General features: G+C 36.2%; 1 protein-coding gene, 1 long non-coding RNA gene and 1 other non-coding gene across 5 annotated transcripts; 2 read left to right on the top strand and 1 right to left on the bottom strand.

The window, feature by feature from the left end:
• The first annotated feature begins 41,282 nt into the window (after positions 1-41,282).
• LOC149150586 (uncharacterized) lies at positions 41,283-43,689 on the top strand. Its single transcript, XR_016262564.1, has 2 exons — positions 41,283-42,376; positions 42,937-43,689. It is a non-coding gene; the product is annotated as an uncharacterized LOC149150586 (long non-coding RNA).
• On the top strand, positions 42,062-42,138 carry LOC149150587 (small nucleolar RNA snoR117). Its single transcript, XR_016263952.1, has one exon. It is a non-coding gene; the product is annotated as a small nucleolar RNA snoR117 (small nucleolar RNA).
• A 37,387-nt stretch (positions 43,690-81,076) lies between the features above and the next one.
• On the bottom strand, positions 81,077-141,867 carry LOC149150585 (nuclear pore complex protein NUP98A-like). 3 transcript variants are annotated; one of them, XM_089440448.1, is made up of 12 exons: positions 141,498-141,867; positions 141,253-141,360; positions 113,021-113,428; positions 112,383-112,598; positions 111,597-112,270; positions 111,307-111,385; positions 110,990-111,062; positions 110,726-110,864; positions 104,115-104,234; positions 103,391-103,549; positions 82,425-82,503; positions 81,077-82,278 (listed from the first exon to the last, which is right to left on the bottom strand). In XM_089440448.1, the coding sequence occupies exons 1-12, from the start codon at positions 141,520-141,522 to the stop codon at positions 81,575-81,577; spliced, it is 2,784 nt and encodes a 927-aa protein (XP_089296574.1). In that variant the 5' UTR covers positions 141,523-141,867; the 3' UTR covers positions 81,077-81,574. The 3 variants fall into 3 exon arrangements, with proteins under 3 accessions (XP_089296574.1, XP_089296573.1, XP_089296575.1); XM_089440447.1 differs by having other exon boundaries at positions 81,079-82,278; positions 82,425-82,512; XM_089440449.1 differs by lacking the exon at positions 113,021-113,428 and having other exon boundaries at positions 81,081-82,278; positions 82,425-82,512; positions 141,498-141,864.
• Positions 141,868-144,179: the final 2,312 nt, after the last annotated feature.

Genomic DNA, 144,179 nt, shown 5'->3' with positions numbered 1-144,179 from the left:
ATGAAAATTGCATACAAGAAAAAAAAACATAAAAAAAAAAAAGATTAAAGTTATTTTATAGTGATTTACTTTTATAAGATAAGTGAAATACACTTTACAATAAAGTTATGAAATAACTTAAGTTTGCATCAATATTTTCAAAAAGTAACTAAGAAAAAAAGATTTAAACTAAATACCTCATACTAAATAAAGTAATTTTTAACCAAGCGAGTTAATGCAAAAGACAACATAATAATAGTCAAGGAGGGTAGTAGTGTTGTTGTTGTTGGAGATTTGTCTTGAACTGCACGCTTGCTAGAAAAGAAGTGTTCATCCAAAAGCAAACAATAGTTTGATTTTTTTCCCCAAAACTCAATAGCAAAGGAGTTAGATCTTTGCTAGCTTACCCAAAAAATTCAAGTTTTCTCACCGTCTCCAATTTGTTGAGATTACACAAAACACGCGACAAAGAAAATATCCAGCCAAGAAAACACTTTTCACTCTTTTTCATATTTGCCAAAGATCGCAACATATTTTCAAATGAAATAAAAGGTGTTCTTAGCTAAAAACAATGTTTTGGATGCAATGTAATAGTTTATTTAGGCCAAAACAATAATAATAAAAAATAACATTTCTCAGAAATGCAGCAACACGGGCTTCAAAATCTCGATCACCAATGGGAACAGTTATCCAAATGGGCTTTGATGCCATTTTCAAGTAAACATGGCATTTTATATGGGATGAAGACCTTCAATAACCACTCACACAACTAGATCAATGATCACATGCCGATATTTTTACATGGTTAAAACCCTCTAAGAGGGAAATAATCCACGACCCTATTACCCACCACTAGTCAGTGACACCCATAAGAAAAAAATTCTCCTTGATTGTCTTAAGCCGACAGCTAATAGGCCCTTGCAACCACTAGATAGCTCGATGTGCCACCATCTCCGCCACCCGAGCCAACCATTATGTGGCCTCGCCCATATGTTATGATTGTATGTTTGAAGGTGGGCCTTCCAACCCCGAAGGTATGGATTTTCATTGTGTAATTGGGTATTTTTGCTTACCTATCATGGACACATATGTACATGGATTAATGGGGGGCTTAGCAGAAAGAATAGGCTTGGTTTGTACTCTTGTCTCTTTGTCCAATTTTGTGGTTAGTATTGTATCCTAGTCCATGGGATCTCCTTTATTGTTACTCACTTAGGAGTGGCACTACATGGGAAATCTTGATTTTGGTTGTGTGGTCCCGCTTCCCAACACCTCACACATTAGTTTCCTCTACTCAGTATAACCCCTTTCCACGTATTTCCCCATTTGGGTCCACAAGGATTTATCCTCCCCCCCCCTTGTCCACACTTTGGGTCAGGCCTAGAACGATGCCCTAGAGGTTTTTGCAGCTAAAAAGAAAACTAAAAGCATAATTTGGCTACTTACAATAGGAAATGTACCATAAATGAAAAACATGGTTGGGACATAAAAATTTAGCACGTGGGAAAAATCCAAACATGAGCTCTACCCCTATCATTATGGCCATCACCTTGGTTCCTGTGGCCCCTTATGTGAGCCCCCTACATCATTGAGGAACCCATGATTGTCCCAACCCCTGGTGGGTGATGAATTGTCCAACCTTAAGTGGGTATCTACTGGTATATCATTCACATCATGCCCTCATTCCCTAGAGCCCCAAGCAATTAAAAAGGAAACATTAATAGAAGGAAAAAGGCATATGAAGAAGGGCGAAAAACAAAGGTTGTGGTAACTCATGTACCACGATTTCTCCCTCCTACATATATACACCCAAATGTGGGCCTCCCTCATTATAGCTACCCTTGTACCATGGCATGTGGCTTGGGGTCTTCCTTGTTGCCCCACTCCATTCCATCATTATTTCATATGATACCTACCATCTAATGGATATATGATAGACTTGTCACTCCCTTAAAGGTGGAAACCACTTAAGAGGGTCCTTGATTAACCTCCCTCTTGATCTTGGAGACACTTGTACATTATAAAGCCCATCATGGAAGGGCATGCCACTATGAAGTGCCTACTTGGTTCCATGATTTGTAAGTTCATTTTCTCAATTGCATTAATGAATTGTTGTACTAAAAGGTGAGGAGACACATTAGATCTTATACATGATTACAAGTGGGTCTTCAAGTTGGGGTTTGGTCTCCTTATACGGGATCCAAGCCCTCCAAAGGGTCATAATGGCACTTGTAGGGTGAGCATTGAGAGACATGGACCTCATCCATAGTAGAGAGCAGATAATCACACCACGAGATCCTTTAACACGACCAATTTCTTGCTCGTGTCCCAGTTATTTGATGATGATGATGCACTTGGACTACATTTCCCAGCTGGCTACACACTGCACCACACACTTAGCAGTTGATCCAAGGCCCTGGTGGGGTTTTGTCTCACCTAGGGACATAAGGGAGGGCTTTCATCATTGTTCCAAGCCTTATAGATGGAGAACAGGCTTGCTTGATTCAGTTGGAGACCCATGAGGCCATTCTTTGTGCCCCCACAACCACTTGGGAGCACCATTGGTTATTTTCTTGGAGATTAAAGGGCCATTCCCTTCATCATTGTTATTGGAGCCCTCCTATTAATTATGGGTAATGAGGGACTTGATTTGGCCTTCCAATGACCTTATTAGCTATTTTTCTATCATTTTGACCCTCTTGAGAGGTTTGTCATTTACTTTTGGAGCTATTTGGTGGGCTTGTCACCAATTTTGTTGTTGTTATTTGCACATTAAAATATTAATTAGTGTCTAATTAGGCTAAATCAGACCAATTCGAATTGCTAGAGGCTCATATAAACACAAGTGAGGCCTCATTTGTAACTCATCATCACTTGGACTTGGATTAGCTCTCTTGAAGATAATTTCACACTTTTTCTCTTGGTTGTCTATTGGAGATCACTTGATGCATTTCGATATTTTTGGAGCTGAAATTTTGTTCTATGTCTGAGCCATCTTCTTGATCTTGGATTTGGATACATCTCTTGTTATCTTGCAAGTAAATTTTGTCAAGGAATTTTTGCTTATGAATAATGTCTGATGTGTGGAAATTATGCAACTAGCTCTTATTCTCTCTTGCCCTAATTGTTCAATATCATTGTAAAAGAATGTTAGTCTGCAAATTTGGGCATGTTACTCATTGATAACAAGTAGATGAATGTTCCTAGTGGAGTAGAACTTGTTTTATTTCCATGAAAGTCCATAATTCTTGGGTGGGTAAATGCTAGAGAGTGCTTGCTATGGCATAATTTTCTAGCCTCCCAGAAGAAGATTTTGGATAAATTTTTGAAGCACATAGACTCCATAGCCCAAGCATAAGACACTAATCTAATAAATTTTGGTAATTTCCCTTCTCCAACCTTTCTTTTTCTCCTCCCAAATTTTCGACCTCCAAACCAAGATGACCTTGCTAGGGCTTTCTATGAATTCCTTTAGGAGAGGAATTTCTCGATTCTTGTTGGACAAAGTATTGTGTTGGTGCCTCCTCTAGGAACCCTCAAGATTTAATTCAATTCCCACGGTTCATCTTGAAGAAACCTCAATCCCTAGCTCTAACTTCAAAACTCAACTTGAACGTTTAGGTACAATGGTCTTCTTAAGGGTTTTTACACCTAGTATTCAATGGAATAAATCATTTAAAACCCTCCTTGTCCTAAGTTGACCTAGTATCCCCCTTGGAGGCCTCCATTTCATGATAAATCCTAAAACCCCAAATCTTGTGTGGACCCAACCTAGGTCTCTCAAGTATAGAAAATCTTATTTTGGAAGCGATTGATCATTCTGGAGATCATATTGAGAGGTCCCAATCTCCCTTGGAGTCTTGACTTGAGGCATTCCCATCATTATTGAATATATATAGCCTTAGGACTAGGTCTTTCTCATATGTATTTCTTGTAGATCCCTTAGCTTCTCTTGAAGCCTTGAGCCTTAATTGAGCCTCTCCTTTGAATGGGCCTTGGAAATCACTGCATATCTCATCATTTATCCCATCATCCTAAGTGATTTCTTCCATATTGAGACTCTTCCCATTGGTAAAAATTCAAGAAGAGAAGGGGACATAAGTTGTGGTAATAGTGGGCCTTTGTCCCACTTGTTTTTGTGCCCTAGTATTTTTCCTTTGAGGCCCCCCTCCTATGACCCTTGCTAGCTGGTGCGGTAACAAGCCCCAACCAATGCAGCTTGTAACACCCTCCTCCCACATTTACCCAAGCTAACTGGTCCACTGGGGTAAACATGTGACGAAGAGTTACTATCATATGATTCAACTCCCCTAGTATAGTTAAAGAAGTGGAACTGAAATGACAAGGCCAATCTGACCTTCCGTGCATGCTACAAAACCTTCATGAGCCAACCAACCCTTCTAGGCGACCAACCCCTGAGGCAACTTGTTTTTCCAGTGCCCTAAAGCCTCAGTCGCTCTAATGGCATGCATGCGACTGGGACCCTCTAGTTGCTCCCATGCCAAGGCATCCATGCGACTATGGCCTTTATCAAGCAACTCTATGCCAACAACCCCCCATTCTGTGCCAATTTTTCAGGGGTAGGGCTGAGGCCACTACCCAGAACTTCATGAAACTTCCAGAAATGATAAATAACATAGAAACAAGGGTACTAATGCAAACATTTGATTAATTAGTTGACTAGACCCCTAATAGCCATGACATGGATTTCGTCAAACATGTAACAAATATGTAATCGACATGTCATAACAACAGAACTGAGCATAGGGGTTGCATACTTATATGAGATTCATAAGTAAGTATTGATGCCTTATCAAAATAGTTAGATTATCATATATTAGGTCATATATTCATTGTTCATTTATTTTCTAATTAAGACATGATGAGAGCCATACATAAGGACTATCGTAAAACATTTTCATAACCAACATATATTCAATATAAATAACAAAGATATAACAACAATAAAAAACACATATGAACAAGTATATTTACCCATCAAATAAAAGAGGAAAGGATATCTTATTGACATATGAAAAATGAAACTAGGTATGGGACTTCCACATACCACTCGACCATAAACTGGCTGAACAAAATCTTTCTTTCAGCAAATCACCCCTGTGCCATATTCCAAGCATGAATGTGGTATCTCATGGAACAAATCCAACAAAACCAAACTAGGGCTTCTAGAGGCCAAACCACCTCAACCCTCAACCAGTGATTCCACCTCATAGTCAGACATCACTAACCATCGCCAGATTGGTCTCTACCCAAGCTGTCTAGGGCTCCAAAGTGTTTGTTCCAACCACGACTTCCAGGACTAGCAACTCAACCCACAACTATTGTTGGGCTTCCAAAGAATTTGTTTAACCAGGGCTTCCAAGATTAGTAACTCAATCTACCAAGGGATTCTAGAGCATTTTTCAAACTAAGGTTTCCAAGACTAGTAACTTAACCCAAGATGTTACAGGGCTTCCAGAGCGTTTGTCCAACCAAGGTTTCCAAGAACTAGTAACTCAACCCACAACCATAAGGAACATGATAACCAACCAAAAAACAAAATGAAATACACCCACAAAACCATGGCTATCCAGGAAATGATAAGGCTAGGCAAATCCAATATTAATCCAGGCAATCCTCCATGCCAATGACAGATCATGACCAAGAAACCACAAGATGCATGCTAAAACTAACAAGGAAATTACACATGCAACTCAGTACCTGAAAGAAAAACCCATTGTAGATGTTGATCTTGATGTCCTCTTGCGCTTTCCTACTCTTCCTTTGCCTTCTTGATGCAAATCCAAAGTATGCCACACTCCTCCAAGAGTGCTCCAAGAAACTCTAAGTGTCCAAGAGAATGAGAGAGAGAGTACAATAGAGAGCTCCAAGCCTCAACTCGCAAAAGCCACACACTAATCCTCAGAATAATTTTTATTAATGAGGCCTCTATTTTCTTCAATTTTCAATTTTTTTCCTTTAGTTTCCTCCTCACATGCAATCTGTGACCTTTCACCTTCCTTTTCTCCTAATATCCATTATTTTCATAAATAGAATGCTAATAAATGTCTCATGCCTTTCCAAAGCCTTTAACGCTGTCTCTGCCAATTTCCATCGCCATTAATTAATCACAAATGATCCCCATCACTATGTCTTTGCCCGAAATTCAACTTGGAATACGTGTCTCATGACCATGGTTATTATTTTGCATTTATTAACTCCATTACATGGAGGGTTGTTACGGAACCCTCCCCCTTGGGGGAATACCATCCTCAGTGTTCAATGACACCTACAACCAACAAGACTACTGAAAAGAAAAACATACTACCCATGGAGCTTTATAACTTAGCTCGCTATAGTATTTACAATGCTCATCCCACTGAGAACCAAACCAACATGAGAAACATAACAACATGAAAACCATAACGACATGACACCCATACCTCTTATTGGAGCTTTATAACGCAGCTCATGGCGGTATTTACATCCATATACATATATACATATACCAAACATCACACCAAAACATTCGCTCAACTAGCGAATAGAGAAGGATACATAGCCTGCATATGATCCACCATCTCCCATGTAGCTTCATCGGGCCCAAAGTGCTTCCATTGAACTTTAACCTACTCGATTGCTCAGTTCTGAAGCTTAAGCGTCTTACTCTACAAAATGCACTGAGATTCGGGCTGATATTCTCCTTCTAGCTCCACCTGCAATATAAACTAGTCAATCACATGATCAACATATTTAACATTCTTTTTAAGTAATGACACATGGAAAACATCATGGACTTTCACTGTCATAGGCAGTGCAAGTCGATAGGACATTGGTCCAATCCTCTCAATAATTTTGAAAGGTCCATGATATCGAGGTGTTAGCTTGGCACATGATCCAATCCTCAAGGATCTCTTCTTGGGCTTGACGTGCAAGTACAAATGTTCCCCAACTTGAAACTCCTTAAACAACCTATTATGATTTGCATAACTCTTATGTCTATCCCGTGTTGCCTTCATATTCTTCTTGATTACCTACATTTCCTGTTCCATCACTTCCAACATGTCTGGTCCAATCAACACCATGTTCACCGGATAACTCAACTAATGGGAGTATTACAACTCCACCTATACAATGCCTCAAACAGACTCATCCTCAAAGATTCCTGGTACCCATTGTTGTAAGCGAACTCAACCAGTGGAAGATACTCTTCCCACTTCCATTGCTGATGCATCACATATGTCCTCAACATATCCTCCAATATCCTATTGACCCTCTTTGTCTATCCATATGTCTGCGAATGATAAGTTATGTTGAAGGCCAACTCTATACTGAAACATACAAATAACTCTTTCCACAATCTAGAAGTTAACTTGGCATCCCTGTTTGACACAATTTTCTTTGGAATACCATGCATCCTCACTACATATCTAATGAAGACCTGTGCGACATCATTAGGTGAATAAGTAGACTTCACTGGAATGAAGTGTGCTACCTTTGTCAACCTGTCCACCACAACCATGATGGAATCATGTTGTCTAGATGTCCTCGACAAACTTGTAATGAAGCCCATGGAAATGACCTCCCATTTCCACTCTGGAATTGTAATCGTCTGTAGTAGAACACCTGGATGCTTACACTTTGCTTTTACCTATTGACAATCCAAACATCTAGCCACAAACTCTGCCACATCCTTCTTCAGGTTTGGCCAATAATAGAACTTATTCAACGCTATCAATGTCTTCTAATATCCTGGGTAACTTGAATATGGCTTAGCATGAAATTCCCTCAAGATAAGCTTCTTGAGCTCACTATCATCTGAAACAAATATCTTGTATCTAAATCTAACCAAGCCATATGGTGTGAGATGATAGTCCACATCTTGATCACTGGTACCCTTCTCTAACCTATGCCTAAGCTCTCTATATATGTCATCTTGTTGTCCTTCCTACAAGATCTTATCTTGTAAATATGTACCATAATAACTCATAGTTTCTATGTGATTTACCTGTATCCACCTGCTAAGAGCAACTACAACTCTGTTCTCTTTACCTTTAATGTACTTGATGTCAAAGTCGAACTCAATGATTGTGGCCAACCATCTAGCTTGTATGGCATTCGGATTTGATTGGCCAAATAGATACCGCAATCCATTGTGATCACTCATTAAGATGAACCACCTGCCCCGAAGATAGTGGCTCAACATCTTCAAAGCATGGATGATCGTTGTCAACTCAAGATCATGTGTCGGGTAATTTTTCTTGTGCTCACCAAGTTTCATTGATTCATAGCTTGCTACATGTCCTTCCTGCATAAGGACACCACCAAGCCCTCTCTAACAAGCATCTGTACATACCACAAACTCTTTGTCTAGATTTGCAATCTTTAGAACCGGAGCATTTGTCAACAACTACTTCAACTGCTCAAAACTGGTCACACATTCCTCTGTCCATTCAAATTCCTTACCTTTCCTTTTGCAATGATGTAATAGGATAAACAATCTAAGAGAATTTCCTGATGAACCTCCTATAATAACCTTCTAACCCCATAAAGGGCCTTACCTCATCCACATTCCTAGGAGCTGCCCATTCCGTGATAGTTTTTATCTTCTTTGGATCCACTGTTATGCCTTCCTTGGAAACCACATGTCCCAAGTAATTCACCTTTATCTGAAAGAAATTCATTTACTGAGCTTAGCATACAACTGATGCTCTCTCAACAATATCAATATTGCTTCTAAATGTTCGACATGTTCTTCCTCATTCTTAGAATATACCAATATATCATCAATGAATACAATAACAAAATTGTCTAGATAAGGATGCAACACACTATTCATCAAACACATAAAAGTAGTTGGAGCATTAGTAAAACCAAATGGAAGTACAAAAAAACTCATAATGCCCATACCTGGTCTAGAAAGAAGTCTTGTAGATGTCTTCTTCTTTGATGCATACCTAATGGTATCCTAATCTCATATCAATCTTCGATAACATTGTTGCTCCCTTCAACTAATCAAACAAGTCATCAATCCTCGACAATGGATACTTATTCTTGATGGTCACTTTGTTCAAATGCCTATAATCAATGCATAACATGAGAGTGTCATCCTTCTTCTTCATAAACAACACTGGTGCACCCAAAGGCGACACACTCGACCTAAGGTATCCCTTGTCAAACATGAACTTAATTTGCAACTTCAACTCCACTAGCTCTTGTGTGCTTATCCTGTAAGGTGCCTTTGACGTTGGTGCTAACCCTAGTACCAAATCAATATAAAAGTCCACTTCCTTGTGAGGCGAAAACTCTGAAATCCCTATCAGAAAGACACCCTAAAACTATTGTAGAACTAGGTACCTACTTAATACATCCACATCCTCAACTTCCTTACCTTTGTCACTGGAAATATGCACTACGAATAACACACCCCCTTTTTTGTGATTATGCTTCACCTGCATAGTTGAAACTATTATAACTGATGTTGCCTTCTTCTTACCGTGCAAGGCTCTTTGTTCCCCATTGTCATCTAGACACTCAATATCCTTTTCATAACAATCCATCGTGGTCCTATGAAGATACAACTAGTCCATACCCAACAACATACTATATGATCCCAATGGAATTACATTCAAATGTGTTGAAGTAGGCATACAATTTAACTCAAATGCACAAGATAATAACCAATGATGAACTCTCTTCCTTGTACCTACAGCCAACTAAACTAACCAAGATTCTACATGCACTTCTACCACACTTATCCACTAGGTTAGGATTAACATAACTATAATTTGATCCAGGGTCAATCAAAATAGAAACAACTTGATCACAACTTACCATCTATCTCGATAATAGACACCTGGTGATTTTCCTACCTGTTAGATTCATGGAACACTCTATCTAACATCCCCCACTGTCTGTGCCTCCTACGCATTGTAGATCTATGATCTACCACCCTGATGTTATGGACAATCTCTCCTACGATGCTATCCACCACAAGTCCAACTTTGTAAAGGCTTCCAACATGCACCCTCGTTTTTCTCCTCAGACCAAAATCCCTATCCTTTATCATATGCATTGAACTTCTTATGTGGTGTTGCATTATCTTTGTTACTTGTATCTTGAGGTCTTGTTCGCTTCTTGTCCCATTTTCCTTTATTATTTGCATTATCTTTTCCAATTTGGCTTCATCTCAGATCTACACTTTGATTGATCAAAACAATGCTTTAGCTTCTAGATGGCCTCCTCCAATGATCTAGGCTCATCAAACTCAATCATGTCCTTGAATGTTACCGATAACCCACTGATAAATCATTGGATCTTGGCCTTCTCCTCCTTGAGGTAAGGCACACATCTCAATAGTTCCAAGAATCTGCTAGTGTACTCCTCATCAGTCATAGAACCCATCTTCAACTCATTAAACACTTTTGCCCTGCATCATAGTATCTCTCCGATAAATACTTCTTCTTGAATAGTCTCTCGAACTCACTCCAAGTCAACTCCTCTTCATGAATAACTCTAACATTCTTTACATCTTCCCACCAAATATCAACTTTACCTTTAAGATTGAATGTCGCTATCATGGCCTTCATGTTCGTTGACTAATCATGCAACCTGAGTAGGTGGCTTTGCTTTATTGAATCTGAAAAATATCCCCTGTCACTCTTCCTATAAGGATGATATCGATGATGACCATGATACCTACTTGAACAAGAACTAGAGTACAACCCAAGTCCATTGCCTCGTCTATCGGGTGTATCCAAGAATCTACCATTTATGATCGTGTCATCTCTATCCAACTTGTGCCCACCATGTGACCTGCTACCATGTTCTTTGTTAGTCCTATTCTCTTGTCCATGATTGATTCTAAGTGGTCCATTTTTCTACAAGTCTGACAAGCTATGAAGAATCACCACACTGACCTCTGCTTGTTTCTCACGTGCCCTAGAAAGTATCTCTTGTGATTGAATGATTCAATCGTTATCTTCTTTGCAACTCCTTATTTCTTCCTTCAAACTTCTCAAATTGTCTGTTATGTCAGGAGAATATCCCTCACCATGTTGCTCATATGATCTATAGGGAGAATCTCGTGGGTTTTAGTCTACCATATTGCTAGCCATCTTGATCTTCTCTTATTACAAGGTATATCATGTCAGCTAAACCAAATCATAAACAAACCAACATACCTCAATTTAGTTCAGGGGAGGATATCTCGTCTGCAAGACCAACTATGTTAGTGCAATACATATATAATCATAATCACATCAACGTTTAATCATCATTCCAACCATTAACCAATCGTCAATGCATGACCATACCAAACACATACCGTGACACCATGCACGACAACTATCACCATGTCAATTTATTCATAACAACATATAAACACTAACATGGATGACCAATGCACAACTAGCATGCACTCATCAACTTTTCACATGGCGATATCATTGCACATCCAACAACAACACCATCAACTTTTCACATGGCGACATCACTGCAACTATGACCAAAGCCATGCATATGAAGCAAGCACATAGACCACAAGCATAAGGAACACATATGTAATCAACATGTATGCACGACCAACACACACCACCTATCCATTCCAAGGGGTGAACCATGCTTTGATAACACTTTGTAACACCATCCTCCCACATTTACCCAAGCTAACTGGTCCACTAGGGTAAACATGTGACAAAGAGTTACTATGATATGATTCAACTCCCTAAGTATAGTTAAGGAAGTGGAACCGACATGACAAGACCAATCTGACCTTCCACACATGTTACAGAACCTTCATGAGCCAACCAAACCTCGAGGATGGCCAACCCCTGAGGAAACTTGCTTTTTCACTACCCTAGAGCCTCAGTCACTCCCATAGCAAGGCATCCATGCGACTGTGGCCTTTTTTAGGCAGTTTTGTGCCACCAACCCCAGATTTTGTGCCATGTTTTTAGGGTCAGGGCTTAGGCCATTACCTAAAACTTCATGAAACTTCCAAAAATGATAAATAACATAGAAACAAGGGTACTAATGCAAACATTTGATCAATTATTTGACTGGACCCCTACTAGCCATGACATCCATTTCGTCAAACATATCACAATTATGTAATGTACAGGTCATAACAATAGAACTAAGCATAGGGGTCTCATACTTATCTGAGATTCATAAGTAAGTATTGATGCCTTATCACAATAGCTAGATTATCATCTATTAGGTCATATATTCATTGTTCATTCATTTTCTAATCAAAACATGATGAGAGCCATACATTAAGACTATCATAAAACATCCTCACAACCATCATATTTTCAACAGAAATAACAAAGATATAACAACCATAAAAACCACATATGAACATGTATACTTACCCATCAAATACAAGAGGAAAGGAGCTCTTATTAACATATGCAAATGCAACCAAGTCTGGGACTTCCACGTACCACCTGACCATAGATTGGTTGAACCAAATATTTCTTTCAACTAATCACCCTCATGCCATATTCCAAGCATGAATGTGGTATCTCATGGAACAAATCCAACAAAACCAAACTAGGGCTTCCAGAGGCCAAACCAACTCAACCCTCAACTAGTTATTCCACCTCGTGGTTAGACATCACTAACCATCACCATATTAGTCTCTACCCAAGTTGTCCAAGGCTCTAGAGCATTTGTTCCAATAAGGGCTTCCAGGACTAGTAACTCAACCCACAGTTGTTGTCGGGCTTTTAGAGCGTGTTTCCAACCAAGGCTTCCAGGAATAGCAACTCAACCCACCAAGGGCTTCTAGGGTGTTTTTCCAACCAAGGCTTCAAGGACTAGTAACTCAACCCAAGTTGTTATAGGGATTTTAGAGCGTTTGTCCAACCAAGGGTTCCAGGAACTAGTAACACAACCCACAACCATAAGGAACATGAGAACCAACCATAAAACAAAAGGAAAGACACCCACAACACAATGGTTATCCAGGAAATGACAAGGCTAGGCAAATCCATTGTCAATCTAGGCAATCCTCCATTCCAATGACAGATCATGACCAATAAACCACATGCATACCAAAAATAGCAAGGAAATCATACATGCAACTTGGTACCTACAAGAAAAACCCATTGTAGTTGTTGATCCTGATGTCCTCTTATGCTTTCTTGCTCTTCCTTTGCCTTCTTGCTCCAAATCCCAAGTATGCCACACTCCTCCAAGAGTGCTCCAAGAAAATATAAGTGTCTAAGAGTATGAGAGAGAGAGAGTAAAATATAGAGCTCCAAGCTAAAACTAACAAAAGCCTCAACTTACAAAAGCTAGACATTGATCCTCAGAATAATTTTTATTAATGAGGCCTTTATTTTCTTCAATTTTCCATTATTTTCCTTCATTTTCCTCCTCACATGTAATCTATGACCTTTCACCTTCCTTTTCTCCTAATATCCATTATTTTCATAAATAGAATGCTAATAAATGTCTCATGCCTTTCCAAATCATTTACCATTGCCTCTACCATTTTCCATCACCATTAATTAATCACAAGTGATCCCCATCACTATGTTTTTTCTCGACATTACTTTTGGAATACGTGTCCCATGACCATGTTTATTATTTTGCCTTTATTAACTCTATTACATGGAGTTTTTACTAGGGCTGTAAAGAACCCTCCCCTTTGGGGGAACACTATCCTTGATGTTCAATGACACCTACAACCAACAAGATTTTTGAAAAGCAAAACATACTGCCCATGGAGCTTTATAACTTAGATCGTTGTAGCATTTACAATGGTCATCCTGCTGAGAAGCAAACCAACATGAGAAACATAACAACATGACAACCATAATGACATGACACCCATGATGCTTATTGGATCTTTATAACGCAACTCATGGTGGTATTTGCATCCATATACATACATACATATACCAAACATCACACCAAAACATATGCAAAAACATTCACTCAACTAGTGAATAGAGAAGGATACATAGCCCACATATGATCCGCCATCTCCCATGTAGCTTCATCGGGCCTAAAGTGCTTCCATTGCGCTTTTACCTGCTCGATTGATTGGTTCCGGAGCATGAGCATCTTTCTCTACAAAATGCATTGAGGTTCGGGCTGGAATTCTCCTTCTGGTTCCACCTGCAATACAGACCAATCAATCACATGATCAACATATTTAACATACTTTTTAAGTAATGACACATGGAAAACATCATGGAGTTTCACTGTCGAAGGCAGTGCAAGTCGATAGGATACTGGTCAAATCCTCTCAAGAATCTTGAAAGGTCCACAATATCGAGGTGTCAGCTTGGCACATGATCCAATCCTCAAGGATATCTTCTTGGGCTTGATGCACAAGTACACCTATTCCCCAACTTGAAAGTCCTTAAACAACCTTTTATGATATGCATAACTCCTATGTCTATCCCGTGTTGCCTTCAGATTCTTCTTGATTACCTGCATTTCCCATTCCAACTCTTCCAACATGTATGGTCCAACCAACACCTTGTTCACTAGATCACTCCAACTTATGGGAGTATTACAACTCCACCCATACAATGCCTCAAACAGACTCATCCTCAAAGATTCCTCATACCCATTATTGTAAGTGAACTCAACCAGTGGAAGATACTCTTCCCATTTCTGTTGCTGATGCATCACATACATCGTCAACATATCCTCCAATATCATGTTGACCCTCTTTGTTTGTCCATCTATCTGTGGATGATAAGTTGTGCTGAAGGACAACTCTGTACCCAAACTTGCAAATAAATCTTTCTAGAATCTAGAAGTGCACTTGAAATCTTTGTCTGACACAATTTTCTTTGGAACACCATGCAACCTCACTACGTCTATGATGAAGACCTGTACTACATCATTAGCTGAATAAGTAGACTTCACTGGAATGAATTGCACTACCTTTGTCGACCTGTCAACCACAACCATGATGGAATCATGTTTTCTAGATGTCCTAGGAAAACCTGTAATGAAGCCCATGGAAATGACCTCCCATTTCCACTCTGGAATCGAAATCAGCTGTAGTAGATCACCTGTATGCTTACACTCTGCTTTTACCTATTGGCAATCCAAACATCTAGCCACGAACTTTGCCACGTCCTTCTTCAAGTTCGGCCAATAGTAGAACTTCTTCACTGCTATCAATGTCTTATGATATCCTAGGTGACCTGAATATGGATTAGCATGAAATTCCCTCAAGATAAGCTTCTTGAGCTCACTGTCATCTGACACATATATCTTGTCCCTAAATATGACCAAGCCATATGTTGTGAGATGATAGTCCACATATTGATCACCTATACCCTACTCTAACCTGTGCCTAAGATCTCTATACCTGTCATCCTATTGTCCTACGTGCAAGATCCGATCATGTAAATATGTCCCATAAGAACTCATAACTGCTATGTGATTTACCTGTATCTGCCTGCTAAAAGCATCTACAACCCTGTTCTCTTTACCTTTAATGTACTTGATCTCAAAGTCGAACTCAAAGATTGTGGCCAACCATCTAGCTTGTCTGGCATTCATATTTGGTTGGCCAAATAAATATTGCAATCCACTGTGATCACTTATTAAGATGAAACTCATGCCTAGAAGATAGTGCTTCAACATCTTCAAAGCATGGATGATTGCTGCCAACTCAAGATCATGTGCCAGGTAATTCTTCTCGTGCTCACTAGGTTTCCTTGATTCATAGTTTACTACATTTCCTTCCTGCATAAGGACTCCACTAAGCCCTCTCTTGCAATCATTTGTACATACCACAAACTCTTTGTCTCGATTTGCAATCTTTAGAACTGGAGCATTTGTCAACAACTGCTCAAAACTAGCCGTACATTCCTATGTCCATTCAAATTTCTTACCTTTCCTTTGCAACGATGTAATATGAAAAACAATCCAAGAGAAGTTCCTGATGAACCTCCTATAATAAACTTCTAACCCCATAAAGGACCTTACCTCATCCACATTCCTAGGAGCTCCCCATTCCATGATAACTTTTATCTTCTCTAGATCCATTGCTAAGCTCTTACCCAATGATGAACTCTCTTCCTTGTACCTGAAGCCAACTGTACTAACCAAGATTCTGCATGCACTTCATTATTCAAGCCACACTTATCCACTAGTTCAGGATTAACATAACTATAATTAGATCCAGGGTCAATCAAAATAGAAACAACTTGATCACAAATCTTGTCGTCCATCTCAATAATAGATGCTTGGTGATTTGCCAGCCTCTTCTCCAATGCTGCATAGATCCATTGAACACTATGTCCAACATCCCCCACTATTTGTGCTTCCTATACATTGTAGATCTGCGGTCTACCACCGTAATGTTGTGGATAGTCTCTCCTACGATGCTTTCCACCACAAGTCCAACACTACAAAGGCTTCCAAACTGCACCCTCATTTGCTCCTCAGACCGAAACCTCTATCCTTTATTAGATGCATTGAACTTCTTATGTGGTGCTGCATTATCTTTGTTTCTTGTATATTGAAGTATTATTCATTTCTTGTCTCATTTTCATTTACTATTTTCATTAGCTTTCCAATCCGGCTTCGTCTCAGATCTTCCTCCTCCAATGATCTAGGCCCATCAAACTCGATCTTGTCCTTGAATGCTACCGACAACCCACTGATGAATTTTGGATCTTGGCCTTCTCCTCCTTATGGTAAGGCACATATCTCAATAGCGCCAAGAATCTACTAGTGTACCCCTCATCGGTCATAGATCCCATCTTCAGCTCATAAAGCTATTTTGCCTTGTTGTCATAGCATCTCTCCGATAGATACTTCTTCTTGAATAATCTCTCGAACTCACTCCAAGTCAACTCCTCTTCATGAATACCTCTGAAATTCTTTACATCTTCCCACCAAATATGCACTTTACCTTTAAAATTGAATGTCGTTATCTTGGCCTTCATGTTTGCTGAGTAATCATGCAACCTAAAGAACTTATTCATGCCAAGCAACCATACTTCGGCATCTCGTGACTTATTCATTTCCCCATCAAATGTAGGTGGCTTTGCTTTCTTGAAATCATCTAACAAATATCAAATGTAGGTGGCTTCACTTTCTTGAAATCATCTGACAAATATCCCCTGTCACTCTTCCTGTAAGGATGATATCGATGATGACCATGATACCTGTTTGAACTAGAACTAGAGTAAAGCCCAAGTCCACTGCCTCGTCTATAGGGTGTATCCAAGAATCTACCATCTCTGACCATGCCATCTCTATCCAACCTATGCCCACCATGTGACCTACTACTATGTGCTATGTTAGTCCTATCCTCCTGTCCATGACTAATTCTAAGTGGTCCTTGTCTCTGCAAGTCTAACAAGCTTTGAAGAATCACCACATTGACCTCTTCTTGTTTCTCCTATGCCCTAACATGTCTCTCTTGTGATTGAATGATTCATTCATTATCTTCTTTGCAAGTCCTTATTTCTACCTTCAAACTTCTCAAATTGTCTGCCATGTCAGGAGAATATCCCTCATGATGTTGCTCATCTGATCTATAGGGAGAATATCGTGAGCTGTAGTCTACCATCTTTCTAGTCATCTTGATCTTCTCTTACTGCAAGGTATATCATGTCAGCAAAACCAAATCATAAAAAAACTAGCGTAGCTTAGTTTAGTTCAGGGGAGGATATCTCGTCTCCAAGACCAACCATATTCGCACAATACATATATAAGCATAATCACATCAACATTTAATCATCATTCCGACCATTATCCAGTCATCAATGCATGACCATACCAAACACATACCATGATCTCATGCACAACAACTATCACCATGTAAATGTATTAATAACAACATATAAACACTAACATGCATGACTAATGCACAACTGTCATGTAATCATGACGAATACATCCAACAAAAACACCATCAACTTTTCACATGGCGACACCACTACAACTATGACCAATGCCATGCATATGTAACAAGCACATAAACCACAAGAATAAGGAAAACATATGTAATCAACATGTATGCATAACCAACACACACCGCCCATCCAGTACAAGGGGTGAACCATGCTTTGATAGCACTCTACAACACCCTCCTCCCACATTTACCCAAGCTAACCATTCCACCGGGGTAAACATGTGTTGAAGAGTTACTATGATATGATTCAACTCCCCAAATACAGTTAATGAAGTGGAATCAACATGACAAGACCAATATGACCTTCCACACATGCTACAAAACCTTTAGGAGCCAAACAACCATTCCAAGTGACCAACCCTTGAGGCAACTTACTTTTTCACTGCCTTAGAGCCTTAGTCTCTCCCACGACAAGGCATCCATGCGACTGTGGCCTTATTTAGGCAGTTTTGTGCCAACGACCCTAAATCTATGCCACATTTTCAGTGTCAGGGCTCAGGCCATTGCCCAAAACTTCATAAAACTTCCAGAAATGATAAATAACATAGAAACAAGGGTACTAATGCAAAAATTTGATCAATGACTTGACTAGACCCTTACTAGCCATGATACGGATTTCGTCAAACATATTACAAATATGTAATCTACAGGGCATAACAACATAACTGAGCATAGGGGTCTCATACTTATCTGAGATTTATAAGTATTAATGCCTTATCACAATAGCTAGATTATCATATATTAGGTCATATATTCATTGTTCATTCATTTTCTAATTAAAACATGATGAGAGACATACATCAAGACTATCATAAAACATCCTAATAACCAACATATATTCAACATAAATAAAAAAGATATAACATCCATAAAAACCACATATGAACACATATTTTTACCCATCGAATACAAGAGGAAAGGAGTTCTTATTAACATATGCAGACCACAACCCGGTCTGGGACTTCCACGTACCACCCGACCATAGATTGGCTGAACCAAATATTTCTTTCAACCAATCACCCTCGTGCCATATTCCAAGCATGAATGTGGGATCTCATGGAACAAATTCAACAAAACCAAACCAACGCTTCCAATTGCCAAACCACCTCAACCCTCAACTAGTGATTCCACTTCACGTCCAGACATCACTAACCATCACTAGATTGGTCTCTACCTAAGCTATCCAGGGATCCAAAGTGTTTGTTCCAATGAGGGCTTCTAGGACTCGTAACTCAACCCAAGCTATTATAGGGCTTCCAAAGCGTTTTTCCAACCAAGGCTTCCAAGAATTAGTAACTAAACCCACAACCATAAGGAACATGAGAACCAACTAGAAAACAAAAGGAAATACACCCTCAACATCATGGTTATTCAGGAAATGGCAAGGCTAGACAAATCCACCGTTAATCCACGCAATCCTCCATGCTAATGACAGATCATGACCAAGAAACCACATGCATGTGCCATGCATGCCAAAACTAGAAACGAAATCATACACGCAATTCGGTACCTACAAGAAAAAGCCACTATAGCTATTGATCCTGATGTCCTCTTGCACTTTCTTGCTCTTCCTTTGTCTTCTTGCTCCAAATCCCAAGTATGCCACACTCCTCCAAGAGTGCTCCAAGAAACATTAAGTGTCCAAGGGTATGTGTGTGTGTGTGTGTGTGTGAGAGAGAGAGAGAGAGAGAGAGTAGAATATAGAGCTCCAAGCGAAAACTGACAAAAGCCACACACTGATCCTCAGAAACATTTTTATTAATGAGGTCTCTATTTTCTTCAATTTTCCATTATTTTCCTTCATTTTCCTCCTCACATGCAACCTGTGACCTTTCATCTTCCTTTTCTCCTAATTTCCATTATTTTCATAAATAGAATGCTAATAAATGTCTCATGCCTTTCCAAAGCCTTTGCCATTGTCTCTGCCAATTTCCATAGCCATTAATTAACCATAAGTGATCCCCATCACTATGTTTTTTCCTGACATTCAACTTGGAATAAGCGTCCCATGACCATGGTTATTATTTTTCCTTTATTAACTCTATTACATGGATTTTTTACCAAGGTTGTTACACAACCACTTGAGATAATTTTATTAATATAAAATAAAAGATTTTTCATACGAGAGTTCCCACAATCAATCATTAACCATGACGCTCCATGGCCTTTAAAAAGAGTTCATGGACCAATCATGTGTTAAGCCACAAATTAATAGTTGTTAGTATCACAGAGAATGAGCCGTCACATTACTCTATGTCTAAAACATATCATGACCGCCATATTACAATGTAATTATTGCATGATAAAGAAACACATTAACAAGCACACTTTTACCTAATAGACACATTAGACCAAGTTGAAATTAACTAACTCCTAAGTTTCTAGATATCCTAACATTTGAGGGTCAAATATTTGAGATCTCCCTAAAACAATTAGTAGGTTCAAGCATTGTACTTTTTAAAGGAAGCCTAATGGCTTGAAGATATGGTGAAATTTTGAAGCGGGTTTGATGAGCTATATACATGGTTCCACATTCAAAGGAAGGGCTAAGGGCCTAGTTGTATGTTGAGGTTTCAAAGAGGATTGATGCCCTAAGGTTTATATAGGTACAACATTATAATGTGCCAAGATAATGGCATGTAGTAGGTTTAATGAAGCTTTGAGGAGGTTGCATCTGGTCTTTTGATCCATGCAATAGGATTTTAGTTCGAATGGAAAAAGGAATTAGGTAACCCTAAGGATTAAGTTAGTGGAAAAAAAGCAAAACACGTGCCCCTCCTTTCGAATATTTCGTAGAGGAAGATGGGTTTATTACATATAATGTAGACTTTACTCAAGGATTAGGGCATATAATATGACAACACATCGACAAATAAAAAACATTACAAAATCATATTTAAGAATGCTACAAAGGGAAATGGAAGAAACATGCCAATAGGAAAACTACGAAATGAAGTAAAACTTCAATAAGCAAGGGGAAAGCAAAATTTAAGAATATTTGAAGCTAAACACATAATGGTGTAAAAAATACATGATGGCTCAACTAATAACAAGCTCCCATAGGCTACGATGTGAAAAGTGAACATGGGAGCAACTCAATGAACCATGGGAGGAGAGATTATTTAGGATGTGTAGAAATGATGAAGTTGAATTAAAACAATATTTATTTCCATCGCATACTCACACATTATAGAAGGGCATAAATGTTGGAGTGAGGACTAGAATGTTGAATTCCAAGAGAATCAAGTAGGGCCATTCCACGATTCATTAAAATATAATAGTAGGGAAGAAAAGGGTTGTTAAAAAAGAGTCTAACAAGGTGATCAATTTTTATTTGGGGTAGCATCAGATGTGCTCTAGGCCTCAAATTTTGCAGGGAGGCTTGGACACATGTATTCCAAAGAACCCAGAAATTTGGGAAATTCCACCCATAAACAATTTTATTAAAATAATTAATATTTTTTTAATGGCCCCCTAAGTCTAGGAAATTAAAAATATTATGGTATTAATCTAATTGTGGGTGTAACTTCTAGAAGAAGACAAGGATCAAGCATAAATGATCTTAGCCATTGATTAAATTCTAATCTAGGTTGTTGAATGTCAATGAGAAGATTATTTAAGGAAGCTTGAAGGTTATTTGGAAAACGCACCGAGATATCAAGAGATCGAATTTCTGAAGCGAGAAGTTCTTAAAAGGAAATTCTCATCGAGTAGATTTCTTGCAGTTGAGGGGCAAGGATAGTTGGGTTGGAGTATCTTCTCCAGAGCCCAGGATACGTAGTAGAGAGAGGCAGAGAGACACCAGAGGGGTTGACGCTAAGCTAGAAGGGCCCACACAGAGCTTGACGCTGACCCAGAAGGGCTCACATAGAGGCAGCTCAACCGTCCACGTAGAAGTCCGAGTTTTGTAGAGGAGTTACAATTTCTGAGCAGGGAGGGCTGGAAACTGCTCCAGAAGGCAAGACGTTTCCTAGTTGAGCTGATGGAGAGCCTCAGAGAGCTCCACGCAGTTACTGTGCAGAGGCAGTGTAGTTGTAGTCGAGGATAGTTGATTCAGCTGCCAGAACGACCGGGATTTGTAGGGTAGAGTGAGGTAATCTCACAATTCGTCTCTGCTAGATATATTTCTATGTAATTGGATTGTCGGGAGGGCATCCAGAGTTGTATTTAGAAACTACTGCTTAATAATATAAAACCCTCAGAGTTGTTGCACTGTTTTTCCCGCATTGGGTTTTTCTGGGGACATTTGTCCAAAAACAATGGTGTCATTTGTGTTGTATTCTGTTTCTTGCTCAGTCTCTTGTTTTCGCGTAATATTTAATTAAGTGAAGGCTGTAGTGTATGTATTACGATATTTTCCATAGAAAACAACAAGTAATTTGCTTAAAGGAATTTAACAAATAGGAGTAGTATTATAAGTTGTTGCAGTAGGGATTCTGGTTAAGGAATTTTCACATGATATCAAAGTTGTAGGTGAAGCAAGAAGAGCAGAGTTGGTAGATCCAGCGTTGAGCAGAAGAGGGAGATCAAAAAGATGCAAGAGGCAATAATTCGAAACCATAGAGGGTTTGCGAAGTTCTTAGCCGGAGGGCTGAAATTTCGAGGCAGTCTCTCTCTAAGTGAGTTATGGAGAGAAGGACTCCTGGTTCAAATTTTTACCGGGGCAGAAGGAACAACGCTAAAGCCTCAGCATAAGGAGAGATGGTGGGATGCAAATTTTTCTGTAGGCAATTTTCCGGACAGAAAATCATCAGAAGAAAGAGGAGAAGCACGACTAAAGGAATTTCTTCCTCAAAGAATTCCCAGCCAAGGAATTTGATTTCTCTATAGCTTGTTGGCATTATGACACAATTTTGGCGCTATGACACAGGTGTTGTCCTTGATGGAAACTCTCACATATGACAGATCACAGTTCAGGGTCACAGAACGAAGAAAGAAAGGTACACACAAGTTCCCATTGACCAAGCCGCGTGCACATGCGAGTTCGCAGACTAAAAGGCGTGTATGCGTACACACGCACTTTCACGGAAGGAAAGGTGCATACATGTTTGAAAACTTGGTTTTGGTCCATGGTATTGTGACCCATGGTATTGGTCCAAGGCATCTTGTCTGAAGTGTTGACCCCAGGTATTTGGACCAAGGTATTGATTCTAAGTGGTTTTGTGGACCATGGTATTGAGTAAGGCCTAGGACTATAAAAGGAGGAGAAGGTCATTAGGCAAAGGCACTCATGAATTGCATATCTAATGAAGAGCAAGATCTAGAGTACAGGTTATTGGGTTATGGTGCACAGTTGGATCTGAATCAAGGATGAACCTGAGCGCTTGATGAAGGATAAGTTCTATTGATGGGTCAAGATCTTAAGGCTTGAATATAAGTATCTTTGTGTGGTTTTGATCTTTTATCTTAATAATTGGCGCATGTTGTAATTTGTAAATATGATGATCTGGGTATATCTGATGTTTGAATAATTGTAAAGGTTAAATCATCATTTACAGATCTATACGCAGGTTCCTTATAGCAAAGGCATCTATACACGCTGGTTCGGCATTTCAAAAATTCATATACGCAGGTTTGCCTTGATACAAGTGCGTATGCACGTAGGTTCGTCACAATGAAGTAGCATACACCTCATAAAATATGCTTTAGCTACTTCTAATTGCTGTTGCAGTGTTCTGGGTTCTAGCTTGGGTTCTAGTTACTGTTATTGTATTCTGGTTACAACATTCAGAGAAGTGATTGTTTGATTCAGTTTTTGGTTGGTGCAAAAGAGATTGGTTGATGCAGATATATTTGACGTTTGATTGATGTTATTGATGGATATAGTCTGAACATTTATGAAACGTGATCCCTGGAAGAAAAGAGAAGGTTGTAGCCTTTTGTAGGTCAGCACCTATGTACTAGTACATCAGCTAGTACAAGAGCTAGGGGGTTGTAGCTCCCTTCTAGGAGAAGCTGGAGAACAAGAGAAGGTTGTAGCCTTTTGCAGGTAGAAGCCTGCGTACTGGTATAAGACTGCACCAGTACAAAATATTGTAAAAAGAAGTTTCTTATTAAAAGAAAGATAGAGACGATTGCAGCAGGTGGTTTTCACCCACATTGGGTTTCCACCTTATATCTTGTGTTCATGTGTGTGACTGTCTGTTCTGTTTTTACTGCTCCTGGTTACTGTTTATATGGTTCTAATGCACAGATTAAAGATCAACTTATGAAGAATTAACTAAATTATAAGTTTACAGGGTATACACTAGTTGCCTTATATACAGTTGTGTATACACGCAAGTTTCATTAACTAAAGTAGTGTATATGAATAAAAATATGGAAATGAAATATCATTGACTTGCTAATACTGATTCACCCCCCCACCTCTTAGTATTATTTCCAACAATTGGTATCAAAGTCGGTCCTTCAGAAGAAGCTTGATCGCTTGAAGGAAGATCTATCATCATGAGTACCTACAAAAGAGAGGGATCCATTAGACCACCAATCTTTGATGGGAGCAACTTCGTCTATTAGAAGGTAAGAACCACAACCTATCTTCAATCTCTTGGAACAGATGTTTGGGAAATCTTGGAAGGAGGATACACATTTCCATCAGCAATTCCTACAGATACGACAAGTAAAAAGCAGTATGAAACAAATGCCAAGGCTGTCAATACATTATTGGGGAGTCTGTCACAATCAGAATTTGTCAAGGTTATGCAACTCAAAACCACCAAAGAAATTGTTATGTAAAAAATTAGTTAACTTTAGGTTTATTATTTAATTTTAATTTTAATTAGACGAAAGGGCAGGATCATAAGATAATGCCCTTTCCCAAAGGGTGCCCATGGCGGTATATGAGCCAGGCAACCCATTGTAAACATTCATCATCTATCTATTCATCATTTTAATAAAATATTTTTTTTATATAATTCTGCGTATCAAAAGTTTTATGCTTCATCTGGTATCAAAGCCAACACGAACTGGTGACACCCACAAGTTCTGCTGGCCATCAGGCCCTACCGGGTTTCCATAAACAGCAGCCACGTGTGGGCTGTATGTCTGGCTGCGTATGTGTGGGCTGTACGTGTGTGGGATGTACGGGTTTCCATTCGAACATACCACAATTAACCACGCTACAGGTCGAAGGTAGGCACACCAAATTTTCGAGCAGAAGCGTGCGTCGTTTTTCTGTGGTGGAACTGTTGTTCCGTTGCGGTGGATCTGCTGTTCCGTGCGGTTATTTCTGCATGAACTGCATCGTTCTTCATCTGCCGTGACCTGGTGTGAGCCGTGGTCCCTTTCCTTAACAGTGGGCTGCGTGATATTCCCGGTGGACGTGACTGTCCGCGTTAAAATATATAATATAATTATAACGTTAAATATATATAACGTTTATTTATATAATATATATATATATATATATATAATTTAATTAATTAAATTAATTTTAATTAATTAAAATTTATATGTATAAAATTTATTTTAGCTAATAAAAAAAAAGGGGGAAAATATTTTAGCTGGCAAGTCAATACATGCCTCTGCAAACCTGCTCAATGTCGACAATGACAATGGCGGATTTCCAAAAAAAATTGTTGGATGTAGAGCATAAGATAAATAGCAACCACGATGAGGTCAATAAAAGATTAAATGAATTCCAGATCAAGCTTGGGGAGCAAGCTGATGAAATCAAAAATCTTCACGACACGACAAATCGAATAGAAATAAAGATGGAAAATTACCATGTTCAGACAAAAGCAGGCATCAGAGAGGTCTTAACAATGCTGAAAATTCTGTGTAAAAGGTCGAATTGTACACCCGAACAACTACTAAAAGAAGGTGAAGAGAATCAAGAACACATCTCGTCAGATTCAACAAAGTCAACAGACTCTCATGAAAAAGTTGAATCCCCAAAAAAATCAGCGACACCCCACCAAGAAGCGAGTAACACAGCCTTTACAAACAAGCAACTCTGGGATAACTTTGCCAATCAACACCCTTTTTTTGCTCAACCATTAGCAACATACCAGCGAAGGGAAAAAGTCGAGATACCTAAATTCGATGGAAACGAAAAAAACAATGTTGCATGGATAAATAAAGCAGAAGAATACTTTGAGATATATGACATCAATGAAGATGATGAAAAGCTCATGCATGCATCCATGAAAATGGAGGGAGAAGCATATAACTGGTATATGTGGTGGAAAAAGACAACACACGTCATTAGCTGGAGGAAATTTAAAGATGCATTCTTCAAAAGATTACAAGGTGTAAAGGAAGAAGAGTTCTTTTTAAAACTCATCAAATTACGACAAAAAGGAAGTGTGGACGAACACACTCAAGAATGGGAGACCTTAGTAACACGAGTACCTGGGTTATCAGAATCTCGTCTAATTCAGTCATACATTTTGGGACTCAAAACCCATTTACAAGCAGAACATGAGATGCATGATATTACATCTATAGAAGTAGTAAGACGAAAAGCAAAAACAGCCGAAAAGAAATCCAAACCAATATTTTGGTCAAAAGCGGAAAAAACTTATGCAAGACGAAGGATACCCCAGTATGTGGACTCAAATAATACAAGATATGTTCCACCACATCGTCGTGAAGATGAAAAATCTAATGTGGAAATGCAAAGGATAAAAGAGGGTAAATGTAAACGCTTTGGTGAGAAGTGGGACCCCAAACATAGATGTGCTAAAGGAAAAGAACCAAGGAACCTATATAATTGTGAAGTAACCAATGATTCAAACAGTGAAGATTATGACATAGAAGACACAGAAGACACCCCAGAATTCTCACCAGAATTAGATGACGGAAGTATTCCACAAGTGTCATTATCAGCTATGACAGGTATATCACAACCTCAAACTTTAATTAAAAGGACACATAAAGAAGAACAACGTAGTGGTTCTCATTGACTCAGGTAGCACACACAATTTTTTAGATGCAACCATGGCAAGGAGACTCAATATTTTTTCATTTCCCTTACCAAACATGAAAGTGATGGTAGCTAATGGTAAGAAGATTGAAAAGGTAGGGAAATGCCATAAGGTCAATTTGCAGATTCAAGACTTTAATCTAGAGTCTCCATTCTTCACGGTACCATTAGGAGGAGTAGATGTAGTCCTAGGTATCCAATGGCTACGAACTTTAGGCACTTATGCCGCCAACCATCAAGTACAATTTATAAAATTCAAATGGGGAGGTCAGAAGTACAAACTACACGGATTCCAAGCACCAGAAATCAAGTTGTATCATCATCTCAGATGATGAAGCTGAGTCGAAGAAGAGCATCTGCTTATGCAATACAATGTCACCAATTAGAAATGTTATATGCAAATATGACTAGAGAAGAGTCACTAGGGATACAAGATCTGATTCAGAAGCATGAAAAAGTAATTCAAGACCTACCTATGAAGAGGCCGCCTAATAGGGAAATTGAGCATACAATAGAAGTCAAGGCAGGGTCAGAGCCTGTCAACTTCAAGACATACCGATATCCACTTCACCAAAAAACGGAACTTGAGAGATTAATCTAAGACCTTTTAAAGTGTGGGACCTTGATCATCTTGGAATATCTGATCAAGTGGAAGGACTTACCCGAAGAAGACGCTTTCTGGGAGAATGAATCATTCTTCAACAACATCTGTCGTTACTTATGCTTTGAGGACAAAGCATTCTTTCGAGAGGAAGGCAATGTTATGTAAAAAATTAGTTAACTTTAGGTTTATTATTTAATTTTAATTTTAATTAGACGAAAGGGCACGATCATAAGATCATGCCCTTTCCCAAAGGGTGCCCATGGCAGTATATAAGCCATGCAACCCATTGTAAACATTCATCATCTATCTATTCATCATTTTAATAAAATATTTTTTTTATATAATTCTGCGTATCAGAAGTTTTATGCTTCATCATGATGAATGTTTACAATGGGTTTCCTGGCTTATATACCGCCATGGGCACCCTTTGGGAAAGGGCATGATCTTATGATCGTGCCCTTTCGTCTAATTAAAATTAGAATTAAATAATAAACCTAAAGTTAACTAATTTTTTACATAACAGAAATATGGGACAAGATCATTCTAAGCTATGAAGGAGACGATCAGGTAAAACGTGCAAAACTACAATCTCTCAGAATTCAATATGAAACTCTCAAAATGCACAATGATGAAAGTATATCTAATTACTTCTTACGTATAGATGAGATTGTTAATCACATGAAAAACTTGGGTGAAGAGATAAAAGAAGTTACTGTAGTTGAAAAGGTTTTAAGATCCTTGTCTTCTAAGTTTGAATCAAAAGTTTCTGCCATAGAGGAAAAGCAAAATCTTCATAGTATTACTATGACACAGCTGCACGGAATCCTAACTGCTTTCAAAATGAGAAAAGGGGGTCCATCAGATATGAGAGAAGCCGCATTCAAAGCTTCAGGAAGAGAAGAACTCAATGAATCAGGACATATTTCAGAAGGAGAGGAAGAAGCAAACTTTGTCAAGAACCTTCAATGGGGTTCTGGAAGATTCAGAGGTAAGCTACCTTTCAAATGCTTTTCTTGTGGAAGAGTCGGTCATTATGCGGCCAAATGTCGTCATAAAGATAAGCTTGATAAAGGTAAGGAATCATCAAAATGGCATAGAAAACAAAATGTAAGTAAGAAGAGCTATTATACGCATGAAGATAGCGATGGTTTATCAAATAGTGATGAAGATGAACATGGTAATGACTATAGACTTCTGATGGCTTTTGAAGATGATGATTTCTTGGATGCTTTAGATGAAGATGGTCTTTATGAAGAAATTTCTAAACTTAAAATTTGTTTAGAAGAAAAGAATATGATTATAGATACTCTGACATTCCAACTTGCTAAAATGGAAAAACACAATGAAAAATTAGAATGTGAAATTGTGGGTCTAAGAAAGATATTGAGAAAACGAAAGCTCTCAATCTCAGATTTGCTAAAGGATCAGAAACTTTAGATGAAATTATCAAAGTGCAGCATTCTCCTCTGATAAAGACAGGTCTTGGATATACTGAAGAAGCATCTCAAGCACAAAAGCCATCAACCTCCAAAAGCTATCTTGATGCAGCAAGGAGAAGTGAACAGTTTGACAATCGTCAGCAAAGGCATAAAATAGATCACCAGGTAAATCGAGTTCAATCTACTTCAAGGATGAACAGAAGCTACAACCAACCTCAGGTAAATCATACTCAATTTGCTTCAAGAATGAATGTCAATGGAAACTACAATCGCCAGGTCAATAGGTTCAATAATCGCAGGAATTTCTTTAATGGCCAATGTTTTTCATGTCATAACTTTGGACACAAAGTTGCTCAATGTGTTGCTTACAACACCATCTTGACTAGAGAAGCACGAAATCAAAGGAATGTGTCTGGGATCATGAGAAGGACCTACAATAACTTTTTTTCTCTTGAAAATGAAATAGAATGCTCTATCTGTAACAACATCGATCATGAAGATTTCGAATGTAGGAGTAAATTTCGGCAAACATCTCAGAAGGAGAAAACTTCATTAGGTCCAAAAACATGGAGAAAGAAAGAACTGCAAACAGAAAGATGTGGTATAGCCTTCTATGCAGAAGGACAAGAAAATTAGTGGTACATCGACAGTGGATGCTCGAAACACATGACAGGTGATAAAGAAAAACTTCAATCATATAATGCCTTAGAAAAGGAAAAGAAGGTCTCATTTGGAAATGACACTCCTGCAGTCATAAAAGGTAAAGGCTCTGTTCTCTTAAAAGAAAAGGTTAAAGATGGGAATGTTATGTATGTTGATGGTCTAAAGCATAATCTATTGAGTGTCAGTCAAATGTGTGATCAAGGAAATGAGGTAGTATTTCGATCAAATGGATGTGTTGTTCGTGAGCTTGATACAGGAGAAACAATGATCAAAGGTATAAGAACTCCAAAAAACCTATACATACTCAAGGGATGAAAACAACAATGTTACCTAAGAAAAAATGATGAACACTGGCTGTGGCATAGAAGATTGGGGCATCTAAGCTTCTCTCAAATAAGAAAAGCATGCAAATACAAGGTTGTTCGTGATCTTCCAAATATCAGAATTCCAGAAAATACAACATGTAAATCATGGCAATTTGGTAAGCAAACCAGAGCTCATTTCCCTGAGAAGGAAGGATCAACTAGTAAGCCTCTTGAACTTGTTCATACTAATTTATGTGGTCCATCAAGGAAAAAGTCACCTCGTGGAGAAGAATACTTTATATTGTTCATTGACGACTTTTCCAGAATGTGTTGGATAGGACTTCTAAAGCATAAAGATGAAGAATTTGAAAAGTTCAAAGCCTTCAAAGCATTGGTTGAAAATGAATCAGATCACAAAATCAAATGCCTCAGGACTAATCGAGGAGGGGAATTTACCTCAGATGAATTCTTCGACTTTTATGAAGAACATGGAATAAAAAGGGAATTCTCTACTGCAAGGACTCCTCAGCAAAATGGAGTCGTAGAAAGAATGAACAGAACTGTTCAACAAATGGCTCGTGCCATGCTAGATGAGTCTGGAACTCCTGCAACCTTCTGGGATGAAGTTGCATTTGCTGCCATCACTATTCTCAACAAAACAAACGTTCGGGTAAACAACACTCAAACTTCACATGAACTTTGGTATGGTAAGACTCCTACTGTAAAATACTTCAAAGTTTTTGGAAGCAAATGTTACATCAAAAGGACTGATGAAAACCTTGGCAAGTTTGAACCTAGAGCAAATGAAGGCATTCTCCTTGGTTACTCTTCTTGAAGTAAAGGATATAAGTGTTATAATAAAAGTCTTGGAAAAATGATTGAAAGTATTGATGTTGTGGTTGATGAAGCAGGCAAAAATCCAAAGCAGGTAAAAATCGAAGATTATGAAGAAGATGAGGATTATCCTTCCACATCAAATCAAACTAATTTTGAAGAAGAAACCAATGAAGCACCAGAAGAACATATAACGGTAGAAGAAAAGACTCCATCCAGGTATGTGTAGAAAAATCATCCAGAGACTCAAATTTTGGGACAGAAAGAGGCAGGTGTGCAAACAAGAAGAACTATTACAGAAGCTTCAAGCTATCTAGCATTGCTTTCCACCATCGAACCTCAAAATGTACATGAAGCATGCAAAGATGAATGTTGGGTCAAGGCTATGAATGAAGAGCTTGAGCAAATTGAAAAGAACAATACTTAGGAATTAGTTCCTAGACCTCATGATAAGAATATCATAGGAACCAAATGGATATTCAAAAACAAGCTGAATGAAAATGGAGAAGTTATTAGAAACAAGGCTAGACTTGTTTGTAAAGGATATGCTCAACAAGAAGGTACAGATTTTGAAGAAAATTTTGCACCTGTTGCTAGACTTGAAGCCATAAGAATGTTCCTTGCTCTTTCTAGCTTTCAGAACTTCAAAGTATACCAAATGGATGTAAAATCTGCCTTTCTTAATGGAGACTTAGAAGAAGAAGTATATATTGAGCAACCAGATGGATTCATCCTTGGAAATGATCCAAAACTTGTATGCAGACACAGAAAGGCTCTCTATGGTATAAAACAAGCTCCAAGGGCCTGGTACTATCGTCTTGACAAATACCTCCAACAAGATTTTTCAAAAGGATTAGCTTATAACAATCTATATACAAAGATTGACAATGATAAACTTCTAATACTTGTTGTGTATGTTGATGATATCATTTTTGGTAGCAATGAAGAAGCCATGAGTCAAAACTTTGCTTTGGTAATGCAGAAAGAATTTGAAATGTCCCTGCTTGGTGAACTCACATATTTTCTTGGTTTACAAGTTCAACAAAATAAAGATGGTATTTTTCTATCACAAACCAAGTATCTCAAGCAGATCTTGAAAAAATATGGCATGGAAGATTCTAAACCAGTATGTACACCTATGGTAACAGGATGCAGTCTTAGTTCAAATGATGAATCAGCAGCAGTACATCAACCAACCTACAGATCCATGATTGGCAGTCTGCTTTATCTAACAGGTACCGGCCTAGACATCATGCATGCAGTGGGAATAGTTGGAAGATTCCAAGCAAATCCAAAGGAATCACACCTTCAGGCAGTCAAAAGGATTTTCAAATATCTTCAAGGAACACAAAACTTTGGTTTATGATATCCTAGGGATACAGATCTTACACTTCATGCATATACAGATGCAGATTGGGTAGGAAGCGTGGATGACAGAAAAATCACTAATGGTGGTGCATTTTATATGGGTTCCAAATTAGTATCTTGGTTCAGCAAGAAACAAATTTCAATTGCATTATCTACAGCTGAAGCAGAATATGTGGTTGTTGCATCTTGCTGCACACAACTCCTTTGGATGATGCAAACATTACAAGACATTTAGATCACATGTACTACACCCATCTCCATTCTATGTGATAATACACGTGAAATCATTATTTCAAAGAATCCAGTCATGCATTCCAAGACCAAGCACATACCTATCAAATATCATTTTCTCCATGAACAAGTGCTTGAACAAAAGGTCAAATTGGAGTATGTTCCCTCCAAAGAACAGGTTGCTGATATATTCACCAAACCACTGCCCAGAGAGACATTTGAATATCTCAGATAGAAGCTGGGAGTAGTTGATGCATCATCTTGCTATTGAAACTTATCTATTTCAGAGAAAAGTGGTTGTACGCGAGTTTCATGAAGCATATCCGTGTACATACGCCGGTTGTTGTGGATACAATCACGTATATGATGGTTTGAAAAAAAATAGTGGGCCAGTCTCAGAACGAAAAGGGTTTGATATGGGTCTGACAGTGATCACCTGGCACAGGCTCAGGGGGAGCATATACTTATAATAATGCATTGTTGGCATTATCTTAGAAGATCTTGGTACAAATTCACAATTGTTTTGTTTCAAGTGGAACAGGTTCAGGGGGAGATCATGGTTGTTGGTCTGGATGGTGATTGACAGATGCTGCTGATGATAGTTGCTGATGACTATCATGGTCTTGTTTTAGATATTTGGTCTCTATGTCTTGTATATCTTTTATTATCAAGGTCATGTAATGACCTATTTTGTTTCCCCACTATGCATGGGATGGATGATGTAATGTTCTTATTCTGTCATGTATAAACATTTGGTATACCCCCACTTGGTTGCGTGGATGAGTCAATCTTGGTATATCCCCACTTGGTTGGGAAGTGGATGTATGTATGAGTCTTTGGTGATAGGAAGGTCATTTATGATGTATAGAGTCATGTTTTTCTTGTAGAACATCTTTTTGCAGACCTTGCTTATAGTCAGGGGGAGCATGGACAACACACTTCAGCATATCAGAGAATTTGGCATGTACTCAAGGGGAGTATAACCCTTTGCCCTTTATGACAGAGGGGGAGAGTGACTTGGGGTTGCCATCGAGTCCAAAGGGGGAGATTGTTGGCATTATGACACAGTTTTGGCGCTATGACATAGGTGTTGTCCTTGATGGCAACTCTCACAAATAATAAATCACAGTTCAAGCTCACAGAATGAAGAAAGAAAGGTACACGCAGGTTCCCATTGACCAAGCCGCATGTACACGCGGGTTCACAGACTAAAAGTTGCATATGCGTACACACGCGCTTTCAAGGAAGGAAAGGCACGTACATGTTGGAAAACTTGGTTTTGGTCCGTGGTATTGTGACCCATGGTATTGGTCCAAGGTATTTTGTCCGAAGTGTTGACCCCAGGTATTTGGACCAAGGTATTGATTCTAAGTGGTTTTGGACCATGGTATTGAGTAAGGCCTAGGACTATAAAAGGAGGAGAATATCATTAGGCAAAGGCATTCACGAATTGCATATCTAATGAAGAGCAAGATCTAGAGTACATGTTATTGGGTTATGGTGCATAGTTGGATCTGAATCAAGGATGAACCTGAGCACTTGATGAAGGATAAGTTCTATTGATGGGTCAAGATCTTAAGGCTTGAAGAGAAGTATCTTTGTGTGGTTTTGATCTGTTATCTTAATAAATGGCACATGTCGTAATCTGTATATATGATGATCTGGGTATATCTGATGTCTGAATAATTGTAAAGGTTAAATCATCATTTATAGATCTGTATGCAGGTTCCTTATAGCAAAGGTGCGTATACATGCTGGTTTGACATTTCAAAAGTGTGTATACACAGGTTTGCCTTGATACAAGTGTGTATGCATGCAGGTTCGTCACATTGAAGTAGTGTACACCTCATAAAATATGCTTTAGCTACTTCTAATTGCTGTTGCAGTGTTCTGGGTTCTGGCTTGGGTTCTGGTTACTGTTACTGTATTCTGGTTACAACATTCAGAGAAGTGATTGTTTGATTCAGTTTTTGGTTGGTGAAAAGGAGATTGGTTGATGCAGATATATTTGACATTTGATTGATGTTATTAATGGATCCAGTCTGAAAATTTATGAAACGTGGTCCCTGGAAGAAAAGAGAAGGTTGTAGCCTTTTGTAGGTCAGCACCTACGTACTAGTACATCAGCTAGTACAAGAGTTAGGGGGTTGTAGCTCCCTTCTAGGAGAAGCTGGAGAATGAGAGAAGGTTGTAGCCTTCTGCAGGTAGAAGCCTGCGTACTGGTATAAGACTGCACCAGTACAAAATATTGTAAAAGGAAGTTTCTTATTAAAAGAAAGATAGAGACGATTGCAGCAGGTGGTTTTCACCCACATTGGGTTTCCACCTTATATCTTGTGTTCATGTGTGTGACTGTCTGTTCTATTTTTACTGCTCCTGGTTATTGTTTATATGGTTCTGATGCATAGATTAAAGATCAACTTATGAAGAATTAACTAAATTATAAGTTTACAGGGTATACGCTAGTTTCCTTATATACAGTTGCGTATACATGCAAGTTTCATTAACTGAAGTAGCGTATATGAATCAAAATATGGAAATGAAATATTATTGACTTGCTAATATTGATTCACCCCCCTGCCTCTCAGTATTATTTCCAACATAGCTGAGCAACAACAAGGGGCAACAACTTTACTAGCTCCAACAGGGAGTGCGTAGGCTAGCCCAACAACAGCACAGAGGAGAGAGAAGAGGTCATTCGACTTTCTATTTTTGGGAGAAATGACAACTAGTGGCTTGAGGGATCAGGATAGGTTGGACGAAGCATCCAACTATGTCATCTGGAAGGCAAGGATATCATTCCTTCTAGATGAGAATGCCACCAAGACATGCGTCGACAACATGGTGGTTGTCCCTGCAGATGCATATCCATTGAAGAAGTATAGATCAGAAATGGTGAAGGCCAAGAGGATGATCCTTGATGGAGTAAAGGATCACGTGGTGTGTCATGTTGCTAGTAGAGGGACTTCTTAGGAGATGTGGGATGCCTTGGCTACATTGTATCAAGGATCTTCCGAGCAACGGAAGATATACTTGGAGCAAAAGCTGAGATCTGCTCAGATGCAGAAGGGAGAGTGTGTGGATCCATTCCTCACAAAGTTGAAGGAAACCCATGATGAGTTGTCTGCTGTGGGGCATACACCTCAGGATTCAGAGTTGGTTAGACTAGCCCTCAATTCTGTCTCAGATGAGTGGCAAGTCTTTGTCCAGAGTATCCTAGGTAGAGCAACATTGCTGAATTGGGATGAGATGTGGGCAACTCTAAAACAAGAGGAGCTGAGGAGAGACTTAGTCAAGGTCAAACTTGATGGAAGCAACAACAGCAGTGGGTCGAAGCCCAAGGAGGAGGAGGATAATGCAACCCTTGCATTGAAGGGACAACAAGAGAAACAGAGACGTAAGAAGGACGTCTCAAAGATCAAGTGTTTCATGTGTGGTGAGATGGGTCACTATGCTACTCAGTGTCCTCTCAAGAAGAAGGACAAGGATGAGAAACATGATTCGGAGGTTGCGCCAAAGATCGAAGAAGAAGAGTTCTCCATGACATTCGAGATACCTCCAGGAGGGAGGTGGGCTGATTTGGAGTTATAGTTCGAAATAGCTAAAGATGGGCATGATCCTTGAGGAGTCAACCTCTAGGATCATTTCCTTGCTACAGGAGCCGAGATCAGAAGTAACAGGATGGACTAGTGTCAGATGGTGCCGAGGAATGTTGGGGAGACATTTGTAGTGGCTAGGAGCGCCAGAGATTGAACAGTGCACAGTAGAGTTGGCAGCAGTGCAGATGGCATAGAGTAGAGGTTAGCAACAGTGCAGATGGCACACAGTAGAGATCAGCAGCAGTGCAGAGCAGAGTTGGCAGTAGTGCAAATGGCATAAAGTAGAGGCCAGTAGTAGTGCAGACCAGAGTTGGCAGCAATGCAGATGGCACAGAGTAGAGTTCAGCAATAGTGTAGAGTAGAGTTGGCAGCAGTGCAGATGGCACATAGTAGAGGTCAGCGACAGTGCAATAGATTCAGAGGGTCAATGCAGAGACTAGCAGTAGTCGGGCCTCAACATTTACGTGGTATCATACTGGACACAGTTAGTTCAATAATTTTGGATGTTTTTCCGTTGCTGATGGAGTAGCAACAACAGTTTGTAGTGCAATGGCAGTTGGTAGTGGCAATGCTAGCAGCAACACAGATGCAACACTTGAGAGGGAGATGTAGTACAGATGCACCGTTGACAGTGGTATTGTCGTAGAAGTATAGTTGCAACAACAGTGCAATAATTGGTGGACAACATGTCAGACATCAACATCGCAAAGGACGATGCTTTAGAGTCAAAGCAGTGTGCAACAACGTATATTGCTAGAGCACATTCCTCGTTAAGAGGGAGTGTTGATTTGGGGTAGCATCATATGTGCTTTGGGCCTCAAATTTTGCAGCGAGGCTTGGACACATGTATTCCAAAAAACCCATAAAACGTTTTGGGAAATTCCACCCAAAAACAATTTTATTAAAATAATTCATATTTTTTTTAATGGGCCCCTAAGTCTAAACTTAGGAAATTAAAAATATTAATGGGTATTAATCTAATTGCTGGTGTAACTTCTATAAGAAGATGAGGATCAAGCACAAATGATCTTAATCATTGATTAGCTTCTATTCTGGGTCGTTGAATGTCAACTAGAAGATTATTTAAGGAAGCTTGAGGGCCATTTGGAAAACACACCGAGAGATCAAATTTCTAAAGTGAGAAGTTCTCAGGAGGAAATTATGATCGAGTAGATTTCTTGTAGTTGAGGCGCAGGGATAGTTGGATTGGAGTATCTTCTCCAAAGCCTAGGATACGCATTAGAGAGAGGCAAAGAGACACCAGAGGGGTTGACGTTGAGCTAGAAGGGCCCACGGAGAGCTTGACACTGAGCCAGAAGGGCTCACGCAGAGGCAACTCAGTCACCCACACAAAAGTTCGAGTTTCGTAGAGGAGTTGACACTTATGAGCCGAGAGGGCTAGAAACTGCTCCATAAGCAATATGTTTCCTAGTTGAGCTGATGCATAGCCTCAGAGAGCTCCACACAGGCCCATGCAGTTACTGTGCAAGGGCATCGTAGTTGTAGTCGGGAACAGTTGATTCAGCTGCCGGAACAACCAGGATTTGTCAGGTAGAGTGAGGTAATCTCACAATTCTTCTCTGCCATTTATATTTCTCTGTAACTGGATTGTCGGGAGGGCATCCAAAGTTGTATTCAGAAACTACTACTTAATAATATAAAACCCTCAGAGCTGCTGCACCAGTTTTCCCACATTGGATTTTTCGAGGACATTTGTCCAAAAACAATGGTGTCATTTGTGTTTATTTTATTTCTTGCTCAGTCTCTTGTTTTTGCATAATATTTAATTAATTGAAGGTTGCAATGTATGTATTATGATATTTTCCGTAGGAAATAGCAAGTAATTTGTTTAAAGGAATTTAACAAATAGGAGTAATATCATCAATTGTTGCGGTAGGGATTTCGGTTGAGGAATTTTCACATTAAACATCTACAATAGATCCTTAATTTTATAATATTTTTGTATTATAATTTAGGTAGTTACCATCTTGATTTTCTTCTTGTTTTTATTGATATATTTTGTCATTTAAGATAACTTTGGTGATTACATGCATTTTTTTTCCTTCTTTTCCATTCTAATAGTCAATTTACAAATCACACAAATGATAATTATAACTATGTTAATGTCACATACGACCTACAATCTCATGAATTGTTTACTAAAAACATATCTATGTAATAGACTTGGCTTGATCCCTCTGGCCCTTGTGCTAATTGATCTTAAAATTTTCATAACCAAAAATATCCATGAGGTATAAACCATCTGGTTCATGTAGGGCTTGGTCCCCATCAGGTCCCTATTTTAAACCTCACGAGAAAGGGTTGAGGGTGGGACCCACTTGTGTGGGAAATAAAATATTCCAAAAGATCTCTCTTGCAAAACATTATCCTACTGGTGAACATATCATTCTCCTAAATATGACAAAAAAAAACTAAAAACAAAAACTTTTATAACTAGAAATACTCTAATCACATAGACACAAGTCCCCTTTGCTAATCTAAACTATACTAAGCTACACCTTTGGACTAATCTATGCTAATCTAAACAATGTTTTTTTTACAACAACATTCCTTGGGTTATTAGTAAAATAGTCTAAATCCATCTTAACTATCTTAAGAGTGGAGAGGGAGCAATTCTCTTCACTCTAAAAGAGGTTTGCATGTCAAGAGATCCCTCTTGTTGTTTGGTAGATCCGAAATTAAGATGGATCTAGGGTGGTTTAATTCCCTCTTTTAAATAGCTATATTCCATATGAATACCATGAGTCAATACCATAGTTTCTCATAATCTTGAAGCTAAAAAACCTGAAGTAACTTGACCAAATCAAATTTACCTTAACTGCTCAACAAAAATTAATAACATAAAAAATTTATTTTTAAGTTTTAGTTTGAAGTTATTTTTATTTTATTTTGATTGAATCAAAATCTTTACCTCTTAGTTTTTATTATATGACCACTGCTCGTTTTATTGTCCCTGCCGCCAGATAGGACTACACATTGGGTTTTAGTTTGACGAGTTATTATTCAATCAAACATATCAAATATTTTTAAATTTTACAAAGTATAACTTTCACAAATTATTTTTTGATTTTTAGAAATAATTTTATTTTTATTTATCTATGATTTAATTGTCTTTTTATTTGTTGATGTTATTGCCAAATGCCTCATTTGGCGAAATGTTTGCAGGAGTACGATGAGCATACTGTATTTCATTGGAGCTAGTTTGTAGAGGAAGGACGACTCCATTTATTTCTTTTGCTATGCAAGAGTACGATGAGCACAGACAACCGTTGACACACGACTTTACCAGACAGAAGTGGAGACCTAGTACGGTTTTATCCTGACGTCACCCAAGTTGTTTTCTCTATTGAGTGTTAATGGGATTTAAGATTCCATTGATGACATGGAATTGGCAGCCTCACTCCTAGATACCCTCTCAATTAGCGAACATTTAGTAATAACAACTTGCTTTGTGGAAAAAGAGCTTGGAGTTGAGTGAGTTGCCTTTAGTATTGACATTAACTGTATTAACCTAGCCTTCATGATGAGCGCGTTCCCTTTTTTCCTAGAGCTCAAACTGAAAGCTATAATGATTTAGATGTGCGCTCTTTCGTTAATCCCCATGCACCATGGCAAGCTCATCATCAACCTACTCCCATCAAGATAACATAACTTGCATATTGGGAATTTGATCAGCAACAACAACAACCAGTGATTGATGAATACAAAACGAATCGGTTTGAATTCAAGCATAAAAAATATTATCATGGTGATGTGAATTAAGATCTTCACTTCCCTTACAAAGCACGAAGTACAAATTCGTGTAGGAAAAAAACAGATTATAATAAGAATTCATATCAAATTCCTCTCACAAGTGCGAATGAAGATCTTCACATTCCTTACAATGTACAAAATCCCTTATACTCCTGACCCAGTTGTATTCATATATATGTATGTGTGACATTTTTATAGATTGGGTTAGAGTTTATTTTTTCAAGAAAATGAGACATTGAGCCAAAAAAATTAGGGGTCAATAAATGATAAAGAAAATCCATAACAGACACCATGAGAGTGATCTCCTTTCATTTAACCTTCATTGATAAAGTCATAGAAGAAGGATTCATGAATCCCATTCTTACACATCAAAAGTTGTGCATATAAAATCATCTACTCATCCAAAATCAATGTTAAATATTAATTAATTTATATTTATCCATATACAATACAATGGGTAATTTAACTATTTTAAATATATTTTTTTTAATACAAATATTTTAATTTATATTTTATTTTTTAAATAATAAAAAAATAATATTTTAATATTAACAAGTTTAATTTAAATATTTTTCAAAAAAATTAAATAATATAGCATTAATTTTCCCAAATAATTTTGATAAAAGAAATCAACATTCCATTTTATTGGGGAAAATATTATAATTAATAAAAATTTATTCAAACTTCTATACATTGACAATTCATTTAAAGCCACATTTCTTGCTAAATTCAATTTTTGTTGCAAATTACAATTGACTTCTCTTTTAACAAATATAACTTTAATTATGATATTTTTTTTTTTGTAAAGTGAGGTGGTACTCTTTCTATTACTGGATAGAAAATAAAACAGAACATAGTATCAAAAACATATTAACTCGCCCTCGACCAAAAATAAAAGGCCCAAAGTCTGATTATCCTAGCAAGATGGACTAGACAGTCCTGAGACCTTCTAATCCTACTGGTCTGCATAAAATATATTTCCTTATCTAGAGCATGCAAAAAACTATAGTTAACAAGACTATGAGCTTTCCTATACATATCTTTTCTCAGACATCTTCAGTTGCAGGTTGCTGGTTTGCTCCTCCGTCTGCTCCCTGATGTTCTCCCTTCAGTAGCTGATGTAATTCATCCAGTTTCTTCTCTTGCCTCTCTAAAGCAATGTGAATGAAACTCAGTTCCCTACGCAATTCAGGGCCTCCCTGCGCAATCTCCACCATCTCAGTAGCAACTTGCTCTAATGCTTTTGCCAATAACCTTTTCATTACCCAGTAAATGTGGAGAGATTGTTTGAACAGAGACATTCTGCCCCTGGTGTTGCCTGGGTCATGCAACAAGAATTCCCAGTCCTCCATTTCTTCATCAGATTGACTTTGAATAACTTTAATTATGATATTGACCATGCTTGCTTACTTAAAAGCAAAAAAAAATACTAAATTAATAGTATGAAATAACATGTATTCTCAAAACAAAATAAAAAAAAATCTAACCTAATAAGCAAATATTTTTATGCATAGCTTTACGAATTAATTATTATAACATCCTTCATAGATATATATCGAATATAAAATGGAATAACTTTCAATAAAATATACGTTTACAAACCCATAGAAACTTTCTTTTAACATAGAGCACAAACGAGCACTTGTTATATAACCCCACGCTACACGTAATCAGTGAAAAATCTTTAAACGAATAGTGTAGTTTCACTAAGTTGGGGTTAGGCTTTTGGAGGTTTGCGTCGATTTAATGTTAGGGTTTGTCGGGGTCGAGATGAAGTTTCATTTACATCAGTGCTCTTAGTTCCATTAGAGCTGTTCTCTTTTTAGCTTTTAATATATGTTTACCCTTCAAATGAGGGTTTTCTGCAGTTTCTTGATTTCGTGTGTTTTACCCGATTAAACACGATTGAATGAGGTCTCTTATTTCCGTCTGTTGTCGTCATTCTGTATTTTGGTTTTTCTGTCAAATTAATTGCGTATCTGTGTATGTTCTCATGGCTAATTGTAATTTTCTTGAGAGGGCAATCCAAACTACGTTCGAAACCTGTCTGTTTTAAACGTAAGACTGCGCCCAACTCTGAATCGGGGAAAAATCAATATTGCAGGTTCTCAGACTTTTAGGATGAGACCTTCTCTGTTTTTGGGTAAACTAGGTTAGGGTTTGTTGAGGTATACATGGGGTTTCCTTGATATCACTGCTCTTACTTGTATCAGAGTCTTTCTCTGTTGAACGTTTTAACATCCACGGAAGTCTTCTTTTTTATGCTTGTCGCGAAAAGGAAGGTGGCTTTTGTTTCCTGTGTATTGATTTCGTTTCATTGATTGATTGAGCTCGGTTATTTCCGTCTCCTGTCGTCACTGTGTATTGGCCTGCCTGTCAAAGAAAGTGTGTTTGGTGTCACAACTAATTGGAATTTTAGTTAGTGAGGGCCCATGGCTAATGATGAAGAAATTGTCCGTACCATCCGAGACAATATGTTGTTGAGGACTAACCTCTAGCTTCCTGAGGCCCATATACTCATCATTTAAGTTATTTGTATTCTTATTGTGAGCTAGATGTTTATATATGCAAGGATGAAGAACTGCACTGGGCACTGAGCCTGTTGGCTTCCATGATTAATCTGCATGGCCTGAAAAACCATTTCTGACTTGCCAAAATTCTGAAAATCTGTCTGTGAACATCTGTGATTTTCGATATACGTCTTTGAAGAGAACCGTCTGTGAGGGTTACAGAAAATGTGACAAGAAAGGTGGGCGTTATCTCTGTCATTATCTTTTGCTTGAACCATTCTTTCGGTTTTTTATGATGCTGGGAGTACAGAGATGTGATTCAAAACACCCACAAATTTAAATTCGGGTGTGTGAGTAAGATGAAATAAAATAGTGTCTTCAGTTAAATGTTAGGATTGATATGCGACAAGAAGAAAGGTTACTATTTAGTATTTCAATTTTTTTTGTTTTTTTAAGGCGTCATAGTATATGATTCCTCCATGGGTTTTGACATGATTTTATATTACTGAATCCCCAATGAAGGCAACATTTAGAATAAATATAAATGAAAATCTCAATGGTTAAGTCCCGTTTAGTACACTAGGAAAGACCTTGGTTGTAAAATGATCTGAAAGGAATGGTACCTTGGCTCCACGAGGATCAGGGGAAAACATTTATCAATTGAATGGTATCGCAGCTCTCAGTTTCTTTAGGGCTGTTTGAGATCAACATATATGTATTTGATGCTGCGAAGATATTAAGTGGGGAGTAATATTTATACTGGTAGAGGATTCTATTCCTTGCTGTCCATAAATCGCAGGGAATTATTCATGGCAAAGCTTTATGATCATCGACGAAGTTTGACTTCTAACTTCTATAGCTATCCACAAGGAGCTCTTCCTCCCAGTTACCTGAACGTCGTGCCAGAACTAATAACTTTTTCGATATTTCCTGAGCGAAGGTGCAGTTCTGACACAAGGTATGCATACTTGGCCCTTGCCAAGATATTTTCTTCAAATCAGGAAAATATCCTGGATTTGATGGGGATTTCACATGCCATGGAGTATCCCAGCGTCAACATTTCTCCTGGTTAGCTGTTAAGAAACTTGCTTTGTATCCCATGTTAACTGCTTTCTTTCTAGAGGGATTTCATGACCAAATCAGGTTGTCATCTCCCTCAGATAAATGCATAGAACATCATTTAAATCATTGTATTCTTATTGTGAGGTAGATGTTTATATATGCAAGGATGAAGAACTGCACTGGGCACTGAGCCTGTTGGCTTCCATGATTAATCTGCATGGCCTGAAAAGCCATTTCTGACTTGCCAAAATTCTGAAAATCTGTCTATGAACATTTGTGATTTTCGATATACGTCTATAAAGAGAACCGTCTGTGAGGGTTACAGAAAATGTGACAAGAAAGGTGGGCGTTATCTCTGTCATTATCTTTTGCTTGAACCATTCTTTGAGGTTTTTATTATGCTGGAAGTACAGAGATGTGATTCGAAACATACACAAATTTAAATTCGGGTGTGTGAGTAAGATGAAATAAATTAGTGTCTTCAGTTAAATGTTATGATTGATATGCGACAAGAACAAAGGTTACTATTTAGTATTTCAATTTTTTTGTTTTGTTTTTTAAGGCGTCATAGTATATGATTCCTCCATGGGTTTTGACATGAAATTGTAATACTGAATCCCCAATGAAGGCAACATTTAGAATAAATATAAATGAAAATCTCAGAAGTCCCGTTTAGTAATCTAGGAAAGGTCTTGGGTGTAAACTGATCTGAAAGGAATGGTACCTCGGCTCCACGAGGATCAGGGGAAAACATTTATCAATTGAATGGTGTCGCTTGAGATCAACATACATTTATTTGATGCTGCGAAGATATTAAGTGGGGAGTAATATTTATACTGGTAGAGGATTCTATTCCTGGCTGTCCATAATGCGCAGGAAATTATTCATGGCAAAGCTTTATGATCATCGACTAAGTTTGACTTCTAACGTGTATAGCTATCCACAAGGAGCTCTTCCTCCCAGTTACCTGAACGTCGTGCCAGAACTAATAACTTTTTTGATATTTCCTGAGCGAAGGTGCAGTTCTGACACAAGGTATGCATACTTGGCCCTTGCCAAGATATTTTCTTCAAATCAGGAAAATAACCTGGATTTGATGGTGATTTCCATGCCATGAAGTATCCCAGCGTCAACATTTCTCCTGGTTAGCTGTTAAGAAACTTGCTTTGTATCCCATGTTAACTGCTTTCTTTCTAGAGGGATTTCATGACCAAATCAGGTTGTCATTTCCCTCAGATAAATGCATAGAACACAACTGAAGCCTCTTGATATCGTTGTTCAATTGAATAACATCATTCCCATTAAGGGCAAGGTCTGCTGAGCTTCTCACCCGTTTTGGCATAGAGTGCTTCTCGTATGTTAGATGAATTAGTCAAACAAAGGATTCATTGTTGTCTTAAAAATGTCATCTCCTAAGATAAATGCATATAACACAACGCCGTGCCTATTCCCAGTAAGTACAATGTTTGCTGAGCTCTTCACCCAAGAATGCCTTTACTCTTGTCAGCCGAACTAGCCAAAATCAAGGATTCAATCTTAAAAAGCAGCAACATGAGAAAAACATCGAATTCAATCAAGGATTTATACCTACGTTAATCAACCATCCATTTCCTGATTGCCAAGCCAGCCGGTTCCCTAGAAGGGTATAAACCAGAATTAGGGCTCTTTAGATAAATTCAATCTTAAAAAGCAGCAACATGAGAGAAACATCGAATTCAATCAAGGATTTATAGCTACGTTAACCAACCATCCATTTCCAGATTGCCAAGCCAGCCGGTTCCCTAGAAGGGTATAAACCAGAATTAGAGCTCTTTAGATAATAGAAGCGTTTGTAGGAGATATATTCCACTGCCTGATTCAATCCTTCACTGATAGGTGGTCAATGTAGTTTTGTTTAAACACTTGTTACCGAAGGCCTGAACATGCATATTTACACCTATTAAAAGGATATACAGTAGGTTTAAGTTGTGATCCAACATTATAGTTGATCATAAATATATCATGATTGACAATTGTAAGCACATACATTTATTATAAAGCAATAATTGCTATCACACAGAAAATGTTGGAGTAAGATTCATCATGGCTCGTTCAACAAAAGCTGCAAGTAAACAATGGGAATGTACACAGGAGGAGCAAATGAAATACCACTTTTTAAGTTGATTCTTAAAGTTCGAGGTTAAGACAGCTGGAAAACCTGAAGATGGTGAAGGAAATCCTTTAAGCCAAAACATGTGGTAGTCACTCTGGCTCGGTGGTTATTCTCAAAAGCCTCTTAAAGGGATCTGTATACTAAAAAAGTGCAATGCAATTACGGCAATGTACACTGGAGGAGCAAATAGCATATTGCTCTCTACATTGATGGTTAAAGTTTGAGGTTAAGTCAGCTGGAAATCCAGAAGAGGATGAAGGAAATCTCAAAAAATAAAACAAGTTGCACACACTCTGGTTGGTGGCTATTCTCAAAGTCAAAAGCCTCTTAAAGAGAACTGTAGACCCAAAAAACAAGTGGTAGGTGAAGATATCACTCCAGCCTCGTGGCTATTTCATTTGGTACATTTGTATGAAAATTATATTTCATTTGGTATATTTGTATTAAAATTCAGTAAAGTGACAGCAATTATAGAAAATCAGTAGGAGCATTCACGTGAGAGGATGTGCAGGGTATAAAAAAGATGGTAGCAGGTGAAGTAATAGAACATTGACGGGCTGCAAGGACAATTCTGAAACTGGTAAGCATTCTCTCAATTAACTTTTCGCAACCCAAATCAATAGCTGATAAGCTAAAGAGGAGTTCACTTTACTTTTAACACCATCTTTTTTTGTATTACTCACTTTTTCAATGAACTTCAGTGTATTTTTCATTAGATATGTTTTTGAAATATTAACTCTTAGTGATATGTAAATTTGACCTCTTCTTGATTTGTGAAAATGTTGCATGACATATGAGAGTGCTGCTTAGTTTTTTCCTTTTTACTTTCACAAATGTGACATAGCCTTTCCCTCCATGGTTCCAACTTTCATTGTTTCATGTTTCACTTTCTAAGCATGTTCTTAAATGTACTACTTCTTTTCACCCCATGGTTCATCGTTTCATTTTCTGAGCATGTTCTTGAATGCACCACTGCTTTTCACCCCATGATTCCACTTATTTGTTGAAGTTGTTTATATGGTATTATTTTCTGCTGGTGTAGTTACTTCCTTCTACCTGTGCATATGTTTGGGGCTTTTCTTTATCTAATGTCTTTGTTTATTTGATATCCCAATGGATTCTTTTCTCAGCGTCTTCATCCCATGGTTATATTCAAGTGGTACCTGTTTGCTGAAGTTGTCTATCTCTAGTGTTCTTTTCTTTTGGTGTGTTTTTGTCTCTACCTTCTTCTCTTGTGCATATTTTTGGGGGTTTTTATTTATCTGATGTTGTATTTGATATCCCAATGGTTGTTATTAGGAATGTCTTAAATTCTATTTTTGATTTTAGTCATGCTTCATATGAAGAGTATCGCAAAAGGAAATGTTGTATTCTTCTCTTAAGTAACTTATTATCGGGTGTTTTTGCATTCATTTGTAGTATTTCTAGCTGTTTTTGAAATTTCCCAGTCTCTATACTTTACCCATAAAGTTGTAGGCATTACTGTTATGAGTATTTGAAAGAGGGAGCACAACATTTGTGAGTTTCAAATGTCTGCAGTTCTACATGTATTTTACAGCAAGGAGAAAGTTACTTAACCCTTCCACTGTTTTTTTTGCTTTTCTTTCTTGTTGGACGCTGTTCTTATTCCATGTACCTCCCATTTCTATTGGGGATGGTTAGATGAAGAGTACATCTCATAAGGAGTGTTGCATTCTTCAAGTAGCTAGCTTGTTATCAGGGTTTTGAATAGGTTCTTTTTGTTTTTGAAAATACTTGGTCCCCGTACTTCAATCCATATTAAGTCTTAATATGAGCGTTATAGAACATTTAAAAGAGGGCACAACATTTGCCAATTTCAAGTGTTTTTAATTCCACATATCTTTTGCGGTAAGGATCAATGTTATTTAACTCTCCCCACCATTTTCCCTTGTGCATGCTAATAGCTTTGTTTTGTAGAGCACTGCTATTCTAGTTTTACATGTATGCACAGTGACCCTACCCTCCATGCAAGATTCTTGTAGGTCCCGACACTACTCGTCACATATGCAATGTTTTATGTTGTGTATTGATTGTGCTTTTTGTTGGTTGAATGAACCTTGTTACAGCTGTTTCTGGTTTTCATCCTGTGTGTTGGTATGCCTTGGCAGAGGATATTGTTTTTTGTGTATGTTTAATGGCCTATTGGAATTTAACATAGTGAAGGGTGGTAGATGATGAAGAACTTGTCTGTACCATCTGAGGTTGTGTGATGTAATTGAGAATTAACCTATAACTTCATGAGGTCGCAAATTCACCATTTAAGTTATCATTATTAGAGGCCTGAAAAAACATTTTTGTTATCATTAATATAACGAGGTGAAAAACCATTTTTGACTCGCTAAATCACTCTAAATCTTTCTGTCTAACAACATATAGGGTTTGGGGAAGCTTATTTCATTTTTTAAAGTACACATTTGTTAAATGCATGTAAAGTTGAATGCTGATTCCACAAGGAGGAAAATGTAAAATGCATGTTTGTGAGGCGGATTAGGTTATAAATTAGGGTTTCTTTTTATGGCGATATATTGTTTCTTGTTCATTGTTTAAGGAGCAGCATTTGGAGGAGTTTAAATGCAAGGTTCAAAAGGTAATCCCGATATAATGCACCCGGATAGATTATTAAGATTTTTGCACTTGCAGAATATCATTGCTAAAGAATCGAGGAGTTTGGTGTTCATTGAAGTATACATATATTTCTCTTTTTTTGCTATGAAAGAAAAATCATTTTATTTTAAAAAATTACAAATTTCCATACATTTTCATTCTTTCCATTACATCAAACAAAATAAAGAAATCAAGGAATCAAAACACTTGATATAATGATCCTTTCGACACTTATATGTGTGTTTATATCCTAACTCATGAGGTGTAGATCAATGGGTTCGTGTGGGGTTTATTGTAAATTAGGTCTTAAATTCAAATCTCATGGGAGGAATTGAGGGTGGGAGCCATTTGTGAGGGATAAAATTTGTGCCCTGTTGGTGTAGATCAATGGGTTCGTGTGGGGTTTATTGTAAATTAGGTCTTAAATTCAAATCTCATGGGAGGAATTGAGGGTGGGAGCCATTTGTGAGGGATAAAATTTGTGCCCTGTTGAGTGTCCAGACCTAATTGAGTCTTGCGAAATCTTGGTGGCAACATCCCACAGAGAGGCAGATTGTTCTTCCATCCAATAGTGGGGTTAACCTTTGCCCTGGCTATAATGTCCCTTTCTGGAGAGTGATATTGATTTAATTGTTCACTATCACTTTATTAATTGATAGTGAACAATTAAGTCGATATCCTTCTTTGAAAAGGGACATTACATATATCAGAGCTCTCGTTGTTTCCTAGTTTTGGTATTGAGTTACACACATTAGCTGATGGCGATTGATTATAAAGTGATATTGAACAATTAAATTGATAACCCTCTTTGGAAAGGGACATTACAGATATAAGAGCTCTAGTTGTTTCCTAGTTTTGATATTGAGATATACACCCTAACTGGTGGCAATTGGTTTCAGTGGTTGTAAAAGCACCCTAACTAGCCATTATGATCTTCACAAAGGAATTGAGTCAAACCTCATCAGACTGGCAGGATGCATAATAGATACCATTGTAATATCCCTTTTATTAATTTATCTAAAATTCCTAGAATTCCCTTTCCAAAATCTTTTCTGCAAATCAGAAAAAGTCCTGGATTTGTTCGCCTTGTATCCCATGTTAACTGCATTTTTTCTAGAGGGATTTTGTGGCCAGATTAGGTTGTCATCTCCCTCAGATAAATGCATAGAACACAATTGAATCGTCTTGATATCGTTGTTCAACTGAATAACATCATTCCCAGTAAGGGCGAGGTTTGTTGAGCTACTCCCTTGTTTTGGCATAGAGTGCCTCTCGTATGTTAGCTGAATCAATCAAAATAAGGATTTGGTGAAAATTTCATAAGATAAATGCAATTGAACCCTGTTGATATAGGCAATTCACTGAACAACGTTGTTCCTATTCCCAGTAAGTACAATGTTTGCGGAGCTGTTCACCCATTTTGCCAAACTTGTTAGCCGAACTAGCCAAACTCAGGGATTCATTGCACCTTATAAAACAACAACACCAGATAACCATTGCATTTAATCAAGGATTTATACCTACGTTAACCAACCATCCATTTCCAATTTCCAAGCCAGCCAGTTCCCTAGAAGTGTATAAATGAGAACTAGAGCTCTTTAGATAATGGAGGCATTTGTAGTAGATATATGCCATTGCCTGATTCAATACTCCACTGATAGGTGGTTAATGTAGTTTTGTTAACCAGTTGTTACCAAAGGCTTGAAGAACTAATCGCCCTCCATATTCCCCTTGTAGGTAGGGCCTTCCTAAGTGATGTTCTTAGTTACCCCACTTATTATCTGTGTTAATTTTACGTATGTTCTATGCTTAGAGCAATTTATTTCAATTTTCACAGTTAGCTCAATATCTTTTCCACATTAGCAATCACATCAGCATTAAAGTAAACTGCAGATAGAACATAAACATAAATCGCAGAACACAAGCCAAGACAAGAGGACACAAGATGTGGCGCTAGCCATGGACAAACCCCAATGTGGGGAAACCATTGATCAATTCTTCTTATATGTTCTTCAATAGTTCAGCAGAGAGAGAGAGAGATAAATAGTACATTTACAACAGAAGTCAACACTTTGACTTATCTAGATAAGAGCATAGATTATCTCTAAGAAGATGATACATGAGATCAGTTGAAGACATGCTACTTCAACTGATTCTCCGAGGTGACTCCTTCACCTATCATCGCGCTGCATCTCGTCATCATGTTGCACCTCACCGTGCTGCACCATGCTTCATCCATGATCACAACGCTGGACCTCATGATTGTTGCACTGTTGTCCATGATAACCATGCTGTCCATGCTTGTTGTTGTACCATGTGCCTTCTGCCATGTCACAACTGCTGTCCCACTTTGCCTTGCCATACCATGCAGCTGTCCCATTTTGCCTTGCCATACCTTGCAGCTGTCCCATATGTCTTAGCATACCTTGTTGTTGTCCATGTGTCTTAGCAGCACCATGTAGCCTTGCTGTCCCTTGTATCGTGGCTCCACCAAGCTTCATTGTCTCGCTGTCCCATTCATCTTTGCAACACTAAGTCACCTACTATCCCTTACATTTTGGCAGCACCATGTAGCCCAACAGTCCCATTTACTTTGCTGCACTAGTTAGCAGCATCATGTAGTCTTAGCATTGTTGTACTAGTCGCCTTGCTTGCTGCTGTCCATACTTGCTGTTGAGCAGCAACATGTACCCTTGCTGCCATGCACTGTTTCACCACATTGCACTACTGAATTGCATCATTGGTTAGGCCATCACCCTACAACCCTTATTCTCCATACAAATCAACAAACTAGCCTTTTAAAAACTGCGGTTCTCCAAGGGTGTAACCCTCCACACTTACGCTATTCCTTTTGGCTTTGTTTAATTGCGGCTAAGGCCACACTGTCACTATAGCCCCTTCACGCTGTCTAGGGCAGCCTCCATGCTGTTCCTTTCACCTCTTATATTGCGGCTAAGACTCTGTTGTCCACGCAGCCCTTCACGCTGTCTAGGGCAGCCTACACGTTGCCCCTTTGACCCTTAATGATGCGGATAAGACTCAGTTGTCCAGACAGCTGTTCCTGAGCCTAATTTGCCCAACAATATACATTTGGAACAACCTTTACTTACCACGCTGTCACCTACAACAAACCCTCACTGCGGCCCATAAACTTGATTGCATCCTAGGGCTTCTCACTTGACTGCGCAGATACTAGGGTTGTCCTCCTTGTAGCGTTAGGGCTGCCTTCTTTTCCTCCAACGTCTAGGGCTTACACTCCTAGATTTCTCTTCCACTAAAACCCAAGACAAGTGGAGAGAAATCAAGATAGAAGTGTGTAGAAATGACTATCAAGTCACCTCTTTTTATACTAAAACGTTGAGCACATGTGGGATTTGGTTGCTGGCCGACCTTGACAAATTGTCTTATAACTCATAAAATCATAACTCCATGAATACTTATCGGAATCGGATGATCTTTAGATCAATCCTACACCTCTTGATGAGAGGGATCCAAGAAAAATATCAGCTGCCATAAATAAGATGACCCACATGGAGTTTGGCCCTAGTTGCCAATTTTAACACTATGTGATATTATTAGACTTAGGTAAACCAGACAATGGTTAAATAAGTTATGGGTAACTAGTTCAATGCAGAAGAATTAAAGCGAAGAGAGATAGAGATTATAGAAAGAGTAGTGTTAAGGATTTGTTTGATAATGTTCAACAAAGGATTTGTTTGATAAAGTTCAACAACATGCAGTTGAAGGTTTAAGTTGTGAACCAACACTATATTTGATCATTAATATATCATAATTGACAATGGTAAGGACATACATTTATCATAAAGAAATAATTGTTAGCACATAAAATGGTGAAGCTAGATTCACCATGGCTGATTCAACAAAAACGACAAGTTAAGGAAATCCTTTAAACCAAAACATGTGGCAGTCGCTCTAGCTCGGTGGTTATTCTCAAAAGTTTCTTAAAGGGATCTGTATACCAAAAAAGTGCAAGGCAACTATGGGAATGTATACTAGAGGAGCAAATAAAATATTGCTCTCTACATTTATTGTTAAAGTTTGAGGTTAATTCAATCGGAAATCTTGAAGATGGTGAAGGAAATATCCAAAAATAAAACAAGTTGCACACACTGTAGTTGGTGGTATTCTCTAAAGCCTCTTAAGAGAATTGCAGAGTAGAAAACAAGTGGTAGTCGAAGATATCACCCCGACCTCGTGGTTATTTCATTTGGTACATTTGTATGAAAATTCAATAAAGTGAAAGCAATTATAGGAAAGTAGGAGTATTCACGTGAGAGGATGTGCAGGGTATAAAAAAGATAGTATTAGGTGAAACAAAATTGACTGGTTGCAAAGTACAATGCTAAAACTGGTAAACATACCCTCAATTAACATTTTGCAACCCAAACCAATAAAGATAACGAAAGAGGAGTTCACACTACTTTTAACACCATCTTCCTTTTATTACTCTCTTTTTTAGTGAACTTAGGTGTATTTTTCATGAGATCTATGTTTGAAATATTAATTCTTAGTCTTTGATATGCAAATTTGACCTCTTCTTGATTTGTGAAAATGTTGCATGACATAGGAGAGTGCCGCTTAGTTTTTTCCTTTCTACTTTCCCTCCATGGTTCCAACTTTCATTGTTTCATGTCTCACTTTCTAAGCATGTTGTTAAATGTATTACTGCATTTCACCCAGTGGTTCATTGTTTCATTTTCTGAGCATATTCTTAAATGTACTATTGCTTTTCACCCTAGGGTTACATTCAAGTGGTTTTGTACTTTGATTTCACTTGTTTGTTGAAGTTGTAAACAAAGTGTTCTTTTTTGTTGGTGTGTTTTAGTTTCTTCTTTCTTTTTGTGCGTATTTTTGGGGCTTTTATTTATCTAATGTCTTTCTTATTTGATATCCCAAGGGTTGTTGTTCTCAGTGTTTTCACCCGATGGTTATATTCAAGTGGTATCTGTTTGTTGAAGTTGTCTATCTAGTGTTCTTTTCTTTTGGTGTGTTTTAGTTTCTTCTTTTTGTTCATATTTTTGGGGCTTTTATTTATCTAATGTCTTTCTTATTTGATATCCCAATGGTTGCTGTTCTCAGTGTCTTCACCTGGTGGCTATATTAAAGTGGTATTTGTTTATTGAAGTTGTCTGTATAGTGTTCTTTTCTTTTGGTGTGTTTTCGACTCTACCTTCTCTTGTGCATATTTTTGGGGATTTTTATTCATCTGATGTCTATTGATACCCTAATGGTTGTTATTATGAATTTCTCCAATTCTATTTTTGGTTGTAGTCATGCTTCATATGAAGAGTATAGCAAAAGGAAATATTGTGTTATTCTTTTAGGTAACTTATTATAAGGTGTTTTTGCATTCATTTGTAGTATTTCTAACTGTTTTTTAAAATTCTCAGTCTCTATGCATTAGCTATAAGTTGTAGTCATTACGGTCATTTGTGAGTTCCAGGTGTTTGAAGTTCTACATGTATTTTACAGCAAGGAGAATGTTATTTAACCCTTGCACTATTTTTTGTTTTGTTCATCTTCCTTGTTGGACGTGTTCTTTTTCTATGTACCTCCCATTTCTATTGGGCATGGTTAGATGAAGAGTATATCTCTTAAGGAGTGTTGCATTCTTCAAGTAGCTAGCTTGTTATCAGGTTTTTGAATAGGTTCTATCTGTTTCTGAAAATACTTGGCCCCTGTACTTCAATCCATAGTACGTATGAGCGTTATAGAACATTTAAAAGATGGCATAACAGTTGCCAATTCCAAATGTCTTTAATTCCACATATATTTTACGGTAAGGATAAATGTTGTTCTCTCCCCACCATTTTTCCTTTTGTGCATGCTAATAACTTTGTTTTGTAGAGAATTACTATTCTAGTTTTACATGTATTCAGGGTGATCCTATCCTCAATGCAGGATTCTTGTAGGCCTCGTTATTGCTCATCACATGTGCACTATTTTATGTTGTGTATTGATTGTGTTTTTCGTTGGCTGAATGAACTGTGTTACATCTATCTCTGGTTTTCATCCTATGTGTTTGGTATGCCTTGGCAGAGGATATTGTTTTTTGTGTATGTTTAATGGCCTATTGAAATTTAACACAATGAAGGGTGGCAACTGATGAAAAAAATGTCGTTGATGTCATTGAGAATTAACCTATAACTTCACGAGGTCACAAATTCATCATTTAAGTTATCATTATTAGAGATATGAAAAAACATTTTTGTTATTATTAATATAATTAGGTGAAAAACCATTTCTGACTTATTAAATCGCTCTAAAGCGTTCTATCTAACCACATATAGGCTTCGGGGAATGTTACTTCATTTTTAATATACATATTTGTTAAATGCATGTAAAGTTGAATGCAGAGTCCGCAGGAGTAAAATGTAAAATGCATGTTTATGACGCGGATTAAGTTATACCTTAGAATTTCTTTTTATGGCGATATATTTTTTCTTGTTTATTGTTTACCAAGCAACATTTGGAGGAGTTTAAATGCAAGGTTCAAAAGGTAATTATGATATAATGCACCCGTATAGATTATTAAGATTTGTGCACATGCAGAATATCCTTGCTAAATATTTGAGGAGTTTGGTGTTCATTGAAGTATACACATATTTCCTTTTTCCCCGGGAAAGAAAGTTCACTTCATTTAATAAAACAAATTACAATTATACATACATTTTAATTATTTCCATTACATCCTTATATAATGATCCTTTCAAATATATATATATATATATATATATTTTGTATCCTTACTCATAAGTGTATATACATATATATATATAACACAACCCAACTACCCTTAAAATTTTATTTAGGTCTTTTAAAGACAAGTCATATCATATGCTTGGACTAGGAATTTATCACATTCTTTGCTCCTATGGGAAAGCATACATTGGACAAATTGGAAAGTCCCTTAATGCTCGAATCAAAGAGCACATAGCTAACACCCACCATAATTGAATCTCAAAATTCAATTTATCTTAGCACTTCCATTAAACCAATCATATTATTAAATTTTAGGATTTCAAAATTATGGCTTCATCTCCTTTCTACCCGCAACACATTTCTCCCCATCCTCTTTACCAAGTCTAAACTCCTGGATTCCTTTCTCCAGGATTCCTTTCTCTAGTTTAAAACATTTAATCCTTAATTAAATATTCTTCCATTCCTCTTCAATCATAAATTTTATATTTTTTTCCTAAGGATCAATTCTATCAGTTGTTACCAGTCATTCTTTACATTTAATCCTTAACTAAATATTCTTTCATTCCTCTTCAATCTATTTTTGTTAACATTTTCCTAATGTTCAATTTTATTAGTTTTTTCCAATCATTCTATTTAACATGTTTCTACACTCTTAATCTCACAAACAAATTATGCATCCCTAATGATGGGTGGAGCATCCACCCGAAATGTCGGTAAAAAAAAAGATTGACAAAAAAATGATCAATGATAAATAAAATATTTCAATGTCCATACTTAAGTAACGTAAAATATTTCAATATTAAATATATACATATGGAGAGAGAGATTTGTCTTATTTCATAAATATTTGTAATTCCTTCGATGCTTAATATGGAATCAACATGTAATATTTTAAAAAAAATATTAATATCAATCCTTCCATGTTTATAATGAAGTTTGTATATATATATATAGAGAGATGTTTACTCCAAATCTATCAATGGTTTAGAGGGATCAAATCTCTCTAGGTGTAAATCCTTCAAGTTTTGCATTCTAAAAGAGGATTGAACCTCGTGAGATTTGATCTCTCTTGACTCTTGATAAATCTAGAGTTAACATGAATCTATACTAGTTGAATTTTATTAAAATATTTAACAAACATAATAAAAAAATATTATTATTATTTTTATTAATAATTTTATTTAGTTTATTTTCAATATGATACTTGTATGAGGTGTTTTTGACATGTTTCAATACATCGCATAAAAGAATTTACATTTTAGATAAACATGTTATTTACGTAGAATTTAGATAACCAAAATTCAAAATCATGTTAAATTTAAAAAATGGAATAAAAACAATTTCAATTTAATATATATTCATTTTTTTTTGTAAGCTGGCTTTGTGTCCTTCTATTTCTTTTTTTTAAATACAGATTGAACATACAAGTTCAAAAAAGTGCCAGATGTTCTCAACCTGCCCAGAGGGAAGCCAAGTTTGTTGACCATTTGGTGGAGTCATATCGTGACCAAAATTTAAAAGTCCTAATCAAGTCTAGTAACACTAAAAACACTGAAATATCATGTTGACCTCTAATATTCTCTCTTGACAATGTCTGAAGGTCGCTAATTGAAAATAAAAAGTACTAATCATTAGACAACTCAACTAGGGCTAGATCCTTAGTAGTGGATCTCTGTTGGGCCGAGAAGGGAATACATGGGATGTGAGTTTCAATTCTTGGAAGTCGCCTAATCACTTGATTCATGCCAAACTTCATTTGCTGCATGTCCTCATGGAGCAAGCACAACTCTCCTTGTGTCTGCAAAGGGTCTTCTAGTGTTGTTGCCTATAACTTTGACCATTAGGGTCTCTTGGTGTTGTTGCCATAACTTTGACCATTAGGGTCTTCATTCTCTAGTATAGAAGCAATGTATGGGTGTATAGAATCCTTCTCCCTATAGTTTTTCCCGGGTCTACTACAATGTTTCCCCATTCTCTCATTAACTTTGTTGTGCTCAGTTTTGGTCTAAAAATCAACATTTCCTCCCACTCGTCTAGTCTAGATCCAACTAGGGTTGAGCCTAAGGCTTTGTAAAATGCATATGCCTCCACCTCTAGTCGGGACCCACCTTTGCGACCCCTCTCTTTGCTAAGTTGACACTGACTGCCACCTCAACCTCCACTATTCGACTCCCTTCCTTGATCTATGCCTTAGCTAGGTGTGGTCGTATTATGTCGCCTTAGACCCAAGCAAGCCCTTTTCTTCTTTATCCAACAATTTCTTGCATCCTCAAAGCTCCATCTTGAATAATGATTGCCAGATCCTATGGCCCAGCTGAAGTTCTTGGAATTATCTTCAACAAGTGCTAACCTTGTAAAAATTACATTTACAAAACAACAAATGACAAATTGTGAGAACATGAAACCTTCTGAGATATGAGATCTCGTTAACCAAACATTTTCTCCAAGTTGGTCCACGTACAATAAAATATCGGGAAAGCATGCCATAAACAAGATAATTAACATAACAACTAAAGGTAGGTGTACTAATCGTGTCTCTACAACCTTTATGAAGAAGGTGAGGATAGATTCTCTCCCTAATCAATTCTTGGCCTTTGACTTGGTTCCATAAGCCAAGCCTCCAACTTGAAAGCCGACCATAGATAAATAATTCTCAGTGTCATGTAACAGAGGCCATATTGAAAGCACCCTAGAATCGAACCACCAGGCATGGGATGGGACCACAATTCCAATTGCGAGCCTCTCTCTAAGCTAAACAATTAAACATATAGTGAGGGTGATAAAGAGCCCTAAGATAGAAATAATAGTACATATGAACCCAAAGCCAAACACACCACAAAAATGCTTGCAAGTGCTCAGGCAAGGTAATTATACATTGATGAAACTTGCCATCATCCAGGAGACACATGAGAATCAAAGACAGGGGAAAATGAAACATAATATACCCACATGTGTTCATTCCCTGATGCCCGACCCTAGTCATCCTGGAACAAGATGGATGCTTGTCCTCCTTTGGTCTTGGTGTTCTCCCTATGTCCCTCCTCTCAGCAAAGTTTAAAACTATTTCCACACTGCACCAAAAATGATACCTGACTGCAAGTATTTTCCACCTTTCAATATTTTGCCTCGCGGGAGATCTCACCGTCATTACTCCTGTGTACCTCTCTAGGCCTTTACTCATGCAGGTGCATGTGATGGGGTAGCCACGCTGCCCCCCATCATTTATTACACTTGATCTTGTAACCATGGCAACGAAGATCCCACGGTCTTGATCGGGGGTGATATGTATTCATTTTGAGTAAAATGTTTAAATATCATATTTGAAATATATTCATTTCAATTAAATATTTTAAGCATTGCAGTTTTTTTCATTTTGTTTATTTTTTAAATGGTTTAGATATTTAAATTTTAACAAATTTATTAAAAACAATAATCATTCATTTTGTGTAATATAAATATAATAATGTTTTTATTAAATTATTAATAACAATATCAATATTGAAAACTATATTAACATTATTAATAATTAATATTATAATATTATATGTGCATTAATTAACAAAAGTAAACCATAATCAACATAGACATCATGTCTTGGAAATTATGTCTATTAGTCTATTATCGGTCATGTTCCTTTGCTCTTACTGAGCTCGCTAAGAAAACCAAGCACCATATTTGCATTGAATACTTCAAAATGCTAGCTAGGATTGATCATTATCATCACAAGAAGTTCAAAGAAGCCATTGAGATTGAAAAACACTCTGGGAATTTGAACATAAATGTGGTTGGAAGATTAGCAGAAACTGGATTCCTACTCTTTCTTCTAGTTTTGCCTTCCCCTGAATCTTTCTCTCTCCCTTCCTTTTCTACTTTTAAATTTAATAATCTTTTGCTTTCTTATTTCTTGCAAAATAAATTTATAATAATTATTATTAATCTCTATTTTAATTTTTTTTTAATATATATATATATATATATAATTATAATATCTTTGATTTTTATTTTTTTATTTATTTTTTTTATTTTCACATTTGTTTTTAAATTATTTCATTACAATTATGTGGTTACAATTTATTTTATTTTTATTCTTTATATTATATTATATATATATATATATATACCCTTTTTGACGATTTCTTTTTATTAATATTTGTTATATTTACTTTTATTTTTAAATTATTTAGTTATAATTTTTTGCTCTTATTTTATTTTAATAAATAGTATTTATGATTTTATAATTTTTTTTGACTTCCCTATTATGTTATTTTTCTCATTAATTATTGTGAATGTTGGTAATTTGTTTATCATTTAAAAAAAATCACATTTGACCTCGTAACGTTCAACTATCCTAACATCTATTTTCCTCGCATTTCTCACATATTTATCTTTCAACACTTGATCATATTTCATATCTTTGTGAGCCACACTTGATGGCTCATAACGTAGACCACAAAAACTTCGATGAGAGAAATCCAAAAATGCAAGAACATAGTCCACCATAGCTAACTATAGTCAACATGGACATCATGTTCAACCATGGTCAGCTATAAGCATCATGGCCACAATCAACATAGGAACAAACGTTATAATAGTCATTAAAGTTAATAACTTTAATTTGAATAACTTCATATAATACTTAATATAATTTTGAAGTTAATGTTATTGTAAGTGTTTCAATATTTATTTTTTAATACAACTTTTCTAATTGTATTATAACTTAGTAATATAACTTTAATATTATATTTTATATTGTTCACATATTAACTTTAGTAACTAACATTGTTTGCAATGTCTATATTATTACAATGCGTTGAACAAATGATGTCATAATGTGATGGACAACAAATGTCGTCGTAATGTGATGAACAATAAACGTCATCACAATGTGACAAACAACCAAAGTTGTTGCAATGTGATGAACAATAAACATCATCATATTACGACGACGTAATATTTAGTTTTTAATACAACTTTTCTAATTGTATTATAACTTAGTAATATAACTTTAATATTATATTTTATATTGTTCACAATATAACTTTAGTAACTAACATTGTTCTCAATGTCTACATTATTACAATGCGTTGAACAACAAATGATGTCACAATGTGATGGACAACAAATGATGTCACAATGTGATGAACAATAAACGTCATCGCAATGTGACAAAGGACCAAAGTTGTCGCAATGTGATGAACAATAAACATCATCATAGTGTGACAAACAATAAAAAATGTCAAACAATGTGACGAACAACAAACATTGTTGCAACATGACAAACAACAAACATCACAATGTGAGGAACAACAAACAACATCGCAATGTGATGAAAAATGTCGCAATGTGACAAAAAATAAACATAATCACAATATGACAAACAACAAATGACATCACAATGTACCAAACAACAAATGACATCAATGTGATGAACAAATGTTGAACGATGTTGTCATTAATGCCAACATTGGTCTATGAATTCTCTTAATATACATTCATTGATTACATTAGTTGGACACTCCAATGGACAAACAACCCCGGAAGAAACCAAGTCCCTACAGTCTGGTCATGATACCCTGTGTTTGTTGAAGAATTTTAGGATGAAAAACAAGGAATTTTCTCATGTAACCATTTCCATTGTGTAGCCCTCGTCATGCTGATTCTAACGATAGGTGGCTCCTCACATTTGAGGAGATATGCTCATTCAAAGTTAGTGGCCCCATCTTGTGGTCAAAGTCCCCAAAATCAAATGACGTGACGACTCAATAATAGGCAAAATAATTGTTCAATTCATGGGGCCAAGAAAATTTTCTATTAAAGAATTTTATCAAACATGTTTAGGCCAATCTTGTTGCAAAAGAGAATTTTATAAAGGGCACCAAATTGAAGTACATGTCGACCCTTATATTGTTGGGGATTTTGGCTCCAATATGAAAATTTGAAATTATCTTCCCTCCAAAATCTGGGCCGGCCTCCCTCCTAAAGGGATCCTTGTCTAAGTATAAATAGGGAACCTTAGCACTCCAAAGATCAATTAAAAAGTGCGCATAAGGAAGAGCATATATGCGACCTTTGTGGAGTAATGTTACATTTGAAGAAGAGGGAGAAGAGGGAGGTTTGAGGCAAATCACTTTGGTTTAATTTCTTTCACTTTGGTTCTGGCTATTCATTAGGCTACTGGTTTCATTTTGAGGGCATTCAACCTCCGTCACAATCAGGTATGAAGGCATTTGATGGGTTAATTGCTTGAGGCATTGTCGCTGGAACTTTGGTTTCAACGTCGTATTTCTAAGACAAGATTGAGACTGAGGTCATGTGGCTCTTCCTAATATGAGATAAGTTTGAGAACAAATCAAGATTAATTCATGGTAGGATACTTCTGTATTTATTTCATGGCATGCTTTGAGGCAAATCAAAGGTTGATTTGAAGCACAAATAAGTGCTTAGCCCCACGGTCCTTTTGAGCCCCTAATTTAATCTCCCTTGTGGCTTATTCTATGATTACTTATGGTTAAACTCAAGTCCTAAATTATGCACATGCATAGAATCTATTTCAACCCTCAACAATTATAACTTGTAGGATAAATGCACAATGATTTTTGCATATCTACATTCATTAATGCTTGTAACCTTTATGAGATGAAATCAAGCCTTAATAGAGACAAACCTTTCAAGACAAACTTGAGTTTCTCTTGGATTTGTGTGGTAACATTTGAAGGCATGCATGTGAGGTTAACATTCACATTTATTTGTACAATTTAGGCTTTGATCTAGCCTTGTGAACGTTCTAATTTAGGGCACAAATAGTGGTATATTGTGGCATTTTTCTTGGCTACCTATGTAAGGTTTGGACCTTGATCAAATTAGATGTATGGAAAATATCTGAAGCATACCTTGACATGTGAATTGCATCCCTTTTTGGACTATTTTGTAAAGACAAACACTGTGACCAAGGTCTTGCTCTAAAGCCCTAATTATTGTTCTATTTGTTACTTTTGTGGCATATTATGGACAATCTGTAGAATTCTTTTTAGGATTTGACCTTTATGGTTTAGATTTATGAAATTTCACAAAGGAAATTAAGCACATAATAGCAGTACCAAAGTCATATTTTGAAGTGGTTTCAATAAAGTACCTTGTATAATTTGGTCCTTAATCATAGCCCTAATTTGAAGCAAACGATAGAATTTGGTTGGGAAGCTTCTTTGGTGGTATTAAACTTAGACTCTCTCTCTCCATATGTCAATGATAGATTGTTTTATATGACACAATTTGAGATATAATAGTGACTTTGATGACATACGTGGAAGGCCTTGTCTAAGCCTGCATGCCAACAATGGTGATGTTACTACCTATGTTTATTGTTGTGTGATGCCATGGCTATAACATTGATATGATGAGCCTAGATATGTTGTTGTTGCAAATGATAGATAAGTGTTCTTACAGTAGAGTGTTATTTATAGATTATATAATGTTGTATGGAAGAGTTTCAACCTCCATTGTTGTAGATTTTACTTTGGTACTATGATGATAGATAGTTGCTTATGTCCAATTGCCATACATGACATTGTTGTTGTATTTGATGGTGTTATTAGGTTGATGAATTGATGTTTTGTCATCAGGGTTTTGTCATTTTATGAATAGAGTGTGAGGGATTTAATGTATTGGGAAAAACTATTTGATGAGCCTTGCATTGTCTCGAACATGGTCTATGTTGAAAGCGTGCTAAGTTGATGAGTTAGAAGCTGATGTATGAGTGAGAATAGAATGATTTGTTGAGTTAGGGCATTGCTATGGCTATGTTGCTAGGGTTTGATCTCATGGGTGAGTAGAGAGTGTTGTTTGGTATATTGTTGGTTAGAGCCATTGAATGCATGTTTTCCTCTAATGAAAACGTTATGTTGATATTGAATTGATGAGCTAGGATTTCATGTTATGTATTGTCAAAGTTTGATACATTGGAGCAGAGGTCTTGCTGCTAATGTGAGTTGACATGTTGATGTAACTTGATGAGAAATGTTATGTAGTGGATTTAATAGGGTTATAGTTTTGAGCAGAGTTATTATTGCTGATGTCAGAGTATGTTATTGTCTTGAACATAGTTAGTGGTTTGATGTACTGCTAAGTGTATTGAATCAACAGAGGATTGGAAGCAGAGAGACATATATATCTTGAGAAGAGCTACTTATGTAAATGAAAGTAATACTTTGTGCAACGGATTACAAATTATAATATTTCTCATTCAATGATATATGTTGATCATGGATCCAATATGAAAATTATGAAACATGGTCCATTGTGATGAACTGATGGTTAGAGCCTTCAGGGCAAATGGAAGCTTGCTGAGCAGGGTGGTGCAGGCAGGAGATTGGAGTCTCCTTCATGTTGGAGCCTGAGAATACTTCAGGGCGACATAGTGGTGCTAGGGCAGGTTGGATCCTGTGTAGGGTGTTGGAGCATCCTTTCAGCCGAAGCTGATAAAACCAGGGCGTTGGAGCCTCCTAGTTAGAGCTACTAAATCAGGGTGTTGGAGCATCCTTTCCGTTGGAGCCTATAAACCATGGGGTTGGAGCCTCCTTCAATTGACACTGAAAATATTGGAAGTTAGAACTTCCTAATCGATGCAAAATTTTGAAGACCTATATTAAGTAGTGTTCAATAGTTTTTCTCCCGAAAGGGTTTCCACCTAAAAATCTCTTGTTTACTGTCTTGGATGTTGTGCATTGTTGAATGGTGTTGTTAGTTGTTCATGTGATGTGATGCTAAATTATGTTTTTAATCTAATGCTAATGATAATCAATGCTCTATGAAGTTAAAATTAATTGATTGAAGTGAAATATTGATTCACCCCCCTCTCAATATTTCCAACACAATAAATGTCGTTGCAATGTGACAAATAATAACGTCGCAATGCGATGAACAACAAACTTCATGGAAATGTCACGAACAACAAATGACATCATAATGTGATGAACATCAAACATCATTACAATTAGACAAAAAACAATGATGTTGCAATGCAACACACAAAACTATTGAGAGCCATGGTTAACCATGTTTAACTAAGTCAACCATTATGTGGTTAAGCATAGTTAATCAAACAAAACCATTGAGAGCCATGGTTAACCATGTTTAACTAAGTCAACCATTATGTGGTTAACCATAGTTAATCATAGATGATAAGATGGCCATATGTGGTCAAAACAATCAAGATGGCCAGCGAAGGTCAAACATGGAGACACAATCAACAATGGTCAACATGGTTGAATATGGTTATGGCTAGTATGGTTAAGATGCCCAACCATGGTTAACATAGGACGTCACAATGTGACGAACAATAAAATTCATCACAACATGACGAATAATAAATGTTATCGCAATGTGATGAAAATAAAAAATGCCATAATGTGATGAACAACAAACATCATCGCAACATCATAAATAGTAAACATCATCACAATGTGATGAACAATAAGCAACATTACAACGTGATGAACAACAAAAAATGTCATAATGCGACCAACGAAAATTGATATGACAATGTGAACAATAAATGACATCATAATGTAATGAATAATAAAAAACATTATAATGTGAAAAATAACAAATATCATTGCAATGTCACAAAAATTAAATGGCATTGCAATGTGATGAACAATAAATGTAATTGCAATATGATGAACAACAAATAACATTGCAATGTGCCAAACAACAAATGAGGCCATAATTTGATGAGAAATACACATCATTAGAATGTGATGAACAATAAACTTCATAATGTGATGCCATTGCAATTTGACACACAACAAATGACGTGACAATGCAATGAACATCAAACACCATTATAACTATAAAATAAATGATGTCGTATTGTGATAAACAAAACCATTGACAACCATGGTAAATCACGCTTAACTATGTCAATAATGATCTTCTCTTGGTTGATCAAGGTCAAACACAATAAACCATGGTCATATTTGGTCGAACATGGCCGATTGTAGACAACAAGGTCAACCATGCCAGACATGATGAAGATGGCTAACCCTGTTCAACCAAGGTCAAATGTAGCCAAACTATAGTCAACAATGGTCAACATGGTTGACAATGTTTATCATGGGTCTATAGTCTTGAAGATGGACTCGACTGGAGGTTCCGAAACATTGACTACAGTACTTAAAGATGGACTCGACTGGAGGTTCTGAAACATTGACTACAGTACTTAAATATGTGGATCTTCCTCTATCTATCGACAATGTTAATCATGGTCAAGATTTTGAACCATGGTCAACATGGGGATCATGGTCAATCATGCTCAACCACAATCATCTATAGGTAAATGTTGACAACCTTGGTCTACGAAGTTTAGCCATAGTAAACCATAGTTGAATAAACACAACCATGGACAAACATTGCTAAGCAAGCTCAACCATGGTCAAACCATGACAGATTCACCTTATCGACTAATATCTTACTATGTTCATTCATAAAGGTTTTTTTTTTAATGAAAAATAGAGTCAATATATTGTAGGTATTGGTGGGGGATGTGGGGTAGGGGAAATTATAAGTATTACGTGCTATAGAAAAGGGTATTCATTAAAAATAGGGTAAGTCTATTAAAAATAAGGGTTACTTTTATTAGAAAGTTATATTGGACCAGGTTAAACAAAAGAATAATGGGAGGTTTTTATCAATATCTAGTGAGATTAGGGTATTCTTTAATATCCCATGATGGAGGTTGTATGACATAGATTGACTAGGTGGAGACCCAATGGGTCAAACAAGTCATCAACTTCAACCATAGTCAACCTTGTTCAATCATGTTCAAACAAGCTAAACCATGGCCAACCATGTTCATCCATGCCCAATCAAAATTCAACCATAATCAACCATGGACAATTTGGTCAACCATAGTCAACATGGTCAAACCATGGACAACATTGACTACCTTGTTCATGGTCAACCATAACTTTACCATAGTCAACCATGTTTAAACATTGTTAAGCAAACTTAACCATGGTCAATCTTGTTCAACAATGTAACATAAATGCATTGTTACATTAATGGTTGACCATGGACAATCATGGTTAATTTCATCAAACCTCTTCAACCATTAATGTAACATTAAAATTAACACTAATGTAACATCAACCATGGTTAACAAACATTAATGAAACAATGCTCAACATGAATGTAGCATAATGATTTGGATTTCATCATTATATTATTTTTCATCTATCTTTATGCTTTCACAGTGGGAAACATGGAGAAATCATGTCACCTGACCATTTTTACTAGTAGCTACCTATTTGGTGAAGTGGGGCATGAAACCTTTTTGAATCAATTTGAGGCCTTAAATGACATTTTTTGGAGATACAACATTTCCACTTAAGTGTCATACCCCATATCACTAGTCCATACATAGATACCTTTCCTAAAACATAAGAATCACCTCAATCATATTTCATATGCAAAATTTATGCCACCCAAAAGTTGACCCCCCTATTTTGACCACCACGATTTTAGAGGATGCCACGTCAACCGTCATTATTCATGGAAAAGGGGATAGCCACATGATCATGATGAATAAGTCTCTATAAAATTCCATATTGTAACTCTAGTTAAGAGTTGAAGGAGTCAAACTTAGCCACTAGTAGGCTATTGGGTTGTTTTATAATTGGGCCACTAGGGGAAAAAGGGGTTTCATTCTATTCGAGTGCATTTTGTTATAAATGATTAGAGTAGCTAAGAGTGGATAGAGAGAGAGCAAATAGAGAGGTTTTGTACACTATAATAACCTATGGGGAACTTGCCTCACTCTTTTCTACTTTCATCCATTTCCATTCAGAGAAAGCGAGAGCAAAGCAGCCTCACCTTCTGACTAGGTTTTCTCTAGTAAGGTTTCTCAGATCATATCTTATGTTCATTATGATTTTTGAGATTTATTTTGTTGTTCTCTATTTTCCGTATTTTATCTATTGCATGCTTAAGCATAACACAATGATTAATGAATCCATAAATCTAAGGAAATATTAATCCTCATAGTGTATATTTCATATTTTCAAATGTACTTTTAGTAAATCTATTGTGATGAACTATCAAATGGAATATCGGTGGTAGTTTGGAGATTACTTAATGCATTGCTACATTAATGATTGAACATGGTTAATCATGGTGAATCTCGTCAACCCTCTTCAACCATTAATGCAATATTAATATAAACATTAATGTAGCATTAACATTAGCACCAATGTAGCATCAACACGTGGTTAACCATGGTTGACAAACAGTAAGGTAATAATGTTCAACATTAATGTAACAAAAAGACATAATTACATTAATGGTCAACCAAGGTCAACCTTGTTAATGAAGGTCAACCATAGTCAACTATTGCCAATCTAGTCAACACTCTTAAACCATAGTCAACCATCAATAATTGTTAGTAACCATGGACCATTTTCAACCATGGTTAATCCTCATCAACAACTTTTAACCATTGTTAGACAATGTCAACCATAGTCAACCCCACACACGTCGATCATCAACTAGCACAACTATATTAATAAGGTGTACGCTGATCGACATAATTTTTTCGACTTTCATATGCCAAGTGGTACCGTTATAAGTGGAGAATGACACCTATCGATATATATATATCAACTACTTTATTAATGTGGTTGTGTTAGTTAATAGTTAGTTAATTAATTATATATATATATATATATATATATATATAAATAATATTCTTATAAATCTAAATAACAAACTACAACATGAATGGATACATTAAAAAACATATACTTAAAAAAGTTACATTAACCTTAATCAAAATTTGTGTAACAAATATATTTACATTTTAAGTTGTAGTATCATACCATTATAGGAAAATTAATATAAAAACATTGAAAATTGATTCGATTTGATTTTTTTTTTATAATCAATGCTATAGCTTGGTCATATTTACTGAAGTCTTATGTTGCAGGTTCATGTCAACAAAAATGAATTTTGATGAGGTTTAAGATCAAAATTGAGCCTTCAAGACTTATCATAGTTCTATACAAATTTAAGGACTTTTTAAAACTTCTTAATATAATGGTACCCAATGACACTTATAAATTTATACAAGTTTAAAAACTTTTTAATATAATGGTATCCAGTAACACTTACAAATCTATAGTATATTTATTACTAATCTTACAAATTTATACAAGTTTAAGGACTTTTTAAAACTTTTTAATATAATGGTACCAAATGACACTTACAAATTTATAGTATATTTATTACCACTATTACAAGTTTAAGGACTTTTTAAAACTTCTTAATATAATGGTACCCAATGACACTTATAAATTTATAATATATTTATTACCTACCATAAAGTTTTAATATAATATTTTTGTTTTTCATAACTTTATAAATCATGAAAACTCTCCTTACATTTATAACAAGTCCATTTATCACTAGTCTAGTCTATTTAATACTTAATATTTATCGTGAAAATGTGGTATGCCTAATCCACCAAACATTTGTGTGGTGTGACATCAATTCTAATAATCTCTTAAGAAGTTCTAAGAAATAGCGAATTGTATTTTGTTGACCTTGATTTCTGATAAGGGAAAATACACACTTTATTCCATGTGCTATGAAAGAACAACATGGAATGTATTGTATGTGTTTTGGCATTGGTATGAAATTTGTGCTTGGTAGTGGAAGCCAACCTAATGCATTATATGAAAGCACTCACAATGGGCGTAGAAGTGATAATTGGTGTTGGGTAGTTCATTCTCCATTCCAAATTTGCATGCCTCTGCACCCTATGTTTATTTTTACAATTATAATTATTATTAACTTCATTTGTGTAGATTGTTTTGCGACCATAATAATTCTCATCATCTTTATTGATTGGAAACAAATTTATATTTATATTTTTTGGGAAGAATTTTATGGTATAAGTTAACGTGAAAATAATAATTTAAATATATTATGATTTAGATTTTGGTGGGATTATTTTTTTTTAATTATTTTATTTAAAAATTGGTTAAAAAATTTAAAAGAATCGTTGTAATTTTATATATCAATTATTAAAATTGCACAATCTAAATTTAAATGTAATAAATGTAATAAGGGTTTTTGAAGCATTGGATTTAATTTGCAATAAAAATGTAAACTTAGTAATTAAAAATTATAATTTTAGCAATTTTTTTATATCTAGATTCTAATGATAGTTGGTAGAAAAAGTTCAAATCATAAAATGTTGAGACTTCTCCATTCATTATATATATATATATGGTCACTATGGAATTACTCCAATCTAATAACAAAATCTGGAAAACATTGGATATATGGAGAAAAACAATAGATATATGGCAATCCCTATAGAAGAGGACGGCCGGTTTATCGCCTCCCCACCCGGGTTCGACTCTTGTTGCATGTTGGCTGCTCCGCAGCATATTGGACCCATTCTACTTCGTTGTTCCGACAGCTTATCGTGTCAATCACGCTTCTTGTACATATGATATAATGTATATATATATATATATGTAAAAAATTGTGTAAAATGGGCTATATATAGCTTATAATAGAGGGACTCACCCCCCCTCATTTAAAAAAAAAAATCCCTATAGAAGAGGAAGTGGGCATAAAAGAGGACAATATTTGTGCACATATCCTCATTTCTCACGTGTTGCGATTTATTTGCAAGGGAAAAAATGAAGAAATTGTATTTGAAGCCTATATAGAAAAAAATATGGGCCATGAAAAGTTACAAATTCATTTTTTTAGTGGAGCAGCTATGCTCAAATTTTTATCGTCTTCCAAGGTCTATGGAAAGGCACCACATATCACCACCCTTCCTTGACCAATGATAAGGCCACAACCTTTTTTCCAAGTTAATTTTTCTAAACCCATGTCACCATCACCTATCTTTATCTGTTGATAAGGCTACATGTTCTTGTTGTTGGTTATCAGAAACCCCTACCACTTGTCTTTTGGTTTGCTCCATGACCACCTCTAGATTTGCAGAATCACTAACTCTTTTCCCTTTCAGTGAATGCCTCTTCTTCCTCATCTTTTCTCTAGGACAACACATCTTGATAAGCACCCTTAATTTGACAACTCACAAAAGAAATTGTTGTTGTTTGAATATAATAAATAGTACTCGTGACTGAATACCACATTCACCAACACTCACTTGCTAATTCTACTTGACTTATGGAAAAAAATAATCTTTTCTATAACGATGGATTTTTTCGACCCACAAGTTCTATAGATCTTTCTTCCACTAATACACATTGTTCTATTATCTTCTTCTTCTTCATACATTGACTTCAAACAAAATTTCACAAGTCAAATCACTTTCTTGGGTCTATTCTCTCACAAAATGTTTTGGTTGTCTCCTTAATCATATTGTTTATTATTGTGGTAATGGATAAATTTATCTCCTTATATACATTGATTTTCTACCCACTTAAGAGATTATCCATGGATGAGTTATTCTCTATAAACTTACCAACAAATGAGCAATTCCATGGGCAGGTAATCATGATAATGCTTTCATGCATATTTTTGAGTTTGGAAAGTGGAAGCAATATGAGAAGCATAATGAAGCCATAACTTCATTGATATTAAAGTATCAAAGTTGTGCCAATTATAATGCAATTGCTTAGAGACAAGGATTCCACCATAAGTAAGTGTGATACCACCATTGCAACCACTACAATAGCTAGTTTTGGTAGGGGGTGAGGTTAAAGGTTCCAAGTGGTGTCAAAGAAACCTACAAGAGCATTCAAAAACTACATATTTGATGTTTACAAATGTATGGTGTTCCAAAATTTACTTTTGATAGGTAAGGGGTGAAGGAACATTGAATGGTATCCATTCTCACAAATATTTATAATGTGAGGTATACCAACAGGCTCATCTAAGAGAAATTTTGCGGCATAGTAAAATCAAATTGAACATAGCACAATCATAATAGTTATCCATCCAAAATAGTAACAAAATGGAGCTACTATTTGTAATTTATTCAAAACCTCAAAAGGCTTCCCATGCCCTTGAGAATGAAGACTTAAAATAAGCTTCTATAAAAACAAATAAATCATCAAATATTGTAGCTCAAATGCACAAGGAAAAATCAAGGAATTAAACCTTTAGAATAACAAACATGTTACCTCTTCAACAATGATTTGTTAAACTCTTCACCATGTAAGCTCTTGTAACTATTATGAAATTCCTCCACCCTCATGTAAGTACATGGTCATCCCCCAGGGTTTGCAAGGAAACCACCATGGAATTTTTGTCTCATCATAGCTCCACATGCACACAAAATAGACTTTTTATATGGAACTTACATGTCATGACACATAATTCCATCTTCTTCCACTTCCAAATATGCTAATTTATAACATGAAAAGTATAAAAAGTGGAACTTGCAACTTTTAGTGTGCATGTTGAAGATGATTTAGAATAACATGGTGAATACGACATATGATAAACAATATCAGTAAACATGGAATGCGAGTCTTAGATTGGTTTCAAGAATAAAATATAGGTAATGACAATGGAACATGTGCATGTTATTTTGGATATACTTGCATATGAAAAATAACAAGAGAATATACATTATCAAATAGACTAAAGAGGGTTAAAATGTGGGAGAATTGAGTGAAAGGGATTCTAGTTTCCAAAATAATTATATCATATTCATATTTAGGCTTTGATTGATATTCATTCATGTACTTTGCCATGGTCAGTGCCAAATCCAATAATGATATTTTTTATCATCATCGTCCTCATTTTCATTTTCATTTTTATTTAATTACATTTAGCATCCCTCCTTCCCATGTTTGGGGCCATTCCCATGCATTATGACGACAATAATAACAAGCATGTCATCTCCCTTCTCAATTTCTCACCACAACACCTTTATCTCATTGGCTTTCAATAGTGGGAGAGTGCCAAGGAAACCAACAACTACAAGAATTAGGAATCAATATAGAAGATCATCAATAATATGTATTAAATCAATTCATGATGAGCCATGGTTCTTGTTTTTTGTTTGCTTTGCATATATAGAAATAAGAACCATTCTTTACTACATTTTGACCAATTTTCAATCTTAACAATGAAGAAAGGTGGTAAACCATAACAAACAAAACCACTATCATCTTCTTCAATGGAACAAATGAATTCCATGAATGTATGTGGCCGCTTCATTAGATATTCTCTATAAGCTTAACTTAAGACCCAGTAAATGCACCAATACCACACAATTGCAAATAATTTATCTGACAAACATATCATCCCTTATATTGGCTTTGGTATATATATATATATATATATGCCAAAACCAGTATAAAGGATGATTATGTTTGTTAGCTAAATTATTTACAATTATGAATGGCAGTGTTGTATTGATATTACAAGTTTATATATCTAAACTTGTAGCCCCTTTAATCATTGGCATCCCAATGTTAAATATGATATATACTAATATTTGATTTTAGTTAAATAAATTAGTGTTATCACCATCACAACAAGAAAGCATTGATTTTGCACATTGATGATGTTCACTTCACACACTTTTTAAAATGACACACAAAGGTTTAGTTGTTTTCTCAATGGGTGCTATAATCTTGGTTTCATAGGGATGGCATTTACAATTCACTATCGTGTCTTGTCGTATTAACATGACTTCAATGCTAAGCTCAATTATCATTATCATTTGTTAGGATCTACAAAATGCATTTAATATTATAATGAATGCAATCTTGATAATTATTATAGAAAACCTTCAAATAAAAGACCAAAGAACCAATGCCTACGCTAATAATGTTGCATAACTAGGGGAAACACCACTTTATTGAACTCTTGGTCTTTGTTCATTATAGAACATTTATCGATTCTATTACAAAATGACGTGATGAGGTTTCTAATCACAATATGTATGGAAAGTTTAAATCTACTATCTAGCATGCTATGGACTTGCTAGAGTGAAAGATTACACTAAAACACGTTATTCAATTTATGGATTATCAAAAGAGAAACATGAAAAACTAATAGATTTTTTCCTATACACAATTGCATTGATTGTGAAGAATGAGCTTTTAACTAAATTATTTAGTGATGGAGAATAGAGGTTATTTTCATTTAAGTGGTTTGAGTTAATATGATAAATAACATAGATTTCCAAGTCTTTCAATGTTGACTATGTTGTTTGTAGGTTGTTTGATACATTACTAATGACAATATGTGGTAAGCATGAAATTTTATAAATTATGACAAAAAAAAAAATCAATGTGTTGTTCGAAATAACTTTTTTAGTAAGGAATTAATTGTTGAATTACTATTCAATGTCTCTCTAAAGAAAATATTGTTAGTTTCTTCAATGTCCTTGAAGGAAGAAAATCCTTCTATTTTGTTGTTTGTTCATTGAACTATAGAAAAATCTCCATTTCTCTTTCTTTAACTCCACAAGTGTTTCTACTTATTTTATTTTAAAAAATAAAAGGAGACTAAATTAGAAATTTGAGTTTATTGTTGTTTGTTTTTTCATTCCTTTATAAAAAGGAGGAGAAATTAGTGTAGAATATTAGTTTTCACTAGAGAAGTAATGACATTGCCATATTATAATGCAAAACTAACATCTATTTGCAAGCAACACAAGACTTGGATTTTGTAATAATAACAATGTCTCTCAAGTATAGTCAAAATAATCCATCCTAAGACCTCTAACCAGATGAAAGTTAAGAAGGAAACTACCAATCATGAGAGTAAAGTTTCCTTGAAAACTACATTAATGGAAAAATAACAAAAGGAAGAAGAGCTTCAAAAGATAATTGAAGGAGCAAAACCAAGAGAAGCAGTCCTAGAAAGTGAACCTACAAGTATGGGGGTTTTATTTGTAAAAATACCAAAGGGAGATGAGAACCTAAAAGAACTCACCCACGAAGTACTAAAATCATGCAAAATATGTGAACATAGAAGCCTTGTAGGTAACATCGACATGCCATGCTCCATTTGAGGAAATGGAATCTTTATTGTGTAATCCCAAATCAAAACAAGGAGAATATCACTACTTTGGAAGAGATAAAAGTTTCTCTTGAATATGAGAAAGGAAGACTTTGGGCTTGTAATCAATCATTTTTAATCTTCTGTAAAATATCTTTAGTAACATTTCAACTATATGCAATAAGAGAAATGCAAAGAATTTTCATTTCCATACTTTTTTTTCATTAGATTTGTTAGATAATGGATATATTTGGATCTCTGTAATAGCCCTTGGTTGATTTCCTATGTAAATAAAAATAAGACCAAGGTCATGGGACACGTATTCCAAGCTGAATGTTGGGAAAAACATAGTGATGGCTATCACTGGTGATTAATTAATGGCTATGGAAATTAGCAAAGGCAATTACAAAGGAAAAGTGACAATAATTAATATTTTATTTATGGAAATAAAGGAAAATAGGAGAAAAGGGAGATGAAAGGTCACATATTTGCATGTGAGGAAAATTGAAATAAAAATGAAGGAAAATGAAGAAAATAAAGGCCTCAATAATAAAAAGGCTTCTAAGGATCAGTTCACAACCTTTTGTCAATTTTAACTTAGAGCTTTCTTCTATTATCTCATTCTCTGATACTCTTGCTCACTTAGAGAAATCTTGGAGCATTCTTGGAGCACTCTAGTTTTTACTTGGATTGGAGAAGAAGGCGAGGGAAAGCAAAGAAGTGCAAGAAAGTAGGTGGATCAACAACTACACCTCGATTGCTTTGAAGGTAACATGTTACATGTGTGACTTCCTTGTTGATTTATGAATGCATGGTATATGCATGTGATTTTCTAGTTATGCGTTGTCATTAGCCTGGAGGATTGCCTAGATTGACAATGGTTTTAGCCTTTCCTTTCCATTTCTTGGATAACCATGGTGTTGTGGGTTTTTCCACTTGATTTTTTTCTAATTGGTGCTCATAATTGCTTATGGTTGTGGGTTGGAAAAAAAGCTCTAGAAGCCCTGTAACAACTTGGTTTGAGTTACTAGTCCTGGAGCCTAGGTTGGGACAAACGATCTGGAACCCTTGTTGGGTTGAGTTACTAGTCCCTGGAGTTGGGTTGGACAAACGCTCTGGAGCCTTAGAAGGCTGTGGGTTGAGTTACTAGTTCCTGGAGCCCTAAACAACTTGGGTAGAGACTGATCTAGTTGGTGTTAGTGATGTCCGACTGTGAGGTGGAATCACTAGTTGAGGGTTGAGGTGGTTTGGCCTTTGGAAGCCCTAGTTTAGTTTGTATTGGTTTATTCCATGAGTGCCCACATTCAAGCTTGGAATATGGCACAAGGGTGATTGGATGGAAGAGAGATATGGTTCAACCCAATTTATGGTGGGGTGGTACATGGAAGTCCCTGACTTGGTTGGTATTTTCATATGTTAATAAGAGTTATTCTTCTATTGTGAATCATGTATATATGTATCGATTATGTTGGCAATATTATGACTGAGTTTCCATGGTTTATATGCTAGTTATTTTCTGGTTATACACTGGTCATATGATGTGTATCTCATATGGATCTTGTCATGAATTGTTTAACTATTAATTAGTTGATGAAAATATGGACTAATGTGTTGTTGCAGCTATGTGGAGAGGGTATAGGGCCTTCTTAGTGATTCTCAAATGAATCTTAGACTTTTATAGCTTACATGTTTGTCATTTGTTTGACGAAATGTCTGTTGTGTTCTAGGCAGTCTAGGTCAAGTTTTGCCTTCAAGTTTGTATGTTTAGGCTTCTTTTCATGTCATTAATGATTCTGAGATGTTTCAAGAAGTTCTGGGTAGTCGTCTAGAGGTTGACCTGGAATTGAGGCTCATATCTTGGGACCATACCATCTGAATTGGACAATTAGGTTCACAACTGCACCTAGGCAAGCTTGTGCATGCGGTTGGAGGCCTATAACCACATGAAGGCCTTGTCAGGCATGCAGTTGGGGGTTAAAGTGTGTGAAAAGGAGCCCCAACTCAGGGTTTGGTGACCTGGGGTGGTTCTTTGGTCCCGAGTGTCCCTGTAGCCGTGTGGAATGTTTTGAGTTGTCAATCGATGGTTAGTTGTAGGCCTCACTTCCTTAACTAGAGCTAGGAGGTCGAGTCATGTCATAGTAACTCTTTGCCTAATGTTTACCTTGACAGGCAAGTGAAATTGGGTAAATAAGGGAGGGGTGGTTACAATCTCATTAAAAATATAATTTGGATGTTAATTTCATTTGAAACATAAATTTAACTATAGTACATGTAAAATTATTTTGAAAGAATATTTATTTTAAGGGATTAAATTCCTTTTCTATCTAATATGTTTCATAAATGGATGTTTTAGTTCGACATTCATTAATTCAATTTTTTTAATCATAATATTATTAAAACCATCTTTACTATTTTACTCTATATATTGTATCAATCAAAATTAATATATTTTACTAAAAATTAACAAAGTAACATCATTACATAATTTTGCACTATGGAAAGAAAACATAAGCATCAATAATTTCATACATCCAGGAAATTAAACATAAAAATCAATTAAAATATTTTTACTTTCAAATTCCATTCCATCATCTAATAGGAAAGTTTAATAAAATGGAGGAAGATATCTATTATTATTTTTCAAGTTTATTTATTCTTATTTTTATTTATTTTTATCAATATTTTCTTGAACTAAGTTTCTACTATTGTTTTTGTTGCATGGTCTAATTTTTTTTTCTTCCTTTTATTATTACCTTTAACATAATTTTTATCACCATGGGAAAGAAAGATACTAATGAAAAAATATTAAAGAATTTTACTTTTTTTTTTTTTTTCCTTTTCCTTATCATTTACTTAATTTTTACAATTTTTCTATTACATTATCTTTCAACTTTTTTTTTCTTCTTCTTTAAAAATATTGTTATTACCATTGTCATGAAGAACAAGTGTAATATGCAGTGTTGCTATTTAGTATGTGCTTCTTATGAAAACAATAATTAATAACAAAAGTTATTGTAACTAGGATAAAAATAATACTACTACCATGTAAAAACTTATCTATATTTATAGCAATTTTTTTAATATATTATTCTAGATAGATTAATATATTGAGTACTAAAGTTACTTTTATCCTTGCTATGTTAAATGAAATGAGAAGCAAATCAATTTTTATATTGATCCAATGCATATCTAATACCTAATGCTTAGTTTAAATATAGCTAGGTTGAATTAAAAAAACAATAAAGATGGATAGATGAATAAACTAAGAACTGTACTAAATAACGAATCAAGAAATAAATAATGAATTAAAAAACTAACTAACAACCAATTACAATATAATCCGAGTAGTCTTAAGTACGACTTTTTGAAAAGTTTTCAGGTTGATAGGTGAACTCTTCACAATCAAAGTGCCCCATAGGTTTTTGAGGGCGTCAAATCTATATATGGAATGAAAAAACCAGTTTAAACAACACAAATCAAGATTTGGCCACAATTTTTTTGGTCGGATTCCAACTAGAAATTTGGTCGGATTCCAACTAGAAATCTGTCAAAAACTCCAAAAAAACACACTTTAAGACTAATCCCAATATAATCTTCCGTCGACAGATATAAAAAACTAAAATATCACCTTATTAAACTATTTTTTTTTTCTATTTAATTTATTTCAAACTTACACAATCCCCTCAATCTTCCTAAACATTAATAGTTTTATAATCCCTTCAGACATAAACATAATATCTTGATAATTTCTCAATATACATTACCTGAATACCTTTAAGAGAAAGGCCTAATGATTTAAAATTAATCACATACTTGCTCCCAAATGAAATTATCATTGGACACGCGGTCATCATGCAACCACAAAGAAAATGTAGTTATCTCAGTTTCTTAAATATTGACACAACTGACCTATTGTAAAATAAGGATATTATGAAACAAATACAAACCCTCTTAATTATAGCAATTTTCTTTGAATTCTCCATTTAAAAACAAGTACTATACATTAAATTGATTCACATGTGCCAATTATATATATCACTTTTACACTTACCATTCAAAATTAAACCACATAAAACTAGTCTCATCAATGATTTCAACTAATCAAAAAAGAATTTTCCAATTTATTTTTTTTAAAATGATTTTAATTTTTATAAAATTAATTTTAATATAATAATTTCTACAAAACTTTATAAAAAAATTTACATAACAAAAGAGTCAAATATTTTTTATCATAAAATAAAAACAATATAATCTACCTCTCAATAAATATTAAAAGCAATTGAATCCAACAAGTGTTACATAGTAGCTATTCCCTGCCGCTTAGCTTAAAGATATGTAAATTAAAGTGAAAAACAATAAAAGAGCTATGTGATGTTGGCTATCAGAACTCTCAGCAGAACATTGGCTATTTGAACTGTCTACTAGAAATTCAATTGTGTGCATAATGAACATTTCGTTCCAACATTTACTGACGGTTGATTTAGTCTCCAAAAAGGAGTTAAGTAGTTTTGAGCGGAATTTGTATATAGATAGGATGATCTTGGTCCTAGTGAACTAATTTTGATGTGGGCCTTTAAAGAAATCAAATGAAATCGGATTAATCTACATTCAATTAAATTGGTTCTTAAACTTTTACACAAAACTAAAAAAATTTACATAAATTTTTCTAGAAATTCTTCTACAATATAAACAACTATAAACTTTACCCGGGAGAAGTGCTAGTGGATTTCCACTGCATATATATTTCATGGGAAAAAATATTTATTGAAAATATAGAAATGAATATATCTAGTCAAATTTATGGTAAAAATATATTTATATTAACATTGTGTATCTTAAAAGAATGTGTTCACTTCTACCAATTACTTCAAGGTAGAATTTCTAATTTGTGAAACTATGTGTATTGTAAGTTTTTAGTCATTGTGAACATTTTTCTCGAAATGGAGGGTGGAATATCAAATTTTAAGCTTCCTTGGCCATATAAGTGTTAGCTTCACACCTGTAATGAGTACTTTGACTCCAAGTATTTCAGCGTTGATTAAGAAGCATTGAAAACTATAGATTGTTTTCAAAACTTCGGGAGCATGTTTATAAAATAGAACATGAATAATTCTACTTTTTTTTTATTTTGAGCATTTATTTGATTGTTCTATTTAAATAAGTACTGACAACAGTAAAGAAATTTTCAGTGCCAATCCATCTTTGGATTACTAAGGTCTAGCAAAACATATATCCCTTATAAATTATTAACTAATTATGTTATATCAATACCATAATGATGATCATTGTCATAAACTGTTATCATTTTAAAAATAAATAAAAAATGTTTAAATAAAAATGCATTTTATACCACTCATTTTTTGTTATTTGCTATTATTTATAGCAAGAAATTATTTATACAAAAATACTTATATTTGGTACACACCTTGATACCATGTTGGGAACTCAATAGCTAATTGAAATATAAATATTGTTTAGATTTTGTTTTCTCATTAAATGGACGAAAACATGAGATTAAGCACCGTGAATACCCCGCCGCGAACTCACACTTCAATGGAACACACTGCATGGCCCCCAAAACCTACTCAAATTTAACTATATATAGACAGAGAGGCGACCATTAATGGTGTATGTTGAATTGCTCAGTGTAGACAGAGAGGCGGCCATTAATGACGTATGTTGAATTGCTCAGTGTGATTGCGACAAGTATATAAGATTTGGCACGAATATATGCGATATAGAGTTGGGTATCCATACAAAAATAACCGATTATTGAAGTACATAGTGAGTGGAGACGCTCCTAAGTTTGTGCAAATGGGAGCCTCAACGTGCACTCTATCCAACATTCTGAGTGACAATATGACTTAAAAAACCTACAGATATGTCAGCACTACTTAATCTCATAAAGATTGGATTGCACATGTAATATTAGAACATATTTGATTTGATTTGAAGGTACAATGCAGTGAATCCTCCAACACAGATTTCTAGGTATTGGCCAATAAGATGTGTAAATAAACCACCAATGAGATAAGAGATAAATATGAATAAAAAATAAAATACTAAAGTGTAACTTTAGTAAATAGAAAAATATTTGTTATCTTTGACCAAATTAATTCAAAATCAACATAAACTGAATGCATAATACTTGTTGCGGCAGGTATAATAAGAGACAGGGGACCAATTAAAAACAATTTAAAGTCTTATAATGCAGCATAAACTGAATGCATAATACCTATTGCGACAAGGATAATAAGAGAGGGGACCAATTAAAAATAATTTAAAGTCTCATAATGCATACATGAACTCACTACAATGATGTGATAATGTAGAATAGTTCATTGTAAAGGAAAGATAAAGAATAGTCAAAATGATATGATAATGTAAAATAGTTCATTGTAAAGGAAAAATGAAGAATAGTAAAAAAAAATTGTATTCAAATAAGTTAAATTTTAAAAATCTATTTTATTTTCATATATATATATATATTAATTAAAATTTTTAAAAACCAAATTTAAAATTACAACATAATTCTAATAAATTTTTAAAAACAAAAACAGCTTTTAAAAAACACTTAACCATGTTCCACACTTTACACCATATTCTACACTCTACACAAATGAACATGAATAGGAAATAAAGAGCAAACTAAGGATAGCTAAGTCCGAACACGAATTGTCAATGAAGAAAGGATACCCAAGTCCTCACACATATTAAAATCATAGAATACCTAGTCTACTGCCCAAAAAAAGGTTATGCAAAAAATAATCAAATCAAATATTAATATTTAGATTAAGTTGTAATTTTCTAATTAATTTTTAATATTTTAAAAATAAGTTTTATTTAATTATAAAGATGAACTTCAAATAAATCAAATATTAGTATTTAAAATAAATTATAATTCTTTTATTTAATTTGTAACATATTTAAAATAAAATAAATCTAACTTTAAATGGGTTTTCAAAGTGAAACGAAGTTTACTCAATGACCTGATAAAAACGTCACAAGTTGACCAAGCCTGTCGATAAAAATGTGCCATAGGGAGACAGCTCTTCTCTCACATTACAAGCCTCGAGGAAAACTTTATGTGCGAAAGTTCGAGACGAGGACGAGCCTGAGCTTTTCTAAATCGGAGGAATGAAGCAATTGGCCAGGCGGCATGTACTATGATTATGGGTTTGGAACCTACCTTGAACCCAAGTCGTAATGGCTCAAGGTCTGCACAGATGGAGTTATAACATTTCCTATAGACAACCCAAGTCGTAACGGCTCAAGGTCTGCACAGATGCAGTTATAACATTTCCTATAGTCAGTGCATGCAGGATTCTTGAATCTTCCTATTAATGCAACCCTCGTTTTCAGGCTCGTGCTGACATATGGTACAGGAGGAATCGTTGGTATACTTGAGAAAATAAAGAGAAAAACCATTCTAATGTGAAGAACAAAGAGAAAAACCTTTGTAATGTGAAGAATAGTGGCTCAGCACAACAGCAGTGAAATTCAGTAGAACTCCAGCCCCAGGATGCAATTATATCACACTTATACAATAATCAGAAGGTACGAATTGATGTCCAAAACAAATAAACCTCAAATCTGAGAATGCCTAGGTATCTTATTAATTCAAGGCCAAGAGTACTACAAATACTGCTTTAAGAAAAAATGCACCCCATATGGCAATGTCTTGCCCATTACAACAAACTCCATACACACACCAAGCCAGAGACATAAAATCAGCTGTGCTTCCTACTATAGCCAGAGCCCAGGGTACTGTAATCACAGAATATTAGAATATCAGAACAAGTATCTGCAACTCAACCCCTAGACTATCTGTTTAGATGCAGAGTTGCTACTGGGCTTCACAAGCGATTCTCCGTCACTTGCTGTCAAACCCATCAAGGCAATATCTGCTGAAATGTTTTACTTGGAATTTCCATTCTCCCTTGCTGGCATTATATGAAATAAACCTGGCACCCTGCTCTTCAGTTTTCCGTTTTAGCCTCTTCTCAAAATTTTCGACCTCAGGGCCTTTCAAGAACTCTTTACCTGTCTTTTTGTCCTTGCATTTCACATTTAATAGTGATATTTCTGCAGGCTTGTTTAGACCCTGGCCTAAAGGAGGCTTTTTGCTTTCATCCATGTACACAAGAATCTCGCACTTGTTGAATTGGATAATGTCCTCCAAGTCTAGGCATCTAACATCTGTTTCCCCAAAAAACTTCACTGATCCATAACCTCTTCTACCCACGACAAAATCTTTAACCTGACTGCAATAATCAGGTTGCGCACCCTCTTTCACTGTTAATTCTTGTATCGTTGGTTCCATATAGTAGTCAGAGTGCCAAAGCTTTGGCATAAGATCTTCAATTTCTGTAGCATGCATATAAGTTGTGGCAGATTCACCATTTCTATTTCTGGATATTGACACATATCCAGACCCTTTAGGGTTATGTTCTTCCAGAGAAACATTCTGTCTTGTAAAAAATTCCGAGGTAAACTTATCAACGGATTTTGATGGCAGAGGACTGTTATAAAGGTCCGGATTATCAGTATCAGCACTTGGCCATGTATCGGTAGTGCCTATCAAACAGAAAAACAATTAGTCGAAAACATCAGAAACCAAGGGGGAAATTCTGAATAAGATAAATACATCAATTTATTTTACCCTATGCCATATTAGAAAAATTGAGATGAACAAAATGATCAAGCGAATTAGTAATGCATACTTTGAGGTTCTTGTGCAGAGGAATTTTCAAGACTAGGCTGTCCAGCGATAACGTCCACTTCCGGTGTCCAACAGTGTTCCTGCAATTTCTACGCAAACAATTTTTTTATCATTAAATTTATACAAATTCAAAGAGGCACGCAAACAAAATCTTGAAAATATTGAAAGATTCGTCCACTACCTTAACTTCAATGACTCAGATACATTTATGATAGCTTTTCATCTTTTAGTTAGTACCTCAACCATAAGGTAAGGTACATGGACCATGAATCGTCACATCATCAACCAGCGGACACTTTATCCGACTCCAATAATATGTTAATTTTAGAGTGTAAATTGTAATCTTTCTTTTTCACTAAATTACTCAATAGAATTATAGAAAAATCTAAACTTAGAAATAGCTCTGCATGCAGAGTCACCTGATAGTGATTAAACCGTCAACATTTAGTGCTTAAGAGAAAGACATCATGATTCATAACATCCATGAGTGATTTATTAAGTTTGCTATTATTCTAGGTGCATACACACAGAGGCCATATGGATCTGCTCTTGATATTCAAAAGATATTTTACACTCATTGATATTCATGTATAGGCACACTGATAGGTCTGTATTCTTAATGCATTAATTGAGAAAGACACATATGGGGATGCATATGAATAATCAGAAACAAGGAGATCCCAAACTTCTTTCTTCACGAGAAGAAGCACATTGATAGGTTTGGAATATGGATACTTCAATTCAGAAAGACACATATGGATATGTATACTAATGATCAGCAACAGGAAGCTCCTGAACTTTTTTCTTTACAAGGTGCTTGAGCACATTTATCTTGCCTCAATCAACCCTCAACTTGCAGTCAGAACCTACATTTGTTTCCAAACTGACTTGCTGACAAATCGCTTGCAATTGAATAGAAAGCTTCGCCTCTTGGTTGCAACCATTTAGGAGTACTTCCAATAGCAATCTTCATAACTATTTTTGTATCCTGCATTTAGAGTCCTTAACTACGTGGCTCATTGATTACTTTGAGACTTGGCAAGTCCAAGCTTGCAATGATTGTAACTTATCTATTAAGATTTACTGGGGCAGCTGGTCTCTTGTATGCTTCCCACTGGAGTCTGCTGGGTGCAATAGACGACCGCTGGCTACAACTGTCTTATGTTGAAAATAGTGTGTATGTTGAAATTCTCAGCACATGTTAACAGTCCTAGTATTCTGACCTAATCCCCCTACTTAAGAACAACAGAACACTGAAAATAGTATCAAAACAGCAATTCAATATTTACTAGGCACTTAAACACATCAAACTGAAAATTATAACAGCAAGTAAAACAGATCCGAAACTCAAATTACATCCCTGTTTTATTACTCTAGAAAACAGGAAATAATGGAATATCTATTAAGATTTACTGGGGCAGCTGGTCTCTTGTATGCTTCCCACTGGAGTCTGCTGGGTGCAATAGACGACCGCTGGCTACAACTGTCTTATGTTGAAAATAGGGGTGTATGTTGAAATTCTCAGCACATGTTAACAGTCCTAGTATTCTGACCTAATCCTCCTACTTAAGAACAACAGAACACTGAAAATAGTATCAAAACAGCAATTCAATATTTACTAGGCACTTAAACACATCAAACTGAAAATTATAACAGCAAGTAAAACAGATCCGAAACTCAAATTACATCCCTGTTTTATTACTCTGGAAAACAGGAAATAATGGAAGTGTCAAAACCTAATTATAATGACTCATGCTCTCTACTGAACTGAATGCTTAAACCCTACCTTGATCTTTCTTTTATAACCGAGGGAAGGCTTCTAGGGTTACAGAGATAGTCTGATCCAAAAATGGATTCGCTCCCAAAATAAATCCTAACCCCAAGATGAATAGTCTTAACTAGTTCACTTCTATCAAGGAGAATGACCCCTCCTTGGGATCTCCACACTTTCCTTGGTCAATACCCATGTGCTACCTTATAAACTAGAAAAGCAAACCTAAAATTGAAATTGTTAGAATTCTGAACAGTGATTTACAAAATAGAAAAGCACCGTTAATCCTGGAGCTTGCCTTTCTCAAACTAGAAAAGAAACTAACAAAAGCCACTTGCTAATTCTAGATTGCTAAATAAAGAACTGCAGTCCCTTACATAATACTGACCTCTCTTTCACAATCAATATACCATACCGCTGGGTAGAGGATTGATGAGTGCACTCTACTGTTGTACCTTCTTGCACTACTTCAGATGCAACAAGATGAACTTCCTCTTCCCTTGCTGAATTGTTCTCTATGCATGTACCTACAACTGTACTTCCGTCACTAAAGCTGTTGTATGAACTGCTGTTACCTGACACTATACCTTCTCTGCATGTGCTCAAGTTTTGGACACCTTCAGAGGTGCTTGCTGAACTAAAAGGTGTGCCTAGGACAAGACCATGTACAAAGGTACAAACTCTCATAATGTAATATTCACTCTCAACCACGATCAACCTTGTATTATATCTTTTTATATTTGTAGGGTTGGCTAACTATTCCCAGCGTTCAAATTCAGCTATCATATTTTATAGTATTCCTCTATTTATGACCCCCTCTCTTGAGGAGGTTTTCTCTAATCTTATCCAACTTCAAGTCGCATAGAGGAATGTGGGAGAATATCAAGCTGATTCAAAACCTATCTCTACACCTTCTAAGCATGAGTTCAAGAATGCTAGGGGTAGCTCCATAAAGAAGAAACACGTCTGCTATTTCTGTCGTAAAGAAGGAAACACCTTCAGATCTTGCATTTCTTGTCTTCAAAATATTGAAGAGCTTTCCAAACAAATATGGTCTGATAAAGTGCTTCTTGATGACACTGTTGGATCCCTTCTCAATGCACATTTGGGTGTGCACTCCTGCTATTAGTCCTCCAACTCTCATGAATGGATTGTTGATTCTGAAGCTATTAAGCGTATGATCAAGCATCAACACCTCCTCTCCAATTACCAATAGTGACATTGTGGAGAGAGTGGTCATTAATAATAACTCATCCTTACCAGTTTCAAGAAGTAGTGATGCCATCATTCACACCGCTAAGTTTGCAGATGTTCGTCATGTTCCAGAATTGGATTGAAGCTTCTTGTCCTTTACTACATCACATTAACAAAAAGGTGGAATTTTGGCCAAATTAATCAGTTGTAAAGGACATGAATGATGGTTTTAAAGTGGTTTCGTCAAGGTATTGTGATGAATTTGATCATATGTACAGGTAGGGGAAGACTCCTTCCTTAGAATGGAAAGGGTTTGCTGCTATGGTAGGCAATGCTGACAATGCCAACATTCCATTGCATCAACATTTGGGACATGCAAACTTTGGGCCTCTGTGACATACGAGTCATTTGAACATGGGCGATGATCTCCCACAGCTTGAACCACCCAGTGGTGTATATGAAGCAGGTGTGTTGGGGAGACACCATCAATAGTCCTTTCCCAAGGACACAACAAGGTCAGCTTCTCAGCATTTTGAGTGTTTTGTGGTCATATTTGTGGGCTTATGGTCACTTTTTCCCTTGGGGGAGCTCAGTGCTTCCTCACCTTCATTGATGATTTTCCCTCCTTCCGTTGGATATACACCATTCAATCCAAGGATGAAGCTTTTGGGATTTGGGGAATTTAAAGAGTCCGCAGAAACTCAAAGCAAGAAAAGGATTAGATGTATCAAAGTTGATGGTAGAGGGGAATACATTGGTAATGACTGCAAAACATTTCTAATTTCTCATGACATCTCTTGGTAGAGCATTGCTCTCCTACACTTCGTAGCATAATAGAGTAGGTAAATGTAAGAAATAGTTCGATGCATCCTTCACTCCAAGGAAATGGCCCTTTAAATTTCACAGACAAATGGTTTTCTATGTTTCCCACATTATGAATCGAACACTTACTCATGTTATTCAAGGTATGACTTCATACGAGAAATGTAAACAAGTCATATCATCTATATCTCAGTTCGTTCACAAGTTGATTGAACATAAAGATGTTATCTTTGATCAAGTTCCTACTCATGTTTTTCTAGGATCATTTTGATTCCTTACTAATGATTCCCGACATGTTTCGGTGGATCTTTTTCCTTAACATTATGATGTTGGTCATGTTACCCACCATTTTGTGGGTAATATCCCTAAGAGGAAAATTTTCTCCAAGATGGTCCCTAGCCGGCAGCGCCTAGCAGCGATCAACTGGCTCATTGTGCCATTTCTCTGCCACCTGAGCCAGCCATGTGGTCTCTCGCCCATCTGTCATGATTGTATGTTTGAAGGTGGGCCTCCCGAATCTAAAGGTATGCTTTGTCATTTTGAAATTGAGTATTGTGGTTTGCTTATCATCGACACTTCTGGGCATAGATTACTGGGGGGATTCAGCGGAAAAGATGGGCTAGGTCTATGCTTTTGACCCCTAGACCCCTTTTAGGAATTAACCTTGGATTCTAGTCCTGTGGGATCTCTTTTATTGCCATTTGGTTTCAGGGATGGTATTTCACGGGAAACCTCGATTATGGTTGCGTGGCCCCGCTCCCTTATCTGCTTATATTACCCTCTTTCCACTCATTATTACCCCATCCATCATTTTTCCTGTCTTGGTCCACATTCCCCCATTAGGTCCACATAGGGTTAGCTTGCCCCTTCCCCTTGCCCACACCTTGGGTCATGGCTTGGAATGAAGCCCAGAGATTGATGCAACTGAAAAGAAAGTTAAAAGCAGATATGGCCACATTCAACAGGGAAAGTACCACAAAATGCAAAAGATGGCCGGGACAAAAACATTTTAGCACATCGGCAAAAGCCAATACATGAACTCTACCCCATTATCATGGCAATCACCCTGGTTCCTACAGGTTCTATGAGCCTTCTTCATCATATAGGAACCCATGATTGTCCCAATCCCTAGTGGGCGATGAACCACCCCATCTTAAAAAGGGGATTCCATTGCTATATCTTACACATCATGCTCTAACTCCTCGAGCCTTGAGAAGTTAATGAAAGAAAATCACAAAAAGGCAAAAGGCATAAAAAAGGTGTGGAGAAATCAAGGCTGGGACACTTCATGTACCACGATTGCTCCCTCCTATACATTATAAACCCAAGTGTGGGCTTCCCTCTTATTAGCTACCCTTGCACCCCGACATGTGACCTAGGGCTACCCCTTTTCATCCCCTACTTCATTCACCATAGCTGTCACATGCCACCACCTTTTGGAGGATGTACTATGAATATTGTCCCCTTTAGAAGTAGAAATCACTTGATAGGGTGCTTGGTTAACCCATTTGGAGTTTAGGAGACATTGGCACATCTTGAAGCCCATTATGGAAGGGCAGGCCATTATGAAGTCCCCACATGTGGTCCATGATTAGGTAAGCTTATTTACTCGATTTCTTTAATGACTTGTTGTACTGGAAGAATAAGGGACGCATTGGATCTTATGCATGATTGCAAATGGTTTCCATTTGGGGTTTGGTCTCCCTATACGGGGTCCTAATTCTCTAGAGGGCTACATTGGCAGATGTAGGGTGAGCGTTGAGAGTCACAGGCCTCCACAACAGCAGATTTCACTCCATGGATTCCCACAGCCATTCAAAGTTTGCTCGTGGTTCACTTTTTGGACGAGGAGGATGCTCTTGATCCATCATGCCCAGCCGGACCCCAGAACTACACCATACACTTGGCAGATGATTTAGGACTTCCACAATGATGTGGCATCACCTACACCATTATCCTAGCCCTTGAGGACAACCTATAGGCATCTTTGATTTGTTTGGAGACCCATGAGGACACTTGTGTGCCCCCATATGTCATTTGGAGAACCACAGGTTATTACAAGGGACCACCCCCTTGCTCACTGCTTTTGAGTGTCCTTTTCTTCATTATGGCACCCATGGACCTCATTAGGCCTTTTAGAGGGCCCTACGACAAGCATAGTTTATTATTTGACCTCTTAAGAGGCTTTCTTCTTCATTTATGAGCTAGTTTGGTGGGCTTGTCACCAAAAGTTGAATTATTAGCACATTATTTTATTTTTGGGGCTTATGTAGGCCAAGGAGGCTAATTCAAACTCCTAAGATGTGTATAAATACAAGTGAGGTGAGATCATTTCTCATCATCACTTTGGATTGGATCTCTCTCTTCTTTAGAGAATTTCACACTTTTTTTATGGATGATGAATTGGAGCTTTTATGGATGAATTTTGATGTATAGTTGTTGGTCTATCTTCTCTTGCAGCTTCTCTATTGTCTTTTGTGAATGGTTGGATATACTCTACTACATGTAAGTACAAAATTTTGATGTTATTCTTGTTACTTTTTGTCATATATGCTGAACTAGGATTTTCGTTGTTCTAGGGCTAATTGCTGCATGCAATTATTGCTTAATATTGTGGAATTGTCTCTATTATAACGTTCTCTCCATGTATGGGACATGTAATGTGAGCAAAATATCTTAGGGGTAAAATTTGACCTTGATAAGCCATTCCTCTTGTGCATTTGAAGTATAAAAGCTACAAGATTGCTTTCACTTGACCTAGAGGGTTTGTGAAGTAATTTTGAGGCCTCCTTGATTGGGAACCAAGAAATATTACACATAATCAACATAGACTCCATTCTCCCAAGGATTAAGGCACTGATCTACCAAGGGTGGTCACCAAAACTCTTATTCTTTCACCTTCTCCCAAGTCTAGCCACATTGGGGTGCCTAGGGCATCAATTTCCTGACAAGTTAGCCACTAAAAAAATTCGATCTCCTAGGGTCTCCTGCGTTGGCCTTTCCTCTAGCCCTCCTCCAAATTTGAAGACATTTCGATAGTGGAGTTGGGAGAAAAGCCAAGCCCTAGCTCCAGGACCAAAAATTGCCTTGCCATTGGGTCATGGCTTGGAATGAAGCCCGAAGGTTGATGCAGCTGAAAAGAAAGTTAAAAGCATATATGGCCACATTCAACAAGAAGAGTACCATAAAATGCAAAAGATGGCAAGGACAAAAACATTTTAGCACGTGGGCAAAAGCCAATACATGAGCTCAACCCCATTATCATGGCCATCACCCTGGTTCCTACAGGTTCTATGAGCTTTCTTCATTATATAGGAACCCATGATTGTCCCAACCCCTGGTGGGTGATGAACCACCCCATCTTAAAAAGGGGATTCCATTGCTATATCTTACACATCATGATCTAACACCTCGAGCCCCGAGCAGTTAATGGAAGAAAATCACAAAAAGACAAAAGGCATAAAAGAAGGGTGGAAAAATCAAGGTCGGGGCACCTCATGTGCCATGATTGCTCCCTCCTATACGTTATAAACCCAAGTGTGGGCTTCCCTCTTATTAGCTACCCTTGCACCCCGACATGTGACCCAGGGCTACCCCTCTTCATCCCCTATTTCATTCACCATATCTGTGACATGTCACCATCTTTTGAAGGATGTACCTTGAATATTGTCCCCTTTAGAAGTAGAAACCACCTAATAGGGTGCTTGGTTAGCCCATTTGGAGTTTAGGAGACATTGGCACATCCTGAAGCCCATTATGGAAGGGTAGGCCATTATGAAGTCCCCACCTATGGTCCATGATTAGGTAAGTTTATTTACTTGATTTCTTTAATGACATGTTATACTGGAAGTCTAGGGGAAAAATTTGATCTTATGCAGGATTGCAGATGGTTTCCATTTGGGGTTTGGTCTCCCTATACGGGGTCCTAATCCTCTAGAGGGCTACATTGGCACATGTAGGGTGAGCGTTGAGAGCCACGAGTCTCCACAGCAGCAGATTGCACTCCATGGATCCCCACAACCATTCAGAGTTTGCTCATTGTTCACTTAATGGACGATGAGGATGCTCTTTATCCATCATGCCTAACGGGTCCTAGATCTACACCATACACTTGGCAAAGATCCAGGGCTTCCACGATGATGTGGCATTACCTACACCATTATTCTAGCCCTTGAGGGCAACCTACAGGCATCTTCAATTTGTTTGGAGACCCATGAGGACACTTGTGTGCCCCCATATGTCATTTGGAGCACCACAGGTTATTACAAGGGGCCACCCCCTTTCCCATTGCTTTTGAGTGTCATTCTCTTTATTATGGCACCCATGGACCTCATTAGGCCTCTTAGAGGGCCCTACGACATGCATAGTCTATTATTTGACCTCTTAAAAGGCTTACTTCTTCATTTATGAGCTAGTATGGTGGGCTTGTCACCAAAAGTTGTATTATTAGCATATTATTTTATTTTTGGGGCTTCCAAAGAGGCTAATTCGAACTCCTAATATATGTATAAATACAAGTGAGGTGATATCATTTCTCATCATCACTTTGGATTGGATCTCTGTCTTGTTTAGAGAATTTCACACATTTTTCTGGAGGATGAAGTGGAGCTTTTATGGATGAATTTTGATGTATGGTTGTTGGTCCATCTTCTCTTGGAGCTTCTCTATTGTCATTTGTGAATGGTTGGATATACTCTACTGCATGTAAGTACAAAATTTTGATGTTATTTTTGTTACTTTTATGTTGGACTAGGATTTTCGTTGTTTTAGGGCTAATTGATGCATGCAATTATTGCTTAATATTGTGGAATTGTCTCTATTATAATGTTATTTCCATGTATGGACCATGAAGTGTGAGCGAAATATACTAGGGGTTAAATTTGACCTTGATAAGCCATTCCTCTTGTGCATTTGAAGTATAAAAGCTGCAAGATTGCTTTCACTTGACATAGAGGGTTTGTGAAGTAATTTTGAGGCCTCCTTGATTGGGAACCAAGAAGTATTACACATAATCAACATAGAATCCATTCCCCCAAGGATTAAGGCACTGGTCTACCAAGGGTGGTCGCCAAAACTCTTATTGTTTCACCTTATCCCAAGTCTAGCCACATTGGGGTGCCTAGGGCATCAATTTCCCGACAAGTTAGCCACTAAAAGAATTCGACCTCTCTTGCGTTGGCTTTTCCTCTAGCCCTCCTCCAAATTTGAAGACATTTTGACAGTGGAGTTGGGAGAAAAGCCAAGCCCTAACTCCAGGACCAAAACTTTCCTTGCCATCCCCAAGGCTAGCACTTCCTAGGGTCAAACCAACATCTTTGAGAAATTATATTTTCTTTTATCCTCTCCCCACTTTGTCTAGGGTAAGAATATCATTGGTTGCTACATTCCTTCCTCATACCCTGACCGAGTCCACTTGGCCTCGTGTGGTCCCACTCCTTTGAAATACTATTCTTCTACCATCCATGATACCAATTCTAACAAGGATTTTAGGGATTGGGAAACTCCTTCACAAGTCTTATCCCATAAACCTAACCCTCAAATCCTCTCTTCCTTTCCCTAGATTACCTAGTACCTTGCTTACAAAGTAAACAATCTTTATCCTTCAAATTCTGGGAAAGGGATATTCGGGTCACTCATATCCATTGACTTATTCTTCATTAACCCCACACATACCGGGTCTCCTCCCATCGATGAAAGTCTATAAATAGAAGGGAGGCTTAGCTGAGGTGACAACGGGCTAAGACTCCATTTGTTGCCCTTGGCCTAACATTTTCCCTTCAGGTTCCCTACTAGTTTGAGTGGTAACATTTTGGCGCCGTTGCCGGGGACATGAGACGTGTGTTTTGTTGCTCATATGACATATTGACATATCATTATTGGCAACTCCACTAAAAGAACGAAGCCCTAGTTCTTCATTTAACTTTAAAGTTAATGCTTGCAGGGTGAAGCAAGCATCTATCAAGGCACTTTAATTCACCCTAGTGACTCCATTATAATCTTAACATGCAAAATCATAGGAAATGGAAATTTCTTTTGGTCCTATATTTGAAAAACTCAATAACCAAGAGATTCAACAATTGCAAAAGAAAGCAGTGGAATATGCAAAAACTTTTCAAAATATGTTAGAGGGCATGGATATGGAATTCATGCTCAGGTTTTATAGGTTGCAGGAAGTACAACTCAACATAGTAAGATGTGCTTATGAAGAGGATCCTAGTCGTCTCCTTGACCTTGCTCACATAACTTGTGTCATGAAAATTCTGGATAACCTCATCAATAACTATGTGAAAGGGAATACCTCCTTTGAGGATGGCGAAGAATTGGATCCCACGAGCCTCCAAGTCATGCAAGAAAGAATGGATCAATATAGTAGGTCATGCAAGGAGGTAGTAAGGGAATATAATTCTAATGAAGTTTTCTCTTGCTTATATGATGAAGAAGTGAAGCTTTATAAGATGAAATGTGAATATAAAGAGAACCCTACTAACGCTGTCCTCCTAGAAGCATACCACCAGAATCATGTAACAAATACCTTAGCCATTGTTCTTCAAGAGAAGGGAGAAGAAGAGAGGTCCTGCTTGTCAAACAACCAAGATGGAGATGACCTTGAGGACCTCGGTGATGAGCAGGTAGATGAGTCCTTGTTGGGGCTGTAGGATGAGCAAGATGATTTTGAGAGCACATGTGTTGAGGACAATGAAGTTATGGAAAGTAAGGCCGAGACTGACCTTACCTTTCTCAAATATAGCACTCTTGGTGACTCTCCTTTTGAAAATCTTGAGGAAGATGATCTCGTGGGCTCCTTGGAGAATGACATTGGAGATTATTTCCGCATTGAAAAAGAGAAATGGGATATCATTGGGCCCCAATTTGAATGTGCTCCCATTTATGATATTAACAAGGAAGATGAGATTGAGATTTGTTTTTCCTTTATCCTAGACATTACTTACAATGACATATCCATTGATGCCTTTGGGAAGGAGAATTATTATTTTCCCTTGCATGAAGAAGGGCAGTTGGAAGTGATTGATTCTCCTTTTAACGAAAGCCCAATCTTTGATGCTGATAATGAGGAAAGAAATGAGGCTCCCAACTACCCACCTTATGACTATGTATTCAAGTCACTTGAGCCTTAGATTGTGGGGAAGGAAATTCCGTTTAACATATTACTTCACCCTCTCCTTTGCCTTTCCCTCTTGTCACCAACTTAAGTCTTCCTCATGTAATTCCCTCATCTCTTTTTATATGACCTCGAGTGATCATGCCCTTTTTCCCTTTTCTAATATGGTGTTAGGGGAGAACCCTTCATCGAATATACTTTATCCCCTTTGACCTATCCTCAGGATTATGATCACTCTGCGACCTCCCCTCTTTGATGTGACCACCACATTGAGCGACCTATTTGTTGTAATCCTTCTTTCTTTCACCCTTCGTTCCCCTCTCATCACAACCATGTGACATCCTCAAAGCATGATATTACAAACAGTGATTGTGATGAGGAGTTCTTGAGAGTGATCATTCATTCCACCATTGTGTACCTAGAAGGAAAGCCCGGGACCTCTAGATTGACTAGTATTCTTTCTCCTAGGACTTCCCTTTACCTCAGATGGAGATCATGTTTGCCCGCCTGCCACCCACTTCATCCTCCATGTGACTATATCCACATTCGATTTGGGGGTTGCTACATTAGTAGTCATATTGGTAGGCATATGTATATTAATGTGATCATATGTTCGTTGCATTGGCTTTATGTTTACACTTAGTATTAGCCTTAATATATGCATGTTAGGGTAGTATGCATTGCATGCTGATTTTGCATTAGAAATAACATCATATGATTTTTCTTATGATAGATAGATGCATATTTGCATATTTTATTTTTCTGTTGATTTTATGGCCTAACATATTGGCATGTGCGATCATGAGACGCCGTGAAAGCATGCTGCCCCATGTTTTTCCATCTATTATATGTGCAGATGATAGTCTACGGTAACCAAGAGATTGCTGGAGTTCTCGTGACCTCCCGTTCGAGTAGCTTCGCCCACTTCTTCGAGAGATCACGTCCCAGTTGGAGCCAGATTTTACCCACCATTTTGTGGGTAATATCCGTAGGAGAAATTTTTTCTCCAAGATGGTCCTTAGCGGGCAGCAAACAACCCTTTGCAGCCATATCAGCTAGCTCATTGTGTTATTTCTCCGCAACCTAAGCCAGCGATGTGGTCCCTCTCCCACCTACCATGATCGTATGTTTGAATGTGGACCTCTCGAATCTAAAGGTATGCCTTGTCATTTTGAAATTGAGTATTGTGGTTTTCTTATCATGGACACTTACGGGCATGGATTAATGGGGGGATTCGACAGAAAGGATGGGCTAGGTTTGTGCTTTTGTCCCCTAGACCCCTTTTAGGAATTAACCTTGGATTCTAGTCCTGTGGGATCTCTTTTACTGACCATTTAGTTTCAGAGATGGTCATGGTATTTCACGGGAAACCTCGATTTTGGTTGCGTGGTCCCGCTCCCTTATCCGCTCATATTACCCTCTTTCCACTCATTATTACCCCTCCATCATTTTTCCTGCCTTGGTCCACATTCCTCCATTGGGTCCACATAGGGTTAGCTTTCCCCTTCCCCTTGCCCACACCTTGGGTCATGGCCTAGAATGAAGCCTGGAGGTTGATGCAGCTGAAAATAAAGTTAAAAGCATATATGGCCACATTCAACAGGAAAAGTACCACAAAATGCAAAAGATGGCCGGAACAAAAATATTTTAGTATGTGGGCAAAAGCCAATACATGAGATCTACTCCATTATCTTGGCAATCACCCTAGTTCCTACAGGTTCTATGAGCCTTCTTCATCATATAGGAACCCATGATTGTCCCAACCCCTGGTGGGCGATGAACCGCCCCATCTTAAAAAGGGGATTCCATTGCTATATCTTACACATCATGTTCTGACCCCTTGAGCCTCGAGCAGTTAATGAAAGAAAATCACAAAATGGAAAAAGGCATAAAAGAAGGGTGGAAAAATCAAGGTCAGGCACCTTATATACCATGATTGCTCCCCCCTATACATTATAAACTCAAGTGTGGGCTTCCCTTGCACCCAACATGTGACCCAAGGCTACCCCTTTTCATCCCCTAATTCATTCACCATATCTGTCACATGCCACCACCTTTTGAAGGATGTACCTTGAATATTGCCCCATTAGAAGTAGAAACCACCTAATAGGGTGCTTGGTTAACCCATTTGGTGTTTAGGAGACATTGGCACATCCCGAAGCCCATTATGGAAGGGCAGGTCATTATGAAGTCCCCACCTGTGGTCCATGATTAAGTAAGCTCATTTACTCGATTTCTTTAATGACTTGTTGTACTGGAAGAGTAGGGGACGCATTGGATCTTATGCAAGATTGCAAATGGTTTCCATTTGGGATTTGGTCTCCCTATATGGGGTCCTAATCCTCTAGAGGGCTACATTGGCACATGTAGGGTGAGCATTGAGAGCCATGGGCCTCCACAACAGTAGATTGCACTCCATGGATCCCTACAACCATTCAGAGTTTGCTCGTGGTTCACTTATTGGACGAGGAGGATGCTTTTGATCCATCATGCCGCGCTGACCCCAGAGCTACACCATACACTAGTAGATGATCCAGGACTTCCATGATGATGTGGCATCACCTACACCATTATCCTAGCCCTTGAGGGCAACCTATAGGCATCTTCGATTTGTTTGGAGACCCATGAGGACACTTATGTGCCCCCAGATGTCATTTGGAGCACCACAGATTATTACAAGGGGCCACCTCCTTGCCCATTGCTTTTGAGGGTCCTTCTCTTCATTATGGCACCCATGGACCTCATTAGGCCTCTTGGAGGGCTCTACGACATGCATAGCTTATTATTTGACCTCTTAAAAGGCTTACTTTTTCATTTATGAACTAGTTTGGTGGGCTTGTCACCAAAAGTTGTATTATTAGCACATTATTTTATTTTTGGGGCTTATGTAGGCCAAGGAGGTTAATTCGAACTCCTAAGATGTGTATAAATACAAGTGAGGTGAGATCATTTCTCATCATCTCTTTGTTTGGATCTCTCTCTTCTTTAGAGAATTTCACACTTTTTTTGAAGGATGAATTAGATCTTTTATGAATTTTGATGTATGGTTGTTGGTCTCTTCTCTTGGAGCTTTTCTATTGTCATCTGTGAATGGTTGGATATACTCTACTGCATGTAAGTACATAATTTTGATGTTATTCTTGTTACTTTTTGTTATATATGCTGGATTTAGATTTTCGTTGTTTTAGGGCTAATTGTTGCATGCAATTATTGCTTAATATTGTGAAATTGTCTCTATTATAACGTTCTCTCGATGTATGGGCCATGTAGTGTGAGTGAAATCTCCTAGGGGTAAAATTTGACCTTGATAAGCCATTCCTCTTGTGCATTTGAAATATAAAAGCTGCAAGATTGCTTTCACTTGACCTAGAGGGTTTGTGAAGTAATTTTGAGGCCTCTTTGATTGGGAACAAAGAAATTTTAAACATAATCAACATAGACTCCATTCTCCCAAGGATTAAGGCACTGATCTACCAAGGGTGGTCACCAAAATTCTTATTCTTTCACCTTCTCTCAAGTGTAGCCACATTGGGGTGCCTAAGTCATCAATTTCCCGACAAGTTAGCCACTAAAAAAATTGATCTCCTAGGGTCTCCTGCGATGGCTTTTCCTCTAGCCCTCTTCCAAATTAGAAGACATTCCGACGGTAGAGTTGGGAGAAAAGCCAAGCCCTAGCTTTGGGACCAAAACTTGCCTTGCCATCCCCAAGGCTAGCACTTCCTAGGGTCAAACCAACATCTTTGAGCAATTATATTTTCTTTGATCCTCTCCCCACCTTGTCTAGGGTAAGAATATCATTGGTTGCTACATTCCTTCCTCATATCCTAGATTGTGTCCACTTGGCCCACGTGTGACCATTCTTCAACCATCCGGGATACCAATTCTAACAAGGATTTTAGGGATTGGGAAACTCCTTCAGAAGTTTTATCCCATAAACCTAACCCTCAAATCTTCTCTTCCTTTCCCTAGATTACCTAGTACCTTGCTTACAAAGCAAGCAATCTTTATCCTTCAACTTTTGGGAAAGGGATATTCGGGTCACTCATATCCATTGAATTATCCTTCATTAGTGACCCCACACATACCAGGGCTCCTCTCATCGGTGAAAGTCCATAAATAGAAGGGAGCCTTAGCTAAGGTGACAATGGGTTAAGACTCCATTTGTTGCCCTTGGCCTAGCATTTTCCCTTTAGGTCCCTTGCTAGTTTGAGCGGTAACAGGTCCTACCCTTATTATCCCTATGAGTATTTCCTCAATCACTCTTCCTATAGTGACTAGATAGACAAATGGTGATGATTTTTGGCACCAATCATGTAGAAATCACTTCTCCTAGGTTGAATGTTCATTCTAGCACTCCACTAGTAGTTGAGTAGTTCAATGGTGATGAGGAAGACTTTTTGATCCATGCATTTGATCCAATTCCTCTTCCTCTGACTAGGTTAAGGCCTATGCCCAAGTGGGCTATATCCACACTTTGGAACATTGCTGATTTTCTTGGAGTAGAGGTAGGAACATCATTAGAAGCTGCCTCCAGCATAGGTCCTTCTCACCATGGTTGATGATATGCTCAGTGAACTGAGGCTTCTACCACCACCAACACTTCACTATATGGTCAATGCTATCAAATATTCGTTGTTAAGAGGGATGTCTGTAATGTCTTCTCTTTATGGTCCCTTGTTTAAATTTAGAGGGGATGTTCAAAATAGGAGTGTAGTCTTCACTTTTTCCTATGACCAACCTTGGATATGTAGGCTCAAAAATCCTATTGGGGAATGTTCCCAACATTTAGTTGTGTATGGTTACCCAACTCTCGTTCATATTATATCATTCAAGTGATCCATTTATTTTTAATAAAAATGATTTACCTAAGGGTATCATCAATTGTTGTGCTCTCTCTAGGAGGAGGTGTGATATTTGAAATTTTAACTTTTTTCCTTCCCACTTTCTTCAAGCATGAGACATAAAAGGTGCATTTGTGACCCTGCTAGCAATTCAAGAGCATATGCAATTTGCCCCACCCTTGCTAGAATCTTTAAGGACCATAGTTATCTGTTACCAGAAACGGGACGGTAGGCACTGTTTCTGGAAAAAAACACACTAGAAATGGGACGGGACAGAAAATGCTGTTTTCTATGTCCATTCTCGTCTTCATTTTCAGCACTCAGAGATTTATCTTGCATTTCCTTTTTGGGAGGTGGCTTGGGTTGCATATCTTCAACAATGCACAAGATGTGCTCGAGGAAGAATGTACAAGGACGATCCGACCAAAATTGCATACTAACGGAAGTTAGTTAACTCCCTAGAGCCCTTTCCTCTACAATTCATCTACCGGGGGTGTGACAATGAAGGGCTTCCAATCAGCATTCCTGTAATCTGTTAGCAGGCCCTTGACCAGGGAATAAGATAAGAGAAGACTAAAGCCTTAAATGGTCATAACTATAAAGGGCCTTAAATGGCATCATTCCAATGGATGTATGGTACGGTATTGTACCAATTGTTTGCCAAGTGCAACCATTTTGGTCAAGAAGCGTGCTGTCTTGCATCAGTATAAATATTTGTTCATGAACTTTGTTTGTCTATATGTTTGAGAATGGCAGCTATGCTTAGCGTTAGGGTGGTACCACCAATTCTAAACAGCTCCTACCTAAGGTTGATAATGTTCTGGGTCACAATCATTGGTATTATTCTTTGCAAGCCCGTGCAACCTATAGATATGTTGCATAATCAATTTGGTAACCCTTGAAGCTTTGACAATGCTTTCCATTGGAATAAAATGACCATACTTAGTCAATTGATCATTCACCACAAAACTGCTATTCTTTCCTCCCACTAGCAGCAACCCTGTGATGAAGTCTAGGCTGATGGATTTCCACTTTTCACTGGGAACAGGCAAGGGATGTGAATGTCCTGGACTCTGAATAGTTTCTGTTTTATTCCTTTAACAGGTTTCACATGAGGTAACCGTTTTTGTCACTTCTCCTTAATCCCTTTCCTGAAGAATTTAAACATGCCAACATGACTATTAGTAGGCGAGGAATGATATTGTATGAAAACCCTCATTTTAACTGAGTTGGATACAGCTGCACAAGAAAAGATGATTCTTATAAAAGACCAGTACCAGATCATATGACAAAATACCAGCTGTCCTCTGTTTGTGGCCTTTCAGGGGCTTGTGTCATAGCAGCAACCCTCTCATCTTGGGTATATTTAGACAATATCTGTAATTTCCACCATCGTTCCACTGTAGAAGGTGGGATAAAGAGTTTACGATTGCATTGCTTGCCTCCTTCATGTCCAGAATTTCAAAGTCAAAAGCTTGTAATTCTCACCCACTTAGTTTTCTGCTTGCTCAATTTTTTTGTGACAAGGAATACTTGAAACTTTGGAAGTTTATAATGAAGCGCTGCCCCAAGAAATATTGTTTGAACTTTCTTATCCTTATCATAGATTGATAGCAGCTTATCCTTATCAGTAAACTTCTGATTCAATTGGCTGCTGATTTTGCATGTGGACAACTCCTAGGACGGTGCCAAATGCATCACATTCAGCCAGAAAAAGGTTGTGAGGATTTTGGGAGTGTGAATATGGGGCTGGAGGTCAATACCTTCTTCATATCTTGAAAAGCATTCTGTGCAACTCTTGTCCATTTGAAATTGTCCTCCTTTGTAAGATCAGCGAGGGGTGCCATAAGGCCTCCAAATCCCATAATAAATTTTCTATGTAAGTTGCATAGTCTATTAAACCCTTTCAATTGTGTCACATTCTATGGAGTGGGCCAATTAATATTGGCTTGAAACTTAGGTAGATAAACTGATTCCATCCTTACCTATAATGTGACCCAACTTCCAAGTATAAAGTGCATTCTTTGAAAACTCGCACTTTGATTACTTTGCAAATAAAGAGTTAATTCATAGGAGTTATAAAACAATTTTCAAATGATGCAAACGCTCTTCAATACTTTTGCAATAAATGAAGATTATTGTCAAAGAATATCCAGCTCATCTTATTTTGGCATCAGGCTGGTACATTGGTTAGCGCAAATAGCATCACATAGGGGCCACAATGAGTTCTAAATGCCGCCTTGAATAGGTCACATTCCCTCTCACTTACGAGTGATATATCTGATATCAGTTGTTGTAAATACTTACGCCCCACGCAATTTGATGAGTAGGTCATCTATATGTGAAATGAGAATCTATTTTTAATGGTCCTCTTGTTTAATTTGCTATAGTCAATGCACATACGGAAGAGCCATCCTTCATTCTTACTAAGAATATTAGGGGATTCAAAGGACTTTTACTAGGTACTATATGGTCCATATCCAACTATTGGTGCACTATTTTTCTATATTGTCCTTAAAATCTTCAGGTACGTGTATGGGGAACACTGAATCGTTTGGACCCCTTGTACCAGGGCAATGATGTGTTGTTGTCCCCTCTTTGGTGGCAGCCCATGAAGTAGACTGTGGAAAACCCATGCAAATTCATCCATCAATTGCCACACTTTCGTATTGTTGCTAGTTTATGTGCCTTTACCTTAACATGCAAATCTTTCATGGAATTACATTGAAGGATGAAACATAGTTCAGCCTTGACAAACTGTTGTCATTTCCTTTCACACTTGAACTGTTTTTTCATTTTGGAATTACATTGGAGTATGAAACATAGTTCACCCTTGAACTGTTTTGTCATTTTGAAATTACATTGGAGTATGAAACATAGTTCACCCTTGAACTGTTTTGTCATTTTGGAATTACATTCTGTTTTGTCATTTTGGAATTACATTGGAGGATGGAACATAATTCACCCTTGAACTGTTTTGTCATTTTATTTGGGGAAATCCTGGAAAGATATGAATATAAATATGCCATTAACATTTAGTATCAAGAAATTAACAACGTGTGAAGAAATAAGTTGTTAATAGTAAACTGTCAACGAACAATAAGTATTAAGTTATTGAACTATCAATGAAGTTAACTTATTGAAATGATCAAAGGAACAGGAAGTAATGAAGCCTGAACCATCAATCAAAGAATTGAACCATCAACTAGTAATGAAGTTGAACCATCAAGGAACAAGAAGTAACGAAGTAAAAGAAGATGTTATAAGGGGGCAACCTCCAATATTACTCCAAGGGGATAACCTTCAATTAGTTCACATGTATTAGCATAACTCTTCTATGGTTATGACCTCTTATTTAAAGAGTATAAAATAGAGAAGGAAAAGAACATAGTGGATGTGGGATTATTAATATGACTCTTACATGTCATGGCAAGGAAAGGAAGGCAAGATCATTTTGGAGCTAGATTAAATGAATAAGGCAAAGTTGGTTGCGAAACAAATCTTACTCTTGGACAGCACATTATCAAAGGAGACAGTTTCAGATATGTTCTTCCAACCCTTGGTCCCTTGTTTGTTAGGCTACATGTGAACGCATTGGACAATGGACATTGGAAACACGTTTTACTTCTGTTGCAGCTATAAATTTAATTACTGTAACATTCAAAGATAACCTGTTTGGCAGTAGGTCCCAGCTCTGAAAATAAGTACATTACAGGTACGGGCTAAAAAATTTAGAGATGCATTAGGCTTCACTTTGGACTTGCCTAATGTGGGAGTTGGAAAGAAGTGGAAGTATTTTGATGTGAAAAGTGCTGTGCTTTCATAGTGTTGGGTCCCTATAATACTAGTGATTCCCCCATTACTATTGTAGTTATACCCCTTATTTATATTGATGTACCCATGTAGTGCCCATATTGTTACTATTGTGCCACATAGAAGCTCACTATTGTTATTGTTGTGCCCTACAATATTATTGTTATGTAGGCTTTGATTGTATTGGGACCACTTAGACTCCTATATATAGAAAGGAGGTATTTTCATTTGTATCATCCAAGAATTGTTCATTTATGTAATGTAAAGGAGGTTGCCCCCTCGAAGAGGCTGAATTCTAAGGCGTGGATCTCTCTTTTCTATCTTTTTGTGAGCTGGTTTCATAACATTTGGTATCAGAGCTTTGGATTCTAGGGTTTCGCTGCTCTGAACAGGTCATCGTGGCATTTTCGCTATAACTGTTTTTCTGTGACGTTTCAGAAGTCGCAAAAAAAACCCATTTGAGAAGAATTGGCGCTGAACCTTGGGTCCGAATTTCAGAGCTTTTCTCGCGATATTGTCGGAGATATGATCTGAGGAAGTTGGTCTTTTTGCAGACTCCTGAATTACATTCAAAACAGGTGACTTGGGGAAAATCGTCATAACTCTCTCTCTGAGGATCGGATTGAAATTTCGTAAAAAGGTACAGAAAGAGGACAGACTGTAGTTTCTTGTGTGTGTGTTTCAGATTCAAAGGTTGAAACAGTGACTCGTGGCACGTCGTACAAGTTCGCTCTACTGAACCAGTCTAAAAGCAAGTCACTGTGGGAGATTTCACATAACTCTTCCTTGGAGAATCCAATTTGGCTCAGATTTGTGGCATTGGAAAGAGGACACAGAAGGCTACTACAGGTAGCAATATCAGAATTGGAGGATCCGAAATTACAGAGATACATCAGATTCAATATCAGGCTTCTATAAAGTGAAAAAAGGTGTGTAGTTTTTTTTTTAATTTTTGTGTAAGCTTGGTTTAACGGAATTCAAAGGGCATAGTAAAACTTTATTATCGGTAACTGATGCCCCGAGGAAAGAAAATGCAAACACCTAGTAAGGAACCTGAAAGCTCTAGCATGACTCATGAAGAAGAGGAAGAAATGCTACATGATATATCAAAATTACAAGAACAAGTGCAACAAATGTCACGCTCACAAAAGCTAACAGAAACACGAAAACGTTCTTCATATGATTTTGAATTCTAGTTAAGATTACTACCTCATATTTAATATAGTCGTAACTGGCAATCACATACGCTCAACAAGCTCCTTGTGAGTTTTAAATTTTTGTGTCTATTTACATAATGTAATTGTTTTGAGTCAGTGCCATATTTAAAGATATCCCAAAATATTCTCGATTGGGAATGACATATTTTAAAGTCAGGAAACATCAATATTCCTCGAAACTCAACTTACCATTATTTTTGACCGGCGATGCTGGTTCGTTACATTGTTAGTAGAGGGAGATTGGTCTGACTGTTGAATAAATAGAGCCCTTGGATTCTCCCTTGGAATGAATATTGCATTTGCATCAGAATTACAAAGTGCTTCTTCAGACCCATTGTAAAATGATACCTGCAACCCACCAATAAAGATAATAAATTAGTGGAATATAGAACTGCGAAAACTAATATAGCCTTTTTTCGGGTTAGTTTTTCATTGTGTATTATAGGAAAAGAATCGGTTGATTCTAATTTCAAATTTGGTATGTGTATTAAGTTTTTTCAATCATGTTTCTTCTAAAATATTCAGTTGAAAAATTAGTATAGTTATGTTTTTTCCTAGCTGAAAAATTAGTATAGTTATGTTTTTTCTAAAATATTTAAATGAAAAATTAGGTTGTAATTTTGAAAAATTTAATTGGATTTAAATTTATAATTTATAATTTTTTATTAATAATACATCCTTAATAAATAATTTAACATATTGAATTCATTTTTAATTTAAGTTTTTTCTATCTATAAAATTTGAAATAAAAATAACTTTGAAAACAAATTGATCACTTCAAATTAGAAGCTTTAAGCATTTGTCTACCACATTTTATAATTGAAAAGTAAGAAAAATTTACATGATAGACCAAATAATGATAGCTAAACACACTAAAAATAAATGTTCAAATGGAAAACAATTTATCCCTTACCTTGGGACTATCTGATTTAAAATTGTATGTTCGAGATCGCATGTGATTCCTCGATCTTTGAGAAATATGTCTTGGAGTTAATGAAGATATCTTCCTTAACTGAAGAGTTTTATCAATAACCTATCAAAACATAGAAGTATGAAGTTTGTTATAAGATACAAATACAAAATTGTAGAAACTAAAACTTAATTATAACTTGATGTGAGTGTGAGGAGTATATCAACATTTGTCCCAACTATTTCAACTACACTGAATTAGCTTTTTAAACCAATTTATTTTGCTAATTCATTCGTTATATGTATCTTATTTTGTGTATTTTTAAATTGCCTTACCTATTATTCTTTATCTATCATCATTATGTTTTGATGAGTATTTTTTGCTTATAATGTATGCCTTTTGCTAAACCTTTGACCTCCAACACTGATGTGAGTTTACTAAGGTCATGCCATTGTTATCAAGCTTTAGTTTTAGATGGTTGTTAGATGTTCAAAAAGTTAAACTAATTCAATAAATACTAGGTAAGTGATTAGTAAATTTTTGGTATTCTTTTTCTCTAAGACATATCACTAAAATTGTATTTGGAGAATCTTGCTAGTAAGGTTGTTTTTATATAGATAGTTATACACATATTATGCAAGGTTATATTTTAGAATTTTGTTTGCAACAACAATGTAAGGCCTCTTAGTTTCTCAAATCTCACGGGGTGTCTCTTGTTTGTATTTGTCTAGAAAAAGTGTACTAACATGTTAATATCTCCTTTTAAAAAATAGCTAGTTTGTGAAGAAGATTTTAATTATTTGACATTTTGATGATGAGTGAAATGTTCACTAAAAAAATATTGACAACAAATCCAATTCAAATAGAATAAAAAATTAAATGAAAATAATCTTAACTATTAAAATAAGTCCAAAAAGTAGAACAATTAAACTATTTATATATCAAATTGTAAATGCCTCCATTTTAATATATTAAATAAAAATAATAATCTAATTTTAAAGTCACAACCCAATGTGTATTCCATCACATGTAATATTACAAAAATAAAAAATAAACATAAATATTTAAAATACTTTAACATATAGATATAGCCATCATAATCACTTAGGGACACATTTATTGACACTTAGGGACAGACACACACACATATATTTTAACTTTTTGAACATTTTTTTCGTCTCGGGTGTTCGACAAGCCAAAACACACTTAGCTCAATGTTAGGCATGTGTAAGATGTGTCCTAAAAGTGTATAATCCCAGAACAATGAAAGTGTGTTTGATATGTTGGACACAAGATACATAGAGGGAGGAGAGTGTCCAATATCCTACATTTAAACTTCTATGAGATAAACAAAACATTGACATTGATTCTATCACGTATTATCGTACTGGGAATTTAAACCATATCATGTTCAACCATCTCCAAGCAATTTTATTTCAAAAACAATCTATTGCCCTATTTGTTTATTAAAAGATTTGCATTAGAGGTTAAAAATGGTATAAGCCTTCTTTTGACATTATGTTAAAGAATGGTCAATATACAATTAGTTAACTTGGGAAAAACTGAGCATCACATTCCAGGAAGATAAATACTCAAAAATGAATATAGGAAATTAGTTTATATGTTGAAAGTTAAATGGAAGTGATATCTAAGACCTTGAGCTTATGTAGACCTCATCATTACTCTTAAGTCTTATCCATAATAATTTGGATCAACAATAACTTGAGTTACTTGCAGGTCATACTTAATGAGAAAATGAATCAATCAACTCACTTTGACTTAAGTTTAAGTTAAGAAATTGACATAAAGAAAAAATCTCAAAATTTTGTCAGAAACAAAATGCATGTTGTCAAGACCAATATGATTTGTTTTCATCATTATAACTTGCAAATGTCCAACAAAAGACTTCCAAATAATTTTAAATCACTCCAACAAGGCATTTTCACACCAAAATCAAGATTGAAAGTGAATATTTCAAACAAAGAGTGGTTTGTCAAGTGGAAATAATTGTGAACATCAAATTCAACATTTTTTTAAACCCACCATTTAACAACACTAGGTAGGAATTTTGTCTTTTTCTTCTCATACATGACTCTAAAGTCTATAGCTTATAGTTCTATGGTTTATCATGGTCCATTTTGATATTATGTATTTTTTATGATTGTGTTTTTTTTTTTGGTTTTGGTGCGTATGGTGGAGGATGCAACATATATTACATTGTAAATCAAGATTATTATATGTAGGAGTCAAATAGTTTTTAAACAAGAATCCCTCGCCTACATGAACAAGTAGGGATATCATATTTACTTTGGATTTGACTTGAAGGAATTCTATTGAGATCACAAAGCGAAAGGGGGAATAAGACATACCTAAATGTAGTGGAAAGAGAAAAGCCCGACATTAAAGAAGTATGTTAGGGATGATCCTAAACTATGCTAGAGTTAAAGATGCACAAGGCATGAGTGTGCTATGCATGAGATGAAGAAATGCACATAAAAGAGAAAATATGTCAACTACAAGAGAACATCAATGATGTAGTGTATGTAGCCTTCGAACACTTATATTAGAGAGTCTTAGCTTAATAATCAAAAGGATGTTTTAAAAATGAAGCTTGAGTGTTGTGTTTATACCACTCAAGTTAGTAGGGCATCCTCCTAAGAGGGTTATGGGTCCACATAAGTAGTGGAACATTTTCCAAGAGGGTTATTTAGCCTACATATCAAAGTTGACTAGGTCAATCTTGAAGTCACGTAGTAATACACTAAAAGAACAAAGCATGGCCTTAACCATTATTACAGGTACACTACTAATACATATGTATGGACCATGGCCACATGTACAAATTACACAATTTCAACATCCCCCCTTGCGTTGAATAGGGGGCCATGAAGAGAAGTCATTACAAAGGATTTACTTCACCCATTGAATGAAACAAGGGGATATGAATGAAAGTATTTATAACATAGGATTCACTTCCCCCCTTAATGTTGAGTAAGATGCTGATCCACCTCCCTTAAAGTTCATATGGTTTATACCAACATTGTTCCACAACTTAGTGATGATGGTGTCAATAGAAAGTACTAGCATTGTTCCACAACTTAGTGATGGTGGTGTCAATAGAAAGTGTAGTGAAGTTAATGTTGGGAGTTGGGCTTTTGAAAGTGATGAAATGCAAAGCATCTAGAGTAAGCTAACATCATAAAAAAAATACATTGCAACATGCTAATTAATTGAAGGTACAAAGAGTGGCTCAAGTTGTCCTTGACATTGAAGTGGCAAAAAATAGTACTCTAATAAAGGCCAACATTATAATGTGGAAAGTAGAGATACATTGTAAAAAAGTGAGATTCATTTGTGTAAGATTCTATAAGTTGTGTAGTGAATCATGTGGACCTGTGAGTAGAATCTACATTAAAGAAAGCACATAGCTCCCTCAAACGAATAGGTGGTTGCAGGCCCACAAGTGCAACTATGAACCAAATCTTGAGATAGATCCTCACAATTAGTGGAAGCATCCATTATAAAACTACCAACTCTTGGAACATGAAAAATGCTTCCAAATATGGTGTAGTTGATATCAACACATCTCAAAACCAGTGAGGCCCAATATGCATAGTATGTGCACCATAAGAAAAATCCTCAATAAGAAGGTATAAAGAGTGGCTCAAGATATCCTTGAGGTTGAAGGGTAAAAAATTGGTACATCTAATAAAGACCAACATCATAACATGGAAAGAACACATCCATTGTAAAAGACCAAGATTCATTCTTGGAAGAATTTGGAGGTACTGTAAGAGATCTTTTCAACCTATGAGTAGAAGCTTCATCAAAAAGGGTAAGCAAGCACATAGCTTCCACATATAAATAGATATTATGAACTGATCCCTAAGATATAACATCACAATATGTAGAGTGCATCCACTACAAAACAAGTAACCCTTGGAACATGAGAAATGCTTCCAAATAATGTAGAGTTGCTATCAACACATCTCAAAACTAGTAAGGCCATGAATAGTGCACCGTCATATGTGCACCATAAGAAGAATTTTCAATAAGAAGTAAAGGAAACAATCAAAGAAAATCATGAATAAGGTCTGCATCAAAGATTGTATTTATATCGTAAGTGTCATATAGACAATATATTGCAATATTTTTTCATGTACTTGATCCAAAAAACTTGAAATACAAAATTGCTCAAGGGTTTGGCACAATAGTTCAAATCCATGTTTAGAGTGTATAATTAGATGTGTATTATAAATTTTGTCAACATTGTTATCTAGAAGATCCCTAATGCAAATTGTTCCTCCTGCAAGCACTTCAATACATTAAAGGCAAGGAAAGAAAGACTCGAAGATACAACTCTACAACCATTGCATATAGAGTTATTCTATATTGCCAATATGTAAGTAGCCCTATTGGATAGGGGAAAGAGCTATTATGAAGTCATTAGGTTCAACATAGAAGAAGGCTTCTTAAAGTTCTTAGGGAATTCTTTATAGAGACTAAAGAAGAAGCTAGTACCGTCCAAGAAAATTTCATCACATTTTTTTGTCTTTGTGGTAGCATAGGACTTAGCCAAAAGCATAACCCTATATAAATATTATTGCAAAGAATGAAAAAGAAGATAGTGTTGGATTTTGAACAGATGAGAAAAAAAACCTTAGAAGGAAGCATCAATTTTCTAAAGAGGATAAAAATCCTTAGAAATACATGAGGAACCCTAGAAGAGCAACACAATCTAAGAGGGTTATTAAGCATATATATTAAATTTGATTATAAAGAAGAAAAACCATGATTGCAATTACTAAGGATACATATGGATGGATTGTGGCCACTTTCACATGTTACATCGATAATTCCAACACGATCTACATATTTCATAAAAGTAGCAAACTTGACTAATAAATGGATTGTTGAATCTGATTGACACACAAAAGGTTATTCTAAATGGAATGTTGTGTTCATCTCATGAAAAAAAAACCACCGAAAGCATTGGTTTCATAAGAAATAAATGCTTGTTAAGAAGATCACATCTCACATAATACCCTTACTTCCCATTCATCCTTTTCTCTTTGAACACACAACTTTGTAATGTAGAGGAGAAACTTAGAGAACATTAAACTCAGTGATAGCCCATCACAACCCAAGTCCAAGACTTGTTGGCCACTTCACAATCCTAAAGACATGCTTAACCAATTTAGTCTTGTGACAAACCACACAACAATTAGTTCTTATCCTATTGTGATGCAATTAATCCTTTACTGCTAAATTGTCATGAAAAATGACCTCCAATTAATTAAGTATTAAAAAAATAACGAGTCTTCAAAATATTAGGAAACCTTTGGAGCTACCTTGATTTGTAATATTGAACATTCCACTTATAGTTAAGGTGATTGACCATTAAACACATTTGAAATCCTTATTTTGTTACTCCATAAATGGCTATTCATAATACCATTTGGTGGGGGGTCCATGAATGTCCAAACCTAGTTTTAATAAACCATCTTTTAAAAATTGTTTGGCATATTGTTGTAAAGGTACGTTGGTCAACTTCCTAAAGCCTTTGATAATGATTCAGAGCTCATCGAGAGAGCTACATGCCTATGTTTCTGTCCCACTAATCATCCTACACGTGAAAACTGTTATTTGTTGGCAATTTTCCAGCAAGGGAAGGGACTAGAAATCATCGTTCTAATTCCATCATGCAAGTTTGAATTGATTATGTAGATAAATCCCATCCTCATGGATAATCCACATAGTCTCGCATAGATTTGAAAGGATTTGGCCACAATGATGTTAGTATAGAGAAATATTTGTGATTTCAATTTGTAACTTTGAAATTTTCAAACGATCTAATATAGATCACAAATATGATTTTATGTATAATCATTAATTTGCTGTGTTAAACTATGATGTCTAGATTTCATCATTGATGTTGTAAAATAATGTCTATTCTCATGTTCAAATGATGGACTTCTGATGAATGGATACATTGTCTAATAATTTCTTGTCAAAATTTAAATATCATAAATATATTTGTATCTCTTAGTTTTTTTCGAAGTTTTTGTTGACCCTTGTGTGTCTATGTTGACTCTTTGTCTTTCCAAGTCATTTGAGTAGGAGGTAGGTTGCTTTATTCTTTACTTTACGATCAAGAGACTTTGAAATGAGTAATAATCCAATCAAAATTAACTAACTATAACATCAACATTCAAATAAATCATTACAAATATTCTTACAATCTTATCACATAATCCATGTGTGAAATATTCAAAACAATAAAATCCATCAAATAATATTTTTTACTAAACCCTCTTGGTATTCATTGCATTCCCATAGCTTTCATTTCATAAAGTATGATGTGAGGTTAAAATGGTAGTCAAATATTTAATAAATTTGCTTTGCATAGAAGTGAAAACAATTTTCAAGGTAAATAAAAGGAATTTTGAAGGAGAGTTAAGTAAGTAACGTTGAGTCATTAGGCATGTTAAAACCATGTTCTTTGATACTATGAGAAAAAGAATATAATAAGCGCACATCTAAATTTTAATTGCTAAAGAAATTTAACAACATATGAATCCACTTACTTGGCATTACAACAATCTCAAACTTACCGGCATACTAGCAATGCCATATTGAATGGAGGGAACCTTCCCTGGACTTCGTTCAATAAGTATTGTGGGTGTTGTTGGAAGAGTCCCAAATGGATTTTCTATAGGTATTTGAGATGCAACCATTTCACTGTGTGTACCACTAGACCATGAAATAATAAATTTATGGGCAGTTAGATGCTAATAGACTACTAATATGATGCATTTTAAACACAATGCTTATACACAACTAGCCTTTAAAATCAAACAAAATAGGATTTAACTCACTGGTGTTGATAATTTTTCTCACTAGAAATATGCATGCTTGTGCCATGAAAACCTGTTGTAGCCATTGAAGTGGCTACACAAAACAATCCACAAAATGATAAGAATATTTTATAAATCGTATAAAAAAAGATACCGATCCCACCAAAATTTTTATTTTTAAAATTTAATTACTATAATTTAAAAATAATTAAATATTTACATCTTAATCTCAAAATTTTTAAACATCAATAAATTTACATCTAAACTTGTTTTCATGACTATTTATATTTAATAAATCTAAAATTAAAATATATCTTTGTATAAATATCTTTACATACCTGAATTAACTTGGTCAAAGGGAAATTTACCAAAATTATGGTTGGGAATTAATGGTTGAAAGCCACTAAACATAGAAGGCTACAATCAAATCCACAAATGGTTAGAGTAGCACTTTCACTTGAATATTAAATAAATTGTACTTAATGCTTGACAAAAGTCTAACATGATGTGAACCTTGCAAAATTAACTACTTTCAAACTGCAAATAATAGTTTATTTAAATGGATAATACGACAACAAGAAAAAGGCATTAATGAAGTACTAATAACACCAAAATAGAAGCAACATACCATTATTTGTGAAGTGGTAGCAGGTTTTCTTTTTGACATCAATGATGGAGTATTGTTGCCAAGACACAAGGTGCTTGCATTCATTGGAAAGCTTGTCTTAAAATCAGGTGTAGATACATTAGAAACAACAACTACCTTGTCTAAAATAGGTTTTGGGAATGTGAAAGGTCCTGATATTAGACTAGTTTCAATTGAGTTGCTTGACATAAATGTAGGAACTATTGTTGGAGTTTCCAGGGTTGAAGAAGATGAGGCAACATGGGAGGATCCAAGCAAAGGGAAGCTTGATGTAACTGAAGGTGAGGACACTGGGGATCGAAAAAGCCCCGATGAGTGAGTTTTTATTGATGGATTTTCTTGTACATATGTCCCACTTAATACAAGTGTTGCTAAGGTTGAAGAAGGTTTGAATTGTGAGGAAATGAAAAGAGGAGAGCTTAATGATGTTAAAGATGAACAAGTAGTTGATCCTAAATTTAATGAAGGTGGACAAAATGATTTGGATGGTGCTTCAATTGTTCTATTACTTGAAGGACCCATTGGTGAATGAAACCCAAATTTACCATAGTCTAGTGTTTTTGGAGCACATGTTATTGAAGATGTTGTTGGAATGGAAAAATTCAGGTTTGAGAATTGAAAAGGTGTTTGGCTTGTGTTAAGTGAATTTGATTGCCCTGCAAATAAGAAATGTTAAAACTTATTAAGAAAAAGTAATTAGTCATGTTCAAGTCCATGTGCCATATAAATAACTATACATGTGAGATGAATAAACTCATGGTTGCATACCTTTATCTCCCAGTTGATAGTCCTCCCATCTTAGTTCCTCGTGACTTTTTTGCTTGTATGTAGGAATGGCAGATATGGAATGAATTTTTCCAAGATTTTTTCCACCATCTGCTTCAATTGTCACTTTGTAAGGTGTGAATCTACTTCCATCATCTTGCTTTTGGAGCATTGGATCATGAAAAAGAGTGTTACCGAATCTTGGGGTTGTTGGTTGGGCTGCTTGACAACATAGTGAAAATAACAATGTGAGCTAGATGAAAATAATTTTAAATATCAAGTTCAAGAAATAACAATTTATGTTTTATTTTTAAATTTGAGAGTTTATTCAAAACATGCCCTGAGGTCAGGCTTGCACTACATAACATGAACTTGTTTTATCTTACGTTTCAGGTCTAAGGGGTATATATTCCACCAAAATTTATTGAGACTTGCACCTAATCTTGTCTTTTTGAAATGGCTTTTAGGTGGGGTAAACCATAATTGGAACATTGTTGGATGGTTTAATACTCTAACAACTTCATTGGTGAATGTAAATCCATGTTCGAAACAACATATAACCTTGATGCAAAGAAACAATCATTGTTTTGTAATATTCTACCATTTAAACATATATAAGGGCTTGTTAGAAATTTTCTTACCAATGGCTTGGTTATTAGCACCAAGTTGAGATGTTGGAGTACTTCTAAATGTTCGATTTCTTGCTGATGAACTCAGGGTTGCTCCAAATATAGGATATGCTTGACCATTATCTGCATTTCTATCGAATTCAAAGCCTTTGCTAGTTGAAGCACTAAAGGTAGGATTGGAGAAAGCCCCAGATGATGTGCCAATTGAAGTGAATGAAGGTATTGGAGAAGATACAAAGGAAGGCATACTTGTTACCCCAAAAATAGGTTGATTAGATGTACCAAAATTAGACATTGTGGAACAAAAAGGATGATCACTAAGAGTTGCTTGAGATGTGGGGAAAGTAATTCCAAATCCCGCATGACTGCTACTTGGAACGAAACCTTCACATGAAGGAGTTTGATTAAATAACGATGTTCCTGCATTTGAAAAGAAAACCAATTTCATAAAACTGAATCATGTTATTTAAATTTGCACAAGATATTATGTATAAAATGAACATTTATATTCTATAATTTTATCTTATGAATTGAGCATGTCCTAATAGATGGAAAGGTAATTGAAATACGTACAAAAAATATTGAAAAAAAGAAATATGAAGTCATAGCTTAGACTATGAATATTAATAAAACAAAATCATAAGTTGTTGGAAAATCTTATATCATGATTTTCAATTGCAACATTACAAGCTTTGTCATTTCTCTTTTGGAAACAATGCTTCTATAAAAATTTATAGTGTTCCACTTAGTCACACTATGGCACAAAGAGCGTAGAATAGATGGTGATGGGGTGTATTTTTAAGTCACTCCATGATATGAAGGTCACGAGTTTGAAACTCCGTGGGAAAAAATCCAGTCATGTTAAGGGTTGGTGTGGCCCAGGTTAGGTGCGATCCCTGGGTGATTTTGATGGCTTAGATGCCCCTGGGTCGCGGTTTCTCAAGCCACAATTCAAGCCTAATGTAATATCTAATGAACTTAGACTACTTGACAAACAAAACATAAAAAAATAGGTACACTATGAGAGTTGTATTTACATTGTCAAAAGCACTCGGGACTTCCACCTGGCCTCAACATCACCCACTCTGTGGTTTTGAACCTAGGTTTCCATGTTTAACATAATCTCAATCACCTCTACGCTTACCACTACAGAAACCTCCTTCCATGGGAAACCTTTATCATTTTAACACATGGATTGGGAATTAATAGAAGAAATGCAAATTTTCAATCATAGTTCCAAATTACTAATTACTGGTTTATATCTAAATTTTCTCTTAAAAAATATTTGAAACTAATGCTTTCCATGAGCTAAATAATTCTAAAATAAATTTCGTCGGTTTATTGGAGCAAAGATCATGCATGTGACATGTGTTAGTTTTTGGGGTTACTCCATTTTCACTTACTACTTTATGGAATAGGGATGGTTTAGTCTGGGTGGATGCTTGACCTTGGTTACAATGTGAGCATGATCATTAAGCTATTTAATGTTAGCATGATTATTAAACCATGGTCAAGCATGATTATTGACATTGGTTAAAGTGCTAACATGATTATTAAACCATTGGATGCACAAATGGGTGAGTCAGTTGCTTGATTGGGAAGTTTTTACCAAGGAGGAGGATTGCCAGGGACTTGGAGGAGGGAACTTAGCATTAGGAGCTTGGGATCACATGATATACATCTTGGAGGTTGGAAAATTGAATTGAAGATGCTTGGGTTGAGGGGCATGCTTCATGGAGGTTGGTTGTGGACGTAGACACATATGTTGAGGGGGAACATTTGAGATTAGTGACCACATTGAAACACATGTGAAGAGCATTGGGCACATGAGAGGACATGCCAAGCATAATTAGAGGAGGAACATCTTGTATGGGGACACTTGGACACCCCTAGGGAAGAGGAGCCTTATATTTATATCTTGTTGGAGGGTGTACCATCCCAGAGAATTGGTATCGAGCTCTAGGAGATTCATTTTTAGAGGGTAATTTATCTTGGGGTTAGATAAATCCTAGTATGACGCTTGTACATTCTTGTACTATAGAGCATTGCATGTGGGTTTTTCTTGTTGGTTACTTGTATGGATATCTCCTTTTTTTAATGTTAGTTTATCTCACCCTTTATACATAGAAAGGGATGAGAGAACTCTTGTAATTCTTTTTATCATCATTGTACTCTATTATTTATATTATATTGGAGAAGTCTTGTAGGGAGAAATATGCTAGGTTTTATGAAGAAACCCTTAGAGAAATACGAGAAAAGAGAGAAATGTCTTGGTTTTCCTTGGAGATATTTATTTTGTGTGATGTGAGTGTTTACTCTTGTGAGAGGATAAGGCTTGTGCTATGCAAATTAACCCTAAAGATAGATACAACATTATATATAATGCTGGTTCTTTTGGCTCTTGTTGTAGTTCTAGGGTTTGTACCCTAGGAGAAGACATGGAGTGTGGAGCTAATTCCTTGCATGCTTTTTAGTACCCATGCTATTAGATGATGAATGAAGGCTAGGGAAATGTCATGGAGATCCTAGCTCAATGCGTATTGATCTTGGTGTGATATATGCTTGGAAGAAGACTTAGTTATTGTATTCTTGATGATCCATATAAGTCTTGGTTCTTATGATGATGTAAATGTTGAAGATCTAAGTTTTGGGATTCAAACATAAGATGGACATGTAGACTTGGATGCTAGAGACAGAAATGCGTTTTCATGTTCGTGTATGATGCAACATGGTTAGGGTTTGTAAACCCAAAGAAGACAAAATCACTAGTTCAGAGAGTTTGTGTGATACAAGCTTAGTGTATCTGCCAAGGTGGACTTGTTGATGTTGATATTATCATATTGATGATATTTGGTGTAGAGGCCAACTTTGGTTGGGAGTGATTCTTAGGTGGGAGAAGTTATTGGTTAGGGTTTTCAATTGTTTCATACGATTAGAGACCATGGCTCATACCAAATTTGTGATAATGTTATGGTATGTACTTTCACTTCATATATATGTGTGTGTGTGTGTGTTTTCAACTTATGTTTCTTCTTGATTGAACAAATTCTAGCACTTGTTCATTGATTTAACATAACATACAATTATGCAGGTTAGGTGACTTAAAATATATCTTGAAGATTAATGAACATACTTACTATTGTTATTATTTTTTGTAACAAGAGAAATCAAATCCATTGTATTGCTTGAAAATTCTTCCCTAAGGGTTGTAGCATTGTGTTATTGAAGTACACTTACATGGTATTTATTCTTTTGGGATATCAGGGGAACTTAGGTTGAAGGGAATTGGAATATTTCTATTGTAGTTTAATATTTCAAATAAGCCTTAAGGGTGAAAGAAAGAGAACCACCATCCATAGGATGAGTTGTAAATTACTTGGTTTATTTATTGGAGAGCAATAGACCTTTGTGAACAACGGTTGCTTGGATGTTGAGGTGTGTGGATTTGTGCTTATGAATTAGAGAAATTTTGAGGTAAAAAATGGGCCTCAAAACAAAAATACACAACCAAAATCAACTTTATAAGAACCAATAGGATTCAATATGATGATGTCAACCATGGGGGATGACTCACCATTTTTGGAGTAAAAAAAGTAAAAAGATAAAAAAATAAAAAACTACATTTTTCAACTTATCTCCCTACGGTTTTACTCAAATTTCGAGCGGGAACACTCATTAGATGCAAAATCTAATTCCTCACATAGGGAGTACCCATGTTGCATACTTTTGATGGACCCTACCACACGAAAAATGAGAAATATGTGAAAAAATTTATTGGATTAGGAATTAAATTCCGCATCCAATGAATGCTCCCACTAGAAATTTGAGTAAAACCGTAGGGAGATAAGTTGAAAATATGAGTTGAAAAAATAGTCTTTCCTTTTTTCACTCTAAAATTTGATGATGTAATCTAATTTTATTTTATTATTTCCACTATTATTTTATAATATTCCTTAGGAGGTCGATTTTAGACCTCAAAACTTCTCTAATGGGGTATGACTTTTGCCTAATAAGTTTGATGTTCTATCATGAAGAGGGATATTCCTTCAACATGATGAAGATTATTCTTTCAACATTATGGAGGAACTGAAGTTACAACTCATGGGTTCATAGGGAGTTGTACTTTTCTTGTAAAGATGGAGTGTTAACTTTTGGGGTTACTCCAAAAATGATTTCACCTAGTGCTAGTCAATTGGTGATGCTTCATGGAAATATGGTTTAGATTAGGTGGATGCTTGACCTAGGTTAGACTAATATCATGACATCCTTATCTAGGAGGTTGCTACCCCTATTAACATGATGACTAACTCATTGGGTATGTCACACTATGGGGGAGTTGGGTGCTTGGTTAGGAGAGGTTCCTACTTAGGAGGAGGAGTGCCAAGCACTTATCTCTAGGAGCTTATGACCATGAGATATACACATTAGAGTTTGAGCACTTGACTTAAGGATGTTTGGGTTGAGGGCATATTTTTTGGAGGTTGTTTATGGACACAAAGTTAAACATATGTTGAGTAGAAGCATTGGATCATAGTAACTACATTGGCACATATGAGAGGAGTATTGGTAACATGAGAGGACACATGACACATAGGGTGGGAATGAATTGCATTAAGACACTTGGATAGCACCATGGAAGAGAAGCCTTATAATAACATCTTGCTGGAGGACAAACCATATCAGAGGAGGTGCATTAAGCCCTATGATGTTCATGCTTGGGAAATTTTCATATTCGGGGTTGGATATGCCCTAGTATGATATTTGTGCATCCTTGTATTGTAGAGCACTACATATGGGGGTTGTCTTGTTAGTAACTTGTACAAACATATGTCAGTTTATTCGCACATGTGATAGGTGGTATACCTACTAAATTGTTGACTGTAATGGATTTATTTCCAATTGATGTGATTCCTAGTGGGACTTGTGATAGGTGGCTAATTTGTTCTTGTGGATGTCAATGTGTTCTCTTGTGATAGGTGGCTTTTCTATTTCATTGATGGATGGTATGGATTTATTTTTAATAAATGAAATGCTCAATAGAACTTGTGATAGATGGTTGATTTATTCCAGTGGATACCAATGTATTCTACTTCATTTATTGAAGGAATGCATTTACTTTTTGAGTAGGTGTGATGCACAAGGGGACTTGTGATAGGTGGCTAAATTTTTATAGTAGATATGAATGTAAACATATTATTAGTGGAAAATATGTATCATTATTGGTTGGTATGTGATATATATTTTAGAGGGTGTGATTCTTAGTAGGCCCTATAATGGGTGGTTGATTTGTTCAAGTGGATATTAATGTTTGGAGTGGATTGAGGCTTGTCATTGGAATGTTTAACCATTTTATTTTTTGCTGATTTTTGGAGCTTGAGATGGGATGATTTATCCTAAGATAGATCAATGATTATTTGTTTCTTTTTTTTGTTTGAGTTGTGTCGAAGTTTTACGGGAATGGAAACCTAGCTTATTTTTAGTGGTTACCTTTGGAGGGACCTTCCGAGGTTTTCCCTTGGGACAATATTAGTTGTACATCTTGTAAATTTGTGGAGGGATTGATCATGGATGTGATAATGTGATAAAAAATTATTGGTGATCTTGCACATTTATACTTTGTATTGATCTTGGAGATTGGATCTTTCTTTTAGATAATATTCTTCATATATGTACTCTTGTCTTGGAATGTTTGAAATTCAAGAAAGGTGTGGAAGAGAGAGAGGTTCAAAACCCATGATGATGGAACTAATGATTGATTTCAAGTTTTAGTTGATGGGAGCAGTGACGAGTACATGCGACAAGATTATTAGATATTCTCAGGGCGAGAGAGTTCACCTTGAAAATACTCTTACTTTAGGACTCTCTTAATGAGGGGGGAGTTACCTTGGTGAGGTTGTTGCTTCAATTTCCAAATGTTTTGATGTTATGAGAGGAATTCTAATGTCCGTGGTTTCATGATGATCATTTATAGGTTATTGGTGGGTTATTGTTACTTTTACCATGAGCTTGGTATTTCATAATCGATGAGTTGAGATGCATGCATATTTTATCTTATATTTTTAGTCAATTTGATCCACTTGTGTTGGTCATGTTGGAAATTTGATTATCTTTTTGAGGTGTCATAAATAACCCTTGGTTTGGTGCCAACAAAAATTGTCTTGTGATGATGACCTTAGGGATGTGAAATTTTGACAGGTTATTGTTGATGTCTTCCTTATTTTGTAGCAATTTCAAAGTTTGATAGGAAGAAATGATACAAGGTTTTGTTCCTTTAGTTTCATAGATGTAAATTGTTATTTTTGAGTCCCTAGAAAACGTTAAGAGTGACTAGCTTGGTTTGGTTGTGTAAACCAAGTTTCTTTGTTGTATTCTCCTTGAATGGTCACCATCCAGAGCTTGAGTTACAAATTGCTTGGATATCAATAGAATTTTGTGAGTGCTTATTACTTGGATGTTGACATGTGTGGATATACACTTATGGTCATGAATATTGCATAGTAGGTATTGTTACCACACAATCTAGAAGGCCTTAGAGAGGGAAACCCTACAAGACAAAATACTAGACTAGGTGCTAACAATGGGGAAATGACCCATTGTCACCACAACCAAGCCCCCCTACTCTTTACAGAATTTCAACAATGTGAGGAGTCCCAATAATGATGATATAATTTGAAATTAATATGTTATGGTTAAAGTGAAAAATGATCTCACTAAGGCTCATTCAAAAAGAAGCACAATATAGGCACAAAGCTTCAAAGAAGCAAATCACTCTCTAAGAAAATCGCTATAAAGGAAGGCACAAGACCTACCGTTTTGAGGTTTTCAATGGTAATAGGTATTCATGAGGTTAAGCCCAAGGGAAAGTGTTTCTTACAATTATATTTAGTTAATCCAAGGTTCATGGTGGGTTCATGAAACCCTCAAGAAAGTTTTCAAGTTGAGGGAGAAGAAACTAGGGTTTCCCTCTTAGAGCAACACCCAGGGCAAGATATTGTATGGATGAGATTTGAGTGGATTCCCACCAAATCAATAGGTCATGTAGTCTAGACCTACCTCTTGATGTTTAGGCTCTCAAATCACCAAAAATCCTCCTCCCTAAAATTTCACCCTAAGCCCTAAATTTTCGCCTTAGCCTTAAAAGGACCGAATTTGAAGAGAGAAAATTATGGAAAAGGTTTAAGGTTGATCACCAAAGACTTGGACTAGTGCCTTGTCCTTTGGGCGTATTGAGTCAAGGATGCTCTATATAAGCCTAATTTGTTGCTAAGGAGGCCAAAATTTGATGACCTAGGTATCAAAATTCTAGCATTTACCCATTCAATGATAAATGGAGTTTGATGGAGAGTTATAAGAATTACTCCACTAGGAACATTCATTACATGTTATGCAATGAGTAACATATGAAATTCTCAACTATATAGCATTTAAAATTAATTTTCAATAAATTAGGGCATAAATTAGCATATAATCTCGAAGCAACATTTCCATACATTGGACAATTCCAAAATTAAAATATTCAACAATAGGAAATTACATGGTAACATGTAGCATATCCATCCATTCATCAAAGAAATAGCTCCAAAAGCAATCCAAAATAGCTTCCACACATCCAAGATACTCCAATAGCCAAGAAGGAAACAAGTGTGAATTCTTTTAGAGATCTAATTTCTCCAAGTGATGATGATGAGAAAATGAAATGATATCTCTCCAATTTATACATGTTCTATGATCTTTAATTTTAGCCTAAAAACCCTCAAGTTATAAAATATTGGGCTAATACTAGGTGAGGTTACAAGAAAACCTCATAGCCAATGTAAAACATAATAATTAACCCAGAAAAGAGGTCAAAATGTTGATGTAATGCATGCGTATGCCCTTCGAGGGCATGCGTTGGGATCCTCCAGTGCCGAAGTGAGTGTAAAGGGCTCCATAAATCATGATCTAGGGGTAAACCCCTAAATCTCCATGCAAATCATCTTGTGGACCCCAATTTTGTGTTTGGGGTACAAAAATGGTCTCATGGGTCTCCTGGTGATGGAATAGCGTGATTCTACTCCAATGCTGAGGGATTTAAAGATGGTGCTATCCCTCCCATGTCTAAAGGGATGAGACAAACCTCATTTGGGCCTCGGATCAACTGCCAAGCCATGTGTACACTTCTAAGCTGGTTTGGGCATTCTATTCCAAGTGCATCATCTCATGAATAATGTGGGGAAAAGTGCAGACTGCTAGGGGTGCTATAGTGCCCATGGAGTGGAATGATGCTCTACAAGTAGTAGGAGTCCCATGGCTCTCAACGCTTCACCTGTAGGGTGTCATAATTGGTCATAATGCTCCTCTAGTGGACTTGGGCCCCATTTAAGTTTCCAAACCCATGATGAAAACCACCTGCCAATCACACACAATGTCTAGTGTTGCATATTCTACATTAGGTATAATAATCATTAGTGCATCTAAGTGAACCAAGCTTGTTAGTCAAGGGAAAATCGACACTTCATCTGAGGTTTCCCTTCCAAATTTGGGGCTTTGGTCACATAATAGTATTACCTCCCTAGGTAGGAGTGGCTAATAAACAATCCTATTATGTGTTTCCAACCCCTACGGGGAAAGATAGGTCCCAGGTACGTCCTTCAATCAATAGGTGGCATTTGAACAATAATGAAACATAATGGGGGAAATGAGTCTTAGAGCCATATGCCATGGTCAAAGGGGTAACAATGATGAGGAGATCCCATACTTTTTTTTTCCACCCCTCTTATTTCCTTTTGCATTTTCTTGATTTTTCTTTGTATTACTGCTCGAAGTTCTAGGAAATGAGAGCATGTTGTGTATAATGTATAGCAGTTGTTACCCCCTTAAATGTGTGGTAGTTCATTTCCCACCAGAGGTTGGGACATGGGTTCCTTTTTAGTGATGTAATAGGGAAACACTGGCCTAGGAATTGGGTGATGGACATAATGATAAAGGGTGGATCTCATGCTTGCGTTTTTCCCACTTGCTATTATTAATGTCCTGACCATCATTTTCATTTCTATAGTTTTCTTTCTTTTGTTTCTTGCTTGTGGCCATGATATACTTTTATCTTTCTTTTAGTTTCATCGACCTCTTGGCCATATTCCAGGTTCGAACTAGATATGTTGACGGGGGGGTGTGCCAACACCTTGTGGACCCAGAGAGGGGATATGGTGAATAGAGATCGAAATGTGTGGAGGGGAGTGATAAATATGGAATGGGAAAATGGGACCACACTACCAAAACAAGGGTTTCCCAAGTAGTGCCTTTCTTAAAGCCATGGGCCAATAGGGGAGGTCCCATTGGACTAGGATTGAATATTAACCTCCCATTTAAGGTGAGGGAAAAAAATCACGGTCAAAACCCTTCCTTCTTCCACGTCACCCAATAATCCATGCCAAATTCCCAAATGAAAAACAACCATAAGCACCCGATTGCACAATGAATAACATTGTTTTGGATTGGATTTCCTACCTTCTAACACATGTTCTTGACAAATGGGTGAGGAAATATATGACTGTTCATGTAGAATAAATAAAGTGGAACATCACATCGGCTACAAGGTTAGAAGAAGATGAATAGGAGAAAATTTATCCTAAGGGTATCCACTTTTTGTGGGTAATAGGACAGGTGTTCTATCATGATAGAATAATATTATTTAAACATTGCAAATGCACTAAAATTACAACTTGTAGATTCATACAAAGTTGATTGATGTTACATAAAACAATTTTCTTATAAAGAGGTTGTGTTATCTTTTGGCTTTACTCAAGAAGTGTTTTCACTTTGTGCTAGTCCTTTGGTGATGCTTCATGGACATATGGATGGTTTAGTTTTAGTGATTACTTGACCTTGTTTAGAGTGCCAGCATAACACCCTTACCTACGAAGTTGTTACCCTGATCAATATGATGACTACCCCATTGGGTGCACATAATGAAGGAGTTGTTGCTTGATTCAAGGAGGTACCTATCTAGGAGGAGTAATACTAGGCATTTGAAGGAGGACACTTATGTTTAGGAGCTTTATACCATGTGATATACACCTTGAAGGTTAGGCACTTGACTTGAGGGGAATACCTTTTAGAGGTTGGTTATGGACCCAAACACATTTGTTAAGGAGGAGTATTGGAGTTTAGCGATCACATTATCACACATGATAGGAACATTGTACACATAAGAGCATATGTGGAATATAGAGTGGGTATGTGTTGCATGAAGGAACTTGGAAACCACCATGGAAGAGGAATCTTGGGCTAAGTTCTGTCAACTAAAATCATTCATAGTGTGACATAAGTGATTTATGAGAACATCATTACCATAGTATGACAAAATTTAAAAATGTAAATTAAATCAACAAATCAAACGCAATGAAAAAACTATAAAAGAGTGTAGAATTTCGTGTAGATTCACAAGCTCATGCAATTTACTAAAGAAAAAGACAAGAATCTACTTCTACTCTTTATAGCGGAATCTCATAAAGATCGATGAAAATAGTAATCAACAAGAGGAAGACAAATCAATGACACATAACACAATAAGTTTTCCCGAGGAAAGCCACATCTCAAAACCCCTACTATCTATATTGCATTAATCAGAAATCCAAGATGATAATACAATGCTTGTTATCACAAGAACAATCCCAAGACTCGGTATAATAAATCCTCAACTCACAAGCAAACCCTTGGCCAACACTTAGCCAATTATCCAGCTCTCCAAGTCCTTATTTCCTTGCGCAATTCCTATGGCTGATTAGCCCATATTAAAGGGAAACTAGTGAATACAATAATGTGCAATCCCTTCTAGGTTCAGTTCCTGATTGCATGCACCATCTATACAACTCATAAAATTATACAATTGATAGTACATTGTCCCTGCACTCTAGTCTCAACTGGGTCGTTCTCATAATCGACATGCATGAGTTTCTGATGAGGGAATATTCAGTTAACTGGAGTAGCACTAGTGAATGCATTGGTGCACCAACTGACTGTTAACTCTCTATTAGTTCCAAAAACAGTTTGGAACTAATTTAACTGAACTTAACTCAGTAAACCGAGTTATCTAATTACAACTCATACTTAACTCATCCTGGACCCATATAATATAGGGAGAACATATACATGACTTCACAAAGACTTCTCACTTGAAATTCCTAAGCTAATTAAGTTAATTAAACTTAATTAACTATTTACAAGTTTTTATGAGAATAGAATTCGATTTTAATTCTCATTTTAATTCAAGGACAAATTAAACTGGAATTTCTGGATTCTATTTTTATCATTTCTTGTTGCTATTTTCAACACTCCCTCTCAACAAGAAAGGAATTCAACTCGATCCCGATCCCGAACCTTTGGAATGTTCTGCATGCAACACTTCTCTCTAGTGTTGTTGCTCTAGCAACTCTAGAAACAAAAAAACATCCAACCTGAATCAGAATGATGCCTCTGTCATCAAAGTCTCTGACTACTATTGCCTCTATCGACTGAAAAATCTATGCTTCTGTTGACTCTGCCTTTCTTCACTGTTGTCAACCCTTCTCTACGCTTCTTCGGTATTTGACTGCTCTAGCCTCTGTCACTTTGATATCTTAATGCATCAATCCCACTGATTCCTCCCGCTACCATGTACTTTAGGCTCCTGTCACAAGGTACGATCCATGAGATAAAACCTCTCAATGGACCCTGCCCAATTTCATCCCTTTTGGGACTATCACTTCACATCACCCCACTTCACACCTGGAGGTATGGCTGCATGTGATCCCTCCGCCCACTTAGCTCGAAATTTCCCCATACTAGAGGTCTCTGCATGAGTGGATGCTTCCACTCGATCTCCTCTCTTCTTCTCCAATTGTGGCTGCTCCACAACTGTCTAAGACTGCTTCTTCTCTGCTTGAGTGGATCTCTCCACTCGGTCTCCTCTCAGCTTCTCTAGTTGTGGCTGCTCCACAAATTCTTGAAGCTGCTTCTGAGGCTTCTTCTGGGGATGCATGTTGAGAGATAATTTACTCTCCCTCTCAACCACCAAGTCTCTAACCTTTGCCTTGCTCCTCAAGGCTTTGCATGCATCTTGAACCTTAAGATCATACAAGTTCTTGACCATGTGAACTGATCTGTTTCACCTGTCTCATGGTGATGTGTCTAAGGAAAACATTTCCCTTACTAAAAACCACATCATAGCCACAGTCTTTCAATACCGCAACTGAAACAAGATTCTTCTTTAGTCCTAGAACATACATCACATCTGTGATCTTGAGAGGGGATCTAGACTCCCTCTGAAAGGTAACCGTACCGATACCAATAGCTCTATAGCTCTCGTCATCTCTAAACTCTATGCTCTGCTTGAGGTCTTTCTCCTCAAAATCACTAAAGAGATCTCTATTCCTTGTCATATGGAATGAGGCACCATTGTCAAGATACCACATGCCTCCCATGGCAGTGCCAAACATGCATGCAATGAGAGTGAAATCAAGTTCAAATTGTGAAGCTAGAGCTTCACCTGTTTCCGTTACTGTCGGATCCTTTTTGCTTCTTTCTTCTATGGGCAGTTCTTGGCATAGTGCCTGTGCTCGTGACAGTGAAAAAACTTGACTTTCATCAAGTCCATCTTCTTTCCACCCTCCTCGCCTTGGGACTTCTTTCCCTTGGCCTTCTTTGCCTTACTCGCTAAGGAAAAATCCTCTTCCACTTCCTTGGAAGAGGTCCCATCTCTGGTGTTCCTCCTAATCTCCTCCTGCATCAAATCCAACCACAATTGTTCCCAATCTGGCAGCTTCTCCCGACCATTGACAGAGTCCTGATAACTATGCCAACTCTTTGGGAGTCCTAGAAGAGAAAGACTCACCATATCATCCTCGACAACAATGATTCCAACACTTCCAAGCTCATCCCAACAATGAGTGAACTTGGTCAAGTAATTTGGAATTGAGTCACCCGCCTCCATCTTGATTTTTCGAAGTTTATCTTTTAGTGCCAACTTCCTATGGTCACTGCTATTCTGGAAAAGGTCCTTCAATGCTTTCCACATAGAATGCAGAGTTTCCTTCCCATGGAGACTCGAGACAATGTGGTCTCGAACTCCCTCAAGGATTATCCGCCTCGCCCTTGCCACACACTTCTTCCATTCGGCCAGATTTTGAGCATCTGATGCTAGTGGCTTAGGAATGTCCTGATCAATGAATTCCTTCAAGCCATTGTCTTCCAACACAACCTCCATCTTGTCCTTCCAGGCTATATAATTCGAGCTTCCATCCAAGGCATACTCGAGCCGCAAACCATAGAACGCCATCTGTCAATCCTAAAGTATGTATTGCAAATTTGAATTTCACCTGTAACCCAAAACTCAAAACTTCAAAATCTCCTCTAGTATACTATTCTCAGCTTTGATACCATGTAGAATTTCCTATAGATTCACAAGATCATGCAATTTACTAAAGCAAAAGACAAGAATCTACTTCTACTCTTTACAACGGAAGCTCATAAAGATATATGAAAATAGTAATCGAAAAGAGGAAGACAAATCAATGGCACATAACACAATAAGTTTTCCTAGGGAAAACCACAACTCAAAACCCCTACTATCTATATTGCATTAATCAGAAATCCAAGATGATAATACAATGCTTGTTCTCACAAGAACAATCCCAACACTCAGTATAATCAATCCTCAACTCACAAGCAAGCTCTTGGCCAACACTTAGCCAATTCTCCAGCTCTCCAAGTCCCTATTTCCTTGCGTAATTCCTATGGTTTATTAGCCCATATTAAATGGAAACTAGTGCATCCAAAACTGTGCAATCCCTTCTAGATTCAGTTCCTGATTGCATGCACCATCTGCACAACTCAGAAAATTATACAACTAATAGTACATTGTCCCTGCACTATAGTCTCAATTGGGTCTTTCACAATCGACATGCATGAGTTTCTGATGAGGGAATCTTCAGTTAACTAAAGTAGCACTAGTGAATGCATTAGTACACCAACTGATTGTTAACTGTCTATTAGTTCCACAAACAATTTGAACTAATTTAACTAAACTTAACTCAGTAAACTGAGTTATCTAATTACAACTCATACTTAACTCATCCTGGACCCCTATAATGTAGGGAGAACATATACATGACTTCATAAAGACTTCCAACTAGAAATTCCTAAGCTAATTAAGTTAATTAAACTTAATTAACTATTTACAAGCTGCTATGAGAATAGAATTCGATTTTAATTCTCAGTTTAATTCAAGGAAAAATTAAACTGGAATTTCTGGATTCTATTTTTATCATTTCTTGTTGCTATTTTCAACAAAGAGTGGGTTTTGATCCATTCCCGCAAACTCACAATGAGGATTTTGAGTGATCCATGTGATTGTTCTTTCAATAGTCACATAGATCCATAAGAAGTGAAATCTCACCAACTTTCAACACTTAAATGCCCATATCCCATCAAAATTCAATATGAAGCTTGAATGAGGGTGCTTCACAACTCAAAAACACTACTAGAGGGTCCTTTGATGCCCCAAAGGTCCCTTCATCCATAGGAATCCTTAATGGAATTGAGCTCCATTAACATTTGGAGTTAGTTTTTTATGAAGCTCTCTATTCACATTTGGAGTTAGTTTTTCTGAAGCTACGAGAAACTCTATATTTACAAGACCATGTTTGTTTGGAAAAGAAAACTAGTATTATGCTATCCAATATTTGCTAAGAGTTTTAGCTCTCAAGTTATTGCTTGCATTGAAACTACCACTTGGAAAGATTTCCACCATTTGGGAAGCTTGTGGGCTTCTTTAATTAGAGAGAGAACCAACAAAGAGAACAATAATGACTCCCCTCAAAGGGATTGGAGAAGGCTCACCTAGCTAAACTCAATTCCTTTTTGTGTCTCCTTTGAAGGCCAACAAAGCCATGTTCCATTGACAATAAAATAAAAAGTTTTCTTCCCATCTTGTTTTTATGTGTTCTTGTCTACTTGCATGTTTATTCATCCACTTTCAATCATGCAATCTATATTTTGTTTTGTGTCATTTTTAACCATTTCTATTGTGTTATGTTAATGCAACTTAATCTACAAAAAGTGGGGTTTTTCTCAACCACTCAACAAATCCCACCAAACACTAAGCTTATTGGAGGGCTCACCATCCTAGAGGAGGAACATTAAGCCTTAGGATATTCATTCTTAAAGGGAATTTCATCTTGGGGGTTCGATAAATCTTAGTATGACACTTTTCCATCCTTGTATTGTAGAGCACTCCATGTGGGGTTGTCTTGTGGGTAATTTATGGAAATGTCTTTGTTTTAAAGTTAGTCTCCCTCATTTAATGCATATATAAATGGATAAGAGACCTATTTTCATTCATTTGATCATCATTGTACTCTATTCTTCATATTATATTGGAGAAGTCTTGTAGGGAGTAAGATGTGTGGATTCATGAGAAACCATAGGAGGGAGAGAGAGAGAGGTTATCCTTGGAGATATTTATCTTGTGTGATGCTAGGGTTTGTGCTATGCAAGAAAATACTAGAAAAACATATGATGTTGGAGATGATGATATTTCTTGTCACTCTTGTTATAGAGGTAAGGTTTCTATCCTTGTAGAAGAGATAGAGAGTGGAGATAATGCCTTAAATGAATTAATAGACTTGTTCTTCTATGATGCATTGAAGTTAGGGCTAGATCATGAAAAGCCTAACTTGATGAGGCATGAGATTAACATTATGTCTTATTTGGAAGAAGTTTCAATTATTGTATTCTTGATGTTCCATGGAGATTTTGGTGCTTGTTATGATATAATAGTTGAAGACCTAGGGTTTAAGGATTCAAACCCTAGGATGGGCATGTAGACTTGGAGGTTAACACTAGAGTTGACTTTCCATCTACTTGTGTAATGCAACATTGATGTGGTTTGTAAACCCTAAGAATGACAAGAAATAATGTGGAAAGCTTGTGGGAGACAAACTTGGTGAATCTTCCAAGGAAGACTTACCAGTATTGATGATAACATGTTGATGATATTTGACGGAGTGACCAAGTTTGGTTAGTAGTGGTTCTTAACTAGGTGGAGTTTGATGGCTAGGGTTTTCTGTGGTTTTCATAGCTAGGTTTGAAAACATTACTTTGTACCAACTTTGTGAGAAATCTATGCTATGTACTTGTACTTTGTCTTCTGTATGTTATGAAGTTTTTAGTTGTCCAAATATTGTGAACTTGTAAATTTGATTTTCATCTTATTTTATCTTCTTGATTGAGTTGATTCCAATGTTTGTTTTTTTATGTTAAACTGACGTAACATATATTTATATATACGAGAAAAATTAATTTCGTATTTTCAGTTGTAATAAGAAAAAACAGATCTATTATATTCCTTAAAAAGTATGCCATGAGGGTTGTAGCATCATGTTATTAAATTACACTTATATGGTGTCTATTATCTTAGGATGTTGCGTGAAATTGGGTTGAAGGGAAGTGAAATATTATTGCTATACTTTAATATTTCAGACCAGCCCTAAGGTTGAAAGTTTATAGGGAATACATCCATGAAATCTCATAGTTGAAAAGACATTTCATAATTTGCATGAATTTCTCAGATTTCAAACTTTTTACATGTCTAACAAATTGCATGTTTTTCACACAAAAGAAACAAAGAAGAAGACGAAGAAGAAGAAAATAACTTGTTTGGTTTGTTTATATTCACATCACAACTAAGTATTTGAATATGATTAAGAACAACTATGAGTATCAAATTCTTAATTCACAATACTTAATTCATCCTTGCCAATGATTCCTAGGGATGAAACTTTTAATTCATAAAAACTTAGGAACTAAGTGCATATTATAGTTTAGTTACTTGGAATTGTACAATTTAGTTGTCTTGAAGCCATAAGCTAGGTAGAAAGAGATTCCAATCCATTATTTCAATGGCGGTATGCATGTATCTCTACATTTGGGGGTCCAAAAATAATATGAAGAAAATTATGGATAATATCAGTGGTTCATCTATTAAATTAACACAATATACTATATATGATTATGAATAAGAAATCGAAAGGGAAGAAACACAAGGGCTCCTAGAAATCAGAGTTAGGCTAGCAAAACAAAAATATAACAAAATGTAAGTGCCAACTCATTCACACTCCTAACAATAGCGAGGTGATGTGTATGGTTTCTTTACCCTATGTTCTAGAGTTTGCTTCTAAATTACCTTGGATGGCATAGGTTAGTCTAGGAAAAGTATGCATAAACAACTTGGGTAGTTGATTGAGATATTCCCTTGAATGTGGATATGACCCTCTATTGGTGGGCGATGGTAGATTGTATCACCATGTTTGGCATGGTTCGAGGCCTTATACATTAATATGTTGGTCAACTCAATGCATGGAATGGAAGAAGTCCTACAAGGTATTCACAATTCACATGGAAATACACTGTATGGGTGAACTGATTGGAGAAATAGAACCTTTCTTAATTTTCTAGTCTCTTTCCCTAAGAGCACCATGTTCCTAAAATGTGGATGCATTTGTCCATGTGAAGAATATATGTTATGGGTAGAGGTAGAAAATGTTTTGCAAGCCGTCATTGTTAATGAAATGAACTATATCTCCAATTGAAGATTTGTTGATGGAGAGATACCCACCATATTCTAGACATCGTATGTTTCCTATTATGTTGACCACTTGTTAGAGGATATTGACAAACTTTTTTAAATCCAAACAATTGTGGAGAATTCCTTTACGAAATATATTTATAAATCATCACATGTTACTTAGCATGTTGAGGACTAACATTGAAGGCAAGTAGCTTATTTGCCTTGCTACCAATTGATTTATCACCAAATTCATTGTTTTGAAGTGTGCCTTTAATTTCATAAACTAGCTTTTAAGAGGATGTTTGTGACCCATGGGTGGATAGAGTCCAAATATGCAAAGACCATCCAACTTCATTGTTTTGAAGTGTGTTGTTAATTTCACAAAATAGCTTTTAAGAGGATGCTTGTGACCCATGGGTGGATGAGTCTAAATATGTTAGGTCCCTATAATACTAGTGATTCCCCCATTACTATTGTCATTGTAGCCCTTATTGTTATTATTGTGCCCCTATTGTCCCCATATTGTTATTAGTGTGCCCCATAGAATCCCACTATTGTTATTGTTGTGCCCTTATATTATTATTGTTATGTCGACTTTGATTATATTATGACCCCTTAAACTCCTATATATAGAAATGAGGTTTAGTCATTTGTATCATCCAAGAATTGTTTATTTGTGTGATGTAAATGAGGTTTCCCCATCGAAGAGGCTGATTTTGAAGTCATTGATTTATCTTTTCTATATTTTTATGAGCTCGTTCATAACATTTGGTATTAGAGCTTTGGATTCTAGGGTTTCGCGGCTCCAAACAGACCATCGTGGAATTTTTGCTATAATTTTTTTCTACGACGTTTCAAAAGCTAGCAAAAACCCATTTGAGTCGAAATCTCGACGATCCTCGGGTACAAATTTCAGATCTTGTCTCGCTATATTTTCGGAGATATGATCTAAGGAAGTCAGAGTTTTTGTAGGCTCCCGATTTACATCCCAAACAGGTGATCTTGGGAAAATCATCATAACTTTCTCTCTGAGTATCAGATTGAAATTTTGTAAGAAGTTACAGAAATAGGACAAACTGTAGTTTTCTATGCATAGTTTTCAGGTCCGAAGGTTGAAACAGTGACACATGGCACTTCGTATAAGTTCACTCTACTGAAAAAGTGTATAATCAGGTCATCTTGGGAGAGGGGCATAACTCTTTCTTGGAGAATCCAATTTCGATAAGACTGGTGGCGTTGGAAAGAGGACTTAGAGGGCTACAACAAATCGAATTTCAGACCTTGGGGATCTGAAATTTCAGAGATACATCAGATTCAATATCAAGCTCCTATAAAGTGAAAAAAGTGTGTAGTTTTTTTTTTAAATTTTTGCATAAGTTTGGTTTGAAAAATTTGTTTGAAGGAATTCAAAGGGCATAGTGAAGCATAACTATCATTAATTGATGCCCCGAAGAAGAAAATGGAAACATCCAGTAAGCAACCTGAAATCTCTAGCATGACTCATGAAGAAGAGGAAGAAATACAACATGATATATCAAAATTATGAGACCAAGTGCAACAAAATTCACTCTCACAAAAAGTAATAGAAGCTAAGATGGATGGTTTAAAGAAAGGCATGGAAGCTAAGATGGATGACGTGGAAGATAAGATGGATGGGTTAAAGAAATGCATGGAAGTTAAGATGAATGACGTGGAAGCTAAGATGCATGGTTTAAAAAAAGACGTGGAAGGTAAGTTGGAAAACAAAATGGAAGATTTGAAGACAAATTTGACAAAGTTGCTACAAGAAATGTTTACTAATGGTGAAAGGGTAGTAAAGGAAACTCACGATGAGAACAAAAGATATGTTAATAATGATTTCATAGACTCTAACGTTGGATTGAAGAGACCCACCATCTTCCAAAGGTTGATATGAGAAAGTTTGATGGCAAGGATCCCGTAACATGGATACTATAGATGGAACAATATTTTGGTCTCCATAATGTGTAAAACACAGAAAATGTATGCAATGCAACTTTATATTTGAAACCAAATCAGTTTGTATGGTATCAATGGCTTTGCTCTCGTAAACAAATTATCACTTGGGCAATTTTTACGGAAGAAATGATAACACATTATGAGGATACAAAAAGCAACGCCTTTTTTAGCCAATTGATAAATCTCAAACAAAAGGGTTCAATGATGGAGCACATTGAGGACTTCCAAAAATTGAATATAAGAGTAAAAGATATTCTAGAGGAGCATAGGATTGATGTGTTCATAGGGACTTTAAAGGATAACATCCAACATGAGGTTCACCTTTGGGAACCTGATTCATTGGAGAAGGCATTCAGGTTGGCAAGAAAAATGGAAAGCAAAATTATGGCAACCAAGAAGCCTACCACTCACAACTATAAAGATGGAAGTGTTGTTGCCCCTATCCTTCCACAACTGTAAAGATGGAAATGTTGTTGCCCCTATCCTTCCACAACCTACAAGGTTGAAACCACAACAATTGGAAGAAAAAAGAGCAAAAGGGCTTTGTTACAGTTGTGATAGAAAATACGCTAAAGATCATAAGTGTGTTGAGAATAAATTATTTTACATAGATTGTGAAGAGGAGGACGAAAAGGAACAAGAAACATAAAAAAGAGAGGATATACACTAGGAACAAACCCTAGAGAAAGAAGAAATGAATCCGACCATATCTTGTAATGCATTGGCTGGAATTACCACTCCTCAAACTATCAAGATAGAAGGACATATCAAGAAGAAAAATGTAACAATGTTGATTGATTCAGGTAGTACCCATAATTTTATTCATTGTAAGATAACCAAGGAATTGAATTGCTTCCTATATCTAGCACCAAAGTGTCAAGTAATGGTTTTAAGTGGAGGAACCATAAATTGCTCTAGAAAGTGCCATAATATCAAGCTATCCATGGGAGAATATGTATTGAATAACCCAATGATTTCCATTCCAATGGGTGGTGCTGATGTTGTACTAAGAGTCCAATGGCTACAATCCTTGGGTACAATAGATTTTAATTTTCAAGAACTTTTCTTGAAATTTTGTTCGGAAGGAAAGGAAGTTGAATTAAGGGGTATCATAGGGAAATCGAGAAAGATAATCATCTCTAACAGAATGAAAAAGCTTCTAAAGAAAGAAAAACGAGGCATAATTTCAAAATTATGTTTGCTAGAGGTTCCCACATCGAAATCATCTATTTCTCCAGATCTCCAAAAAGTCTTGGATAATCATTCCAAGGTATTTGAGACTCCCAAAGGCCTCCCACCTATTCTTGATCATGATCATGCTATTCATTTGATTCTAGGAAGTGTTACTCAAAACATCAGGCCTTACAACTATCCCTATGCCCAAAAGAGTGAAATTGAACATATGGTTGCAGAAATGCTAGAGGCTGGTATAATTCAACCTAGTCAAAGTTCTTTCTCTGCTCCAGTAGTATTGGTGCACAAAAAGGATGGATCATGGTGCATGTGTCCGGATTATAGGGAGCTCAACAAGCTCACTATTAAAGATAAATTTCCCATTCCTTTCATTGATGGATTATTGGATGAATTGCATGGATCAATTTATTTCACCAAGTTGGATCTTCGTTTAGGATATCATCAAATTAGAATGAAGATTGAAGACATTCCGAAAACAACATTTAGAACTCATGAGGGTCATTATGAATTTTTGGTCATGCCTTTTGGCCTTACCAATGCACCTTCTACATTTCAAGGTTTGATGAATTCCATTTTCAAACCCTTCCTTAGAAAATTTGTGTTAGTATTTTTGATGATATACTAATCTACAACAAGTCTAGGAAGGATCATGTTCAACATGTTGACAGGGTGCTCAAACTATTGGAGGAGAAACAATTATATGCAAAAAGCTCCAAATGTTTCTTTGGAGTATAAGAGGTGGAATATCTGGGTTATATTGTATCTCATGAAGGTGTTAAGGTAGACCCTAGCAAAATTAAAGCCATTAAGGAATGGAAAATCCCCACATCCATAAAGCATCTGCGAGGATTTCTTGGGTTGACAGAGTATTATCACAAGTTTGTTAAGAATTATGGGAGAATAGCAACACCTCTAACAACATTATTGAAGAAAGATGCATTTTCATGGACTCCAGAAGCAACAAAGGCCTTTGAATATCTTAAAGAGGCAATGTGCCAAGCATCGGTCTTAGCTATGTCGGACTTCACAAAAACCTTTATTGTGGAATGTGATGCATCAGGAAATGGAATTGGTGCTGTTTTAATGCAAGAAGAAAGACCCATTGCTTTCGAAAGTCGTCCAATCAAAGGAAAGTATTTACACAAAGCTATTTATGAGAAGGAAATGTTGGCAATACTACATGCACTTAAGAAATGGCGACCCTACCTAATGGAAAGACACTTCAAGGTAAAAATAGATCATGATAGTCTTAAATACTTTTTAGAACAAAGATTATCTTCAGAAGAGCAGCAAAAATGGGTCACAAAGATGTTGGGTTATGACTTTGAAATCATCTACAAAAAAGGGAAGAAAAATGTTGTGACAGTGCACTCTCAAGAGAGGATGAGGATGTGGAAGCATTTCTTTACGCCATTTCTATTATCTAACCAGATTGGATAAACGGAGCAAGGGATGAATGGAAGAATGACGAAGAAGTGTGGGCACTCATTCAAAACTTACAACAAGATCCTAGTACACCTGTTACATTGAGCTAGAAAAATGATTCATTATGGTACAAAGATCGCTTATACCTATGTAATAATTCCCAACTCAAACAAAAGATTCTTATGGAATTGCACACTTCTCCCTTAGGAGGGCACTCAGGATTTTTTAAAACTTACCACAGGGTTAAGAAGGAATTTTTTTGGGATGACCTTAAATAAGATATTCAAAAGTTTGTGGCAGAATGTTTGATTTTCCAACAAAATAAAGTTGAAACAGTTAAGACCCCATGCCTATTACAACCTTCATCCATTCCAAGCCAACGTTGAGAGGAGGTTTCAATGGATTTTATCACAGGTTTACCCAAGTCTGAAGGAAAAAGTGTCATCATGGTGGTAGTTGACAGACTTACCAAGTATGCACACTTTTGTGCATTATCTCATCCATTTAAAGCCAGTACAGTTTCTACTGCATTTATGGAAACAATTCAAAAGCTACATGGAAACCCAAAGATTATTGTAAGCGATAAAGATCCCATTTTCACTGGAAATTTTTGGACATAATTATTTTCTTGTCTCAGTACTCAGTTAGCTCATAGCTCATCTTATAATCCTCAATCTGATGGGCAAATTGAGATAGTAAACAAATGTTTGGAAAGATATCATCGTTGCTTTGTCTTTGATAAACATACACAATGGGACAAATGGTTGCCTTTGGATGAATGGTGGTATAACACTTCCTTCCATACTGCAACAAAAATGACCCCATTTATGGAACTTTATGGATATCATCCATCATCCATCACATCATATTTAAGAGAAAATTCTAAGGTTCAAGAAGTGGAAGATCACATCGAGCATCAACAACAAGTTCTCCAACCCTTAAGGATAACCTCACTTTGGCGCAGAATAGAATGAAACAACATGCAAATCAACATCGCAACGAAAGAAGTTTTGATGTAGGTGACTGGGTATTCCTACAGCGACAACCATATAAACAAATGTCCCTCAAGCAAGCTAAAAAAGATAATAAATTATCTCCAAAGTATTATGGTCCATACAAGGTGTTGCAAAAGATTGGTACTATGGCATATAAATTGGAGCTTCTTGCAGCTTCCCAAGTGCACCCAGTTTTCCATGTTTCATGTTTAAGGAAGGTTATAGGTGACAAGCTCCTAGCTCAAACAATATTTCCAGAACTTGACGAGGAAGGAAAAATCATATTGGAACCTGAAGCAGTCACAGAAACAAAAACTTGACAGCTACGAAATCGATCAATTTTGGAGTATCTCATCAAGTGGAAGAACTTACCCGCTGAAGGTTCCACATGGGAGGATGAGAATTTTATACAGAAGCATCCAGAGCTACTCAAGCGTTGAGGACAACACTCTTTTGAAAGAGAGGGGCATGTTGGGTCCCTATAATACTAGTGATTCCCCCATTACTATTGTCATTGTAGCCCTTATTGTTATTATTGTGCATCTGTTGTCCCCATATCGTTATTAGTGTGCCCCATAGAATCTCATTATTGTTATTGTTGTGCTCTTATATTATTATTGTTATGTCGGCTTTGATTATATTGTGAACCCTTAGACTCCTATATATAGAAAGGAGTTTTAGTCATTTGTATCATCCAAGAATTGTTCATTTGTGTAATGTAAATGAGGTTGCCCCCTCGAAGAGGCTGATTTTGAAGTCGTTGATCTATCTTTTCTATCTTTTTATGAGGTGTTTCATAACAAAATATGTAAAGACTGTGGATTTCATTTCGTGTGCAAAGCTTATATAAAATGAATATTTTGAAGAAATGTTTAAGAAGTGATTGTATTTTTGAGCAATTCCCAATAATGTCACAAGTGGTGGATAAGAGGAAACCACATTGGATTTACATATATGAGGCCATAAAAACACTAAAGAAGCTATTAAAACCCACCCATGGAGGCAATGCAACCAAATACATGTCTCTTTGAAAATTCATTAACCATAGATAAACTATTCAACTCCATAATCCTTTATATATTCATTCAAAATTATCTAAACCAAATGCTACATTATGAGCAAAGCTTTCATAGCAAAGATTGTATTTTTTAACGACTTTTAAAGAATAATTTGAACACTTTCTTACTATTTTATAGGTAAATAAATTGTTTTCTATCATAAATATGGTCAAAATAAATGATTTATTTTCCATCATAAATAAGGTCAAAACAACAAATAATATATTTTAGATTCTAATTTATTAATTCTATATTAATAAATAATAAATAATAATATAATTGGAAGTAGCCATAGAGTGTTGTATTAAGACACTTTGTGATGTGAAGGTCACCAGTTCTAAGTGGGAAAAATGAACCATGCTAAGGGTTGGTGTGGCCCAAGTTAGGTGTCATCCCCTCTTGATTATGGCCACTTAGATGCCTTTGGGATTGTAGCTACTCAAGCCACAGGTTAACCGTGCCATTTAACTCAAAAGTCACATAACTTAGCAAAAAAAATATATGATATAATATATCAAATATAAAAGAATTTTAACAAAAACATTGTTTATCTTTATTATATAAATAAATTGTTTTCTATTATAAATGGAATATTTTAAATTCTAATTTATTAATTTTATAATAAATAATAAATTATAATATAACATATTAAATATGACAAAATTTACACAATAAAAATGAAATTTAAAAATATATTTAAGTATGGGGGTTTACGCAGTGCATTATGTAATTCAGGTATGACCATTTCCATGAGAGGTAGTCGTAACTGACTAATTTCTCATGATTTTTGAATAGTTCACTTAGCACTCATTGCATCGGGTGATGCTCACAGGGGTGAAGAAGTGGGATTGAAACTAGTGAAATGAATCACATAGCATCGATCATCACTTCCGGGGCTTGCACCCGGTAACCAGGACTTCCCAGGAGGTCACCTATCCCAGAACTCCTCTGGCTCAAGCGCGATTAACTGTGGAGTTTTCCCCACAATCAAGCCCACTTAGCTTGCTACCCCAAAACCTTAGCAAATATTGTGCCTCATGAACCATTCAAGTAGAGATCCCTTGACTTTTTTTTAAACATTATATTATTTTAAATATAAAATTGAATTCATCCCTATTTAATTGTAAAAAAAATTATGATCTTTTAATCCTCCAAAGATTAACACATAAATCCATTAATGAGTTGGTATTTGTGAATTATAATCTCAAATTTCAGTTAAGAATCCCTACTCTCATTACTCGGAATCTCACTATTACTATGCAGTTAAAAAGTCCTAATCTCATTAATGAGAGTTTCACAATTATTATCAAGAATCTCACAATTAGTATGAAACAGTTCAAAGCTCTTAATCTCACAATTATTTTCTTCATAATAATATTCTTTTTTTGGTTAACTTACAAACTTGAAAGCCAATTTATATTTATGCTCGATTCTAAACAAATAAACAAATTCATGAACGGCTGAGGCTACGGTGAAAATGGAAGATGTCGATGACACATCTGATTCTGATTGCAATGTTGAGCCTGATGATGACCATGAGGATCCCGAGACATTCAAGGGAGGATTTAACACGGATGGGGCAAACCACTATCTCGAGGAAAACTCTGACATCTCTGAGAAAAACTGAAGAAGGAACTCAGAGGGAAGGATGTTCCTGCCTGTCAAAAGAAAAATCCATGTTACAAATAACTTTCAAACATGGTCAATGTTATAACTTTCATTTCGTGTGATCTATATAGCATCAGGGATATCCAAACATAAACCTGTTCATGTATATATTTGTGTTTGATTTCGTTCATGTTAGTTGGATTTTGAAATATTTCTGAAATCTGTAATCAAATAAGTTCAGGGTTTGTGTGTATAAATTCAATTTAGGCAAGTTCAGGGTTTGTGTGTATAAATTTAATTTATGTATTCGAAAGGCTCTAACTTATATAGAATTATCTCGAAAGATAAACTTTAAATTTAAAGGAAATTTTGTGGACAATTTAATTATAAAGAATTATTGATAGTAGATTTTAAAATATTTTGAAAATTTCGTGAAGATGAGTAATGATTTTGCTCATCTATATAAAATTTCCAAAATATTCAAAAATCTGCAATAAAAAATTGCTCTCCAGCATTACAAATCAGTTTTGAAATGGTTAGACTTCACTCAATATCTGATGACTTGTCATTTTTCCAAAATATTCTAAAATCTACCATCTTATGCTTCAATCTTACAAACCAGTTTTAAAATTGTTAAATTTCACTCAATGTCAGATGATTTTATTCTTTTAACGTAATTTAAAAAATTATTCATAATCAACAATGTAAAAGATCTGGATTATTTAAATAGTGCTGGTTTAACTGGCCGCACAGATTCAAACGGGGCACTCTGACAGGCTACCCTTGAAGGAATTTTCCATAATGCTACCTCAAATTAAGCTTTACAGAAAGGCAGATTATAAAATGGAAATTGTTTTCGAGATATTGATTTCCAGACTATACAGTTCAATTCTTTTTTTAAGTAAAACGTTTTTAAGGTTTACTTACTATTTACACCAGAACTCTATCAAATATTTAAGTTCATTGACATTTTCAAAATACAGTTTGAGTGGGTCTAATGGTTAAGAGCATGTGTTTCTTTGTAAGAGGTCACAGGTTCAAAACCAAAGGGGTAGAGTATGTATAAAAATGGATAATAATAATAATAAAACTGAATTGAAATGAAAATTACAACAGGTTCAAAACCAGAGGGGTAGAGTATGTATAAAAATGGATAATAATAATAAAAAAACTGAATTGAAATGAAAATTGCAACTGTAGTTTAATTGGTGATCGAAATAACATGAAATTTGAAATTTGTGAAAACTAAAAAGATACAAATGGATAATAATAATAAAAAAAAAAACTGAATTGAAATGAAAATTGCAACTGTAGTTATTTGTGAAAACTAAAAGATACAAGGTTCAAATCTAGTGATTATACAAAGAGGAGAACAAATTCTTGGGTCCCTTGTCCCACAAACAAATTGCAACTGTAGTGATAATAATAATAAAAAAAAAACTGAATTGAAATGAAAATTGCAACTGTAGTTATTTGTGAAAACTAAAAGATACAAGGTTCAAATCTAGTGATTATACAAAGAGGAGAACAAATTCTTGGGTCCCTTGTCCCACAAACAAATTGCAACTGTAGTTTAATTGGTGATCGAAATAATGTGCAAAATCCAAATTCATTCTTTGGTCCCTTGTCCCACAAACAAGATCCAAATTCATTCTTGGGTCCCTTGTCCCACAAACAAGGAATTCATTCTTTGGTCCCTTGTCCCACAAACAAGATCCAAATTCATTCTTGGGTCCCTTGTCCCACAAACAAGGGGGTCCCTTGTCCCACAAACAAGATCCAAATTCATTCTTGGGTCCCTTGTCCCACAAACAAGATCCAAATTCATTCTTGGGTCCCTTGTCCCACAAACAAGGGGGTCTCGTACACAAATTTGTGGGTCCCTTGCCCCACAAACAAGGGGGTCTCATACACAAATTTGTTGTCTGGGTTGGCCGTGACCTTAAAAATGGATAATAATAATAATAATAGAAACTGAATTGAAATGAAAATTGCAACTATAGTTTAATTGGTGATTGAAATAATATGAAATTTCTGAAAACTAAAAAGATATAAAGTTCAAATCCAATGATTATACAAAAAGGAGAACAAATTCTAAACCTTTAAAGATTTACAAAAAAAAATAAAATTGCAACCTTATGTTTATTAACTATATCACATCTGTGAAATCTATGAAAACTAAAAGATCCAAGGTTCAAATCCCCATCTTGTTTACAAAGAAAAAAACAAATCTTAAACACTCAAAAATTTACCCAAAAAATAAAAAAAATTGCAACCCTATATTTGTTAACTACATCAAATTTGCTTTCGGCCTTAGATTTTATATGCTGAACTGAAAATATTCTCTTGAGATTGCAAAATATCACTAATTTTAATGAGCCTGTGGAAAACGGGAACGCCTACCAGAAATTGAAGATGAAGCAAAAGCCGGAGCTGTTGTGTTGCCAAACACAGAGCCTCCAAAGGAACTCCCTGTACCTCCAAACGAACTTGAACTCCATTTCCCAATTGCTGATCAAATTCAAATGTCAAATAACAATCCCACAAATTCACCAAAACTGGAAACTAACGGCGCTGATAATTCTGCTGGTTAACTGAATGGAATCGAGGAAGAAATATACAAATTGAATGAATTAAAGGGTACTTACAATTGCTGGACCCAAACACGGCCATACTTTTTGTTGCAGACGCACTAAACAAACAGACAGTCTGCAATCCTCAAATTTTCTTGACAACTGCCAAAATTTAGCCCAGTCCGGAACAACAGAATTTAGCCGAGTTTAAACAAGGAAACAATGCATTCATTCATTCATTACACGGAGGCTTTAATAGCCATCTGGGTATGCCAGCAAGGCTCTAGCTGATGACTAGGGTCGTGATGTAAGCGCTGCTGTGCTGCCACCGTGGCGTTATTATAATGTTCCAACCACTCTGCTCAGCGTCAAAGAAACGCCACTAAGTTCTATCTAAATCCGCGTCCACGCAGCTGTAGTGAATAATTTATTGATATTGTTGGCGTCGAAATAACGCTGACGATGTATCCGCGTTGGGCTGTGGTGGATAATTTATTCATATGTTGACTGGGACAAGACGCGTGCCCAGCAAGCCCATGAGCACGTCTGGTCGTTGTTCATTTTTTAAGATGGAAAGTTATTTGTCTTCTGGATTGTTGGGTTCTCTATCATATAATTTCAGTTGGGATAGATGAGGAGGTTGGGTTTTATTTCAAATGAAATAGAGAAAGAACAATTACGTGGGTAGTTATATAAATTAAATCACACTTAAATATATAAGTATTAATTTATAACAAACATTAAGAAATTTATTCATAATATATTACATTATTAAGATGGAGTTGAATCCCATCGGTTGTCACTATAACAGAGAGGAGGAACTGCCTAGCGAGGGACCCGTGACCTGCACAGTGACACGAACGACTTAGTAGACCATTCGCTGACCACGAGACCAAACTCCTGTGAGCAAGTATGAGTTATACATTTAAAACCAAAATAAATCCAAGTTAAATTTGGATCTACTAAGTGTCGAGAGAGATCAAATTTCTCAATAATCTTTCTGAATGCAAGACTTGAGGAAATGTTTACACATTCATAGATTTGATTCCTCTTATTCCTTGCTAGATCTACAGTTAAAATAAATCTATCTCAAAAATATTTTTATTTTCAATTTTATTGGTAATATTCCTATAGTTACATATATATAAGCTATTTTTAAACCTTTTTATAATTTATTTTTTTAGTGTTATATATATATATATATATATATATATATAAAATTTAAAATTTAAATTTAAAAATAAAATGATTATGAGTATAATTCAATATTTAAAAATATTTTTATTTTAATTTTATTAAATCATATGTATATTCACAAGTTTTTATGAAGTTTCAAATATACATATATAAAATGTTTATGGTAAATATTTAATTTTTATATGTTTATTAATTATATTTAAATATAATTTTTTGGAATATAATTTACATATATGAATTATTATTTTAATTTATGTATTTAAATGGATTTTAATTTATTAATATATATATATATATTATTTTTAATTATATGTTTATTGATTGAATTTTTAAGAGAAATTGACAACATAGTTATTCTATTCAAAGCTGCAACATGTCAAACTATGAGACTTAAACCTAAATGTAGAGGATCACAACAATTCCACACAACCATTCAAGCTAAACTCAATTGAAAAAATAAAATTTTAATATATCATAAATATATTAAAAAAATATTTTTTTTTAATAATTATTTATTATTAAAATATAACTAATACAAATTCAACCATAAAAGGATCAAAATAATCCTAACCTTAAACAATAATTAATAATATAATTAGGAAAACTCTTCAAAGTCTATGGAAGAAAGGATGGCTTGACTAGGGGAAGGTGACTGGAAGGAACCCTAGTCATGGTTAAGGTTTGAAGTTTGAACATGGTTGTGGCCTTGCTTGGGCCAAGAGCAGTCAAATGGGGTTGGGGTGCTTTGATCTCTAGAATTTCTTAGTTGGTTCACATTTACATGGTGGAAGGGAGAAGGATCGAGTTTTTCTTTTAGCTGGCGTTGACTTGCTTATGACATGTTTTTTCTGCTAAGCGAGAGGTTGTTCCATTTTTTTGTTGTTTACACCTTGTGTCCTAGTAATTGATAATAGTTTAACCTGTTACTGTGTCGGGTTAGCTTGTATTCTTGGGTTGTAATTGTTTTTTTCGACAATTTTTTGGGAGGAATACTGGTAGCATGGAGGGATACGAGAATATTCTTATGGATTATGAGCCCGAGGAAGATGTTGGTGCCTCCATTTGGTCCATGTTGTTGAGTTTTTTGACATCATCAGTTTTTTCTGGACCACAAGGAAGTCTTAAGCAGCTGACAAATGCAGATGCAATTTCGTCATTGCCTCTTCAGATCTCTGAAGCTTAATATTTTTCTCAAGGTGAGATCTCTCAGAGTTTGGTTTTTTCCTTGTTTCTCAGTTTTAGAAATTTTCTAGCCTCCATAGAGAATTCAACCCAGTGGGAGAAGGGTCTTCTATTGTTTCTTTTGACCTCCCGATTCAAGAGATGACAGTGAAGCTAAATTTAGTGGATCCACTATAGGCTACAGGAGTTTTGAGTTTCTGTACAAGCATTTCCCAACTAACTGGTTATGATATTTTTGATTGGGTTGTAAGCTCTCCATGTTTTCATCAAGGTTGTTAGTTGGTATCGATGGCATATCTCTCACTTTTGTCTCAGGGGAGTCGAATATGAATTAGGATTTTTGCTTCCCTTTGGGATCATCTTTAGGAATATTTCTGG

The sequence above is a fragment of the Pinus tabuliformis genome, chromosome 9 (genome assembly GCF_031772625.1).
Source record: "Pinus tabuliformis cultivar Carrire ecotype Pingquan chromosome 9, CPIR1, whole genome shotgun sequence".
Lineage (NCBI taxonomy): Eukaryota > Viridiplantae > Streptophyta > Pinopsida > Pinales > Pinaceae > Pinus > Pinus tabuliformis.
The sequence above is the reverse complement of the archived record's forward strand: the minus strand, read 5'-3'. Positions and strand labels throughout refer to the sequence as shown.

What these genes read in the sequence shown, in the direction of transcription:
- LOC149150585 (XM_089440447.1), bottom strand. Translation starts at nt 141,522, where the DNA reads ATGGCCGTGTTTGGGTCCAGCAATT. An exon ending in TGCTAATAACCAAGCCATTG is followed by an intron (nt 112,599 to 113,020) that starts GTAAGAAAATTT and finishes GTTGTCAAGCAG; the next exon opens with CCCAACCAACAACCCCAAGA. An exon ending in ATCGCCGGTCAAAAATAATG is followed by an intron (nt 82,513 to 103,390) that starts GTAAGTTGAGTT and finishes TTGTTTGCGTAG; the next exon opens with AAATTGCAGGAACACTGTTG.